This window comes from Semicossyphus pulcher, unplaced genomic scaffold (genome assembly GCF_022749685.1).
Source record: "Semicossyphus pulcher isolate SPU_LCO1_2020_fin unplaced genomic scaffold, fSemPul1.0.p SCAF_5, whole genome shotgun sequence".
In the NCBI taxonomy this organism is placed as follows: Eukaryota; Metazoa; Chordata; class Actinopteri; order Labriformes; family Labridae; genus Semicossyphus; species Semicossyphus pulcher.
This window is the reverse complement of record NW_027211726.1, coordinates 15,786,870-15,888,900: the sequence shown is the minus strand read 5'-3', so window position 1 is coordinate 15,888,900 and position 102,031 is coordinate 15,786,870. Positions and strand designations below refer to the sequence as shown.

Here is a 102,031-nt window from a genome sequence, read left to right as displayed (position 1 = left end):
ATGATTGCCGTATTCACAGAGCCCTGTGTGTTTTTTTTGCTCTGAATAATTCTAAAACCACGCGCAGCTTGATTGACGTCTATGCAAATGAGGAGGTTGCATCCTCAAAGGAGACACCATACGGATGGGAGCAGCACACTGACGAGAGGCGTCCACAAAAGGCGCTTGTAAATTCCTGACATGCCTAGCATATGTTAATGAGCCATTCTCTCGCTCTGATATAATTACTACGAGGGGATATTGCCTTTGGTGAAAATATCTGTCTCGCATGGCGCGGCCACCTCACGGGGGTGAAAGGAAGTAAAGAATGATAAAGTAGCGGGCGCATAAATTCTCATTTACCATGCTCGGAGGTAAAGAGAGTGATGTTGGCAAATTCACTCAGGATGATATATTGGGGGGAAGGCACCTGGGGTTCATTACATACCTCCTTTGTTAAAGCGCTTTCTGCAGTCGTGTAGCGTTTGTTAGGGGGTATTTAGGCTGTCTTGTCATTTGGAGCACTTACTTAGGATGTCTTTGGTGGAGCCTATGACTGCTGGAGCTCGCATTGCATCATGGGTCTACAAAGGGAAGTGATATGTGAGCTAAAAACAGAATAAAGGATGCTGGATGCTTTTATTGTAATGGATATGATGAAAATGTTTGCTGCTGAAGGTCACATGCAGCCTTCTTTTTATACTTTGGTTTCCTTGTTTTGTTGTCTCTGCTTATGGTTTGATATCGTTTGCATGGTGGTTGTATGTGAATCAGTCCATCATCCATCCAGCCATCCATCATCTATGCTGCTTATGCTGTTCAGGGTGGGCTGGAGCCGATCCTAGCTGTCATTGGGCGAGAGGCGGAGTACAGCTTAGAATGATTGCCAATCAATCATACATTCAGACTCACATTCACACCTACAGGAAATCTTGGGGTCACCAATAAACCCACGCATGCACGGGGAGAACATGCACACATGGTCGGACCGACATTTACTCGCGCCAAATTAAAAGTTATCTTATGGAAAAAGAAGGAGAGTCTGGAGTGCTCCGAAGTTCAGAGTGTTGTCAAGGCGGTCTTTGGTGGTGAAGACAGACATTCAAAAAGGCACTTTTCTGGAAAAAAGTAAAAAAGCCTTTATTCAATTGGCTATTTTATCATGGAAATGCTCAAAACATTGACAAGTAATGTTAAAAAAAAAACAAGCTGAGTTACAGCCCACGTGTAGCGGCACAAACAGCCTCCTTCAGGGTGTGTATCTTATGACACTTTACATCTAGACCGTACTTTGTGATACTATTCGCAGAGACCCAACAATAAACCGCAATGAGAAAATAATATGCAACAGTCACAAAGAAAAACTTCCATTGAAACATTGAGAAAACCCAGATTCACTGGTGAGCAGTCATCTGCCACAATACAGTATGATCGTGCGAGACGAGAGAGCACATAACCTCCGGGGAAGATACAAAGTTAGTAACATGCATTTAAGGCACATAATTCCACAGTTTCTTAGTATTATGCTTAAACAACTTTGTGTACTTGGTTTCAGTGACCACAATCAAGCATGACATCCCTACTGCAACACTCTGTGCAGCATGTTTAGTCATTTCTCAGAGATCCATCAGAGCCATGATTGCGGCCCTCACCCCTGATGAATGATTTGACACCGGCTCACCCTGATTCCTCCTCTCCTCTCCTCGGGGCAGCAGCAGAGGTGCTATTAAAAACCAGCAGCATTGATTGCTGAATTAGGGGCCTTGTGACCGGAGAGAGTGGAAAAAAACAGGCATTCGATAGTGAGCGGTAGGTTGTGTCATCTCCAGGAGTGTGCACCACTCCAATCAGTGGAATCTATTGTCGTGCATCGCTGCCCGTGACAGATCTTGGTATCGAGCCACTGGCAGAGGACCAGGGTATTGTCTGCTTGACGGCTGCACAATCAATCCTGTTGTGTTTATAATATCTCTGCGCACTAGGGGGCAGTGTGATTCTCTGCTGGCTCCCTGTGCAGATGAGGAAAGGAGATGCACTGATGCACAGCGACGCTGAGACATGCCTGATGAATCTGAGAGATAGAGCAGCTAATAAAAACAAGAACAATGAGCCGTTATTGGAATTCAAAGCTTAATTGAAATCTAAGAATCCGATCAGAGTGTGCGCGACTGTGAAGTCTAAAAAGTGCAGCCACATGTGAGAGAAGGTGAACGTTTGCTTGCACTCATCGATGCATATCAATAGAAGAAGAGATGGCACAGACACCAGATGTACAAGACAATAACTGTTCTATCTTTTCATCAGAATCCGACAAAAGAACACCCTTGATTCAGATCAGAAGGTGGGAAAATGGATTGAAGTGCACTAGACTATAAAAAGATGCCACAAAGATGTAGCAGTCTAATAACCCTGCTTCCTTTTATTCCTTTTCCTTGTTTTCACTTTATAATATATTATATAAATAACAGTGGAAATACAAGCAAGTAAACTGTGCGTCCTTTGAGGTTAGGAGGAAGCGATGCCATTACTGAGCCGGTCCTCATTAGAGGAGTTTCAGGCCAGCACCCCGTCTCTGGCAGTTCTGGGTTAGTAGCCTGAACCACACTGCGAAAAAAACCAACCCACCATTACTACGATGCATTTGCGGAAATAAGACAAGAACACTGCTGGGACTTCAAAAGAACAAATGCATCTTTAATCTTGAGTGTCTTTGAATGTCGTCGTCGGGTTTGGTAATGACAGGAAGCAGAAAGGGACGAAGAATCTGTGTTCCTGTTTGTTCCTGGAAAGAGTGACGGTTTATTTATTTGGGGACAGAACTGGAGGGAAAATGAGGCTGAGATAATAATAATTCTTTATCGTGTGGTAATCTTTATTTGATTCATCGCTCAAAACAATCCAGCATATGAATAATCCTGTCAGATACACAGTAGCGAACCTGCTGAGTCGGCCCCACAAACTGTTCCCCTTCACTCCATCATCTTTATGATTGACGGCACACAATCTGAAAACCCAGTTTGAGGTCATGTGATGGTCACTGGAGCATGCCCAGTATCGCGGAGCGGCAGGCGGGTGAGACACCAGGTAGCAGCATCTGGTCTCCGGGTTTTTCTAGAACACACGCTGCCTGTGGCGCTGCAGGCTCGGCTGGCCGAACATCTGTCTGCGATGTGCTGACCGGCTGGATGAGCAGACCCACAATCCACCAAAGCAGCCAAATGAACGTCCTGCACAAGAAAACGTCCTTCAGGAATATGTGGGTTAATATATCTCTTTAGCCAATCGGACTCGATTCATTTTTTCCCCTTCCAAAGCTGCTATCATTATGATCTTTGCTCTGTGGTAATTTGTCAAGATAAAGAGAAAATCCTCTTTAAGTTTCATGTTTATTAATGTTTCATTTCTTATTTTTTCTTGCAATCACACAATTCACAAAGTAGCAGTTGCCTCCAGTGACAAAACTGAGACTAGAATACGTTGTGCATATTTCAACTACGTATTTGTCTTTGTTGTCAGACTTGTATGATGTGTGTATTCTTAAATTGTGACATTTCACACAATGCGTGAAACATGAAAGGTACTTTTGTTTCTCAGCTGCGTTTTCTAACCCTCTAGCCAATACCTTTTTCCATTTTAAGCGCACAAAGATGAGACAAGTCTTTCTCACCACAATGAATGTTGACAGATGTTCTGCATGCACACGTACTAGACAATATATATTCTAACTTTTTTGCAATTAAACTACAGCCTGCAGCCCTGCTTGCAGCTTTTTAAGGAAGTAGATAGGCACATCGTTACTTTGAGCTCAATGCTAACAACAAGAAGCACAAGAACAAGAACATTTATCATACTTATAATTTAAGTTTTGATTGTTAGCATGCTAACATATCTTACTTAGCACATAAAAGCACACCTGACTGTTTGCAGTGTCACACATTCAGCAGGTATTTGGTCATATAACAGTGATTATGACAACTGATTATAGGGCAGGATGACAAAATCATGAGGTCACCTAAGTCATTAGGGTTCATCCTGAATGGGGACATGAATCTGTGTTCAAAGTTGTTCAGCAATATCTCCAACAGTTGTGGTGATGCTTTACTGAATGAAATAAATGCCAACTTCATAGTGCAGCTAGAAAAGAGGTCAGGTGATCACTAGAACTGACAGATCAACAAAATCAGTGAAATCTGCCCTCAGCCTAAACAGTATAATAAAGTGTATCGTATCATGTATCGTATCGTATCGTATTTATCATGTATCATATCGTATCGTATCATGTATCGTGTATCGTATCGTATTTATCGTGTATCGTATCATATCGTGTATCATATCGTATCGTGTATCGTATCATGTATCGTATCGTATTTATCGTATCGTATTTATCGTGTATCGTATCATATCGTGTATCGTATCGTGTATCGTATCGTGTATCGTATCGTGTATCTTATGGTATTTATCGTGTATCGTATCATATCGTGTATCGTATCGTATTTATCGTGTATCATATCGTGTATCGTATCATATCGTATTGTATCGTGTATTGTATTGTATCGTGCATCGTATTGTATCGTGTATCATATCGTGTATCGTATGATATCGTATTGTATCGTGTATCGTATTGTGTAATGTATTGTATCGTATCATGTATCATATAACGTATTGTATCGTGTATCATATCTTGTATTGCAGTGGTTCCTGACCTTTTTTCCTTGAAGCCCCCCCTGCTTGTATCTAAGAAAGGCTGAGCCCCCCCCCAGCCCACACACACATACACCAAAACAATAATGTGATTTATTGCAAATCTTTATTGGCAAAAATGAACACCAATCAGCCGATAGTTCTTTGTCATTTTAGTTTATCAAAGTTACCTTTAGTTATTATAATAAGCACCCCTTTAAGTTAAATCTAAATATGTGGATGTAGGCATTTCTGCATGCATGTACTGTATGAATGTCAAAAATGTATCTGTGTGCATACATGTGCATGTATGGATGAATATATTTTTTTAATAGTTGAACAGCCTTGATTATCAAGTAAGTGCTTTTTCAATGATTTTATTTAACATGTGCAAATCTAATCTTGACAATCTCAGTGCAGACAAAGCCTCGTGCGCCCCCAGCAATCTTTGACGCCCCCCTAAGGGGGGCCCGGACCCCAGGTTGGGAACCACTGATGTATCATATCGTACTGTATCATGTATCATATCGTGTATTGTATCGTGCATCATCTAGTACATGGTATTGTATCTCTTCATGTGCTTTAAAAAAACCACAATCATCCTTAATGGTTTGAACTCCTTGTCCATCTTTCATATAAAATCTCAACCAACTTAAAATTCATGGCTTACAGCAGCGCAGACAGCAGAAATAGTTTAGCATTTCCGTGTTCAGAATGACAAAGACCTGCTGTGAAGCAAGAGGCAGCAATCGTAACCTTGCCGGGATAATTGAAGAAACTTTGCAGCCACTGTCATGTCAATCAAGCATTCATGCGCTGTCTCCCTGTGAAGAGGGGTAAACACTTCCAGGATAATTAGAAGAGAGTTCAAATTGACAAAAGGCAACCGTTTGCATGCGGTTTTAATGAATCCAAAACATTCTGTACGGGACATTGCTTTTGTGTAATTAGCACTTGTTAGATTTCTTGAAATAAAAGTGTTAGTGCCCTCAAGAGAAGCGACAATTACTTTAAACCTTGTAGCAGGCATTTGTAGCTTATTATGTAAAGTTTACCTTCTTCCTGTTGCTATATTATTTTGGCTGAGTAACTCCAATAGAAGTGAGAACAACAAGAACACCTTAACAACACTTCACACAGCTCAGACCGACAGAAAAGAGCAGCAGGATGCATCAAGCCCGCGTGCCCCCTTTCCAAATCCAGCCTTCGCCGACAACAGATGGCCGTCTCTCCCACAATGCCGCGCGGTCGCAGATGCCAACAGAAGAGGTGACAAACACTCTGCAGGTGTCTGTCCCTTTGCGTCCGCGGCGTGTGCACTTGCTTGTGTGTGTATGTGTGTATGTATGCCACAGGGGACAAAGAGCATCTTTCTCGCAGGGAGAGGAGAGTGTAATTGATAGTAGAGGACAACCTGCAGGAAGGAAGTGCCATCGGATGCTAAATGGATGGGTTGGCACAGACGGGCACAAACTGTTGGGACAGATGCAGAAGACGTCGACATTACTCATTATGAAATCTTGTGTGAGTATGTTAAGAGACTTGTTTTCTAACAAATGAGCAAAAGATCCACGGAAGCATTGTTGCCAAAAAGCTATGTCAACATTTTGTATCATAGTCAGAAGTGTTTCTAACCCTGTACAGCATGTAGAAAATATACCCAGTATCACTGAATATTTTCATGCTGTAATGTAGGACTCCTCTTGGCTTCATTCTGCAATCTGTTCCCTCTCCCCGTGTGCCGGCCAGGCCAGGTGTGCTGGTTGGCAGCGGCTAGCAGAGCCAGGTGAGCAAGCTGCTGGCCAGGTGCCCTCCAGAGGCCCGCTACACTGACCAGATACCAGATGGCTGCGGAGCACCAGCAGGCAGGCAAGTACACCAACACACACACACACGACAACACACAGTTATTCATGTAAGTGGACTTGCGTTATACACATGTGCACACACGCACACACACTTTTGTGCCATAAAGAGAGCATTAGGAAACACTGCAGCTCTTCGGTGAGTTTGGAAGTGAAATGCTTAATGTGTTTTTACTGTACATCTGTCCCTGCTCATGCACGACACAGAGATATACAACTCGTTCACATGAATATCACTCATAAAGTCTAAAGATTTACATTTTTACAGTGCACATTCACTCACCCGCTACACAAGCCTTGTTTTGTCATCATTCAAAAGTTCTCTTGTAGTATTTGCTTCCAGCACTTCATCATAACTAGCCTCAGTTTCCACACTCGCCCACGCCTGTAATGGACTGCTTTGGATCCAGGGGTTGTTAATCTACAGCTTTGAATCGCAGCCCAAACCCGATTAGCCTGACTCTCTGGGTTTGGCTTGATTCGGGATCTAATTCCCTCTGGCTGGAATAAGGTCGGGTTTAATTTTATTCATCATCTCCCACCCTAAATTGGAGCGCTATTATTTTTATTGTATCAATTTAGAATATGAAGAAGCGTATTTTGACTCTTTTTAGTTCAGGTAAGGTTGGGAAAAACTGAATCCATCAGGTCGAACAGGGTTGTTTCAGGGCAGAGTGTTAAAACTTTAATATATTCCATTTACTCTTCTGCCCTCGCTGGTATCCACTGCATCTGACAAGACCTGACAGCCTTTGAAGCCAATACGCGGCTTTACCTTTACAGGTTAATGCAGCCTCAAATTCAATCCAGGCTCCCCTCACATGCATTAATGCAGCAGAGTCTAAGACCTGAACTACCTTATAGCTGGCAGTAATACGTACATGCAGTGTATAATATCACCCTGCCTCCATACAGAAACAATGACAGCCGTTTCTACCACATTAACTGACGCTTCATAAATCACACTCGTGGGCCCGGCCGGGAGAAGACGGATCGGCCATCTGTAAATATTTATTCAGCATCTCTATAATTAAACAGAGCCAATGCATCATGTCAGGCATACATGTCTGATGATGGCGGCTCACACACACACACAGCGCTGAATAATACAGTGCGGAACAGCTTGGTCAAACATTTGTTGTAGATCAGAGAGAGACAGACAGACAGAGAGAGAGAGAAATGAAGTGAACGGCGATAGATGAGTCCTACATGCCAGAATAGTAAAGTATGGACTTTTAAATGCAAGATGTCATTCAACAAAGACTGATAGCAGTAAAGAAATCAACAGATGCAATGATATATACAACATGTTGCAGGAAGAACGGGTGAGAAAGATGAGCAGCAAGGACAGATGGATCCAAGATGTCAGAGAGAGAGAAGGTCTGATGGAGGAAATAATTTCATGATGTCTGTCAGTAGCTTTCTGACATAATGTCGTCCGGCACTGACGAAAGAGGAGAGTTGAAACCAGGATTCACATCATTCTCTTTATATAACCATTTAAAGGAGAGTTAAAGTTATATACTGATGGTCTTATGTGATGATAAATTCATGACAGCAGTATAATGTGTAGGTCTGTGTGGGAGACGGGAGGGGAAAAGTTCAAAAAGTTTGACGTGGCAGAGATAAGTCTGATTAAAGGAACTCAAAGTGCCGGCTAACGAAGTTTAGCAATTAGCACATCATAGCAGGCTGAGTGCTACAAAGAGTAACTGAGCGGCCGGAGAAGCTGTGGACTAGACAGACAAATGAGGATCATATTTTTAGACGTCTGAGCCTTTGGTTTTTAATAGGAGAGAGATTACTTTACGTAGCTAAAAGAGAAAATATCTAAATTTCTTCTTGAGCTCTCTGTCTTAGCTAGGCTAGGCTACACTACTCCATAGCATATTTCCAACAGTTCATTAGGTCATTTATCATCTATTAAAAGCAACAAAGTGAGCACACAATGTCACATTTCACATTAGAGGTAGGGTTGGTTTGACCTGTTAATGCTAACAGTGTGGTTGGCTAAGCTACGTTAAGCTAGTTTTGACAAGTGTAATGTAAAAAATAGTCTCAGAAACAAATTAATAGATTCATGGATTTATTGATGACAGACGGATTTGTCTTTATCACTCACAAGTGCCGTTATTTCCTTCCACAGCATCTAACAAAAAATACACGTCCCCTAAAGAAATCAGTAAGTTAGCATAAACAGTAGCTAGTCAGGACCTGATTCCCATCAAGCTATAGCACTTAAAAACACGTAGATATTTACTACATTAAGTTACAGACACGATACGTACATTACACATCCAGTAGACAGAGTAATAACGAAGAATGTTTTCCTGCTCTTTCTCAACTTTTTAAAAAGGCATCCCAAACCGCCTGGCAAACTACAACAATGCAGGAAGTTGCTAAAAGTTGCAGAGGCTGATTGCTGACTCTCGGTGGAACTGGGGGTCATTTGATTCAATGTGCACAGAATTTCAGAAATATTGCTTCATGTTGCTTCATACATTAACAGTGCTCCAGTGAGAGTTCAGCCTTTCAAATAATACTGGGTCAGAACTACATGTTTTTTTTTGGAAATGAGGAGTCTCTAAAGTAAAGTTGTATTTAGCAATTTTTCCTATTAAAACTGTTTTTTGTTTAAAAAGTTATATTTTTCACAAACTACACAATAGCAGCAGGATGAAATGCTCTATACATTTGAGGATTTATACTTATACTACAAAAAGAGGATTAAAATCACATTTTGATTTACTGATGATGTTCCAGTGACATGATGTATGACTGTTGACCTTTGCTGCTTATGTGTAATGTGATTCGTGGGTTCGCATCTCTGAGCATGTCTGATTGCATGTGTGGGACAGCATAAACAAACATTACTTTAACAGTTTCAAGTCTAGGTGTTGCTAAAAGTGATGAATCCATTCAGTGAAATACAATACGTTTATGCTAATAAGCTTGTTATGGACTGCGTGACTTTTGTTATCGATAAAAAACAAGAGCGAGTGGATCATGTTTGTGGCATTGATAACAGACTGCTAATTCCAGCAGTAAGGATGCTTACGTAGTGGAGATACGTGTTGCCACACAAGGAGGATAGTAAGAATGATGAAGAGGATGGTAATGAAGAAGACTGTCCGAACAAGCTGCATTAATAGTTAGCGTTGTTAGCTAAAATTTAGCCTCGGGCTAACGTTAGCTACAGTTTGTAGGTAGCTACTTGCTAGCCGTAGTTGTGAGTTGCTGATTCCCTATCAACGTTAGCATGATCTGCTTTTTCCAATTCTTGCCAGGGCTACGGCCATCCTATTCAAGAGAAGCTTTCATTGTACGTTAAGTAACTTGCATTTCAATTCCATACCCGGAACTTAGTTTTTCTGTAGTAATACTAATTTTTTAATGTTTGTTGGTTCAAAAATCATTAGCAGCCCCCATCCCCACACAGATATTACCCCACTTTGTTTCGGTTAGGGTTATTGTCTGTTGCTGCCACCCTACGCATGCCTTCTATGTCTCTGTGCAGTTTATTTATTAGTATTCTGCTTGTGTCTGCATTAGAATCCATCTGGGAGCTGCCATTTCCGATCTGAGACATTTCACGCAGATATAGAACAACGTTGCAGCCTCCCCAGGTCTCCTGACAACCCACCCCAGACAATCTTCATCCATCTTCCTTCCCTCTCACACCAATCAAATTTGTGTGCCATGGGAGAGCCGAGAAGTCCCATGTATATTTCAACAAAATATCTCAGCCAATCTGCATTGCAAAGCTGTAAATGTGACATTTAGAATGAAAAATTGATTTCACAAACAAACCGTTCACCAATAAATAGCTTTTAATCAAGATGATGGCTTGATGTGCCCGTGGTGCCTCTATCACATTTTAACATTTTTATTAATACATAGCACCGGAATAAATTCATTTTATATTATCCACAGGGACGACCTCATGAAGTGCTCCGCTATAAATATTCAATCGGTTCTGTCGTGTTTTCTTCAACTTTCGTCAACTCATTAATATGAGTTTTTTTTAACTGACAACCAGGGACGAACATTATGAGTAAAATAGTACACTGGAGAAACATTTAGAACCAAGAAATGTTGGTGCTGTCAGTGCATTTCTCTTCAGAGCAGCAGGAAGCCAAAAAAGCAAACTTTTAAAAGATTACTGTTACTTTTTTTTATTGAATGTGTCCTAATGTAGTTTGACTATGATGTATTTGAGTTTAAATTGCATACAGTGCATCCAACAATTTATGTCAACCAAGAGAAATTAACCTCTGGTAGTTATATTAACGGAGCATGTTTCCCTTTTCCATATTAAGCACAGCTTGAACTATGATTTAAAATAAAGTTGCCGGTGTGAACAGAGATTATAAAGTGTATAAATACATGTAGGCAACAGGGCTTGTGGGTACGTATTTTGGACCACAAATGGCGAATCCTGATACAAATTTACTTAATAGAACTTATATTGTAACTTCATGTTTCACATCAAAACACACAACATGAAAATTTTATTTAAATCAGTGATGTCTGATGTATGTTCATAGTAAATATAAGAAACAACTTTGCATGTTTATTTGTAGGATTTGTAGGAATAGGAATACTTAAGGACAGTGGTTCCCAACCTGGGGTCCTGGCCTTAGGGGGGGTGCCAAAGATCGCTGGGGGTGCACAAGGTTTATTCTGAGATTGTCAAGATTAGATTTGCACATGTTAAATAAAAACATTAAAAAAGCACTTACTTGATAATCAAAAGTCTGTTCAACCATTAAATATATATTTTTGGTCCTCATTCAATTATAGTACTTACTTTGTCGGCCACACCTCTGCGAACTGTAGGCTTATTGATGTTAATTTTTGCCAATACAGATTTGGAATGAATCACTTTATTGTTTTGGTGTACGTGTGTGCAGGCTAGGGGGGCTCAGCCTTTCTTAGATACAAGCGGGGGGGCTTCAAGGAAAAAAGGTTGGGAACCACTGCTTTAGGATACCAAACCAAACATAACTCCTTTGTGGCGTCCCACAAGGCTCCATTTTAGGCCCCGTTCTCTTTTTTTAATATATGCTTCCCCTGGGGTCCATTTAAAAAAAACTTAACATTTCTTTCCATTGTTTCGCAGATGATTTGCAAATCTATCTGCCAATACAAACAAACAATTAATTTATGTAAGCCTTGCTAAACTGTCTCAAAGACTTTAAATCATGGATGGAGTTAAACTTTTTGAATCTCAATGAATAGAAAACTGAAATGATTATATTTGGAAAACCTGAACTCCTGGATGGCTTTGATAGTGTTCTTGGCCCGTTTGCCTTCAACAGTCACCCTTTAAATACCAACATTTATTGCAGAGACAGAGTAGCAGCACCAACCCAGAACTATATAATTTAGTTTTATCCACAACCCAACTTCCCACTCATTCTAACCTACCTTAAAGTTCCAGCAACCCACATCACACACACACACATACACACACGCCCCCTCAGAGAGATGGATGGCATGTATTCCCATCCCTCTCCGAGGCCAGCAGCATCCAGGTGCACAACAGCTGGGGAAACCAGGGGGAGGGTGCTTGATGTGGAGGGAGGGAGGGAGAGGGGAGACAGAGGACCAGGGCTTGTTGGGTGGATGGAAGTGGGGCCAGCGGGTGTAAAGGATGCTCAGGAATAAGCCATAAATTTCCTCAGGAACGCTTCGGGTGCTTATGGCGTCTCCTTGTCTGCGCGGACAGCAGTACTTCTCTGTGGTGGTGAGACCAGTTTCATCAGGCCCACTTTGTCACAGTTGCTTTTTTTATATATAGGTAAAAGTTCCTCTTTGATAAACAGGAGTTTACAGAAAGTAGTTGTGTGAAGGAGAAGAAATAAAAAAGAAGAAAGAAAAGTATGAATGTTTTTCTGATTTGCAACCGTTCTTTGGTGTTTTGTTTAACATTATGACAGATTTGAGGCGCTCATTTGTACTGTATGCTCTAAAAGTTTAATGTGGGGCGGACAGTCCGTCACTTTCACTTTTTGATGTACGTCTTAAATGCATAATTCAGTCCAAAGTACGCAACTAATGTTCTATAGGGAACTTTGCACTTTGAGTTATTGGCACAGAAACACACATTTTTGTTTATTAACATTCAGAATGCACACAGAAGATGCTCAATAATGTCAAGAGTTATACAAAATACCAGTTGAGGTCACAGACAAAGAAAACAACCCAAGACATTTATTGAATATTTTCTCGACACTGATGATGCTGTCACGTATATTTCATGCATTAACGTTGAACAAATTTCCTCCATTTATCCATTGAGAAAAATGTATGTTCATGACTCTCAGTATACATAATTAACTTTTTATTCCATTCTATTAATATGCTGTGTCATAATCACGTAAGATAAAGGACACAAACATTGTTTATTAAGGTTTATTAATTGTGGAGTTGTATGTTAACTGAATATCTTTGTGTTTTGGACCGTGAGTCAGACAAAAAGGGATTATTTAAAGATGTCATGTTGACCTTTGGAGAATTTGTCAATATGAACTGACCGTAAATTCATCTTTTATCTCATTAATCGTAAAAGCACAAAAACTCAAGGATGACAATGTTTTTTCGCCGCCCTGATCACTTTACGTCATTGTATGTTTTCCTTGCATGCACAAACATCACAGTCAAGGTTAGGCTCCGACGTACGGCCCAATTTATCACTCATCAAACCAACCTGGAAGATAAAATACGATTTTCCAACCTTCCATATGTTGCAGGGTTTATACGAGGCTCCATGCGGGGTCTATAGGACGAGTCTGCGTGCTGCTTGAACGGTATGGAAAGGATCCACTGAGCAGCAAACAGTGGGAACCAAGATGACTGATGAAGTGTGATGTCCCACTGAGTGTCATGGTAACTGTTTTTGGATGTGATTTGGCTCAGTGGCTTTAGAGTGGAACAGAACAGCTTCTGAGCGATAGATGCTCCAAACGTACTTAAATAAACCGTCCATTTTATTACGCTGGTATTACATCCACACACGCTTTGATCAGTTTCGTGTGTGTGTTACTGTATCTCAGCGTGCCATCCATCACGTGGTAAAGCCGCAGTAGGCAGCATACAGTGTGCTTGGCCTCGGCTCCTCATTCAGCCCTCATTACCCATCAATCACCTCCTCTCTGCTCGCTGCCTGCATGGGAAGAGACCTCCTGACTTCACGTCCTAGCAAGATGTTCACTTTGGCACTTAAACACCCACACACACCCCCACGCACATACACAGAATTGGATATATATACTCGCTCGCCCTGTGAAGTCAATGTCAAATATGGAGGTTGAGAAAATGTGTACTTACTGGGAGGCTGTGAGAATCCACTGCAGTGTTGGTTATGTGTGATTTGACGGTTTGCCAGTTCCTAAAGTTAGAGCTTGTTTAGGTCCCGATCTGACAGCGCGTTCTAGCAGCTGGGGCTTTTTTGTAGTTGTTTTCAATGAGAGGGACGCTTTTTGCATGCTGCTTTTGCATTGCTGAGCGGCACACGTTTTTCCGCTCTGTGCGCTTCACTTTTTGGGGAAACCCTCTGAGCACCTCAAGTTGAAAAAGCCTCAAGTCAAAGCAGAAAAGAGCCTGACGTCATTGTCCAGTCTGATGGACAATGGAGAGGCGGGCCTTCTGTGAGGGAGACGACATCGAGTCATTGCCGGGATCTTTCCTCTTTCTGAGGGTCTCATGTACCCACAAGGATCTCTGTTTCTCTGTGTTAAATGTATTTGGGAACAGCCTCTCACCCTCCATCAAAACCAGAGCAACTGCCCTCCCCCTGTCCATTTTTTTATGCAGATATAACTAATCTAGTGAACACAAAGTTAAGTATTTTAGCTAGCCAAGAGAACCGGGAACAGATCTGTCAGTTTACAAAATAATGGTTAGGTTAATGACAGCTAATGATTCGGGGGTTGCCTTAAAAACAGTAAGGCAACTCGTGTTTTACAGCCTGCAAAACGCGCTCTGTCTGATCGGGACCTTATCCTGTACAATTTGATACGAATTGAAAATGTCAAGAAGAGTCCTTAGTTGCTACAAAAGAGGAGTATTTTCCATTTTCTAATGATGACATGTTTATTCATGAGGCCTCAAAGTCTGTATGAACACTTTAGGATACCAAACCAAACCTCACTTGGTTGTGGGGTCCCACAAGGCTCCATTTTAGGCCCCATTCTTTTGTCTTTATATGTGCTTTATTCACGCTTCCCCTGGGGTCCATTTTTTAAACACAACATTTCTTTCCATTGTTTTGCAGAGGATTTGCAAATGTAGCTGCCAATACAAACAAATAATGATTCGATGCAAGCCTTGGTGAACTTTCTCAAAGACATTAAATCATGGATAGAGGGCTGAATGAAGAATGTGGATAGTCAGCTTCCCCTTTTTCTCGAAACAACATTTATTTTTTGCTTTTTGCTTTCTTTTTTTTAATGCATCAGTGTTTTATTGGAGAATTACAGTGGCTGAAAAAGGCCAAGAAATTCAAATTTAGAAATGATTCAAGTTCAAAAACGCATACAAAAGTCCCCCAAAAAATACAACAGAAAGGCGCTTTAAATGAAAAACACATTCTGCAAAAAGACAAAAAATGCATGAACATAAAGTTTGCTCGTCTGCTAACGTAAAGAATGGGATTCAAGCTTTTACGTTTAACTTTGTGAGTGTGCATTTGTGTGAAACAACGCCACAGACTGCTGCCATGACTGAGGGTGAGATTGGAGGAGGAGGGAGGGAGGGAGGGGATGTAAAGAAAAGGATTTTTCTCTCCCAGCTGAACCCTCTCGGTGAGTTTTCACTATCCCCTAGGGGCGTAAGGAAGCGTGGTGTATTTGTCTCTGCACTCAACTGCTGGGCAGTGTATGGAGGCTGTTACTTGACATTGATAGCTGCATGCGCTTTTGTCCTTGGCCTGTATATGCCACAGAAATCTACATTGAGGAGACCTTTGGTTGGGGCCTTCCTCGTGTGTTTGTGGTGCTGATTTTCATTTGGTGGTATAGTTTCGTCGTCTTCTGTTGGGCTAACAAACTGCCCCTAATGTAACGCCAATGCATGACCTTCCTCTGGAATCAAAGTGGTTCGGTGGGTCACAATTCCCCTTCCATATGAGTGTTTTGTCAGATGCTTTCACCGAGTCGTAAATCATTCTGAACTTTGATATTTGCGGGCGCATTTTCAACAAATGCCACTGATACAGCCTCATATCCTTTACCCCTGACTTCCTCGCTCTCGCCTTCATTCTCCCTGCCTCTATCTCCATCTACTTCCTCCCTTCCTATATCGCTTCCTCCAACTCTCCTCATCCATCTCTTCTCCTCATGTCTCCTTTGCTATTTTTCCTTTCCCGCTCTACTGTTCCCACTGTGTGTCACAGAGAGAGAGAGGGCCTGACACATGGGCCCAGTTCCTTAATAATGTCATTCGCCGTGAACGCTATTAGCAGATTACCCTTGGCCCAGGGCAGTCCAGCCATGTGCAGGAACTAGATAACCTTGTGTTCGGTAATTTAATATCAACACTTCCCCTCTTTTCTTACCACGCTTTACAACACACAAATACCCTGCTTGTCCCCTCCGGTCCTATTTCTTGAAGAGAGAGCGAGAGGGAGAGGGAGAGAGAGAGAGAGAGGATTACAAGATAGTGACTTCTTGAAGATTCCTTTCCTCCGCTGAGAAGTGTATCGAATCGTCCCTTGTCCATGGATGTGAGAAAATACATAAACAGGCTTATAGTGGAAATTCCATCAGATTTAATGCAGTGAATTTAGCTCAGTGAGACATCAAAGGAGACGCCCATCTTTTAAAGAAGGCCCAAGATGGGGTAATGTCATCTTCTCCCCCTCTTTCTAGTCTCTCTCCTCGCGGGCTATCTAACATTTACCACACATCAGGCAAATATTAAAAGCACAGAGGAAATTTCCTGTCACACAGTTTGATTCTGCAAGAGTGGAAGAGAGAGAGAGCGAGAGAGAGAGATGTAGCACTTAAAGGAGAGAAAATCCCACGCTCTATCCCCCACAAGCTGAATGAGAATCCAGCTTTAGCCGCTGTATCGCACCTCGTCCTGCTGCTCCTCTTCTTCCCCGTCACCCGTGAGCCAAGCAGGAGCGAAAGAGAGGGGCCAGACGGCGCGGCCCTATCACTCACCGGCACTCTCTCGCACCGGCATTACCACGCCTTTATCTCATCTCCTGCAGCCCCGCACGGCCGGCCGCCTCTCGGTCCTCCAGGCTACTTTACTAATAACCTCTTCCTTATCAGGCGCCGTGCACCTCTGCCTGTGATCAAAGAGCCAATTAATGGAGCGGGGAAAGGTGAAGCATTCAAATAATGGAGACAGCTGTTTTTCTCTGTTTGAGAAAATCCATTTTGTATTGTTATCGGCTCCGAGCAGCTCCCCCCCTCCGACCGGCGCTTAATTCAAGTCGCTGTCTGCTTCTGCCCGGGTTGATAAGAGAGAGTGAGAGAAGACAGGGGAAGAGGAAGAGAGAGGAAGACGAAGGGGGAAAAGAAAAGAGCTGTGGCCACAATGAACTTTATGTGGAAGAATGTGGCAGGAATATCACGGCAGTCCAACTCATCCCCGGGCTTTATCGTCTCCAAAGTGGTTCAACACAGAGATAAAGATGGGTGGGTGAGGGGATGGGGGGTCATAAAAAGGAGAGCTGACGAGCTGCTTTATGGCTTCTCTGTCGTTGGTTTTGAAAGGAATCAGCTGATCGGAGCTCTTTGAGGTCCAACGCCGCCTTGTCAGGCAAAACCTGAGGTTAGTTAGGAGGTTAATTGTACTGGTGACGTTGCAGCATATAAAGAGCTCCATCAAAGGGTCATATCTTAACAGCTTTGCTGCATTGTATATCATGCACCCTCATTTTAACAGTTCCTTAAGGCTAGTCAGTAGGCTAATCTAAAACCAAGGAGTTACGTGAGGAAAATTGACTACTTTCTGCCTCCCATTCGCACAGGTTGGCCTTTCCTGGAGATAATACTTTATTAATCCTGAGGGACATTCTAGAGCCAGATTGCTCCAAAAGTACAATACAAAAATAAGAGCAGTACAAAAATAACAACTAAAACAAAAGGTTAAATGCAGGGGACAGTGCCTAATAGAATTACAACAGCACAATAAGTTATATACAAAAGATAGCGCATGATAATAAACATACATTACATGATAGTCATATAAAGTAATATTGCACATGATACAAATAAGCGGAGTGTATCAGTAATATTGCACATGATACAAATACGCAGAGTGTATCAGTAATATTGCACATGATACAAATACTCGGAGTGTATCAGTAATATTGCACATGATACAAATATGCGGAGTATATCAGTAATATTGCACATGATACAAATATGCGGAGTATATCAGTAATATTGCACATGATACAAATAACTGGGTGTATCAGTAATATTGCACATGATACAAATAACTGGGTGTATCAGTAATATTGCACATGATACAAATAAGCGGAGTGTATCAGTAATATTGCACATGATACAAATACTCGGAGTGTATCAGTAATATTGCACATGATACAAATATGCGGAGTATATCAGTAATATTGCACATGATACAAATAACTGGGTGTATCAGTAATATTGCACATGATACAAATAACTGGGTGTATCAGTAATATTGCACATGATACAAATAAGCGGAGTGTATCAGTAGTATTGCACATGATAAAAAATAACTGGGTGTATCAGTAATATCGCACACGGTACAAATACGCAAAGTGTATCAGTAGTATTGCACATGATACAAATAAGCGTAGTGTATCAGTAATATTGCACATGATAATGAACATAATGTAGTCTGAAAGTGTAGTACTGCCCCAGATATGAAAAGTTGGATAATAGCCGTTATTGAACAATTGCACATTATGTGCACATGATGACGTCTCATGCTCCATTCTTCCTCCTGCTGAACGGGGAGGAGTTATATGGTTAGGGTTAGGGAGTAACTCAGGGTGTTGCTCAAAGACACTTTGATCAAGTCGTCAAACCAGAGTTGTTTTATTTGTTGCACTTGATATCAGGAGTTTGTATAAGAGCAGCTTGATATTTCTCTCATGGGTGCAGTAGCCTGATATGGCTCTTATATTCGTAAGCAAAAAGTCACCCCTCAAAATAAGACACATAATGAACAGACAGTATGAACTTAATAAGCCACACTGAGGCTTCTGCTGCTCATCGTGTTTCTTTTTCAAATACCCTGAGCTCAGTATCCACCTACTCATCTGTCAGATCTGGTGTCTGATCTTTGTTCCCTTTAGATTTTTCTCCTACTGATGGCGATGATATTTTAAGACTTAACCATATGACTCAAAAAGAGCAATAAAAAGTTCCCAGCCAGACAGGATCATGAAGTTTCACTTGTCTTGTTGTATATTCACTAACTGGCCAGTTCTAGGTCAACCTCTAGGTCAACTGACAATCTTTTTCATTGCTTCCTTCCATCTTACATCAAGACAGCATTACACATGGCTGATGTATTTATACAAATATAATATTAGCATTCCCCATCTCCTTTTTGATTATCTGTTTGTCAGCATTAGTTACATCGTCCAAACTAGTGTAATGTCTTTGTGGGTTTTGGTTCACACTGTATCCGACGCAGCACATACTGTGGGCAGAGTGCGAGGATGAGAGAAACAGGCCACAGGAAATGAAGGAGTCATGGGAAAGAGAAAGAAGCAGCCGCAATTATTCTGTTACAGTGTCAGTGATGACTGTAAAAGCTCTTACGCAAAGTCTGGAAAATATGTGTGTGACAGCTAAAGTAGTGTAGAGTTCTGAGCTTGTATATTACACATTCATGTAAATAATAAATCTATAAACAGAAGCTCATCTATGTATTACAAAGTCACTTTAGGTTTTGTGTGTTAAACTGATATTAAACTGATACTTAAACTGTCTTTAAAGACACAATTTGGTCCAAGGTTTTTGAACAGGAAAAAAGGCCCCAATGTGGAAAAATGAAGAGGCTGTGTAGTATGTACTTTGGTTTTCAGCCTTCACATCCATCAGTAGATGTTCCACTTCTTACTGTCTGAATGTTACAGCACCAACAGCTGAATGGCACTGAATATAATGAATTTAAGTGAACAGAATAGTTTCATTTTTAATAAATTAATCATACAATACGACAGTCCTATTGAGTACTGTGAGTCCTATTAAGGATTGTTTAATTTTTATCCATAAAACAAACAGTGACACTGGCTCCTCATGTGTGTCTTTGCGCAGTATTTAAAAGTTGCATTTACTACTCAGGTGGACTGAAAATGGGAAGTTCTAAGAAGATGTTTGAAAGACTTTGTGCTGACGGCTTCTCTCTAACTTACCAATGCGTTTTTAAAATGACAGTCTCACAGCTGATATCCACCATGCTTCAGCAGTAGATACCTGTGTTTGACTGATAATGTCTCCTTCATCCAGCCATTTACTGCAGCCTTTTTTTCTTTTAGGAACAAAGACTCTTTCAGCTTTAATCTGCCATCTTTCATCACTTCCAAACCTTTTTTTTTTTTACTAATTATTATACAGCGTACAACTTCCTGTTTTCAACATAATAACTACTCAAGTGACCTTGCCCTTTTTTTTAGTGTGTCTTCAGCCTATTCCATAAGGTCATTAAAAAATACTCTCACTATTTATTATTGAAAGCACAAGTTTCCGGTATTTCCTGACCTTTAGTTTCTGTAGGGGTGATGCTCCAAAGATGCAGGCCGCTGGATCCTATTTTCCCCATAATGCAACTCAACAGTGTCTTTCATCAGCCCTGTCCTCCTAAATACCCTCGTCTTTCAAGTAAAACATGACATCCAGTGCCACCAACAATCATCACTTCAAATATTGACACCAACTGGCAATTAAACTACAGCCAAGCACTAGCAAAAGTAAGTAAATACGGGCTGCCTTTCCTAACCTAGTTTTTAAAGGGAATGGGGGATGGGATTTAGATGTTTGATTTATGTTAAGCTCAAAACAACCTAATGGATGATTAGGGGATTTAATACCACCCCTTTGCGCCTTGCCCCTTACCCTGCGCCCTGATTATGCACAGTTTAACTTGCAGAAAGGGGGTTGGACATGCCCTAGTTGCACTTGCGCCATGCACTTTAGACTATGTGCTTTAGATAGTTTAAATATGGCCCTTAATGTCTAAATGTAAAGTCCATGCTGAAAACATTAAGGTCCCTGAGGCTCCCTCCAAACTCATAGAAGTGATACACCTGTTTGTCTGAGAAGAACCCATTGTAACGTGTGAAATGTTCCTTGTAATGTTGGAGTTAATATGGATACTGTTGCTATCTTGCTGTATTGAAAGAACAAGAGTCGTACTCTCTGAGGCAGGTATTAACATATTTATTACACCGTTAAGAGAACAACAATACCAGAATTATACTGCAAAGTTTCACAGACTGACAGACCATAGTTTACAGCCCAAAAAAAGAATTTCAAAAAAAGAAACAAAAAGAAAAAAAAAATCAACAAGAAACCACAGTTCTGACATAGTAGACTGGAAAGCTCTCTAGAGGACACTGACCCTAGGCGATGGAAAGACCGCCCAGCGTCAGCCTACCACTAACCTGTGGTTTTCATGTCTCAATTAAGTATTGCACAACAACTTCAAATCATTTGAGCTCTTTTTTTTCACATAAATTTTCTCAAGAGAACACAAAAAAAGAAGCCCTCCCACCCCTGAAGTCCAACTCACTCCCCCAGATTAATGCTACGGCCTTTGTTTCTTGATAAGTAGGAAATTTTAAATAACATTTCCCCCATTGTAAAAAATGGTGCCTAGATTCATAGCCTTATTTTTTAAGTTAAGATTCTACAAGCTTTGCCTTTTGTGTATCCCCCCTTTTTGAATTTTACCCCCGCTGACAAGTCGACAAGCACTTCAGCATGTCTTCACAACAGAGAAGAGAAGAGGAAAAAAAGGCGGAGGGGAAACAGGAGAGAGAAAAGAGCGAGAGAGAAACAACATTTCATATCTGTGACCTTAGCTTGTGTCATCAAAGTAGGAATCGACAACACTTTTCTTTAAAATTAGCACAATTTTTAAAATCTGTTCAAACAATTCAAACTCTTGATGTACTCTAGAAACGCTACAGGCATAAAGGAACATAACAAAAGTCTTTTTTTTTTCTCATTTCTATTCATTTATGTTTCATTTATTTATGAGGTCTGCATTGTTACCAAGTAGTGATATGGTTTTGCAGCTGTATGAGCTTCGACTTTGGGTTTTTTATTTTCCTGTTCTCTTGTGCCCATTTGGTTTAGACTAGACCAGTATCAGTGCCGCGACTGATGCTCTTATCGTGCTGTAAGAGGTAGAGTGAGACTTGTTTGCCACCGAGGAATTTGTAGCAAAACACACATAGAGGAGGGAAGAAAGAAAAAAATAGAGCTTCTCAAAGAATCATTCACCATATTCACACGGCGGCCATTTTCCTCTGATGTCATGCTCAGGGTGGAAAACGCACAAGTAACTGCTACACAAAAGGCTAACGTTAGCATTCAACTAATACCTAGCTAACATTATCGTGTAGTAGTGTTACAGAATACAGTGGGAAAGATGCAACTAATGTTAGCTAATTAGTAGTAACTAGTAATTGGTTGAATGCTAACGTTAGTTGTTATGACTCAGCAGTTGGCACTTAGCATACAGTCAATTCCTGATTTACAATACTTTTAGCTTGCTAACATCATTACGTTACGTTAGCTTGGAAATGGTGGAATACCAATGTTAGCCGTTGTCGAATTGTAGCTAACGTTTTCACTTGAAATATGGCCCTATATCCTTCCAGATCCTTTTATTCTTTTCAGATGGTGGTCAATCTAGAAGCAGTGAAATTAAAAGAATTTGTCACATTCCCATTTTTCAGACCAATTTAAACCTCAAACACAACAATGTGACATCATAATAGCATTTGTGCTTCCCACTTTGAGCACAACATAAAAGAAAAATAGCCGCCATGTGGAATATGCTGGATTGAGCGATAATGTTTGTCTTTGTTTTAAAAATTTTTTTACCCAGGTTTTGCCCTGATAATGATGAACACACATGTTATTCGTTGAATACTTTGAAATACACTAGTGTTAAAACAGCTTGGCTGTTTCTTCACAGCTTCTGAGGAGTCGTTAGTCGGGTGTCAGACACCTTTTTGGATTGTTTAACCCTTTAGAGTTAAAAATGCAGATGTGTATTTTTATTTAGACGAGAAGGGAGAGATGAGGAAGTACAGAGGGAGCAAACAGCCCAGAACCTTAGTGGGCCTTGACTTGTTCCTTGAGGTCAGAATTTGTTACGCGCTTCTGTGTAGCACCAAGGTGTTTGGGGTGAAGAGCCTTTGTGTGCGTCAGGGTAAGTGCTCGTTTACTGCGAATGAGAGGTTTGTTTGATTTACATTGATGGTTTACAACAAAGCTGCAACTGATTATTATATCCAACAGCAAAAATAACATTATTTCATATAAATAATTCTAAAACAAAAAAACTGTAAATGGTGTTGGTGTGAAAGCACAGTCTCATAATTCACCTTTAAGAAAGAAGAACTGCTTAAATGAGAAATGGGCACTAAATCTGACATTGGTGTAATGAGAAAATGTAGAAACAAGATCAGAAAATATCTCAAAATGATCTTTTAAAATAGAAGTCATCCGTATTCATGTCATACTTGTTATTATTGCTCCAGTTAAAATGTAACAATGCTGTAAAATGGTCATTATGTTTAAATGACACCTTCTCATTTCACAATGTAAGACGAGTGCCGTTGGATTAAAATAAATGACTTTTATGACACTGATGTTGGATTTGTTCTGCGTATGTTTGAACAAAACCAGCGGAGATAAATAAATAACCAAATATTTGTGAGAACAAACCTCTTGAAAATAGTTTTAAATCAGGATTTTGGTCCTTGGTGTCAGTCTTTGGCTGTTTTTGGTGTTTTTTTTTTATTTCTTGTGTTAATACTGTGTGTTACCTGGTGCTCTGCAGTGTTAAAGCTGTCAATTGGAGTCTACCCCTCTGCATTTGGAAAGTTCGTTTGTTAGAATATTTTTTGTAATTTTTTTTCCTTTTTTTGGTCGGTTTTTTTTCAGTTTTTCTAAAAAATAACAAATATTTAACAAACGTTCAGTAATGTGCATGCACTGTCTGTAACTATTGAAAAAAATGTTATGGCTGCTTAGTTAGCATGTTGAGAAGACAAAAAAAAGTGGGTTTGGTGATTTTACATTTTTCCATCTCCCCAAAGAATGTAAAAACAGATGCTATCACTACATACAAAATGGTTGATGAGTTATGGCTCTATATCGACAACACAAGTATGCTGAAAAGAAGCATGCCGAAATAACCTCTGTGACAGTGCAAATACATTTATGTATGTCCCTTGTACAAAACATTTAGGGTTAGCATTCCGCGCAACATGCTAGTTCTCAGAAAAGATCTGGGTCGGACTCAAGTAGCAGCTCTGAGATATAGCCTGTGTCTTTTCTTGAGGACGAAGGGAAGTGAAACTCAAAGTACTACAAGGGATCTACTACTTACACACAGAATAGAAAAGCAGCTTGGAAAAAAAAGATAACACTTCTTTTTTTATCTCTTTTTGCACCAGCTAGGTAGAGAGAGAGAGAGAGAGAGAGAGAGAGAGTTATGATGGACTTGGAGTTGTGACAGGTTAAAGTACTATGCATTGTCACAATTGTCCAACACATATACAATAAATAACCATTGATGACACCACAGGACAGAAGTCTTAAACACCATGACGTCTACAGAAAAAGAATAAGAGGATGACTTGTTTCAATTTGGGCGCAGAACAACTTCCTACCGAGTTTCAGCTCTGAGTGGCCCGGCGGCCGCTGTCTTGTTGATTTGACAGTCTCACCAGCGGGATGATGACTTCACTTCCTGTTTGAGTGCTTCTGTCGACCCACCAAGTATTCACGTGTGAATTGTAGTCAGTACATTCTCCACATGTGCAGTGGGCAAAGTTTTGTATCTCGTCCAAGAATTCTTCCTTTTACATCCTTCAGGGAGACGGATTTGTATTTCCCAGCCCACTGACCTGGATATTATTACAAGTGAGAGGGAAATAACATTGGTTGAACAGCTGGCTCTGCTTGCAATCTGCTGCACATCTGCCCGTTTGACGGCGGTCTGTGGGCCAGAGATTCAGTCCATCCCTGTCCACTCTCAAGGCAGAATACTTGTTCATCTATCCATCCGTCGGTGTGTCTTTCCGGGTGTTTAAATCTCTCTTCACATAGAGCGTTGATGACTTGAATCGTTCTGCTAGCTAGATTTGTTCCCTTGGTATGCTGCTGAGGTTGGCTAGTCTCGTGTCCCAGATACAGGAAGGAAATAATTCAAGGATGGGAAATGAAAACATTTAAAAAAGGGGAGGTCAGATACTTGTCTGGAGTTCACATCTATCTCTGCTCAGTCTGTTAGTATTTACAGTGAAAAATAAGATAAGCTACAATGACAACAACATTAACAACAACAGGCACGACGACAAACAGACAACAAGAATAGCAAGTGTAGCGATAAAAGGATGTCAATATTTAAATTCATTCATTCAAAACAAAGAATATCTTTGTGTTTCTTTAAAGTCATGGCAAGTCAATATGACCTGATTATGGACCTCCTCCTCCTCCTTCTATGACTACGCTGCAAGATAGACACAAGCATTGCCGTCTCTTTCTGTTAGCCGCATTAGCTTAGCATCCTTGCAAGGCAATGTAGACAGTCATGCTGTTTGTGGGGTTCAGGGGCTGGTTGTTAAACCCCTGTAGGCGTTTGCCTTTTTTCCGCTGCGTGAGTCTCTTAGCGCGCTGAGCCATCCAGGGCGGAGGAGGACGGGGTGCTGGGGGTGGAGGAGCGAGGGGTTGCAGCAGGCGGGGTAGCAGCCGGACTCCCGGTCCCGCTGCTCGGGGTGCAGGCGGAGGAGCTGATGGGGGCAGGGGTTTCCGACCCGGGGACTCCTCCCTGCTGTTGGCTGGCCTGCTGCTGCTGGGCCTGGAGGGTCTGACCGCAGACGTGGTGGTGCTTCTCCCAGTCCTTATGCTGGCAGAAGGAGCCGCAGTAGCGCGCCGTGTTGCAGCCGCTGCAGGTCTCACTGGCTTTGCGGCCACAGTTCCAGCAGCTCTGACAGACAGATAGAGACAACATTAACTAAGACTAAATAATACAGCAGATTTAATCACATGTTCATGTCAGCAAAACGCTACGTCAAACAGAGAACCGCACACGAAATGTTGATTAGCAACAGGTATCAGTGCACCCCTCTGCACATTAGCAGAACTAGCGTCTGCTTTTACAACACTTAAGCTTAAAACAAACCACAGACAGATCAAAAACCCATCTCTGATTACACTTAGGACCTCTTATATATATCGGAAACCGCAGGGAGAGCATGTCTGGGCGGCTGCATATCCACAGGAAACAGGAGAACGAGGTTACAAACAGCTTCTGAGAGTTCTCCTCTGGGGCGCTTCCCTCTCATAAACATCACTCCTGCAATTAATGACAGATGTGGGCCATATTTCCCTCTCACTTAACTGATTAAACGTCAAGGTCTCCAATGGTGATTTGCAAATTAAAGCTACCTTTCCTTCCTCTCGGCTGAGTTGGTAACACCTTTCTAAACATGGTAGCTACTCTGTCGGAAAAAGCAAGAGGAACGGGAGGTTAATGGATGCTTGATTGACCTTGTTTTGCTTAGTTTTGCTCTCCCTCCCACTATCTCCTGACTGTAAAATTACTTCTATTTGCAGGACCACTTTTAAAGCAACCTCTTTGACAATAGACGACTCGAGGATACATCTATCAGTGTTTTGAATCATCTGTGTGTGCTCCGACCTCGCTGGAGTCCTCCTGTTGGTTGATTATAGAGAGAGCGTCCTCGGCAGCCTGCCGCTTGGCCTCCGCTACCGTACGCTCCATCTTGGCCCTCTCGCTGCTGATCATCTCGTGAGCCTTACGCTCAGCCTCTGACACGGCCTTCTGCAGCTCTGACATGGCCTGTCGCTTCACCTCATTCACCGCCTCTTCTGGAAAGAGTGTGGACACAGAGGAAGTCAAGCCTCCCGTACCTGCAATATAGTGTGCGTTATATCATCCGGTCGTGGGAAGGTTATTTTCAGTTAGTACACAGGTGAGTTTTATTTATGGGAAAACATGTTGGATAAGTCTTTGAAACACATTCAAGTCTTATTTGACGCTGAGCAAACAAAAAACACTTTCCTTTAATTTGAAATACATCGTCAAGAAACAGCATGAGCCAATTAATACCAGGTAGTCACTCAGGAAACGTGCGTTTGAGCGGGAGCAACGTGTTATTTCATACTTGTTTTGTGGAATGAATAACCTTGCCGCGCGGGTGTTAATCGTTGGAATTCCAACCGCACGTCAAAGCAAAAGGAGGGCTTTTTGTTTGCTCCCATCAAGCCTGTAACTTGACTAATTGTGTATGCAAATCAGGCAATTTATATTTAAATTATGCATTTCCATTGTGATCCCAGAGGCCCATGTGGCGAGGGGAAGTGGGAAACCGGTAGGACACCGTGCAAGGTGCTTGAATATTTATCACCAACTGTAAACATTTTGCCCATTTCAAACAGATGTATTCACCACCGCACTCCATTGTGTTAAAAATCCTATTTTGCAATCCTCCCTGGGTCACATTTAGATCAGCCTCCCCTCAGCCACAATATATGCGGCTGAAGTGAAAGGGATGCTGTGAATATTGAGAAGAATAGCAGGCCCCATTTATCCTACAAAAAGGGATGAATGCAGATTTTTGTCCCGACAAATACGCTTCACTTTACTCAATTTTCTTTGCACGCATTACAGTCGTACTACAAATGTAAATTCTGTTTTCAGTATCAGACAAAATGTGAGCTTTTATAAAGACAGAGACATTCTCTCTCCATCGTGATTGAGCAACGTTTTTAAACCAGGGTGGTTTTGTCTTTAACCTACTGTGCTGCCTGAAGCCGTGGAAATTGCCCTGGTGCTGTGTGATATACGCCCTGTGCATGGAATTGTGATTACACACCAAATGCCTTAGAAGGAAGATCGATCAAAGCTGGCGAGGGAGGAGAGTTCTGGAGAGCGGGCAGAGTCCCCGATGGTGATACTCAATTCAATTTAAATGCATATTACTTGTTCTGAGTATCTCACACATCATGCTTGGTCAAGCAAGGGGACAATTTCTTTTCTCCAAGGGGTTTAAAAAACAGATATACTGTATCACTGACGCTGAATACAAAGTGGATTCCTTGAGCGTTGAACCCTCAGCGGAAAATTCTTTCAGTTTTTCAGGAGAGCGGTAATGGTGATTGCAGCTGCGCTCGAGAGTTTAAAGAATGCTGTTTGTGTACGCTGAAAATTTAATGGCAACTAATGAAAGCTGTTAAAGCAACAAATTAGTTTCAATACTTGATCTTAACTGGCTCTACAAATTTCCCTCTTCAATTTTACAACACTTTGGTTAAATGGAAGAGCTGCGGTGTCTGGTGCTACAGTGATTACAAAAGTGCCAGAAAGCAAAAAGATACCAAGTCTTGCTACTGTACTTTAACAACAAAACCACTGGACCAGCTGTAAAAGCCATTAATGTCCCCTTTTTCACTGGTGCAATAATGTTGTTTAATGACCTGACATCATATTTGGAGTGTGGTGGTGAAACTTTTTACTTCCTACTGTATCAAATATAAGATTTTCCAAGAGCAGCCTGCCATATTAATTCAAGTCAACCAGGGAAGCAGACTACATAGGCATAAGAGGGGAGAACGGGGTTTAAAGAAGTGCCTCTCATTCACTTCTAGCCCTGAGTCTTCTGGGTGATATAAGATGGCCTTGATTTCTTCAAAGCAACATTTCTTAGAAACTGCAGAGAGATAAAGAGAAAAAGAGAGAATGTGTGTGTGTGTATGTGTGTGGCACGCTCACCAGCTTTCTTCCAGATCTCTTCAGGGACGTAGCCAGACACGGGCCGGTGCAGCAGCTCCCTGTGAATTTCTGGTGAAACACGAAGATGCAATGTTTGACATGAGAAAGGGCCAACGATTAAAAGGCAAATCAGCGTATATTTAAACATGGTTACCTTGATCTTCTCGCAAAAATATATAATTGTTTATAATCAATATAGTCATGGTAATATTGATGCTTTGGCCAAGTAAAAGAATGTACAAACTCAACAGTAGAGGACCTAGAATTGAGCCCTGGGGAACTCCACATTCACTAACAGGTTTTCTTGACATAAAACTGCTGAATAAAATGATAATTAAATTGAAAACTTTCCTGTAGGATGCAAGCCAGTACTAGTAGTAGATTCTCCATCAGCTAAAATTAATTCTTGATGGGGATGTCAGATTTGGGGTTCTTAAATTGTGGTTTGATTTAGGGAGCCAAAAAAAGGACTTATTGCAAGGAAAGGAAAGATTCTATTGAAAATAGGATCACGAAATAATTGATATTATATATATTATATATAATTTTAGACAAAGAGAAATGCTAATGATAGTTGATATAACAGTGGAGTCCTGCTGTCTTACAAGAAAACATTACTTAAAGGCCCTGTTAGTGAAGTCTTTGACATAACACAGCTTTTTAGAATGTGGCTTTATAAACAGACACATACTAATTGCTTTGCTTCTCTCTCCTTTAACACCTGTAAGACATGTACAGTCTACGTGATCTCCCACCTGGTGTGGCATTTTCCTGTGCTGCTGGGCTTTGCTGCCTTGACTGCCCACTAGCGGCGCCTTTCTTCAGCTCTTCAGCGTCGCTGTATCGCCGGATCCAGTAGTTGAGCTCCTCGCGGTCGGCCTCCTGGCACCGCCGCAGTACTGTCAGTGAGCGCCTTGTCTTCTCCACCATGTCCATGATACAGTTCAGCAGCTGCGGGTGACAGGGAGGGGGCAAGGCGCTGAGTTTACACATAGACATGGCTGGACTGATTGAAATTCAGGAAAAGTGTAGTGGCGGAGGGTGGGGTTCTAAGTTGAAGCTGACGTCTGTTATCTTAATTAAGTACTTAAATTAAATACTTTATCTGCATCTGTGTGGTGAAGTGAAGCAGAACTACACTGACAGAACTATAAGGTAGAGTAATAAAAAAATGTTATTACTTTTCTTACATGGTCAAGGTGCTTCCACTCCTCCGCCCACTCTCTGTCTGTCAGCCTGTGGTCGATCACTTCCTCCTGCCGGGTGCCCGCATGCATTCCTGTGAGAAAGGACAGATAGAAAGACAAACAATGGGTGAGTAAGCGTGACACAAAGGATCGATGTAGTCCATCACTCCTTTTACTCTCCCTTTGATCTATCTTTCATTTAGTCCCTTTTTAAAAAGCTCCCTACATCCATTTCATTCTCCTCCTCCTCCCTCGCTCCCCCTTTTCCTTCTCTGTCTCCATCTCTCTCTCCCACCCTGAGGCCAGGACTCAAAAAATGACTGAGCTTCTCGTCCAATAACCATCCATCACCAGGCGAGACATGGTAAATGTCTCTCCTATTTTTAGAGCTCAGCCAAAGTCGTCATTACAGCTTCATCACGGCTTGGTCTGCGCAGAAAAATGTCTCTAATACAACGGCGCTGTGTCTGAATGTGCTCCGTTGTGCGCTCATATATCAGTTTGTTTGGTGCTCTCTGAGGCAGCAGAAACTGTTTGTCTTCTGTAGGAACAACCATCTACCAGGCTGAAGTGGACACTGACTGATTATCATTATATTTAAAGTTATGAGAACAAAGAAGCCTGAGAAATGATGTAAAAATGAAGCAACCTCTGTATATAAAATCCTCTTTATGTTCCTCTTGGCTCTACTACAGTGTAAAAGCTTTGACAGCGCGCCATGTAGAAGGATTATTGTCCAATAATACAAATGTATGGACACACATAAACACTCTGATTCCTCACCAATGGGCCTGGCTCTCTCCCGGATCTCCCGATGGTTGGAGGCGGGGTGTCTGTAGTTGTCACGGTAGTGGTGGGCGATGGCCATGTCGTCCAGCCTGTAGTGCTGCGGGGGGAGCGGGCCCGGGTGGGGCAGGCCGTTGGGTTGGTAGGAGAGGCCGTTGGAGGGGCTGAAGCGCTGGGCGGGGCTTATGGTGCAGGGCCGCTTGCTGGGGTGGACATCTGGGTGCAGGGAACCGTCTCGCTCGAAGCCGTTCTCTTTGGTTCTGGATGGAGAGAGAAAAACAGGCATGTTTTTTTAATGAAAGTGACTTTATTTGAACCTCCTAGCAAAATGTTTCACGACACCAAGTAAAATAATGCAGACTTTGGGACCAAATGTGCCTGTAATTGTTACCAGTCTTGGCACGTAACAAAAGACCTCTTGAGACACGACAGATCAGTAGAGAAAAATGAAAGGCGTAAAAACCCAGAGACACAAATCATCGTGGTGGTTATGTCACACCTATTTTGTAAAAATCTATTCAGAATGTGTTTGTTACTGTTATTGCAGACTTCAAACCTGCAATCACAACAACTGTTCCACCTCTTTGTGCTGCAGTGGAGGCTCGAGGTGACCCGCTATCCGACAAAAGAGCTGCCGTACAAAGGCTGGAATTCTTTCATATAAAACGCGTCCATTCAAACATATGCACACACACACACAACCTGCACAAGCGCGCACACATTACAGACTCGCATACAAACGGACTGAAGTAGCTTTCAGGGGATCAGGTGGATTTTTGTTTCCCTGCTTCCAAAGATTAATGTGCCCAGGTGTGTTTGTGTGTGCGCCTGCTTGCGCTTGCATGTGTGTGTTCACAGTTAAATCTTGCCAACCTCCCCCCACTATCTGCAATCCTCCACTTTCCGCTCCCTCTCTCTCGCTCTCTCCTCTTCCTCCCTCTCTCCGATGAACAGATTGAACTTCTTAATGAGCTGTTTTTATGGGCTCCTAATGCTCATCCACAGCTCTCCATATGCTCTTTCCCTCCATCCGTCCGTCTCTCGCTGCCTCCCTCGACTCATCCATCCATCCCCCACCATCCCACCTCCCCCCCAACCCAACCACACTCTTATCTCCCCAGCCTTCCTGCTGCAACAATGTTTATGTCTACAGGCACACACACGTTTACAGTCACCTACACAACTCACTGATGTGTGAACTCAAAAAATACCGACTGTAGATACAAGCACAATTTATGCACATGCTAATTCACTGGCTTTTTAATACTATTTGTATGGTTCACAAATAGTAAACATTTATATCTAATGAGAATGACTTCTGTCTGGACCTCTGCCCTTTAACAATAAACCTGTCAAAGTTTTTACTGAATGTAAACATGACTTAGCAGCATCTCAAAATTAAATTAGAAATGTTGTAATAGTGAATCAAATATGTATTTACCTCAAATTTTTTGGACTTATTATAAGAGAAACGGCTTTTATTTCTAAATTTCTACATTTCAGTTAAAGGCCTTCCTGTTCTTTATTCAACACCCCTTTGTTATGACACAAGTCAAGCAGTTTCCCTATCTCACATTTAAAGGAGCAGTTCGCCCCTGGAAAAAGCCGCTGTCAGTCAAAGCTGGTGTTCTCTGTAATCGCTAGAAGCAATAATATTTGAAATTGGTGCAATAGCTGTGGAGAAAGTTTTAGAAACAGCTCGTGGTTTCGCCCGTTCTACATTCCTACAACACCCAGCGAGCATTGCGTCCCTCCCTCGGAAAGGAACGGCCCAGCGAGAGACGCTGGAGTGAAATACTAACGTTTTCGCTGCAGGCAATGGCTCAGAGCGGTACAGAATCCAAAATACGACAAGAATATACCGGTGGATCGTCTAAAAAATCTTCAGGTCTGCAGTCTACATTTCAAACCTGACGATTTTGATTTCCGGGCGTCCTAGATTGAGGAAGTGTAGTTTAGCAAGCTCCCTGGCCTCCGCCAGATGACGCATTTTACATAGTCTGCCGGAGGTTTTCCAGGGCCCATTGGAGAAGCAAAGGCACAGAGCGAAATTGCAGATTTTTCTACCATAATGGCATTAGCTCCACATGATAGCATGATAGGACTGAGGTTGAAAATCGGCGAACTGGCCCTTTAACAATCTTTTAGTGTTGTTGGGAGCATCATTCGTTCTCTTTCCTGGAAGACAGTTAATGTGAAAAGACGCGCAGGGCACTAGAGTTGGTTTAATTATGTTGTTTGGCATTGACAGAATTAATGTGCAATAAAAATGCTGAATTAAACTAAATTAACCATTTAAATGCACGATTGCTAATATTGTAATCCTAGCTGTTATTTAAATGTTTGCTTTCCTACAATACATAAAAGTTTTTTCTCATGCATATTGTACAGCCATGTTATTAATCAGGATGCATTCACAGTGCATTGTTGTCTGTAATTAAGGATTCCCATTCAGATTCCAATATTCCGACGCAGAGCTCCAATAAGCGGGAATACAGAGCAGAGGTAAGCAAAAAGCAGAGGTGCTTAGCCAGCCATATTGGTGCTGGAGCCTCATCTGTATGTGTTATCAGCCCATCTCCCTAGGCAGGCAAACACACACACAACTTAACACATGCAGAGGTTTCACATACATGAACCATACTCACACCGGATGGAAAGTCACGCACACGCACGTACACACAAACACGCCACTTTTTCTTCCACTGAATACAGATGCCTACTTACTGTTCTCTCTCTCTCTCTCTCCATATATTCTCTCTCTCGCCTTCACATTTACACGCACACCTTTTCCCCTAAGCTCACTCCCCTGTGCACCGGACGGCCTGCAAATATGCAGGTATTACAGAAAAAGTCTGCCTATCTGACTGTTGGGGGAAAAGAGAGGTGAGAATTATTAATATTGCGTTTGGCATTTTTGTCCCTCAGCAAATATGAAAAGTACATTTTCCTCTCCCCTGTCTGTATTAAAAAAAATGTAGACCCCCGGGAGTCACTCTTTATTTCAAAATCCACGCTTGCTCATATTGTGCTCGTAGCAGGAGCTCAAAGGTTCTCAAGCTTTCCTGCTTGTTTGTGCACGTTTAATTACATTGTTAGTTTATCGTATTATTCAAATTGGGGAGAAAATTCACACAAATCTAGATATAAATTTTGATTTAATTTCTTCCTAATATCGCAGTTCTAGCACAAGAACTGTTCTTTACAGGGCAGCGAACGCACCACGGATTTAAACATGCAAACGCTCGCTGCAGGTTTCCTGATTGTTTCTGTTCCTGCTGCGTTGTAGGAAGACTTTTACACTGCGATGTGTTCATGGACGTCACGTCTCAGTGACGTCCACTAGAGCGGGGAACATCTAGTCATTACCAAAGTGTTGTGGCTGGTTTGGGAGGTTGAACTGATGCAGAAAAACATACACGAGCTTACAATTATAACTTGCAAAAATATGCGTAAAACACATCATACACATTCACAGTTTTCATAAGGCACAGCTGTCTTCCTGCTCTTCTCTATCCTCACTATGTGTGCATGTGTGTGTGTGTCTGGGTGCAGTCAGGTCTCTTCCTCTCCTCGGTTCTGGCCCATTAGGAGCAGAGCCGGGAGCTGAGATGTCCAACGGAGCACGTCATGAGGCCCGGCGGCGCACTGACAGACACTTCCCATACATACATTAACACATCACACGGTTGCCTTGCATTGGCTCAGCTTTATGCATGAGATCAAATAATAGAAGAGGAATAAAAAAAAAGAGCTCAGCTGCTTAAAATAATGACAAAATACTGCTCCGACTGTCTGTTCGCCCACCTGTCTGGCGTCCTTCTCTTTCCGTTCTCGTTGACGTCCAGCAGGAGCTCGGACGAGTCGACGGGGGAGGTGGTGCTGGTGTCCAGGAGCAGCTGCTCGTGCTGGGCCAGGTACTGAGCCGGGTTCTGCTTGGCCAGGCGGGCACAGTGCAGCAGCTCCCTCTGAAGGAGCGGCAGGTTGGCCTACGGGAGGGAACAGAGCTGGATTTACAACCAGAGGACGTCTAACAACTGTATGGAGAAGAGACAATCACACGCTTCTTTCTGAACGGCTCTCTCTTCTTCTCTTTTGGGAAACAATGAATATGATCTGTCAGACTGTGAGGGGAGCTGTAATCTTTAACAGATGTAGCTTTTATTTTGAAAACCGAATTTGCATAAAAACAGTAAAATGCAAATACAGTTGTGCCCGCGCCGAGTAATCAAATTAAGCTTCTGAAAGGGAAAACGTGCACTAGGAAAAAAGAAGCTGTCCTCATCGCCGTGTGAAAAATATATTTTTTTATGATGAATTATATTCCAACAAACATAAATCACTGCTGCCTTTCTTTCATCTTCAAATATAAAAGCTGTAAACTGTCACAACAAAAGCTTTTCCATCCAAAAACACCCATTTGCAGCAACAACAGATCCATTCCGTCCGTGTCTTCTGACCCCTGTTTGCTCATTACCTCCGAGCCGCCACCACTTCCTGTGACCCACAGTGCATTAACACCCACAGAGTTTCTCTATAGTGTGTTTTTTTCAGCATAACGCGGGGGTCTACTTTCTTGTGTGGAGCCACGGGGTCGTGCAGGTATGCGCTCGCTGACTTCAAAGACATCTGATGGGGCGCGTTTTGAAGCAAGAAGATGAAAGTGTTGCGTCAGGCAGGTTCAGAATGAAAGTGGGGGCTATTTTGGCGAGCTACATCACAGGGGCCTTTGGAGGGGGCCATCTTTGCACGTCTTAGGTCCGTTAATCTTTGTTTTGTCCTCAAGAACATAATCTCGCTTTAAGTCTCTTGCTTTGTTTTTCTTCCCCTCTTTTTCCCGCTTTTATAATCTATAGGCTTTATTCTTCTTTCACCCTCCCGTCTTGCATAAGCTGAAACATTTTCTCACATTTCTTTGACCGTTTAATCGTGTCCTTGCAAACTGCGCACAGGAATAATACTCACAAAACAAAAGCCTGATTTGTTTGGTGGTATTTATATTTCATAATCACACTAATCCCTCAGCAGGAAGAGAAATACCAAGCGCCGGCCTTCGCTGTACCTGCCCGACTTAATGGTCCGGTTTATGATCGTAATTACCCTCTGAAAAAAAAGAGCATAAAACAGATTGCTTTGACCCCGCTGAACTCATCTTTCATTAATTAGAGGTCATCCTAATTGCCAGAGACGCATTAACTGAGTCACGACATGCAGACGCTGAAGAGTCCAGATCGTTCGCTTCCGTGCAGTGACCAACATCTGCACTTGCATAAGAGAGAAAATTCATGTATTGCTCAGCAGCCGCAGCGACACTCCGCCCAGGATGATTTATTGTGAAAATACTGGATCTGTCATTTTGTCAAACGGTGCCAAAAAACAATTCAGAAAATGCCACATTCAGGGTCCACCGCACTTCATCAACTTTACTTTTCTCTGCAATCTCGGTGACTTGCGTGTCTCTATTGTCCTGTCCGCTCTCTCTCTCTCTTCAGCTGAACGTGTTAATTCCTCACAGATTTCCCATCATTCCACCTCGACCCAAGAAAAACAAACACTCGACGGCGAAAGGCGAGACAAACTTTGCTACTTTATTTCAGCCTGGTGTGTCGTGTGGCGGGCGTCCCGCCAGCGCATCACGTCACCGGCGCTGTGCGGTTTATGATTGCCTCCTTCCAGTAAATAGTCCCAACCAATTTGTGGTTTAGTATTAAGAGAAGGGGAAAGGAGTTGAGTGGGTTTGGGTGGTGGTGGGGGGGGGATCGGAGGGGTCGCCTTGGTCTAACATTAGCATAATGAAAAACTCCAAACCCTGACGCGCATTGTTACAGCTGCGCTTCAACGCACCTATAAAAGCTCCCCTACACCTCTGACTGCTCGCCGCTACCATATGTTCGCTGGCATTAAAAGGCCCCGCAGTGAGAAGACACTAAAATTAGACTGGGGAGAGAGAGAGAGAGAAAGAGAAGGATGGAGGAGAGAGAAAAAAAGAGTTGCATCTTTGATTCCGCAGCATCCCAGTGATACAGCAACCATCTGGTGAGGAAGGAGGGAAGGAGGATGGAGAGGAGTAAACAGAGACAGGAAGGGGATGAAAAATATGGAGGGAGAACAAATGAAGAGGGGAATCAAAGAGGGGAAAGATGAAGAAGATAAAGGAGTGATGTAAGGACGGAGACAAAGTCCCTGTTTGTGATTCTAGTTGGACCGATTTCAGCTGCCCACATCAGGCTGCTCCTCAGTGGATAATAGAGGCTCCTGAATGTGCGTTCACACATCTGCAAATGCGCGCGATGCAGGCGATGTAAAGTGATATTTCGCTCATCTGTCTTGTTTTACCTCACGCCTGTCACTCAGACGTTAACAGGTGTAAAAAGCAGGCGAGGGAGGGGAAGATGAGACGAGGATTGAGGGGAAGGTGAGAATAAATAGATCCTTTTGTGTGTAATAGAAACAAATGGGTTAAACCTTGTGCCGGTCTCTGCTCTTCATCTCTCAGTACCACCCTGATATTGATCTCAGTTTCACATAGACCCGATAACACGATCTGAACCGCTGCTGCACAGCTCATCTTTCAATAAACACCCCAGACTCGTTTGTCATCTTTGACTACCAAAACAAATCATACCAGCAGACCTGCAGACGAAAAAGATGTAAGGAGTGACTGCGACAAGGCAAGTGGCTAAAGATGCTAACATACGCCGCTAATGGATTATAATGGGGAACACTCGCTGTAAACGTGGCTTAGTGGGATGAAGAATCGATGACAAAACAGGCCAAGGAGAACCAGGCGAAGGAACACGAGATGGGATGTTGTCCTCGGACCAAAACCGCACTTGTTATTGTGTTCTGTTGCAGCATGAGCAAAGCAACAAGCTCTTTCCAGGTTTAATATTTTACAGATTGTTTCTCGTCTGCACAAATTTGCTAGCTTTGGGTAAAACCGAAGAGAGTGACATCAGCCTCCGTGCTGAAAAGACTTATGTACTGTTTAATTTGGAAGAGAGGGAAACAGACAGATTGACGAAAGATGAACTAGAAGCGACAGTTTTGTGAGAAGAAAGATAGAGACGAGTGAGGAATAGATATGAGAGATGCAAACAGGAGAGGAGAAATAGGGATGAATATCATGAACTTCAGCATGCACATCTGGATCCGAGCTGGCTAAATGTCTTCCAGATTGTCTCGAGCAGGCAGGCGAAACTTCAGTAGTAGGTTTAAAATCTACCTTCAGAAACGGGATGACGAATGGTCGCAGGGGGAAGTTGGTGGCTTCTTGGAGCTTGGAGTGAAATTCCTCGATGGTTAGCGTGGAATTCTGGAAGAGACAGAGAGAAAACACATGAGTCCATGTGGAAGGCATTAAGCGATAATATTACTTATTGGAAGCTAAGCTCGGCCCCGGCCTGCAGTCAGTGTTTTGGGTTTGGTTAATAGGAAGCATATGGGGCGAGCCGCGGCGCAAAGAGCCACAGAAAACAAAGACACACATCTCCTTCAATTAACTAAACAAATACACATGCAGGAGTCACATCATGAGGAAAATATGCTGCAGGAGGGAGACGTTGTACATTTATGATTAAGAAAAACAGCATTCTGAACATTTATTCAAACATTTAAGTGCAGTTAAATAGCTTCAGGGTTTGTTGTTCCATGTTTCTGTCTATTTTTATGTCAGCGTCCGTCTGCTATTTCTTCATTTAGCTGCAAAAACACATATTGCATATTTTTCAGACAGATGTGCCAAATTCCATCATTTATGTCTTTTTTGCAGTTTTACTTAGTCCTGTTAAAAGCTTTTTTATTTGTTTGCGTCAGTTGGACGTTCATTCTGAGCCGATCTGTTGTGTACAACCAAGACACAAACTGTGTCCCAATCCAGGGGCTGCATCCTCCGAAGGACGTATTTGAAGGCCGATTGCATCACAGCGGCGCTTCGAAGGCTGTCCCATTACTTCAGACGTATCTCCAGTTTTTGTCCCCATAGAAGTTGCGCAACGTTAGATATGTTAGCTAGTTAGCCCACTAGCTACCTGTAGCTATATGAAAGGACCATTGTTTGGTGACGCTGCGAAGGCTCCATCGGGTGCATCCTACATGGCCCACTTTATGATTCATTGCGCACCAATTCAAACAAGATGGCGGACTCTTAAACGGCCGAGATTGTAAACAAATGTAAAAGTTTTGGTTTCAACTCAAATAGCTAGCGATACACATGTTAACAAAAAAACCCCTGGATTGAGACACAGCTCAGGATGACATTTTGGAGCAGGCAAATGTGCAGCAAACAGGGAAAAGATTGTATATTTTGTGTAAAAGGGTATTTGTGTGTTAAAAACAGGAGTGTGTGTTTGGAGCAGTGGGGGGTCCAAAGTAGGTTACACATTTCAGTTTGTCAGCCCTCCATGCCCAAGCTCGTGTCTCTCCTCCTTTGTTCGCCTGTATTTCACATTAACGTCTGACGAGACGGCGGTGACACTGTTTTTAATTTCAGCATGAACTTCTCCCAGCATTCAAAGCAGGAAAAAGGAGTGAAAAAGGAGGGAGAGTGAGGTGAGCGTGCACATGGGAGAGGAGTCGTCTCTATAACAAGCAAAAATACAAACAAGGAGAGAAAAAAAAATCAAGCGAGACGGAGAACATAAAAAAAGCAGCAGATATGATTTTTTCCTCCCCACACTCTCGCCGTTATTTCCCAGACCTGAATTTTGTTACATTCAGCCTTACATCTGTTCGCCCAGATTGCGTAGGGGCTGTTCTTGACAGCTAGTGAAACCTCCCGAGTCTCCCTCTCTCTCTCTCCCTCTCCTCGGCACACAACCGGCTAATTAACGGTGTCACTCTTTTCAATAAGGCGGGGGGGGAGGGGGGGAGAGACACCGAGCGAGAGCCAAAATGACACAGGAGAGACGTGCGTTTGCAGACGGTGAGGAAAATAAACACAGTGAAGCCAAAAGGAGGCTATGCTCTGTGAGGCTAATTAAAAAAATTCCTCCCTCCACCTCCTCCGCCTCCCACTTTTTCCCCGCACAACATTCAATCACTATTCCTGTATTCCCCTGCTCGCATTTTCTCACAGCTCATAGACGTGTGATAAATCTGGAGCTTTGCATGTTTTTTTTTTGTTTTTTCTACGTAGCCTTCGTATTGGCGCGTCAGCTAATCTGGAGAAACACATCTGTCTTATCAAGTCTCTGCTGGATGGATGGAGTTTGATGTTTGCGAGCTTGATTTGCATCATGCTGGAAACACGTAGAGGCAATTTTGTTATTCTGTGCATGCATGCAGTTTATATCCTGCAGTATGAGTACATTTAGACAAATCATATTTTAGGTTTTGAATACTTTACCTGTGCTTTAAGTAACAAAATTCCTCTTAAGGTTCTTCAACTTATTAGCTAAATACATAAATAAGATTTTAAAAACTTGCTGAGTCATGATAGGTTTAAAGACCTGGATAACATTTGCAAGTATGATGTGAAAATAACAAGTCCTATTTGCTCCGTGCTTGTAGTTTTTCATGTTCTGTGTTAGCGCTGTCGCCTCACAGCTAGAAGGTTCCTGGTTCGGACAAAGTGGGCCTTTCTGAGTCTCCTCGTGTATGCGTGGGTTCCCTCCGGGTACTCCAGCTTCCTCCCACAGTCCAATGACATGCGTCGATGACTCCAAATGGGGCGGCTGTGGCTCAGTCGGTTATCTTTCAATTGGAAGGTTGGTGGTTCGATCCCCAGCTCCCTCAGTCTACTCACTCACATGTCGAAGTGAACACTGAACCTGTGTGAACGCTTTGACTGATTGACAGTTGGGCACTTTCAGCAGCAGCATCTGCCAGCGGTGTGTGAATGTGTGTGTTAATGGGTGAACGTGACATGTAGTGTAAAAGCAGCTTTGAGTGCTCGCATGACTAAAAAAGCACTACAGTCCATTTACCATTTCCAAATTGCCCGTAGGTGTGAGTGTGAAAGGTTGTCTGTCTCTGTGTGTCAGCACTGTGATTGACTGTCCAGGGTGTACCCAGCTGGGATAGGCTCCAGCCCCCCCGGCGACCCTGAACAGGATAAGCAGTATAGATGATGGATGGATGCATAAAGTAGTTAGGCTCCTAGTTTGATGTTAATCTTATTTCTAAGGGGACAACATACAGCTATTCCTTTAACTGGCATTGTGTTACACTGAATAACAAGCATTAGCTTCTGATGGATGTCACTCCTGGAGGCAGATCTGCTAAAGTGTTTATTTAACATCTACGCCTGAAGGACCAGAAGATTTATAAAGCCTTAGAGAAATACCCCTGAGGTTTCCTTAATCAGCACTAAGTATGTCAAAGTATTCTAAGCATTTATCTTTAAACTTTTTCATGCAGTAAACCCTTCATGTGGTACCTCAGGCATGCTGAACAAACGCTCAGATTATTCTCTAATAGGCCACTAATGGATTGAGTTATCCCTGCTAACACGAGGGCCGGTGTCGACTTTCCCTCTCTGAGCCCTTTGAACTGAACCTCACACACACACACACACACACACAGTCGTAACTCACCACCAGTCCCAGCACTAACGTGCGGACCCGCTCGCCGATCTCAGGTGAGATGTCGTTGCCGAACTGCTGCAGAGTCGTGAGGAAGCGCTTGAGCTTGCTGAGCTGCCGGGCGCCGCAGGCCGGCGGCAGCTGCTGGTTGGCCAGCGAGGACGAGGAGGAGGAGCTGGGGCCATTGCTGTAGCCGTTTGGTGGGGACGGAGCACCGTTGAGCGCCGTGGGAGAGTGGCTGCTGCCGTTGGTTACTGCGGGAAAACACACAAAGAAGAGTGTAAGAGAAAGAAGAGCAAAGGGCCTCTTTTTTTTGCTCAGTAGCCTATAATCCGTGACCATGCCTTTAAAACCAACAAAGAAAACAACATACACGAGTTCATTGAGACCTAACCACTGATTCAACATGATTTACATTCCCCTGAAAACATCCACAATCCTCCACATTTGCTTCCAATCACGCCGGCTCGTTTGATCCTCTCATAAAAAACATATTCCTGAGACATGCTGCCTCGCTGCGCCTCCTTCCGTGCAGTCTAAACAAGCAGGGACAGCCTGACCCCCCGTTGCGCCCGAGCACAGGAGCCGTGTGCGTGTGTCTGTGTTTATGTGTGTCGGGGGTAGTTTGTGTACAAAGAGATACAAGGCGGCATAAAGCTTCCCCTCTAATGAGATTAGGTTTTGACTAGTGATCCACTCACTCCCCCTCTGGCCGCCGTCCAAAGCCGCCGCCGCTGCAAAGAGAGGGGAGAGAGAGACGAGATACTCAAACTGCATCTGCTAACAATTACGTCGGGTGGAAATCAAAGCTTTGTTCAAACCTTCGGCATGCGTAATGAGAGAGCCGGGGCCTTTCCTCCCTCGTCGCACGGAAGCCCAAATGTTAATTGCGGAGTGTGAGCTTTTGAAAGAGAAATCAGGACGGACAGCAGATACAGAGAGAGAACGTAAACAGCAGAGATAAAGAAAAGGCGAGTGAGTGATTGAAAGAGGATAAAATAATGCCTCCGCTGCAGAGAACCAGTGATTTTAATGCAGACTTGAGTGCTCTGAGTGTTTTGAACCGCGGGGCCTTCGATTCTTTGATTCTAGGGCTCTTCATGCGAGTGGTTAAGTATGCACTTCCAAGTGAATACTAGGGTGTAATTTGCTTGTCGCAGGGTATGAGCGCGTCGTGGCAAAGCTCCAACAGTTTGTAGGCGAGGGCGTTAATGAACTTGTTGGTGATTGGAATGACTGCGATTCGGAGGCTCAATGCAACTTGTTAAGATGCTCTTGTGATGCTGATGGATTGATGCTGAATGTGACGTCTTCTAATGAATGAGGTACGTACAGCATGTCTGCTCTGTTGGAGAGCGCCGATATGTTTATTTACCTTGGGCGTCTTAACGTAGAATTACACTTCTCCGGTCTAATGTACAGTCTGACGCACAAACCCAGCTTTTTGTCTCCTCATAGCCTTTTCAATACGACAACTAAGTGTATCTGTTGATAATGAGGACTTATACAACTCCAGTGTGCAGTTTAGAATGTGTTTACCTCACTACATGGAGCTCTAAACTCAAGGCCAGTCTGCTGTTACCACATGACTGTAATTTACAAAGATACTGAGTTACATGTGGAATCAGTTTTATCATAGCCAACACCAGACATGCTTAATAACGTCCATAGTGTAACCGATGCACCCCAAACTATATAGAAGTGTTGTATAGTATGACTTTAGTTTAGTTTGGTTTGTTTCACACAAAAATACATTTAAGAAAATATAACAGCGTATGAGTTGGTGTGATAGAAACCTTTAAATAACTTGTAAGAAACCCTGACCTTAAGATATATACAAGGCCACACAAACTTATAAAATCACCAGTACAACCTGAATGTCAGTTTTCAAAAAAATACAGAATTTTATTTAAAAAAAAGATAAACTACACCATAATATTCTTTAATTGTATACCACCCAGTATTAGTGTTTTACCTTGTGTTAGAACACCCCCTTGATACTCAATGCACCACGGTTGCTGTGCGATGAAGCAATAACACATGAGAGGGAGTGATATTGTAGGCTACAGATAATCACAGCCGTGCTGATATTCAGTATAACATCACGACCTCGAGTGTGATATTGCTTTTATAACAGTTATACAAGCTGTAAACAGTAACAATCACCAACAGATTATTTTTTGCTCCACCAACTCAACTAGTTCCACAACTTAACTGAAACTGGACTTTTGTTGCCAAGCAACCCAAACATTCCTCTGCACTCTGTGTCTACAGGTTACCAAACATCAGCTGTTTTTTATTATGTACATTTATCTGAATGTTTTAATTTATCAAGCAACCAGTGAAATTAGGGTTAGGCTTCATGCCTACGACCCGAATCAGAGCCGTGATGATATTCAGTATAACATCACTCCCTCTCATGGGATATTGATTTAGTAATAGGGGACATTTTCATGTTTATGTTCTTACATTGAGATTGTAACTAAGGCTGAATGATTTTGAAAGAAATATCTAATTGCGATTATTTTGACTTATATTGCGATTTTGTTATGATTTGCGATATTGAATTGAATGATATTTTTCATTTTTCTCATTTTCATTCAAAAACATGAATATTGTGTGTTTTTTCCAGGGATTTGTACCAAACAAAAATATTTGATACTTACGTCTGTGTATCATGTGTAGGCCAGAACATCTCTGCAGCACAGTATTGAAATTAAAATGTAATAAATATTGCACCATTTTTATTTGTATTGCGCCATACTGCGATTTCAATTACAAAAAAAAAAAAATTCAATTATTTGCTCCCGATTAACCCTAACCCTAATTGTAACAGAATGCAATGATTGCAGGCAGGAGGTTTATAATTGAGCCAGCTTTTGTAGCTGTGTTAAGCCTTTCTTAAACTCGCTTGATGCTGCTGTCATTGTCAACAATCCATACTGTCATTGGAAAACTGGTGGGATTCAACATAACTGTTAAAATGACAAATATGTAACAACACAACTATCAAGGTCTTTGTAGAGCCTGTGGCTTAGCTGCTTAAGCCTTTTTTGTTATGTTGTCCTGTCTCTGACAACATAAGGGATGTTTTCTTCAGTACAATTACCTGCATTTATTCATCTTTCATGTGGCTGGATGACTATGAAGAACCTGAGCTGTGCTTCAGTTAAAGAACTGTTTGTGTAGCAGATTTGATTTGTCAAACAGCGGAGAGGAAGTGGAGAAAGAAGAATATTTTGTCAGAGCTTTAAAATCACTCACATGTGGTGGGGGTGTAGGAGCTGTTACGGGGTGCTCCTTGCGTGCTGGGTGGGGGCGGCATGGTAGGGGGGGTCAACCTGGACTGTGTCTTGACGTCCGCAGGTGAGTCGGGCATGGTGGAGTGCTTCCCAGTGCGATCTGAAGGAAGACAAAAAAAGAAGATTAGAACGATATACCACAGGTTACATCCAGATAGCTTTACGCAGAAAATAAACAATAACTCAGGGCGACACAATCCAGGGTTTAATTTGATAACAAAGAGGTAGAAGTTCTGGAAATAGATGCCTGGATGTGTGACACGATGACACGCTCGGGCTGTCAGAGCAGAAACGAGGAGGAGATAAAGGAGCGACTCGCAGACACTCGGACAGACACCCGAGAGAGGAGCGTAAATCTGCAGCGAGTACCGGGTTCATTCCAGCACCATCTGTGCCATCCTGCGTGCCCGCTGTCCAGAGCAGCAACACAGCTCATACAACCCTGCACTGCAGTGCTAACACACACATTCACACAAACACACACTGGCCTAATGCATGTATCTCTGGATGCTTTTTTCACATCTGTTTAGGACTGGAACAAAGCAGAGAAATCACAAGTCAATCGGCTAATTCAGGCTACAAAAACAGAATGACTTCCACCTTTAATATTCAAGGAAACTTGTGACAGAAGGGACCCTACGCACTACTTAGAAAAGGCATCTGAAAAGTAAACCTTTACGCCGATGACACGCCTGTTTACGCCTAATTCAGCTGCATTGTCCTCAGCAGATAACTGACCATATCCAAAGTGTGAGAACAACAACAAGACATTATCAGAGTCCTGCACTTGCATGAGGGCTGGGCCCTCATTTTACAGGATGAGATACACAACGAGCCTATCGCAAAGTTAACAGAGGATGGATGGAGAAAAAGAGAAAGGGAAGGGAGGAGCTGCAAGAGAAACAGAAGTACTATCTGTGACATATAGCTGCAATCAGGGAGGAGGCATGTGCTTTTACTCAAACACACACACTGGCCTGGTAAAGGCACACACACACACACAATAGTTAGAATAGAATCTAACTATTAGTTATTTTCACGCTTTCCCTCAGTGTTTGTGCGTTCACGTGTACACACTTCAGGCTGTATGAATGTGTGATTGTCGTGCCCCTCCCTGCAGACAGTCTGGGATCCACGGCGTTAAGTTTAGGTGACATGAAAGAGAAATACTGATGTGAGGGAGACAGGATAGCCTAAGCCTGTTAGCTATAGGCCCCAGCCTCAGTAGCAGGCTGGCTGGCTGCTGCCGAGGTGCACTGTGACTAAGTATTTTAGTCACGCTAGCTCGGCTTTAGCAGGCAGGCAGGCGAGTGAGGGATGGAGATGTCAGTGAAATTCTAAATAGAGACGGGCTCCATAGCTCCGTTTCCAGCTTTAACGTTCAGGTCAGTTTTGTTTACTCTACGGGTCAAGTCGAGAAGTAATAAGAGGGTATATGATGAAAAGTTTTACTGAGAAGAATGTGGTAGTCAAGAAAGTACAGATTAAATTCTCATACCAAACTATAATGATCACATAAACCTTTACGTTCATTTGGAGATGTTCCCTTGTGGTTACACAGTCAAATGTATGTCCCCAGAAGCTTCCAAAGATGACCCTCAGTAACCATGCAACAGTTGGAGCCGTCCTCGCTGGGAGAATTGGGTTTATCACTGTGTGGACCCACTGCACGTGACCGATTCGCCTACCCTCACGTCCGCCCAGCCTCACCGGTCACTTATCGCGTGAATTGAGGAGTGTTTTCAATCAAACCATCATCCCACAAGGTTTATTAACTAAATACTGCATCACTGTTTTCTTTCCATGCATGATTATGACATAAACGGTTTTTCGTTAACGAAAAATGATGACAATAAATGTTCGTCAACGACTTTTTTTCTATGACAAAGATGAGACAAGCTAAAAATAGATCTGTTATAATAAAGACTCTGACGACACGAATGTTTTCATTCGTTAAAGAGACGGGACTAAAATGTTGGTGGTGGACTGTCGGATGTTTAAAATCCATGATCCATTATTTTAAAGCCTCAAGATCCAGTTAGAGGTAACGGGTGTCGCGTAGGTGGTTATGAACTTTCTCTGTTAGCTCAGGCTTTCTGCTTCAGTCTCTGTCCGCACTCACAGGAAAAGGGATGCTTCTTCAGCACAAAAAGAAGCGATCATCGTCTGTCTGCTTCTGTCAGACTGTTTGAATAAGAAGCGATGAGAAGTTAGGACCAAGCATAAATATGTAATCCAGTGTCCTTAGACACTGTGTCCTCATTGTTCTTTCACCGTATGGATGATCTGCTGAAATTTAAACCTGAAGCAAATGAGAAAACGGGAACGAGAAGAGACTGGAACTACAAGTAATGACTAAAATGTTTTGACATTTTTGTTTTACTAAAACTAGACTAAAACTCTGAAGCCATTTTAATCTTAATATTAAAACTAAATCTAAAACAGCTGCCAAAATTAACACTAGACATGAAGGGGGAGAAAAGCTGTTAAAAAGTGCGTGACGCTAGGTATCCCAGCATGCTTTTGAGCAGCGAATCAGCCGCTTGCAGTACACAGTGAATGGGGGTAAATCTTTAGCTGCATCAGTTTGCGTTCAGCGGGCACGGCTCCCAGCACAGTGGCACTGAGACTGGGTGGCTTTAGAGTCGACTGGGAAGCAGAGAACCACAAGCCTGCAGCCTTAAACCTCTGAGGATTACTGATATATTTCTACTGACGCAGAATCTCTAAAACTTTGAGGTTTGGGTTCCTCTTGACTTATAAATGAAGTGTTATACAATTAAACTGTAAAATGATATAATTGTAAAAGTTTTAGCTGAGCAAATGCAGAGGAAAAAGAGATAAATCACAGTGAGTGGCGTAAGTGGATACAGAGTAAAACTTGGTGGAAAAAAAGAGTGATTAGAATAACAGAGAGTGGAGGAGTGGAGGTAAAAGAAGAGTCAGAATTAAAGAGGACTGAGCGTCCGTCCAAACCTTTAACTGTCTGTTCACTCTGCCTGCCTCGCGCTCTTTCACACACAAAGCTCTCTCCATCCTCCCGACCTGGCTAGACTGAGAAAGGTTTACTGCTCTAATTTCACCACCGTAAAAAAGTCTGGACCCGGCTATTTATTTTATAAACTCAGGATATAACGGAGTGGAAACATATAGTCTTACCTCTGGCTGCCAGCTATCATATCCTGTGTGCCGGCCTAAAATATGATCTATGAAAATACAAGGTCGTTAAAAAAGACGGCCGGGTGACAGGGCCCGCGGTCATTCATCATTTTCCAGTCAAACACAAAGAGCCTGCATGTACATACGTAACGTGCACAAGTTAAATAGAGAGACGTTACCGTATCGCACATGTTTCTGCTTATGTTCACTCGATCTTTGAGGTTCTGTTTGTTGGTTTTGCTAATTGTGTGGTAGTTTTTGGCCCAGTTTACTCGATCTAACGTTGGAAAGTAGGACTCATATAGGAGCCAAATCATCTTGTAATGACCTTAAATGTTTTACTTAAAAGAGGATGTAAAGACTCACGTTACCACAATGCAATCTGATATTAGATCAAGCCCCCAGAAGTATGTGCAAAGCGTGCAATATAATCCTTTAAAAAAATCAATTTTAAGAGACGACTGGTGCGTTATTCTTTAGGGTAATGTACAGGGAAAAAAGCCCTTCTGCGTTTTTTCAAAATAAAAGTTTAAAAGTCAATTTGACGCACGTAAATAAAGCTCCATCACATAAACGGGGGGGAAATGCCTCTCCTGCAAGGCGCTGGAGACCCTGCAGCAGTATGAAAAGTCGCGTTTGGTTCCGGGCTTGTAATTGGGGATTAACACCTCGGTCAGTGTTGTGATTCGGAGGCAGCAGTCGGGTGGAGATGAGAGAAACGTAAACCCTGAAAGCGTCTGAAACCCCACCGTCCCTCGGGGGGAAGAAGATGAAGGATAAAGCGTGAAATCCATGTACACAAGCAAACAAATGCACCCGAGCTCTCACGCACACACTTTCATGATTTACACCCAGCATCTTCTCTCTTTCTGATTTGATTGAGAGCCCCGCAAAGCATATAAGCAGAATAAAATCAATGGCTTCATTCTAACCAACAAGGGCTGCACCCGACCGTTCACTGAGCAGTTACTGTGCCACTTGAATCAATAGCAATACACCCTCCACCAGGTAATTTAGCCCGTCTTTGTGCAAAATAAAAATACATCTTACAACTGGAGCACATTATTGAAAACAGCTCGAGCATGTATATATGTGTGTGTGTATCCTTATTCAAGAGCAAACACGGCTTCTTGTATATTTAGAATGAGAAATACACGTGCAGACGACGGCAGACGAGCCCTCATTTTATTACAGCGATTAGAGTGAGGCTGAACAACAGCAAGTGCTCGCTGCCTCATGCATTATTCACTTTAAAAAAGCACCACCTGAACAAGCAACCTTAAACAACCTTGAAAACAAAGTCTCCTCCGGTCTAATACGTCTGTTAAAAGTTAATGGATGAACTTAATGCACTTCTATCGTCCGTTTATTAGCCCCGTTAGCTCGCGCACGTAGCATACTGTAAGCGCAGCAGATCTGCGGCCGTTCCGACGCTGGACATGTATTGATGTGCGGAGCGTTAATGGAAAGAGTTTGATGAGTGCTTTGACTTTGCCTTACTCGCTTTACGACTTCTCAGAAGTGCTGTTGTCCAGGAATTAATGGATGTGAGAGGATGAGGACGCTCGCTGAAGAGGCAGCAATTAGCCGTGAAGGAAGAGAAGAGCCTCTCAGATGTGTGTTTATTCGGAGGTGCCAAAGCTATCGATGATCGTGAGTATGGATGGCGGTGATTAATGTCTCACAACAGCCACTTGCTGTGCGGTTTTATCTGAAGCATCGTAAAAGGAGCTCTTAGCGCAAATATTTGCTGTAAGAGACTGAAACCCCTGAGAGTATCAGCGCTGTAGTGACGCCTCATTACGTGTATTTGGTATATTGTCACCAAGCCAATGTGTCAAAGGTAATTACGCTGACATCTGACTGAGTTATGAGCTCCCAGGAGGGGACGGGGCTGTATTTGCTTTGTCTAGATGAGGCAGCAGAGCTCCAACAATGCTGCAAAGAGAGAAATTTTTTCAGTATAAATCAGTGTTAATTTTAGCAGCTGTTTAGATTTAGTCTTAGTCTTACGCTGCGTTCCAGACAACTGGGAACTCAAGAACTTCCCAGTTGAAATTTCCGACTTCTGAACTCGGAGCGTTCCAGGTGCACGACGCCAAGCGTAAATAAAAAAACATGGCCGACCGTGACAAAGTGATGTTTCTTTGGTCTGTAGCCAATTTAACAGTCAGCAGCTCAGCCTGTTGCCTAACGTCACTTTTATGTTGAGGACTTTCAGAGATTATTTATAGTAACCAGCTACCTCATCACATTGTGACATTTCTTATTAAACATTTTTATGGAGAACATGTGTTACTATATGATAGTAGTAGTTATTTAAATTAAAAGGAGGCAAATATATATTGTGTTGTTTTTCAGTTGATAGTTTACCGTTAACAATTTCCCTCTCCATGGGTGCGGCCATTGTTGTGTGATGTCAGAAATCTGATGAGTCGTTCCAGAGCAATTTTTCTTGTCAGAGGTCGGAAAAACTTGAGTTCCCAGTTGTCTGGAATGCAGCATAAGTCTTTAGACAAAAATGCTTCTTAGTTTTAGTCAAATATTAGTCATTTTTACACTTAATAGTTTTAGTTTAGTTTTAGTCAATAAAAAGTCACATTTTTGAAATTACTGTTAATCCAAATGTTTTCTGTCTTTAATCTAATTCAATCAGCCTGATACAGGTTCAATCTGCTGTAAAGCGTCGTCCTGTCATTAATTAAAAGTTTTTCCCTGCCAATGTGCCGAATATTGCTAAGTGCTACTCATGGTGGATTCATGTTGGGCCTCTCTTTAAATAACATAACAAAGAGTCAGTCTAGACCTGCTCTTTCTGTAAAGTGTCTCGAGATAACTCTGGTTATGATTTGGCACTTTACAAATAAAATTTGATTGATTGATTGATTGAATTATTTCCTGACCATGTGGAAACTTCTGGAACGTAATGTTACGCATGTAAAGGACGTAGACATGCAGTTATAGTAGCACATGGTGCACACGCGTCTCTTTCCTTATTTGCAGCTTCTCATTCAAACAGTCTGACTGAAGCAGACAGCTGATGATCGCTCCTTTCTGTGTGGAAGAAGCGTCAAATGACTCGTAAAAATGCCTGAATACTCGGCAAGTCCATAACCACCTTTTTGATATTTGTTCGTTTTGTGTACGTTGTAGTGAAGCTGCCGCTTTGAGACATCCTCACCTGTACGGCTGGGTCAGATCAGGGGGATCGTCATGGCTCTCAACCAATTCAACCAGTTACAGGAATGCAGTGCTCGTATTTTGACAAGGGGGGGAAGATATGGATTTTAAATGTCCGACAGCCCACTGCTAACGTTTAAGTCCCATCTCGTCTCGTTAACAAAACATACGCATCTTCAGAGTTTTTGTGATCAAGGATCTATTTTTAGCTTGTCAATGTCTCGTCTTCGTAGGCATAAACCAATGGTTGCCACATTTTTTGCTTGGGACCCTTTAAAGCCAAACAAAGTGTTCAGTTTCAGAGTTTTTAGACGGCTGAAGGGGTAACATTTCTGCGTATTTCACCAGAAAATAGACCCACTAAAAGGTTCCCAAACCCCAGGTTGGGAACCAGTAGTGTAAACCACCTCATGTGAAGCTTTGCTCTTCTCTTTCAGTTTAAATGAGAGTTAAAATCACTCCCCGCCCGTACGTCTCAAACGCGCTGTCAAAAGCTCCCTGTTAATATAACAAGCAAAAGTTGAAATGCTCTTGTTTGTTACTTCTTTAATCTCTTTACAATCTTCCCCTCAGGCTCCCGCAGCGATCCTCGAAATGAGGCAGAACCCTGGACAACTACCTGCCACTCACAAAGATGTCTTCACGCTTGCATCAGCCGTTTGCATCGCCTGTGATTACGTGATCCTCAATGTTTGCAAAATCTTTCTTTCTTTCTGTCTGTCTTCTGCTCGTACCCTCTTTCAGCCCGGGCTCAAAGAAAGGAGATTTTTATCCCCCCGCTGACTTTTCATACGCGCCTTTTCTAAGGTTACATGCAAGTTACATCACTCGCCTAAAACAAGGTTGTTGCAATGAAAGATATCTAGGAGGAACGCGGTCCCTGAGAAACAGTTCAATATGCTGCAGAGACGACTTCGCTAACCCACAACTCAAGGCAGAAACACAATGTAATATCAAACCCGTGCATTTCATCATCACACACAAAGCAATGAGGTCATTTTGCATTCAAATCACCTCACGAAGCAGGGACAACATCGCCTAACCTTCATATTTTAGATTATTCACAATGACTTCAAAGTCTATCATCGGGAGATAGAGTCAAACCGGCTCAATTACACACTTCATAAGCTGGAATTGCCTCTGTGTGTGTGCGTGTTTGCATGCGTGTGTGTGTTGTACAGTCGGAGGCCCAGAAAATGATGTGATAACAGCGGCAGTAATACGCCACTCGAGACTACTTCACACAGGCAAATCTCATTCTTCAAAACGACAATGGATTTCAATCACGCTGGGTGAATTTTCCAGAGTTGGCGGCTGTGACATAAACAATTTACGGAGCGCCGGCGCCTGCGTGAGCACAAGATTGTATTAGTCAGACGTAAGATATCATCATTATGGAGTTAAATGGAAAAACGTATACAAAGTGACCCGCTTATGCCCTGCACACTCACACACACACACATAATCTCGACATGCATAATGCCTTCGACACACACATCGATACGTAGGTGTTGAAGTGAAAACCGTGAGGTGCTAAAGCCGCAGGAAGCCTTGTGAATTGAGCGCTAATGTCCGCAACAGGCCGATGTGTTGGAAAATGGTGCCTCTGGGTGTGTTTTAGCCAACAACACACACACACACACATGCATGCACACACACACACACACACACACACACACAGAGTACACAATAATGTGTGAAGTGAGGGAGCGGGACAGATAGGTAATGGAATAGATGAAGCGATACAGAGATGCTGTGATAGTGGCTGGTGGTGATTGCTCTGTGTGCAGGGTACAGATGTGGAGAGAGAGGGAGAGGACGGGATGCGTTCAAGAATGCCGCTGAGGGACAGGTGGGGCGATTGAGATTCAGGCGGCGTACGCAGAGGAACAAGAGAAATCTATCGGTATGCAAGTGTGGTAACCTCTCTCCTCTTCCCATCATCCCTCTCCTCTAGACCCTGCAAACACACACACACACACACACACACACAGAATCATCGGCAGCCAGATGGAGCAGTATGCAGAGCATGTCCCATCAAACTCCACCCGCTTGTCAAGAAGATGTATGGATGCAACGCCCTACCACAACCCACAAACACACACTCAGGGGTACACACGCAGACACACAGCTGGATGCACAAATTGCAAACAAAACAACACAACTCTCCCTCATACACACACATAAACACACACACACACACACACACACGCACACACACACAGATCTGATTTCCGTCGTCTTATTTCCCTCAGCAGATGCAGGATGCTGAGGAGAGCAGCAGCACCATCAGTGCGTCCCTTTGGACTTCTCCTCCTCCTCCTCTCATTCTTGCTTTTCCTCCGCTTGCCTTCGCTTTTTTTCCTCACTGTTTGAACACACACATTTATCCTGATGGTTCCTGTGTACTGGAGGCCACTACTTCCTATCATCTCCCAGCAACATTGAATGATGCAGGGACTTTGGGCACAGTGTGACACAATTTCCTCTTACCTATTAATGCCTTTTTTAGGGAGAGGGAAGAGGGACTTATTGTGATAAAGCTACTTTTAAGCCGGAGCTCGGCGTTCTAGGAAGAATAAGACACATGTTGAGTGAGTGAGTTGAGCATGAGCTAAGCAGTTAGCCAACCTGTTTGTTGTTTTTCTGGGGAGACCTCAACCTCAACGCCTCTTCCTTTGCTCTTCCTCCATCTGTCTAGCTAGGGCGCAACGTTACAATTCTAATAATGTTACAATGTTGGATGTCCAGACTAAACGTGGGTGAAGTTTCAGATCTGTAGGTTAAAGTATGTTGGAGTAATCCCCAGGCTTCTCAGCTCAGTCTGCAGGCTGCTGTGAACGATAGTTTGTTCTACACGCTGCACTTTGTGATGTCACAGAATTCGCCAAGCATTTGATTGTTCATCCACTAAAAGGGAACATGAGCAGGGATTAGACCGTCGTGAGACAGGTTAGTTTTACCGTACTTGTGACATCACAAAGTGCAGCTTAAGCAGGCTTCGGGGAGCTGGCCAATCAGAAGAAAGTGGGCTTGTAGGGGCGAGGTTTCTTAAAAGGACAGAGCTCGTTTTTCGTTTCGTATAGAGTTCTAGTAGATTAAAACTATAAAGGGTAAAAATGTGACTAAAACTAATCTAAGGCTAAAATAGCAGCCAAAAGCACTGGGTTGGAGTTTCTTCTTGAGACCAACTATGATAGAGGAATGTTGGGGTCAAAGGTCGCTGTATGTGGCGTTAATGAAGTTTTGTATCTTGGAGGAAAAAAGGAGCTTATATGTATCCTTATTGTTCTATCTTCGATTAAATAACACTGCATAACATAATGTTATCGGTTTCAACTGTCTTCATTTAAACTCTGTTGACTCCGTCCTGCCCTGATATCATGAATAGGAAACAGTAATAGAGAAATGGTTTAATACAGCACAAACACATTTTGCATCTCCCTCCATAATCTGTATTTTCTCTCAGTTAAGCATCGTGTGTTTACACTTTGTCAAGCCAGCAAAGACATACGGAGATTTCTCAATCGCACACAAAGGTCTGAACACCATCTGTTCCATCGCACAAACATTAACACGCACGCACACGCATGCACGTCTGCAGACAAACACAAAAATACATAAACCAAACACACAAATCCTGCAAAACACATCCAACGACACACACACATTGGGAAATAAAACATATGTGGCGTCTAACATTAGAAGCCCTTCACTCTTTCTGAAAAAGTAGATTTATTGTAATGTCTGCTTTACCCATCTGTTGAAATAAAGAGAGCGAGAGAGGGGAAGCAAGTGTTAAGGAACAATAAAAGTGATTCACAGTGCCAGTTACGCGTGCTCTCCATTCCAACAGATTCCTGCCACATCTTGTTGCCAGGCAAAATTGAACTACAGGGTCTTGTAAAATAAAGACAGGCAGGGGGAATGAATGGTGGAAAGAAACGCAGACAGGGAGTGGAGGAGGAAAAGAAGTGGGTCAGGAAGAGGTATAGGTAAAGAAAACAGAGAGAACTTGGCATTATTATAGGACTGGCTGAACTGGAAACACATCGCCATCAGACATGTTTCCACAGCAGGGCTCAGCATGTTTAGAAAATCAATCAGAAGCATTGTTTGTTTAGATAAAGCCGGCCTGTCATTTTCATTAACATGATGTCAGAATTATGATATAAATGTTGCTTTTCGGGAAAAGCGGAGCGTTATAAATCACATGTAAGCCTCGGTGAGCTCTGTGTTTGGCCCTGTGATGGAAGCCAGCCTGTTGAAAATTGCTTTCTGTACACAGTTTGCTTCATTTCTGATGCCATGCTGACGCAGAGCCAAGTGAACCCAGAAGGATCTGGGTGTTTTCCCAGGCAGGATTTCACGCCAGCAGAAAAGGACTCGTACAAAACACTTAACATTCGCCCTTACGCTGACGACACATGGCTTTATTTTCCTAAGCTTTACGCACGCGTATTAGGCTGCCTTTGCCATCGTGATGTAGTGACTGTATCTGCTGTGGGGCTGGGGAATAATATTGTTTCTCTATATACCGTATTGGTCTGAATAAGAAGACGACCCTGATTATCAGACCCCCCCCCCTTTTCAAGACAAGTTTTTTAAAGGCTTTTTGAGACCGAATTTGTTTTTATAAAGAGAACAATTTTATATCCTTTTAAATAAAATCATATTTTAATATATTTTACATGAAACTGTCACATTTAAATTAAATAAACAATTCAAAATTTCAATAAATCATAAACCATCAAAGTGAAGTGAGGTCTATTTATAGAGCAGCCTGTAAACAGCTGGATGACAGCTCTGGTAACCCAGCCTCGCTGGTCAGTCTTTTCAGTCAAACTAACACCCTACAAGGTTATGTACCAGATAGTATATCGCTGTTTTCTTTAAATACATATCTATGACATAATGAGGGAGAAAAGCTGAAATTGATGCCCCTTGCATGGTTTGCTAGGTATTCCAGCATGTTTTGAGCAGCAAATCGGCCACTTGCAAAATTCATTTAATGGGGGTGAATTTTTTGTTTAAGTTAAGTTTAAGTTCAGTGGGTCCGCACTGTAAGCCTGCTGAGAACTCAGGAGGACGGGGTGCTAAGCGGCTCTACTCAATTGTTGGTTAACTTGGCGTACTTTTAATCCATTTGTTCAGGACGATCACCATGTGTGTGCCGAATTAGGGGTTCTTATGCAATAACATAAATGTAATTTATTGCATGTACTGAGGGTGTTGCTGTGATGCTACCATTGTCTAGGTCAGGTGTGTGATCCCAGAAAGGCAAGTTTTGTTATCAGCGACGATTGTGTTTGTTGCCTTGTATTGGAAATGGACTATTTTAAACTGGACTAGTGGAGAAAGCAATAAAAAGCAGTCAGGTCACTCCTGGGTTAGCCACCTCAGTAGCTCAGTACAACACTGAACTCCTTTAACACCGTGTCTCTCCATCTTTCATCCTCCTGGTACTCAGAGTGACGGCTGGCCTCAGTCATGAGGGGTACGCTCACTTTACAGATAAGTAGTGCCGTCTACTGTTGTGAACATACAGTACGTCGGCCGTTAAAAGTCTAGACCCCAAATAGAAGACAATCCCACTTTTTCAGATGTATGTCAAGGGGAAAAAACAGCCTATTATTTAGACCAATACGGTAGTTCTAGACAACAACCTCGCTATGGGAGTCTCTTTAAAGGTGGTGTACTTGAGCAATTGTCCTGCTGCCAGCACTGGGAAAAAAGTGGCACAAGAACACACACACACACAAACCCTCCACGGACTGCTGGACTCTTGTAGCACAATTTAAAACCACTGATGCATCCGCTCAATCTCTAAACAAAAACACATTGATACACACTGATGCACACACACCCGCCCAAGTGGCACTTTGTATCTTCTGCTTCTGTTTTTGCTGGAACCCTGCGCTCTCAGGCAATTTGTATCCGTCCACGCTTAAAGGACTCATATACCTGTCTTCAAGAGGAAAATCAATTTTCAACAGACAGTAAAGGCCCTCGTGTTTTACATGACAGTTATCTTTTACTATATAGAGAGAGAGAGGCGGGGGAGGCACAGAGGGAGAGGATGGAGTGATATACAATGCAGGCTAAGTGAGAGTGCAGTCGATGTGTGTGATGGGGAGGAAAACAGACAGGCATGAAAGGGCGAAACAGATGTGGAAAACAGATTCAGGGAGAAGAAAGAGGTAGGGAAAAAGGGAGGTGAGGGTGCTGAAGTGAGGGATTGGGATAGAGAGATAACATTAAGCGCCTATGAGAGACAGATGGGGAAATCAAACGTGAGAGGCAGAGGACGGGCGCAGAAAAAAAGAGGGCAGAGGCTAACTGTAAGGGAGGGAGGGGGAGGGGGTCCTGAGGGGGGGAGGGGGGAAGCTGCCCGTCTGCCTGGTGTTTTCAGAATATCACATGACGGCTGCCATGTGTTGGAAATTACTGCCGGTTAAATATCTACCCCCAAAACCGCTCCGAAAAAATATGTCTGCAATTTCTGAAATGTGTTCCAGGGCTGCGCTAAGTAGAACCAGATTCAGAAAACAGCTCACGAAAACCTTTACCCCTCAACCGCCCCGTCTCTAAAACTGCTACTCTCTTTTCTTTTGACGCTCCCTCCCTCCTTTCCCCTGCAGGAGAAGATGTTTAAAAACGAGTCTTAGTCACATCTGGCGAGCAGGGAGCCGGAGCGCGCCGGATGGTGTGACCTCGCATGAGGGCATCTCCGGGCTTGTGTGTGTGTGTGTACCTGTGTTTTTGTGTGTGATATGGTGACCATGGTTTGCTAATGGCTCTGAGTGGCTGAGAGTAGAATGTGGCTGGAAGCGACTCAAACACACACACACACTCACACACACACACACACACATGCAGTACGACCAGGACGATTCCAGGTCAGTGCTGGGTCTTTGTCTCCTTTCCTGTAACCATTACACACCGTCTCCTCGCCTCTTTTCTCTCCATCGTTTCACCTTTCACTGTCGCATCCTGCCGGCAGCTCACAGCCTCATTCAAGATTTCATGCCACTCTTCTCCCCTTTTTTTCCATCCTCACTGCAACTTTACCCCCATTACTGTTAAACATTCTTAAAGGGGCCACATCTTTTAATGAATATTCTCATATTTTGTGTTTTACATGTTTGGGTGTTTATTGTTCACAGTGAAAAAGTGAAAACTGCATAATTCCGTGTTTTTCCAGTTTAAAAAGGTCGCCTCTGAAATGGGCCGTTCAGAACAGCTGCAGGTTTCTACGTAGAACCTTGCTTTAACTGAAATCGACCAATCGTCATTCACCGTCGTTCACCTCAGGCTGCCTTTTCGCACGAGCTTGTAGTCAAGTCATTGTCAAGATTTCAGTTTACCATTGCGATACCCCCTGGTGATTCTGGCTCATACATATAAGGCAGAATAATCGATCCTAGAGCAGCCATGTTTTCTACAACTTTGGAGTGACAGTGCGGATCGTGCTAATCTAGGCTAAGGTCTGACCTTTGAATGGTAAAATAGCTTGTTCGTTTCAGGAGTCTCCGAAAAATAATTACATTAAAATATGTACACATCTTTTTTAATTTAAAGCTCCTGTGAGGAACTTTCAGTTTGTGTTGATTTTGGCGCCCCCTGTGGTTCAGTGGTGGATGTTAACAAAAAACTCATCCTGCTTTCTTTAACAATCACATGTATCACTCACTTTAAATTTTTGCCCTGGAAAATGTAAACAAAGGCAGCATGCAGTTAATCGCTTCATCTGACACCTACCCCCCCCACCAGCAGCTTCAGGCATTAAAAATAACTATATAGAAATAATCAATCTCGTCGCTGATGCTCTGGTTTGCTTTTGTAGCTCATATAGAGTCATCAGAATTAATTTCAGTCCGTTTCATGACCAGTGAAAAACTCCTCACAGGAGCTTTAACGAAATAGAAAATTGAGTGCATAGCTAAAATACGTCCCCATTAAATACTTTCTTTTAGCCATCCTCACTGCAACATTACCCCATTACTGTTAAGTGCATCTTATTTGAGAATAAACAAGCTCCAAGTATTGGACCATCAGCACCTATAAAGCTATAAAAAAAATAATTATTTATTCATCGTGTATATGCTGTCTGTAAAGGCAACATAGTCTACCTGATTGTACCATTACGTTACTAATAAATGAAGCACCTCCTTATCAGTTACAAAGCTTTATGTATCTGAGATGTGTAGGCAGGAGCAGCTCTTTTTCTTGTGAGCCAGAATCCTCAGTACACCGCAGTAAAACTTTGCTCAGACTCCGGTGATAACTTTCCTCCTCTCTGTGGGACACATGTTGCTGCCTTTGTTCTGCAGGAGGCGCTTCAGCTCCCCGTCCTCCCACATCCACCTCCCACTGTCCGTCAAACAACTCTGAACTCTGTCCCCACACCCACAAGCAACACTACTAATAGCACCAACACAACAATCCCATTGTTTTGTTTTTCTGCTGCACACACACACACACACACACACACACACACACACACACACACACACACAGGCTCAGACACGCAGCCTAACCGCTCTCCAGTGCTACAGATGGATGCCACCACTCTCTCTGGAGCGGTGCCAGCGCCAGCTAGTGAACAGCTTGCCTGGCACAGTGCTCTGCGTGTGTGTGTGCGTGCCTGCAGAAACAGTAGCGAAAAAGCCTCGCGCAGATGGGTGGCCAAAATACTCCACCCCCCCCCGCTACCCACCCCCCCTCCTTTCGTCCCGCATACACACAATAATACAGACACACACGTGCACACACATATGCTCCAAAATGGAGACACACACACACGCATGCACAGTGTCTCGGTTTTGCTTAAGTGTTCCCGACCTGGCACACGCCGCCGCTTGCACAGCTGCTTCCTCAGAGACACACACTGTACACACACACACACACACACACAGCGGAGGATTGCATTTACACACACGCACATACATCTGTGCTTAGTTTACACTTCCTGTTTAAGGCATGGGAAGTCTAAAGTCCACACACACACACATCATTCCCCGACATTACAGCCCACACAGAGACAGACGTACACATTCCTGTGCATCTGCCCCACACACACACACACACACACACACACTCCCGCTAATACACTGCTTTATCCTCAGTAGCTATTCAACCTCGTGTGTATCTGCTTGTTTTCTCCGCACACAGAGAGAAAACATGAAGGCGTCGAGTTGGAAAGCCTCCAGCGCTGGCAGCCTGCCAGCACAGGCCTATAGATCAGCGTGATCATAGGAGTGTGTTAAGACACATCACTGTTTAATGATTTGACAATGAAATTAAGACATGAAAGCTTTTGCTGGAACAATAGAATCAACAGAATGTAATTACCATGCAGCTGTGTACGGTTAGAAGTGTTTGAATGCTCAAGGTGTGATGTGAATCCTTCTGACAGGCAATCTGATGTTGCTTCATGCTTTGACTTTTTATGTTTTTCATTAGAAGCAGCTGCACGCGAGCACATTCCCAAAGCACTTCTTCTTGAAAACAGCAGGTTTCAGATTCATTCGGGGTGAAAGGGTGCCCTTGCAGGATCAAACAAAGCCGGGGGAAACTTCAACAAACCGAGGGAGCCGCTCGGTAGACAGCCTGCCAGTCAGTCAATGAGCTCAGGCGGCTGGCAGCAGGTACTCTCGCCCCGGTGCAGAGGGGAGAGCATGGTGGCTACGCGGTGCCAACTGTGCGCCGCGGAGCCGTGCCAACTCTGCCAGCCTTGCAGTGTCTGTTTGCCAGAGCCATCTGGGAAGAACAGCTCTGCGCACATGCGGTACACACTCACACACACAGACACATGCATGGATGCGCACAAGAAAGCAAGGGGGAAAGGGATGCTCCTGCACATACATGCAGCATGCACACAAATGCATGGCAGAAAGGCGCACACACAAACACGCACAGCCGGCCGCTGACAGCTCGCCATCTGTGCGCTGCCTCTGACTTCTCCCTCTGCTTCCTTCTCTGCCCTTGTTTTTCGCTTTCATAAACTCTCGCTCCCTCTCCTCCTTTCCTCACTTCCTTGTCATGCCTCATGTTATCAGTGTAGCTTCCAAGCTACGCATTCCTGTCAGGACCACTTGTGTATTGACACTTGACATGTATTACTTATATAATAGCATATGAGATAAAGATGTGCGATTACTTGACGGGTCTTTTTCAGTTTACCTGGAATTGAACACGACATGTAGTGTTCACAGAGGCCCCTTTCTTAACCTGCTTTGCTCTGTTTCTCCCTGACAGATGTACAGATGTGAGGAGAGGCCGTAACAGGTGTCCGTAAGTGGTGGGAAACACGTGTGTGCAGGTAATACAGGCAGGGACATCAACACACATATATAAAGAAAATGAATGACCCTAAATATATCGCACAAGACCGATAAAACCCGAGAGAAAGATGTAAATCAGGGAGCAAATGGAGTGAAGCAAAAACAGCTCTTCGTAATGTGACAAGGTATCAGAGGAGAAGAAAAATGGGAACTAAAGAGTGAAAAACCAAGGTAGGGAGAGAAAGAGAGTGACAACAGCAGCTTAGATGAATAAAAGTAAAGAAAAAAGAGGAGAAGAAAATAAAAAAAGGAGGAGGAGGAGGAAGGTAATATGAGTTCAGAACCGTGGAATTCACTTCAAAGAGAAGCTAAAAACAGGTCACTGTCTTTACCCGAGTTTAGCCTTGGGTGCAGCTCGCTCATATGTTTCTCATTTAAAGCCTCTGCACCACTGTTTGAAAAGAAGGCCGAGGAGAGACACGAGCATCAGTCCGCGTCCTTCTTTTTTGCTCAGTGGACTTATTCACATTTGATTTCGACAATTTTGTCACCGAACAAACTGTTACTTTTCCAGATGTCGCTACGTTTATCTTAATATTTGTCTCGCAGTTTAACAGCGTGACTTCACGAAACCCTCACTGCTATTACTTTCCTCTCTACAACACAACAGCTGTAATATTTCCAGTCACAAATCTCCACTTGCTTCCTATTCCTTTCTCCGCTCCATTTATTTCTCTCCCTCTACCTGCAAGAACTGATTGTTTCTCCAACCATCCATCCTTTTCTCCTCCCGTCCACCCCCGTTCTCCGTCTCTCGTCCCCTCCTCCCCCTGGCAACTGCAGAAAGATGTGCGACTGAACGCTATTCCACTCCTATTATTCCTACTCCTTTTCTAGCTCAGTCGCCTTCCCTTTGCTCTCTCTTTACCACTCCTCATCCTCCTCCATCTCTCTCCATTCTTCCCTCCATCCAACTCCCCCCCCAAAAACACCACATGCTCTGGCAGCGGCAGAAGAAGCAGGCTCATTACAAACAAGGAAAATCCATTTGGAGCAGCCGTCTGCTGCTTCTCGGCCCCCTCTGAACTCTCCTGAGAAGAAATGCCCCACATCCCTCCTCTCTCCAGCTCTTCTTCTTCTCTTCCTCCTGGATTTCCCTTCTTTCTAATTACTTCCCTCTATTTCTATTTTGTCTTATCTGTGAATTGAGCCAATTATCAATGTAGTTTTTGTTTTTAAATGTAGTTTGATATCTTCAGTTGTATCAAAGAAATCGTACCGCTAGTAATCATTTTAAGGCAACAAAACTAAACACAATAGTGACATTAAAACAATTGAATCACAAAACTACTTACAATGAGTATGAGTACAAATTAAATCACATTATGTAATTTTTTGGCCACTTGGGGGCAGCAGAAACCAGCTTTAAACACAACAGTAACATAGAATTAGCTTTAAAAAGGAATAGCGAACTTGCTAGCAAACATCCAGCAGTTAAAGAGCAACATTAGCGTTAGTTAAACGTTGTTTTTGTGTCTAACTGATGAATGTTGTCCTATGTTATCTTCCCTTAGCGCTGTTTTTGTTCTCTTGTAACTTCTCGGAGAAATATCTGACTGTTGAGCAGCTAAACAGTCGACTGTGTACACCAGCTAGATTGCTTTGTACAGCAGCTAGCTAGCTGACTTTGTAGCTGTTTTAGTGGGCCTGGGTTGATAGTTTTAAATATATTGGAGCTTTTTTCACTGAAAACAGCCGCGTCATGTAGCTGGAAACAACACTGATGACAGCAGCGAGAGTGAAGCTAAACAGTAACGTTGCCATAAAACACCAACAAAGCGCTAAAAGATGCGAAAAAGTGCTAAAGGGGCGGTTTGTGATTATTCTTGGTGGATTCATCATAATTAGTGGTTCACATCACACGTTGTCATTTCATACATTGTTAAAATAAAATGTATGGTTATAGCAGATTAAATACTGGACTTGTCCACTAAACTACTGTTTCATTTAAATGATGCAGATATCAGGTTCAGCTGAAACAGGAAGCGAAAACAGGTGATGTCATACTAAAAAAGGAGACTGACATTGTGTATTGATAATGTATCCGGTCCCTACAGGAACATTTATCATTTTTGTTTAGTGACCTCAAACCTACAGTGTAGGTCCATTCAGTTAAACTAATGGATCCGATCGATTCTCAGCAGCGGTTCCTCGGTTAGAAAATGAATCACTGCACCACTTCCTGTCATTTTCTTCATTTCTCCCCTCCACATCCTTCTCCGCGTCTCCCTCATGCTCTTTTAAAAGCTCTTCCTTTCTTTTCACCCCTCATTCCTCCCCCCCTCTTTCTCTCTCCTTCTGCTCTGCCATCATCACAACATCTGATTAACATATGTCTGGGCTTTCACTCCCTGTCAGCTTGCAGGCATCTGCACACACGCACACCCACACAGGCGCACACGCTTTCACACAATCCCATGCATCTTGTTCAGGAAGGTAGAAGCCAGAAAACAAAAAAAAGGCACCAAAAAATTCCCCTGAACCTCCTTTTAACTGCATTTACCTCCCTTTGTGTGTGTTTGCGTGTGTGTGCGCGCCCCGCAACGGCGAGGATGTGAGACAAAGCGTCTAAACATTATTGCGAGCCAACAAGCTTCATGCTCCCGAGTGAGCTGCTTAAAATGCCAGTAATGGAGGAGAGAGAGAAAGGGATAAAGAAATATAATAAGACGCAGGGAGCGACGAGATAGAGACAGATGAGGGTGGGAATGTGTGTGCGCGCGCTGATAAACAACTGCAATATCTCCTGCAGCTCCCTCGAGACTCATGGCCCTGAAAATTACTCACGTAGTCTCTTCAAGCTCATATTTCCTTTCATAAGCAGACACTGATACAATGGATTAAGTTTGTTCAATAAACAGCAAATTGGAGCTCAAAGTCACATCCCACCTTCCAGTTATTGTAATCAGAGATCTGATATTGATTATTTTCAACGCCGGTGCCAGGAAGGCCGCTGTGCTAACCCCAACTAGCCAGAAAAGCTACGTAATCATCGGTGTGTTTGAAGTTTTTTTTTTTACCTGTTATGGATTTATTCGCTCACAGCTCCAGTGAAGTAATTTCACATGCGTGGAAACACGACGTCTTTGTAAGTAATTCGTTCTCACTCATCTTTTCCAGATTGCCTCGAGTCAGTCCTGTTTTCATCTCATCGGCAACAAAAACATGCAATAACAGCAACAGGCTGATACTTTAGAGCCAAAAAAAACCACACATCATCCAACTGACTGCAACAAAAGCTCAGCGAAAAAGAGAAAAAAAAATCCACGACATTGCTTGCATTGGTCTGCGTTTCGTAATGCCTATAATTTCCCCTGTTTGTTATAATGGCATTCCCTGCCACTTCAACACTTTTGTTAAAAACACAAACAGCACATTTACACAGAAGGTGTATGGGATATGAGCCGTGCTGTGTTAAATGACTCTCTCTGCGTGTGTGTCTGTGAATGAGCATCGAGGGCTCGCTTTATTCAAAGTATTAAACAACTTGTCAAGAAGCCGCAACACTTTTCTGCGCCAAGAAAAGTAGACCCCCCTCCTCCTCCTCCTTCTCCTTCTTCTTCTTGTCTCCTCTCCTGCCTCCTAACACCCCCCCTCCCTCCGTCCTTCACCTCCTATTCAGGCTATTAAAGAGTCATCGTCAATATACGGGTTAATATATGGGCTTAAATTCAAAACAGGCAAATAAAAGGCTTTCTCCACACAGGCGCATTAACAAACTGAATAGTGGCACAATGCTGATGAGGAGAAAACGCTTTGCTAAGGGGATTTCAATGGAGCGCAGGGGCTGTTTTGTGCGGGATGGAGCCGTCCTGTGTGTGTGTGTGTGTGTGTGTGTAAAGGAAAAGGGGGTAAGTGGCTTCACTAAGAAAGAAGGGGAGTGACTTTTTTGTGGAAGACTTGATAAACTCAATGGAGCTTTGGAGGGCCCACTCAATGATGAGTCAATGAGGTGGGAACCTGAATAGTGGGGGTGATGGAGTGAGACACAAAATGCTCTCTCTCTCCGACACACACACACACACTGAAGTCCCCTGAGACGGGCTGCTGGCCACTTGGCGTGTGACGATTTAATGGCACACAGCGATAAAGGCTGACGTACAAAAAGATGTAAATACAGGGTTGTGTTTTGACATGCCTCCTCTCCCCCGTCCTCTGTGCCCGCTAACCTCTGCTTATGTGTGTCTGAAACTCATGTGTGGCTATCTGTGTGTGTGCACAGGCTAGAAAATACACACAGTTTACACCCCAGTGGACACCATTAGTGATTCCCTACCAGACAACACGAGGAAGGAAAGAGGAGGCAAAAGTGTTGAGGAGAGACAGATGAGAGAAGGAGAGGGAAAGTGACAGGCTGGGAGACTGATATACACACACACACACAGATGGGAAGATAAATGAGCAGATACTCTGGCAGAGCTACACAATACGGAGAGAGAGGAGGGAAAGGGAACATCAGGGCAAACGTCAACACTCTTCCTCTCTCGCCTCTTCCCGTATCGTCAAAGGAGTGCGAGTCTCAATACTGCATATCAAACATCGTCGTACCCCGGTCATCACACTGAGGATTGAGGCCGTGTGAAGCCTGTCCAAAAGCACTGCGGACAGTTGGTGTATCTGGAGAACTGCTGTGTGTTTAGGTCATTAATTAGAAGTATGTTAAGAAGCATGTTTCACTTTGATAAAAGGAGGGAAGAGAAGAGGATTTAAAGGAGACATCTAAAGGTAGAAGGATGGAGGAAGAGAAATTAAGGAGGAAAGACGGAGTTGAAGTGCAGTTGGCCACAACAGACGCTCCACTGGGCCGCACTGAGATATATATATGTGTGTGTGTGTGCTTGTGTGACGGCTGCATGTGATCAACAACTCTGGAGGAAGGGAGAGGTTACACACACGGGCTCGGCCTTTGTGTGTGTGTGTGTGTGTGCGCGTTGATGGAAGTGAGAAAAAAAAAAAAAAGCTGCAGAAGGAGAGCGAGCGAAAGCGAGGGTAGTCGAAACGGTGCAATCAGCGAGCGAGCGAGCGAGATATAGAGAGAGACTCCCTGTGTGTGCGGCAGGTCCCCAGCCATCTGGACACTCTCCTCCCCTCCCTCCCTCCTCCCTCCTCCCTCCTCCTCCTCCTCCTCCTCTCTCCTCTGCCGACTGGTGCGCTATTCATGGCGGACCCATTTCACCTTTCAGTGTGTTACGCCCGCTCGCCACAATACATGCTAATGAGGTAGAACAAATGACTTTTTTTCCCTTTTGCTTGCATGTGTGCGGGCCTTCGTTCACGTGTGTGTGTGTGTGTGGATAGGTTGCTGAATTCTTCCAATGTGAGCTACCAAACCAGTCACTTAACTGCTGTCAGAGATGTTAATGGGGATGCAGAAACCGCTTTTGTTTCCTCACCTGAAGGATTGCTTCCACATGATCTGCTTTCTTTGTGCGCAGATGCTCCAGAGTGTAGGGAACTATAATCCGAGCGCACCCTCAAAAAACGCTCTACCAAATAAACCCCGCTTTATTTCAACTTGGACAACCCCAACTGCTCCAATAAATCCTCCCTCTCTTGGCCCAGTTCCCATTTGATCTGCCCGCTGATGATGAAGTGGAGAGGTGGCTGTCACAGGAGACGGAGGATAGAAGAAGAAGAAGAAGAGAGAGCACATTTCCAGTTCTCTGTAACACCGATGACAACAGATGAATGGGGCGCTTGATTTGTCGCAACAGCAGACGAGAGACGGCGCGGCGAGAGAAGTGGCGACAAGGAGAAGAAATAAAGAACGAGCCGGGGTGCCGAGGTGTTGAAAGATTGAGGGATGAGATGGGAGACGGTGAGAGGGATGGATGGAGGAAGCGGAGGATACAAAAAAAAGAAGGCGGGAAGAAAAATGTGTAGCAATAGAGACAGAATGACACAGTTTGTCAAAATAAACTCCTCTTGGAGATATTCTCTTCTTTCTGCATCACTGGGTGGCGCTAACGAAGCATCTGAACACCTGCCAACTCTCTCTCTCGCTCTCTCTCTCTCTCTCTCTCTCCATAGTGAATCACTTTGACAGCCCGGCCTGGCAGTCGTAATTAACCGAGTGCACTAGCTAGTGTAGCACTCCATGCAACACACTAGGCGAGAAGACTTCAAGGTGGACAGAGCTCAGAGTTGTCACTGGACTCTTTTCAGACGTTTGAATCAGACATGTTTGCACTCGGTTGTATTTTTCCATCAGCTGACCGGCTCAGTGACACACACAGTGAAGGGGACGAGAGCTTTACTTCAAGATACTGTTGGAAAGTCTCCACAGAGGACGGGCTCTGCTGCTTGGCTGCTGATACAGTCAGTGCTGGGCTGTAAGGTGCCAAATGATCCTAGAAGAATACTTATGGCCAAATTTGTCAGTGTAAAATAAAAAAAGGTCATTGTAGAAGTTATTTTAAAGCATGTTTGATGACTCTCTTGTGCGCCAGAGCTTTGAATTGTAGTAATAGTTGAATAAAAAGTGTTTGGACGTCATTAAAAATGGCCGCCTTTGCCAGATGTGTGTGTAAATGTAGCTGCTTCTGAGTCATGTCTCTTATTACGTCCTGAAACTGATTTGTCCTCCAACAGCTGAGAACAAATTGCTGTATTAAGTTACTTTAACACCCAACGCATCCAATTAAACCGCCCGAATCTCCTCATCACAGCCGCAGCTCTCCAAATAAAAGGGAACATCTTACATGGATGTAACTGTTTCCACAGTAATAGCCCCTAAAATCACTCCCAAAGCAGCGAGGATGGACTAATGGAAATGGTGCCACAGTTCCTTTAACCAGCACAGCAACAGGAACCAGACCATTCCTGGCTCCCCTCCCGGCCCCCGGGGCCAAGGGCCCAGCCCAGCTCGCCACACAATGGGCCGGCAGAATGAGAGGAACCGCCGGCCATCCAGAGATAGCCCCGCTGGTCAGGAACCAGAAAGGGAACCAGAAGGAGATCTGGGGAGGAGGAGGGGGGCGAGAGGATGGGAACCGAGGGAGCAAGGGAGGAGGAGGAGGAGGGTGGGGACGGTTGGCTGGTCGGGGTCAGGATGTGTGTCAGGGGGACAGTGTTTGTGTCTGTTCTCATGCACGCACACACATTACACTCAGCGGTTCTCACTCTAGCGTCAGGATGTTTTCGCTTGTTTTCAGGTAATTACAGTTGGAGCAGCGATTGTGGGATGGAAGGCGGATGGAGGTTGGTTGACGGAGGAGGAAGAGGAGAGGGAAGGTGGTTGGGAGCGACTGCCCTGAACGTGACCCCACTGTGCTGCCTCCTGCCCTGGGTGCTCCGTCCTATCCTCACACAGTCCCTCGGGCATCACACAGTGTAACAGTAGCTGCTCAACTCGTCTCTGAGCTTCATCCTGAGATCAACATGAACCAGGTAAATAAAGCAGGAGCATTAAAGAGGCCCTGGACCCGCTACCTGCTCTACATCAGGGGGTCTCCAGTCAGAGACACACATGCATACACATGGTGCCCACTGTTTCCATGACAACAAGTGGAGCAGATATGCTCTCCCAGCTGTCAAAGAACACATGCACGCACATATGTGCACACATATGCACATGCAGAAATACACACAGACACCAGGCAGAGACAGGTGAGAGCTAAAGTGGTGTCTTTGGAGCGAGAGAAAAACACACAATGGCAGCGGCAGAGAGGAGAGAGGAGACGCAGGAGGTGGTTGTACCCTGTTTTTTCAGGTCAGAGGTGCTACGAAGGGACTATTTTCTTGCCAGTATTGATCAAGGCAACCAATAACTCCCTAAAAAGCCACCGAACCCAACTGTTTTAATATTGCGTTGGAAATATCTGAACTGAAGTCTCTTTTTTTCAGTAACTTTTGTGCTCTTCAGCGGCCTTGCCCCGAACCAGACTGTCCATGTGTCCAGCTGGTAAAGTAAAAGCCTGTGTCCTTCCCCCTTATAAGCAAAAGTACAACTATTAAAGCTGCTCTTAGGCGCCACAGAGGAAAAAATGAACGCACTTTCCTGAATCAAAACCACTCAGAATTTATGCTTTTCTTCTGGTGTGATGCAATGACTGTATATATAAATGGACGACACGTCTCCATCTGCTCTCATTGTACAAAATTGATGCCCCCTGTGACGTAATTCGGTTCCAGAGCTGCGCAGTAGAGATAGGTGGGTGGAGCCACCGTGGCCACTTCCACTGACCAAAACGCACACAAGTTACCAAAAAACAGATCGGCTGCAGGAGCCTGATTGGTCGACAGAGCTGTCAATTATCATTTTAACAGCATCAAATAACTAATTAAAACTAAACTTGTCAGTAAAATGAACACTTGGACGTCAATCAGCATGATAATAACTACCTATAATGACAGAAACCATGTTTGACAAACATGTATTTTGATTTTACAGTTTGACTCATGTCCCATCTGTTAACATGGAGGAGGCGGGCTATATGACCTATACCCCGGCCAGTCAGCAGGGGGTGATAGAGAGGGTTTGGCTTCACTTTTAGGGAGCTGACATGTCGTCCATGGTGTGACAGTAAGGACGGACAGGCCTGGGTATGTGTGTTTTTGACTTTACATTTCTGTATTTGAAGCGAGTTTAATGAACGCATTATGTTATGCGTTTGTTTCCCGCTTTTTGCGGCACGTTTTGTGTATTGTTGTTTTAGACTTCTGCATGTCTTCTAATGGAAACCCGTCAGCCACCGTTCTTTTCTGTTCTGTCTTTATAAAATAACACATTTCCTCCAATAAATGAACTTCTGATTTAATTTGCACGCCGTGAATAAATGTTCTGCTGGGAAAAAGCAATCAGTCTAGAATTGCGTCCCTCGCGCACGCGGGAGCTATTTTGTGTTTGCTCTTATTAAAAAAAAAAAGCCTCTGTAATCTTCATCTTGGTGAAACACGGCGGCCTCACGCCGGCGTCGCTCTGCAAAGCAAAAAGTCCTTTGAGCTGCGGGCTGTCACATTTTACAAGCTTCCCTCCACATACCAGGAACACAGCATTTTTCCCAGCCTCTTAATCCCCCAGTCGCACTATAATTTTCTATTACAGTAGAGCAGCTATATATAAAGTGTAGCTCTGTGGCTCGCTTGTAGCTGTGGTTAAGACTTGTTGTGTGAACTCCCTGACATGGACTAGTTAAATATAGGTTGACTTGATTTCATGTTATTTCTCCTCCAGGAACGCTGCAGTTTAGCGGCCGTCTGACAGAGAGACGGAGAATCTCAAAAACACATTAGAGGTCTGAAAGCTGCAGCTCATAAATGTTGTTTAACATCTTGTTCGGGGTATTTCTCTCTCTTTCTCCGACCTCTCTGTCACTGCCTCCCTCCCCCTTTGTTGCTCAGCTCTGCGGCTCCAGGCATCGGTCTCCAGCGTTTTTTTTTTCTTCGAGTCGCTCACAAATGTGTCCCACTCGCTCTTTCTCTCCGTTTCCCCACTTTCGCAATTTTCAGGGTCGTGTTCGCTAACTGGCACAGAAAAACAGGCTTACATCAGAGCCACAAGCACACAGAACCTCTCTGACTCATGCCTAATAACCTGGCTTTTGTTCCAAAACACAAGAATCCCATTTTGGATTGTTCCCGCTAGACGGACCGGAGTGTCAAAGCCTGAGAGCGTGCGTCCGCAACAGCTTCACGTCAACAACAATTACGTCAAATCAGAACTAATATCCTGTGAATCTTCAATTTAAAGATATTTGCGACTCAATTTCAACGACTCTCGCAACATTTGCGTGACGGGTCTTTTATTTTGAAAGCCTCTTTCCTGTCTTGTCTCCTGATTTCACCTTGTTGCACCTCTCTCCCTCCCTAATCTCTGCACCCACCCCCTCCCTTTTTGTAATCACAATGTAATCATTGCAATCAATTCCCCATGAAGACGCCTCCCACACCCATTACATGCACTTATACGCCATACCTGCGAACACACACAGAACGTGCTATCATTCGCACTAAAATAGCATTTATTGATGTGACAGTCGAACTTTTAAGGCCTAAAAGTTCAATTAAAAACAGACTGGATAAATTTGAACTGCCACACATGTAATCCTTTTATATGGTAATAAACACACACCTCCATCAGCTGGCATCTTGCTCTTGTCCTAGCAGGCAAAAGCCCCGGGCAGTGCACGGCTAATGCGTTAGTGTGTGTGGCATACAGGGGCTTCTGTTGTGTGTGTGTGTGATCTCGTCTTGTAGCCCAGGGCAATGTGGCAACAGAAAGGACCTGTTGTGTCCAAATAGAGACCCTGAGTGTGCTGCATATCTAAAGAAGCGAGGCTGGTTTGTCTGCAAACCAGACCAGAATTAAGTTCTTTCTACTCTGACCTGCTATGATCTCAGCGCTGCGTTTGAGTGCTAATGACGGCTTCACAAACCTCTACGAGACTCTGCTCGTACACAGTAACAGCACACGTTTAATAGAGCCGGATTGGCAGGAACAATGAGCTCAGCGTGCTTTTGTTAAGCGACAAAAAGTAGGACAAAAGAGTGTGTGGATGTTGTCGTTGCGCATGTGGGAAATAGAAGGGGAAATGTGCAATTGAAAACATGTGTTAATACGATGCTGTAAAATCCTCACAACACTGTTAACCCATTGCAGGAACATCACGCACCCTTACATGTCGCGCTTTAGATTGGCCGCCCTGCCATATGGTGCAACTTCTGACTGTCTGCGAGCGCGTAAGAGACCTGTGTGTGTGTTTATACGACGCGTAGTTCGAACATAAAGTTGCAGCTGCGCCGCAGCACACCATCCCCGCGCAGCTGCGAATTATTACGAGGACAATTTGAAATCGCAAAAAAGAGGAAACGGCAAATTAAAATCTTGTGTGCAGCAAAATGTTGGAGTGTGTTCACGCCTAAATAAACATGTCTCCCTCCTACAAGTGGATCCGTGTGACGCGTCTCTGATTGTATCGACCTGAGCGGCAGCTCTTCACTCCTTAATGTGCAGACAGAGACCCAAGGGTGCAACTGAAGTGCTTAAAGGGGAAGACGGGGGCTTTCCTCTCTCGCTAAAGCATCCTCACGCTAACAACCGGGCTGTAATTTGTCCCCTCGCAGGGGACGCATAAAAACCACAAATTCTTATGGAAAAAGTAGAGAGAACAGAAAAGCTGAATACTTTATCTCCCCCTCCGAGGAAAAGTTATTACATTTTCTGATCGGTATGACCGTGTAATGGTTAGCACATGTGGGTATGTGCGCGCAGAGAGAGAGCAGTAGTTGAGGCTAAGTTAATAGCACAAGCAGAGGGGGAACTGGGAACCCTCGGCTTATAAAGGATACTTGTTTCCCCGCCGCACCAGAAACCAGATGTTGATAAAGAGACATAGAGCGAGAGGAGAAGACAGATGGGGAAGAAATTAACCGGCGCTCGGGCCAAACATCTTGAAACATCTGCAAAAGAAAAAAAAAAACTTTCGGGGCCTTACAAGAGGAGATGGATTTATACTCTCTCCTGGATGTTTTATTGCTCCGTGAGAGCCCGTCTCCCTCCCCGGCTGCTCGGACTAAAGAGTTTCGCCACAATCTGGAGCCGCTTAAACGCTGGAAAAAGTCTGACTTTTCCACAAATGGCTTTATCGCGTCGAGAACACGTGTGCACGATGTCTCCATATGAAACACTATAAATGTCAAGGTGCGTTGTCGCGCACGTGTGGGACCAAATACATACTTCATATCATATTACTAAAAGAGGTTACCATGGAGACACATCATCTATGCCACCATGAAACGCGCAGCTGAGGATGACACGTCCATATGGTGAGAGTACGACAGAGGAGGGGGGGAACAGATGCTTTGATGAAAGGGCTGTCAATCGCAAATCCATAAGAGCAGCTGGGGTCACGAGTGTGTGGTAGACTTATGCAGACGTATAAATGTAATGTGATGGATAGAAATACAATAAAAAGATGTGTTTTTCTCTAACCTTCACTCTGCAGTCTGTCTCTACTGACTCTCTGAGGACAGGCAGCTCTCACACCGCTGCAGCCTCACATCCCCTCTTCTTTTACTCGTACTTAACCAACATTTCCCCCCACAGAAAAACTTTTTTATCCTCTACACGAAAAAAAGTGATTATTCTGAGTGTTATCTTTTTCAGGAGGTGGAAAATGCCATCAAATATTTTTGTGGCGGTAAAAACGGACTGTAATTTCGGTCCCTGGCGGAGGCTGTATCGACTGTGAGCGCACAAACACTTAGCGGGGTGGCTAGCGGCGGTTCCCGCTATTGAATGTTGCAGGGAGGGAAAAAACAGGAGGACAGGACGAACAGGAAGTTAAACAAAATGAGGCGTTTACTTGGCCTCATTTTGCGAGAAAGAAATGGACCACCTCCTTCCATTTCTTTACGTAACCCCCCCCTCTCTCTCTCCATCTCTGTGCACCAATTTCCAAAATGGCCCTTCCTTCCAAATAATTGACACTCGGCGTTTATCATCTGAAGCACCTGCTGTCGGTTTGACAACAAGACAATCGGACGGCGCGAGCGACCGTCGTCCCATTGTCCCGTCTCCTTGTTTGTCTGTGACACTAACTGACAACAGCTGGAAGCCCTCTCCTCCTACAATACCCATCATGCAAGTCAAATTCAGGCACAAAAGAGAAGGGCCTCATTATTTGGCTGCAGTGGTGTGATTTTTGAGCGGCAAAGAGGGGAAACAATGATTCGGTTGTGGCTGCTGATGGGAGATAAAAGGCTTATAGAGCGGGAAACGACTGCGCTGTAGTTTTATTTTGAAAACTAAAGAAGCATCTTTAAAGCAGACGTCGTCTGCAGCTATGGGTGCACACATCCTGCAGCCTGTCTCCTCTTCTTCTTCTCCTCTCTCTGCCTGTAATTGACTGAACACGTCAATACTGGGAGGGAAAAAAACAGAGGGTCCACTGTCTGCATCTATTGATCCTCGCCTCTCTTCTTCTCCTTCTTCTTCTCTCTCTCCCTGTCTGCTGATCTTAATTACACTTCTTTTTACCAGGCTAGCCGGGCGCTCCGCTCCCGCCGCTGCCCTTTTCATAAAGTGTACCGTCCAAATCCATACGTCAAAATTAATGAGCGAGAACCGAGCTGTAAATCAAAGATGGGGAGGGGGTTATCCAGGCTGATAAGCAGGGATGGCGGTCGTAAATTATGTCCTTTAAAACAAAAAGAGAAAAGGATTATTTTCACATGCTCGTGCAGGTCAACGTTAACAATGTCGGATTGTTATGGAGGAAGCGCCCTCGGTCGAGGTGATTAAAAGCGCCAAAGCGTGACGGCTCTGAGGTGAGCCTTCTCTCCGCCCTCTTTCTCATCCACTTCCTCTTTCTTTGTCTCTTTCTTTGTCAATTTGTCTGATTTTCTGCCTGCCTGTTTGTTTGCTTTAAGAGCTGTCTGTCTGCGCCCCCCCCCTCCACCTCTCCCTCTCTCTCTCTCTCTCTCACACACACACACATACACACACCCTCACACACACGCACACACAAGGACAAAAAAGAAAGGCCTTTTATGGTCAGGTTTTATGGACTGGTAGCAAAGCAAGCCGCTCCATTCTTCAACAATCGTCCTCTCGTGAACTAGGGAGAAAAAAAGGCTCCTAATCGCACAGTTTCACACCTCATAGTCGCCATCAATCAAACCTGTTTGTGTGTCCGTAAAATAAAAGAAGGCCTTGCAGGAATCTCTTTTTTTGCATGATTCCTTTACTTTCAAACCTCCATAACAGACATATTTAAAGGGCCAGCTCGCCAACTTTCAACTTCAGTCCTATCATGCTATTATGGGGAGCTAATGCAATTCTGCTCTGCGCCTTTGGAGGACGCTATCCGCTTCTCCAATGGGCCCTGGAAAACCTCCGTCAGACTACGTAAAACACGTCATCTGGCGGAGGCCAGGGAGCTTGATAAACTACACTTCCTCGATCTAGGACGCTCGCCTCCGATGTCATGTCTCGTTCAAAATCGTCAGGTTTGAAATGTAGACTGCAGACCTGAAGATTTTGACGGTGATGTTTGACGATCCACCGGTATATTCTCGTCGTATTTCAGTCGGTAGTGTTTCCCTACAGCATCTCTCGCTTGGGCCGTTCCTTTCAGAGGGAGGGGCGCAATGCACGCTGGGTGTTGTAGGAATGTAGAATGGGCGAAACCACAAGCTGTTTGTACAACTTTCTCCACAGCTATGGCGCCAATTTTAAATATTATTGCTTCTATCAATTACAGAGAACACCAGCTTTGACTGACAGTGGCTTTTTCCAGGGGCGAACTGCTCCTTTAAACATACACACACTTCCTGTTCCGCCCCTCACTTCCTGTCTCTTCTTGTGTCTAATTCTTTCAATGTAAATTAGCTGACAGGTGAATATCGAGGAGCTGCGCGATAACAGCTAACATCTTCACTCTGCCACATTATCGCTGCGCCACATCACCAAGAAGTGCCTATTCAATATTGTTACCTTTGGCAGGGTGCGAGGAGAAACACAACCGTGTGTGTGTGTGTGTGTGTCCTTTTGTATTCATTAGACACACTGTATAGACACCTGCATGTGCACTCACACACACACACACAGTCACAGAATCACATCCAGAGGCTTATCTTCTGGAATAAGAAAAGGGGGCTTGTCAGGATGGCACATTGTGTGTGTGTGTGTGTGTGTGTGTGAGGGGAAGGCAATGTGCATTAGGGCGATTACAATATCAGCCGACTCCAGATGGAGGCAGGAAAATAAACAGTGGGAGAGAGAGAGCGAGGGGGAAAGACATCATGAGAAGCAGCCTAAGAGAGAGATTCGGTATGTGTGTGTTTGCGTGTGTCGTGTGTGCGCGGGTGTGTGTGGCAGTCTGCTTGTGTGCGATACAGTTCGAGAAAGTGAAGTTAATTAGCAGCTCAATCCCGGTCTATACGGAGGAGTGAGAGAGCAGAGAGAGTGTGTGTGACTTTAAGTGTGTGTTAGTCCCTGAACTGAGATGTAGATGCAGTTAGCAGTCGACCTAAACAAGTGAAAAACTACATTTCCCAGCTGTCTGTCTTTAACGACACTGCAAATACAGCTGTCTCTGTGTTTCTGCAACAGTTAGGAAAAAGAAGAAGAAGAAGTGATATTCAGGAAGCGATCTGTTCTAAAGATGATTTCCCGTCTGTTTCCTAAACCTCTGAAGAATTAACAGCGTCCATGAAACCTGATGAATCGCCGCGCGCTGCCCTGCTGGCCTCTTCTCCTCCTCTTGCCCCTATAAGTCTCACGTTATCGCGAGTAAAAACACCAACAAGGCCAATAAAATCAGTTTGTAGTTCTCACTGTTGACTTTGACATTAAATAAGCGCCTGTAAAGGCCAACTCACAGCTACAATAAAAGAAAGACCTCTTGCTTCTGTCGCACACACACACCGAACATACACCAACCTCACACACACACGTACATGCAAGTCCTTTTATACCTCGGCTGCTCTTTCATGGGTGATGAAATTCAATAAGCAGTGAAGAGAACTGCCCTCTCGCTGATAACCATCAATGGACCTATCGATCTACAAGGGCATGTGTGTGTGTGTGTGTGTAGGTGCAAACACGCACACACACACACTGATTCCATCTATAATTCACTGCGGGCCTCGGTAAGAGACAGCTCTGAATAATCAGAACAGATCTATACATCATGAAGGAGTGCACGGCTCAGTGGGTTTAGTATCCAATTCAGCTGCTGACATTTGACCTCTGACTGCTCGGCCTCTGATGAACCCGTACCTATATGAAAACACTCCTTTATACCTACTTTTGCACACATTTATACAATTACAGTCAGTGAGGTAAGTGTGCTTTAAACAAGTCGAAGAGAATATTGAATTGACTAAGTTTTAAAGATTGAACGCAGCTTAGCGCAAATGAGCTAATGGAACACCGTCCCCCGTGTAACGCCTGTAAACTGAATAACACTGGGTTGTCTTAGCGTTAACTATACACTTGATATACTTAATTAAATACACCAATGGGATGTGGGTAAAGCACGAGCACGGGAACAACTGTGACCGTGTGTCTTGTGACACCTTTAATGTCTGTCACGACCGTAGGACAACTCACAACAACCGCAATACGTCACTTCACTGTCGTAAAACAATATCACTCCGCCAATCTTAAAGCAACAGCAACCTTAAAGGCAGAGTGCACCTTTCCAACTACTCCTTCTAAAATATGAAGGTTAATATAATGAAAATATATCAGTGTATGTACCATGGGGTGCTGGTTTAGCTCAGTGGGAGGAGCAGGCGCCCCATGTACAGAGTGGACCTCGGCCCTTCGCTGCACGTCATCCCTCACTCTCTGCTCCCTGTATTTTCTGTCTCTCTTCAGCTGTCTTATCAATAAAAAGGCCAAAAAGGCCAAAAAAATAAGAATCTAAAATGTTGTTATCATTAATTACAACTATTTTAAAGGCAATCTTACACTAAGTGAAGCACCAGAACTTATTCCAAATCCATATGACACTTAGCCTACATTACTTACATACAGATTGAGTCTAGACTGTACTTATATCATATTATATTATTTATAATACAGAGGTATACATACGTATACATTTATATACAGAGACCCCAGATTAATCTACCAATGAGCAAACACTTGGAAAAGTAGCAGCTTCCTTTCAACAGGCAGAAACCTCAACTAGAACCAGATTATTAGTCTTAAAGCCATCTGCCAGGACCTGTTAAGAAGCTCTTGACAACATACAGCATTCATAGCATAAAACACAGCGAGTTTGTACATGGTGTAGCTGGTTACGTTCTGCATACTCTAATCTAAAATGACAAAACCAAGCTGTGATCATTTCGTGCCAAAAGCACAATCTCAAACTGTCTCATTTAAAAGCAAGTCTGCACATTCAAACAACACAGGGGATTTAAGGTTTCTGGGCACCATCATTTTCTACTGCTGCATCCTCTAATCCAGAGTTTCACCTTTCCTGGTAGAATAATTGTATCAGCGTGTATCTATGAGAAAGCACAGCTGATCCACACACACACACACGGGGGCTTCATGATGTAGCCGGCGTATTACCTCTGTTGAGTCATCATCACTTATTCACCGAGCAAACCTGGACCGCTTCCAAACGTCTGTGTGTCACACTTAAAAGAAGTGCTTTGTAATGACATCACAGCGCTGGAGCCTGCATGTGACTAACGGGGAAAATATCAGTTGGTATTTTCCTCTGAAACAATAGTCATTGATTGTTTGAGGCTGTGATCTGAAGCCGTGTTTGGATGCAGCATGAACCACTAGAAAGCTATTACCTGAGGTAAGCATCAAAAAGCACTAGAAAATAATCACCTAATGTGTGTCTGTGTGTGTAATCTGCGCACCATGGTGTGTCACTATGCAGACGATGACACACTCTCTGTTTCAGACTCACTTCAACCTGCCAACCAGGGGTGCGTACCTGTTTGTGTCTGCTTCTGTGAGAATAAAAAGGTTGCCATCGTTTTTGCGAGGCCACATCCGTGTCTGTGAGCAGCGGTCTGATGCGTTTGACCCTATAGCCTGGGAGCAGGGAGGGGGGGAGGGAGGGAGAGAAGGAGGAAGGGGGAACAGGTGTGAGGCAGGCTGGTGGCTGGGCAGATGGCCCCCTGGAAGTGCTAGCTGATGCTGCAGCGCCTGGGTCGCAGAGAGTTAGCGGCTAACGTTCATGCAAGGCTGTTTATACAGCGTGCACGGTCGACATGCACTGTGCAACCGCACACATGCACACGCAAACACAGTGGTAACCTGCAAACAGCACTTATCATTTACTCTCCCCCATCACCAGCTTTGTTTACCTTTCATTTACTCCTTCTTTCCCCCTCTGTTTCTCTCTCTCTCTGTGTGTGTCTCTCTCTCTCTTTATCTCTGTAAACACACACACTCCAGGTAATGGTCTTTTCAGTTAAGTCACTACTTTAATGGAAGTCCTAGTAGTTAAAAAATGGGGTAAAAATAGAGATGACACCATAAATAACGGCCGGGATAACCAATCCGAACAAACATGACCACTGCAGTAAAAAATAAAGATAAATACTCAATATTATTTATTATTTAAATACTGAAAATCAGATGTATCACTCCAATCAACCAGATATAATCTACACATGCATAAAACGAGTGTCCATGATACGAAAAAAACATCTTATTTTGAAATACATATGTACTTTTTTCTTGTTGCTGCACTCAATGCAAAAGCCCATAAACAATTCTCTGATTTAGACTTATACTTAATCTGAGGGTTAAACTCTAAAGCGGAGTTAACAATCACCTTCTTGGATGTCTACAAAGCTGTGCGTGGGACTATTCGGCATGCGGGAAAAAAATGCCCAAAAGCCCTGCAGGACTCAAGGAGATATTTTCCTCCCTCTCTAATCCGAGCCGTGAGAAACAGTCGTGAATCGACAGCAGGTTGTGGCCCCAGCAGCCTCTGTCTGCTCTGCTCCCTGCCGGGGTAAGAGATTCTCACTGGAGTTCAAATATAGCCCGAACCCTTTAATTTTGTCCTTACGCCACCCCGTTTAAAAAAAAAGATCAGTTTTCTATTTTTTTCCGCTTTTTTTTTTTTTGGGTTGTGTGATGATGACAAAGTCGCAGCGGGTGGAGATGGAAACTTCACATGGATTCGAGAAGATGCGTTTGACAGTTGTGACTGAGCTCCGGGAGGACGTTTTCAAATGCGAAAAAAAAAAAGTCTCAAAAAGAGGAGAGGATGGCAGAGTCTCTGCATCATAGAAGCTTCCCCCAAAAATGCGTAAACACCAACAGGGACTATTTCTTGCAACAAAACCATGAATGGCAAAATATAAATTAATTTCTTTGAAGAGCTATTGAACATTTGTCATGTTTGTTCGGCGAAAAAAGGATATATAATCAGTTTATTCACCTGGTAAGATATATTTTTTTCTATAAAACCCCGCGTGCGCCTGGTTATAAAACTGTAAGTGAGTGTCCATGCTTACTGGTTCTTATCCGCCGATGAGACAGAAGTCCTGACAGATCGAAAGAGTCACAAAACTTGATCCGTGAACTCAAGCTGCCTGTTGCCGGATAACATCTCTCCATTCAGCTCATGAATTGTTTTTATGGAGTCGCGGACAGCTGCAAACTGGTGCCACTATTTAAACAAACCGAAGCACCAATTTAAAAACTGTTCGTCTCATAACACAAACATGAATCGAGTTGCCTCGCTGTTGATAATTAAAGGAAAATGCGAATATTAAAATATTTGGAATCAGCCGATCTCCAGTTTCTTTAATTTGCCTCATAATAAAAAAAATCACTTACATGCTCAGTCTTTATTTCCCATTAGAATTAAATGTGTTTGTAACCACAACAATCACTATTACGCACAGCACAGACACGCATTGTTCGCTCCTGCAACAGATTTGTCATCGCAGGTCATCTTAGACCGTGAAATTAAATCCAAATAAATATTTCAGCAGATAATGTCTGTGGTGTCTTTTTACACAGATAACTCCACATCTGCACCGCATCTTCTGCTTACTTAAGAAATATAAAACAAAGCACAAACCGTAAATGCCAAATTGTATATCCTCATTGCACACGTCCTAAAGATGCAAACAACACTCAACAGCCAATGCGTAATATGTACAATCAGAAAAGCGAGGCAGAGGCCACTTACACTGAAAAGAGGCAGAAATTCCCACCATGCGGCACGTTGATGTGAGAGGGCTAAATAATTTCCAGTCCTTTTGACTCCGCGCGAGGTCCCCTCGACGATCCGCTCGAATCGGGAAGAAGGGAGCTGCAGAGTCCAGCCAGCTTACAGGAGGCTACTTCCAGCCGCTCGGAAACGTGGTTCAAACTCCGACAAAAGAAGAAGAAGGAGGGTAAAGCTCGCGGTCTGCTGTAAGTGATCAGTCAGTGTGGAGAGTCAGGATGGGGGAGCCGGGTGGTGCTGTAAAGGCGCAGAGGAGGGAAGGAGGAGAGATGATGGAGAGAGAGAGGATGCAGCAGAGCGCAGGGCACCCGTCCGATTCTCTGCTCGTTTTACGCACTTTCCTTCAAAATCCTTAAATCGTCAAGTCGGTTTAGTTCGAAGAAATCGCTTTTTGAATCTGATAAAAATTCACGCTCACACCCTCCGTCACAGGGCTCCTTGTTTTCTGCTGCTCCGGTGGCGTGGGGATGAGGAGTAGCGGCACTCTGCCTCCAGTCGGCGGTGCGCAGCAGAGCCAGGTGGCGGTGGGCGGGACTGAAGCGCCGCTGAAGAGGGAGGAGGAGGCGGCGACTGGGCAGCAGGCAGCATCTGTGTGTCCTAAAACAGGTTGGAAAAAGCAGGGTCAGGTCAAGTCGAAGTGTTTTTCTACTGTGCCAGTGACTGCTGAAGCTTTTTCACTTCAAGGGCTCACGGGGAGATTACGCACAAGGTGTTTTAGCCAGGGGCGCGAGAGAAGATGTGCCATCACATATTAGTCAAGTATTAAAGGAAATGTTCACTTTTTTCATTCTGACTTGGAAAGAATGTGTCCCTTTAAATCACAGAATGAGCCATTTTATTCATTTCTTTTTGCTAGGGACCCCCTGGAGCGTCCTTAGGGACCCCTAACGGACCTAGGACCCTACTTTTAGAACCTCTTGCATAGACAGCAGCGGAGTGTCATGGACAAGAACCAGCCAGCTGAGTGCTTGAAGAGTTGCTGTTGTGTATGTGTGGGGGTGTGCAAAAAAAAAAAAAGTAGGACTGCATGACACACACACGGACACACACACACACACTGTATCTGTCTCTGAGCTGGAAAAGGCAGGCCGGCCTGCAGTAACCTAAGGCAAACACTTTCCCCGGACCATCTGGAAGTCATCTCGCCTGCAGAGCCAGTGAAAGCTCCGAGCAGAAGCTACGTTTACAACTCGCTGATAACAACCGGTCCACTTCAGCTGCATGGGTGAACATGTCATGCACCAAAGCCCGTTCATATCATCTCATAAATTAAAACGGTCTACTCTGTAATGCACCATATACTGACAATATACTTGTCAGACTTTTGGCTGAAACAAATAGGCTACTAAATCCCTTCACCTTGTCTGCTACTCATCCATAAATCAATTTGCACAGTTTATGGGTAATTGCAATTATTTTGAAAGCCAAACATCCACCTAGTGTCATATGCAAAGAAAAACGTAGCTACAGTATCACTACCTTTCCTTTTCTCTATACCTTTAAAAATCCATCCATTATCTATACCGCTTATCCTGTTCAGGGTCACAGGGGGCGGGAGCCTGATTGCCAGTCAATCACAGACAACCTTTAACGCTCACATCCACACCTACGGGCAATTTTAGAGTCACCAAATAACCTCAAGAGCTTGTCTTACAATATCTTTAAAAGTCAGGGCCAGTTTGCCAATTTTAACCTCAGTCCTATCAAGCTATTATGGGGAGCTAATGCCATTATGGTAGAGAAAAAATGCAATTTGGTTCTGCGCCTTTGGAGGACGCTAATCGCTTCTCCAATGGGCCCTGGAAAACCTCCGCCATACTACGTAAAACACGTCATCTGGTGAAGGTCAGGAAGCTCGCTAAACTACACTTCCTCAATCTAGGACACCCGCCTCCGATGTAATGTTTCGATTTTTTAGACGATTTTTTGTTCTCGCCATATTTCACATTTTGTTCCGCTCTGAGCCGTCGCCTGCAACGAACATGGTAGTATTTCACTCCAGCGTCTCTCGCTGGGCCGTTCCTGTCAGAGGGAGGGGCGCAATGCACGCTGGGTGTTGTAGGAATGTAGAGTGGGTGAAACCACGAGCTGTTTGTACAACTTTCTCCGCAGCTATGGCGCCAATTTTAAATATTATTGCTTCTATCGATTACAGAGAACACCAGCTTTGACTGACAGTGGCTTTTTCCATGGGCGAACTGCTCCTTTGATATCATAATGTTTGTTGGAAGTTGCATGCTCTTTTATTTCCAGGCAATACAATGATATACCTAAATCTTACTTATACAGTGCATCATTTTTTTAATGTAATGTTCTTTATCCGGCTCATAGGGCGTATCAAAGCTACAGTATGATCTTGTGCTTTTGTCTGTCGTACTGTATGTGTAAAATATTCGCTGGATTGTTAGCGCACATCAGCATGGAGCTCATTGTTCCCTCAATAGAATCTCTGTGGGGAAAAGATGATGCCATTAATGGCAATTGTTTGCAACGGTGCCATTGTGCGTCTCACTCTTTCACTCTCTCCTCCTCTCTCTCTCTCTTATCTCCCCCCCAGTCTCTCCCTGTGTGGAGGGCCTCAGCAGTGGGTTGCATTGTGTTCTCAAAGGGGAATATGGATAGATACAGTCTGTGGCACTCTCACAAGCACAGAGCAAGGACTCGGTGCTCTACTTCCATTTTTTCCAGTCCGGGTCCTTTTGTCGATCTGTCACAAAGGCAGTGAGGCTATGCAGGATGCGTGAATAGATACAAGAGGGGAAGGGAAAGGATGGAAATGGAGGGAGGGGATATTGATAAGAAGAGAGGTGGAGAAATGATTCTTTATGGAGAAGCCGGCTTCATCTGAGCAACCCAGTGTGGTCAGAAAACAACAGCGGGGCGGTGAGGATGGCGTCACTCCTCGCCTATTTGTTCCCTAAGAGCAACTTCTCTCATGACAATCACAACGAAACATCTTGACGGCCGGAGGCACAAGGATAGGCGTTGAGGAAACCTGCAAGGGAAAAGAGAATAGGGCAATGATCTGTGTGTGTGTGTGTGTGCGTCCTGTGATAACGGTGCGTGAGAGCAGGAAACACACAGTGCCTGTTTTTGCTGCAGGGGTTCCTGGAAGTCAGCCGCCCAGTGTGATCGGCGGCATACACACACACACGCGGACACACACACACGTGAGGACACACAAATACACACACACAGGATACCTCGCCTCTGAAAGGGAAAAACATGCTGCGTCTGATACATGTGGACACAGACAAGCAGACTTCCTGCATTTTCCCACCTACTGGGCGGCCACCTGTGACACAGTCTCACACACACGGGCACGCACACACACACACACACTCAGATTACATTCACAGGGACAAAGCCAGAATGAGACAAGTATAAGTTTAGAGTTGACAGTAAACAAGTGTCATTCAAACCCCTGTAATTATCCAGCATTGCATCAACATTGCCTGAAGCCATCAGCCGACCGTCATCATCACACACTTGTTACAGAGTCAACAGGAGAAGAAGAGAGACAGCTAAGGAAAAGTAGCTTTCTTAGCGCTTCATTCTTTTATATGAACGTCAAACTGATCCAAGATCATCCCTTTAAATCCACTATCTTCGCTTGGCATAATCAAACTCTGCTGTCACTTCAGATCACCTGATCTTCCCTGTTATTTTGGGGTCTTAAAGCTCCTGTGAAGATTTTGGCGCCCCCTGTGGACAAAGAAGTACCTGATCTTGTTGTGTTTTCTGGTGAAAAATATCCGCCTGCTTTCTTTTATCGTTATAACAAATCAATCATCAACAATCTTTGCTGTGAAAAATGTAAACAAAGGCTGTTTCGCCCACATGCTGTTAATCTCCTTGTCTGACACCTACAGTTACAGGCATTGTAAATATATATATAGAAATAATTAATCTTGTCACTATTGTTCTTGCTTGCTTTTGTAGGTCACATCGAGGCATCAGTATTAATTTTAGTTTGTTTCATAACCACCAAAGAACTCACAGGAGCTTTAAGTGTGTGTGATATAATGACCAGGGGTGCATCCAAGGACGGGCCTGGGGTGGCATGGGCCCCCCTATTACCGGCCACCCCAGGTGCCACCGCATAATCCTTACCTATGATTGGCTATCTGTCTGGTCAGAGGCGGGACTTATGTTTAAGCCAACTTTTTTGGCTGTGTTGCAGCAGGCTAACAGTAGCTTTAATTTCAAAGTAGCAGATTTTCTTTTGTTGGTGCTTTATGCTGCGACTTCTGGAGAAACCTCTTTCTTTTTGAGTCCTTAAAGAAAAAAGCATGTAAGATTTATATGTCGACACTGTTATTTTATGAATTAAAAACTTTGTGATACCTTCATGCTATGCTATTAGGACATGTGGGTACCTCATGCCACCCCTGCACAAGTCAGCGCCCCCAGTTAGGCCACCCCTAAACTCTACTTACAGATTCGACATAGAAATGTGACTGATTTTAGTGCGGGAAGTGTTCTGGGTTCTGTTTGGGGTACGTTTGTAGTCCGAGTTGTATTGACCAATCACGTATATTTCAAGTGAAACTGAGATTCACCAGAAACAGGGTGATGTAATGAACGAAATGCGTTTCACTTTTGATCTGAACACACGGTCGCTTCTCTAGTTGCTAACTGGACTGTAAACAATGTAACGCACAGACAAGGAAGTCTTGGCAGGAAGTCCTTATCGCTAACTGCTGGCTAACGCTGGAATGCCCCACATGTTCACCGTTACCCCCAGAGGCTACATCGTAGTAGCCGATGGGTTCTGGGATTGGGCCACCCCACTCAAAAAGTCTGGACACGCCCCTGACTATATTTCAGAAATACTGGGGACGATGTTAAATCAGCCGGCTTCACTTAAAGTTGACTGCACCAAAAATAAACTTCCTACACGTTAACGCATCAGTAGTAGTAATTCAATTATATATTATCCAACCTTTAAACTCTCACAGGATCATTTTTGGTATCATCCAACACTGACCTTCTTCTTCGGCAGTTGGGAGATCTGTTTAAAATAGACTTATACACTAATTAGTGTGCATTGTATAAATGTCATGCTTTTAGAATAGAGGACATTTGGTTGTAAAGATGTAGATGGTGGCAAGCAACTCATTAGAGTTTGACTGAATACTTGATGAATCTGCCACAGAAAGATAAATAAATAAATGAGAGCAGCATTGATGTAGACAGGGAGTGCCACTCTGTCAAGGGAGAAACTCGGCTTTTATTGAACGCCCTCGCAAGGTTAATTGGTTAGAACGTGCACATTGAAAGAGTCAGGGCTTTTGTGTCCTCAAATGTAACACTTTGGAATATTTGGAAGTATTTTGGTTTAACTTGAGCTACTTTCACCGCATGGCCTGACTCTTTATGGCTCTTGAAACACACATGCAGACCTCGAATGAATGAAAAAGACATTTTTTTTTCCTGTCACAAAAAGATGAAATATTCAAATATGGCATGAATTATTCCACAACTCCTGGAGAAAGTCTGAAAAGCAATAAATTAAACCCAACATTTCAAAACCGAAATCCCTCACTCTGCTTTGATAGAGATGGAGAGGGATTGAGGGAGGGAGGGATAGAGACAGAGCTGCATGATGGGATAGCAGCTGCAGTGCAGCATCTTACGCAGGTACAGTGTCTGGAGAGGGATCGCGCTCACACACTGGGGTATTAAGGAATTCAACCCACCGTCTGGCTCGTAGCAAAAGAAGAAGAAGTAAGTGGGCGAACACTGACAACCTCGCCTTTCTTCCACCAGAATGTAAATGAGTCAACTTTAAGAGAGGACCCTGACAGCATGCAAACATTTCAGACAATATCTTTCAAATCATAATGTGGTTAATCATGTCCGTGTCTAATAGGGTGTCATCTTCACAAATGTTTCACTTTAAATATAACGAACGAGATGTGTTCTTGTGGAATTAAAGGAGAAAAAAGGGATTGTCTTTGTGTACATGAAATCCCAGAATGCAAGACATTCTGCACACGTCTGTCAATGCTTCTGTGTCGAGGCCTGGAGGGTATCCCACAATCCTTTGAGGTGCTCGAGTTTTCCATGTGCGTTTGACACGAACAGGTGAAAAACACATCTCTCTCCTCCTCTTCTCGTCACTCCTGCGTAAGAAGAAAAGAGTTGACAGACAAGAGGAAGACGGGCCTGATGTGAGAAATGTTCTGTTGCTTTCCTCGTCAGACCGTCTGGCAGAAAGTCTCTTTTTTTTCCAAAGGAAGCGCAACCTCTCAAAGTTGAGTCCTGATTTTACAACAGGGATGATGTGAAGTGGATTAATTTGCCAAGACGGGACCGTGTTTGAACAACTGGAATTGTACTCAGTCACTGGGATCCTTTACAACAAATCTCAAAGGGTTTTTTAGTTGCGTAGGCAAATGAGGAAGCCAGGTTTGCTTTATATCCATGGGATTTTATACGCACTACAACTCTAACACATAACATTAACTGCTCACATATAAATTGTACACGAGCTCCCACCACACCAGCCCTTTCCGTCCAGACGCAGCCCATTTGTGAAAACGCACTGTAAGAATTCCCTCCTCTGCGCAGGTTCTGCCCTTTGTAATTCCTCCCCTCGTAGCTTCCTCTCCACAGCTGTGCTAATCCCTTTGTTATAATGTCACCCGGCTGATGAATCATCCTCTGAGCCTCTTGATGTTGCCGAAACAAACGTACAGTGGAATTCAATTGACGAAACTACTCATCAGCTCGGAAAGTAATTAACCACCTAGCATTCCCGCTTTGTGTCGGGAGACAGAAGCGTGTTCTTGACTCGGTGTTTTTCCACCGACTCGAGAGCACACTTCCACTGTTTATTCTCGTCACACAAGGACACATTTAATGCCTTTAGATGTATGAGCGAGAGAAACATTGCATTAATTAACATTTCACGAGCTCGGCATTACAATGGTGAAAAAATTATGTTTTCTGTTATGACGCATTTTTATTCATTCATTTAGTCTGAGGTACTATTTTTGATAACTGTTATACTACACATTCTTGCAGGTGGACGTGCTGCCACAGATCCAAAAGTATGAACAGATTTTACTGTAGTCTTCGACAGTTTAGTGTTGATATTAAAATGAAAGTGAAACACCGTTGCTGTCCCGTACCTGAATCCTTTAAGACTTCAGGCAGTTTAAGTCCAAAAGTCAGAGTGTCCACTCACCGTCTAAACAAGCAAAACGTCTCCCAAAGGGAGCCTGATACGTTCACCAAACTTCATGTAAAGGTACAGAGGGAATACTCACTCCTCAGGTGTTGAATTTACAATGATGCATCCACATATTAGATTTTGGATTTCTTTGCCTGACAGAAAAAGGAAGAAAAATGTAACAGGAGAGATAAAGGCTAGAAAGAGGAAGAAGATTATTCCAAAGAGAAAAGAGGGGAAATTCAGACAAAGGTTGTGAAACAAACACCACAGCGAGCGTGTAACCTCGCCTGCATACTGATGTGGTTTGGAAACAGTATGGATGTGTAATAGCTTCCAAAGGTTGCAGTGATTGGCGGCGATGCTCCCGGCCCCATCCATCATCATCACCCACCTTGCTATACCTTCCACGCGGACCCGACTTCCCAACTTCCCCCAAATCATCGGCCAGATGGCCCTCGCCAACGCTCGCCCGCTTTACACACCTGATATGAAGCTATCCGTCATCTGATAACGACCGAGCTCTGGCGGTCCCCCAGCTGGGGCCTCGCTGCAGCACTGGGCACTGGCGGGTATCGAGGATGGGTGGCGGCGAGGTGCTGCACAGCCTGACTGCCCCTCTGATGGATTAGTGCCAGGTAGAGTAGCTGGGGAGGGGGTGGAGGGAAGGGGGTGGGGGTTTCCCTCTAATAGGATTCACAGGCATCCAGTGGACCGTGGAACAGGTGGAAGGAGAGAGGGACAGCGGGGAGAGAGAGAGCTGTGTGTGTGTGTGTGTGGTAGGATGCAGTAGAAGAGCTGGAGCATAAATAAAAGCAAAGAAAATGGTGGGGCCTTAAAAGTTCCCATGAAACTGCTGGCAGAGTGCTATTTGATTTACATATTTACGTGTTTACCAAAATAACAGAACGCTGGGGTGGGACTTTGGATATTGATTGGTGTTTACAGCAGCCAGCAGCACCCCTACACTCGCCATCAAAGAGCAGTGACGAACTGTAACACCAAGAGCTAGAAACTTTATGACACAGCAGCTAGCATAACTACTAGCTTGTGCATTTGTGTTGCTGTTACTCCCTCTTGCTCTCTCTTTAGGGTAACTGTGAAAAACACCATCACAAAAGCAGTGATACTACTTCTAAAAATACAAATAAGGGGAAACTGTAAGGAATTGAAACTCCAGCCAAAGTAATCATAGGGTTAGCTTTGGCTACAAACCCGCTAGCTAGCTTGTAGAATGTCTTGTGCTCTGGATAGTAACTCACGGGATTTATAGTCATGGTTGAGGGGTTTTAAAAACCTGAGAATGAGTTTCATTAGATACAGAATTTATATATATTATCCAAGAAAGGAAAAACTCTATTCACTATTTTTGTTGAGCGAGATGCTAGCATAAAAACAACAATATACCCAAGTGTTGGATAGTCACAGTGCTACAAGTAGCAACGTTATTTGCTTAGCATACTAATTTTAAAGGTGGCCCTATAACGATACTGTGATAACATTGACTTGGTGTAAAATTGGTTGGTAAAAAGTGTAGTTACTCCAACCTTCTTGCTCAAGCTTAGCTTGGTATGTTTTTCTGAGTGGTAGCTCTCGTTTAGTGAAGCACATAAAATGTAGCTTAGCTCACAGCATGAACACAGCCTAACACAGTAGTCATTTTAATCCAAACCACAACGGTTCTTTAACTCTGACAACAAAACAAACCTGTTGTTTCTCCGACATCTAAGCAGGTCATTTTGGTTCCCAAATCTAACCAAATACTGACATTGATGGTGTTGTCATGTCATGAGAAAGTTTGGTTTAGACGGGTTAGTAGGGGTATCATCAATAGTTTTTTCCTGACTTTTAATTATGACAGGCTCCATAAAACTGACACTGTAAAAATATTGTACCTTCAGTGTGAATTAGAGCTAATATGATTGTCATCGCCACATTGTATGGAGTGTGTTTGACTGTAAATAAGGACTTTTTAAGCACTTAGATACAATACTTAATGTGTTAACAATAACTCTTTGTTAGGGTGATTGACAAGAGAAAAATGCCTTAATGGCTTATGTTGAGCCTAATGTAGCAGTGTTTCCGACTTTCCACATGCCAGTGCACAGCGAGGGAGCCCGGCAGCACAAATACAGTATACACAAACTCTTGCACACACACTCAGACATACATTTGCACTGCCTCACACACACACATTCACATAGCGGCAGTTCTCATTAGTGGAGTCAGTGTGCTCCGGGCAGGCAGGGCCCCTGCAGCAGTCTTCGGGAGTCAGAGGAGCCATTTGTCAGTGGAAAACAATTAGCGGGGAACGATCCGTTCCATTGCTTTTAATGAGTACAGCCGGGTCACTCTGCTCACAGTGGCAACACGCAAAGGTCATCAAAGGCTGAGAGCGACGCACAACCAAGTCACATTCAAACGTAGGCGCAGGAACACGCGCGGCCCCCACACACACACACACACACACACACACACACACACACACACACACAGACTTCTATTCATTCCCACCTCTTTTTGCTGCTACACACACACACACTTAAACACACATGTGCCCACACACTGATGCAATCACACGCTGACAAATGAACACACCCTGCCACCTCACCCCACACTCATCTATTTCTCATCCCTTTCAGGCGATCCATCTCCCTCCACATCATCGCAGGCATTGAAAAGTCATCATGGTAAGTGAAGTCTTGTATTATAATAGGAGGGTATTGTGCGTATATATGTGACCTTGGACAGTGCCTATAGGATAATAATAATATATGTAATGCATACACCGCGTTAGCGTTGATGGTTAGAAGCTATAGTAACACATGGAGGAGACATATGCAGGTATTTTACATTTCAAAGGAGAATAATAACATATGGTAAATACATATCAGTAATGGGAACGCATTGATGTCGAACAATGTGGGATACGCTTCACAGATCTAAGAATGAAGGTTATGTTGTCTATCCGAAACATCTCGTCCTTACCGCCTGCCACAGACGCTGTAGTTAGACATCAAGTTTTTAAACATTCCATGTTGAGACTTCATTTCACATTAATTTGACTGAAGTGTTTAATGGCTGAACGCAGAGATAATTAGCTACCGTGGACGTCTTTAATCTGTTTATCTTCAGGTCAAGATTGATTGACCACAATACGCAGGACTGACTCCATATTTGGGTTAATTGTATTTGACCTGAAGCACATTAACCAAACAGATAGATGACTGTCTCATTTGACTTGAATGTGGCATACTGTATATTACAGGCAAGTATCAGGTTGTATACAGGGATTACAGGCACATATGAGTGAACTAGTAATAGAATAAATCAGTATTGTACTATCCAGCAGCAATTATCTTTATTTAACATTATAGGCATATGATTCACATGAGGGGAAAATACTCTTAGCTGGTGCAGGAGCTGAAACATTTAATGAGAATTTGACAAAGCACAGATTTTAATTGAAATTTAATCAAGATAAACACAGTGTTTTTTAGTTAAAATTAACACAGAGACGCTTAAATACAAAAAAAATTATAAAGTTTAAAATGTATTGAATTATTTTTGATTCATGCAAGTCAGCAAGTTAAATATTCGGCCTCAAGATCTAGAAATGGTAACACTGAATGTCAAAGTTAAAGCTCCTGTGAAGAACTCTCAGTTTGTGTTGATTTTGGCGCCCCCTGTGGACAAAGCCGTACCTCTTACCTCTTTGCTGTTTTGGCCTGTATGTGCTTACGTTGTGGTTTTTAACAAAAACACATCCTGCTTTCTTTAACAGTCATATGTATCACTCACTTTACATTTTTTCCCTGGAAAATCACCGCTTGGTCTGACACCTACCCCTCCCCCCACCGCCAGCAGTTTCAGGCTTTACAATAACTATATAGAATTAATCAATCGTGTCACTGATGGTCTGGTTTGCTTTTGTAGCTCATATAGAGTCATCAGAATAACTGCACACACCATAAATAAAGACTGCAAAGCCTATATTTATTAAGTGAACATACATTTAATTGTGTGAATATATGTAAACCCATGTAGGTTTTGTTTCATGCAGACATGTATTAATTTAACATGCTTTATTATTAGTCATTTAGCTTAAATGTTAAATCAAGACTCTAATTGCTTTGAGGCTCTGACCTTCAACTCCGCCCACACAAACAGAAAAAGGCAGCTCTTTCCATCCACTGATTTTCTTGTTTTTCCTGATGTTTTCTGCTCAATACGAAACACTCAAACCTCCATTTAAGTCCTCTTCCTTTAACACGCAGGTATAGTACATGTGCGTGTAGGTACCCCAACGGTAGCTGTACTCTGTTTTAAAACGTGTGAAATAAGATCTGAAATGTTTGCTTGTCCTTACGCCAGCATACATACAACCACAGTCTGCTCTGTAACAGCACTTCAGACACGCTAGTGAAATGAAAGGGGAAATTTAATATACCATAAAAAAGGACTCTAACTGTCTGTGTGTAATAGCTTTGGTTTGAAGAGGCAGACATACAGACAGACAGGCAGTAGACTAATAGCAATGGAGCCCACCAATGGAAGCACACCGGGGTTCATACAGTGTTCGCACAGGAAGGGGTTGTCCAACAATATCACCACTTCACTGCCTTTAATGGGCACATTAAGTCAGCCGCAGCCATTTAGCAAAGAGCCCACCTGGTGGAAGTGCGGCCCCCGAGCCCTTCCCCCCATCCCACACTGACACCAGAGGAAAGGCCTCATAATGCTTCCTGAGAACGGTGACAAGTAAAACGGGGGGCTGGTGGGAGTTTGGGTGTTTAAAATGGGAAAGCCCAACACAGAGACCGTGTGATTTTTACAGCACAAGAAAAGATCAGTTTCTTCTTTGAATTTGGATGTTTTAAATGATGTGAGCTTCTCTGTACAACAATTACAACGTACAACTCAGCTGGTTTTAATTCAGTAATATACAGTATATTGTATATATTATTATGTATATATGTATGTAATGTTTTTTCTACAATACTAAATTCTGGTAATCAAAGCATAAATTTGATGCTAAAAATACACATTGGGTTGAATTCATCCGGTTTAAATCTGGTCGTGAAGAAGCGTTAACCTCAGGGGGTCATTCTAAGGTTGCCGGGGGTAAGTGGAAAGATGATAAAGTAGCTAAAGTAGTAATTTAAATAAAGATGTGTTATTATGGGGAAATGTTATATTTGTGTTTAGGAGAAAAAAAACACACAAACAGGTTCAAATATTAGTAAGACTGATTAAGTGCTGATAGAATAGAACAGATACTTATTGCCCTTTGCACCAGTACATTGAAATCTGTCCGCGTTCTTCAGGAGTCAGCTTTACAAAATCTAAAATAAGATAGAAGAGCATCAGAATAAATGAACTAAATTAAAATAGAAAAAAGAACAAAAACTACACTATATAAAAGATACACACTTTGTAAAAAAATATAAAAGTAGACATCGTATGAAACAATAAAATAGGAATGAAATGAAAATGTTTCACCTCTGTTTTTGCACTTTCCATTATTGCACTATATTTTGCACATTATTGTACTATGAGGTAGTTAACTGTCCATTAAGTAGGTGAGGAGTTTGATTCGGAGAGCTACGCCATGTCGCACACAGGGGAGCGCCATCTTGGTTACATTTAGCTGATTAGGTCAGTCGTTTTAGTGCTAATTCTATCTCAGGATATGTGGTTACAAAATACTCTTTTATGTAATTTATAATTTAAAAAAAACATCCAGGTATGGAATTTCATTACAATTAATCCAAAAAAAAACCTCACGTGGAACATGACTGATGGTTCCTTGAACTCCTCTGATTGGAACGTTGGGACATGTCAGCGCTTGTGTCCGAGCTGACTTGAAGCAGTTTACCCACGTTGTTCCGTCTAGATCTTTCCTTGTGTAACTCTCAGCTGCACGTCGCTTTGGACAAAAGCGTCTGCTAAATGAAACTGTAACACTGTAACATGTCAGACAAAATAGGTACCACTACATCATGATTAGGATTAGGAAAATATAATACCAAAGGTAGGATGCAAACCCAGAGTCAAAACATTGTGTTTTTATAAACGCCAACTGCCTCCATGACCTCCTGCCTACATATTCTATGTACGTACGTTGCACTACTGGTACACAGTGTTTACATCAGGATGCAACTGTACAGCGTTGGTCACACATCGAGTTTCCAGTCTCTCTCCTGCTTCTTCCACTGTACAGAAAATGCCGGAAAAGCGTCTTGAAATTACTGATAGGACTAATTTATTTCGGAACATTGTTGCCACTGCTAACAAGAATAAGCTCAACAACGTCAGTCGCACAAATACACCTCTGCAGGGCTTTTTTCCACCACCTTTTGTTATAAGAAATGTAGTCTTTTATGTTGTGTTGTTATTTAGTGCGTCTCAGATGAATATTCTTTTATATGTCTATGAATCACCAGTGTTCAGTGCGTGTGCACATGACTAAGAGCACAGCTGTAATGAAGACACGTTTCGTGCATTAAGGTGACGCATTCGGCGATTCTGTCCTTCTTTTCTCCGTCTCTTCCGTCTTCCTCCTGCACACATTCACGTGCAGAGTGCATCAGCGAGTGAAAGGACGTGTCAGAGCGGCTGGAACAATGTAATTAGAAGTGCAGGAGAGAGGTGGAAAGTGCTTTATGGTGATAATGTGGCTGAGTAATTAAGAGGAAATATCATGACCCTGGTGCCCACGGCATTTTGAAAAAGAGTCATTTAAGCACGAGATTACACGGTGACTGCTGAAGCAGCGGAGGAGTGTGGCAAAGACAGGTTTAGTGTGTGTGAATGTGACCGTAGATTTATTTTCCTATCAGGTAAAATGTTGGATTAAATGATACAATCTAGGGCCTAAACATGTAAATATCTTGTTTAGCACCTCGCCTCACATTGTGCACTGTACAGATTGCGTGTTGTGTTACACACTCACCAATATTTTGACACCGCCGAGCCCCCAGTTGCAGAACAACCACAACTGCACGAGTCAGACAAAGGGGAGAGGAAGAAAGAGTTAGACAAAGGGAACGAGGGAAAATAGAAAAGGAGAGATCTCGGTAATGACAAGCACTTCACAGCCAGATCCGACCTCCCTCCACCCACGCACCCCGATGAGATAATTCCTTCTCCAAATTGCAATCAAAGCGCAGAAAAACACTTGAGGAGCAGGAGCCTTTTCAGCCATTAACTCGCCAGGTCCTGGGGTGCTGCTTTTTAAATATTACATTTATTTGAATGTGTTTTCTGCATATTGTTTTTTTTCCCCCTACTTAATTATTATTCCTATTTCTCTTTGTCTTCTGTTCACCATTAGCGCTGTTTGGGAGGTATTAGTATTCAAGCTTTGACAAAGGAATATTAAAAAGTTTGTGCACTTAATCACTCTTTTTCTTCCCAATCCCTTTGCATGTATACTGCCGTGACCTCGCTCCACTGTGTTAGACAAAGGAGCACGTTCAGCTGCTCGTCTGGTCGTTTTCTTCTGGTTACTGTCTCACACTGAGAGCAACGAGGGATGTGTGCTCATTAGACTGTTGGAAATACTAGTGCGACCAAATACAGGCAGCACAGGCCGCCAGTATCATTAAGGACATACCTAGGAAGAGAAGAATAATGGTGGCGAAATTATTTCATACGTACATCCTTGCTTCTATTTCTTATCTTAGACATTGTACAACCAACATCCATTAACCAGAGTGGTCACCTGACCCTGCAGAACATGTGTGTGTGTGCTGATGAGGAACATCGTGAAATGGTACAATCTGTCCAGAGTCTAGAATGAGGGTGAAACGGCGCGAGTCGGCGAAGGCGGATGTTTTCGTGGACGGTTCGGTAAAACACGTACAACAGGTGAGCGGCCTTCTCGGAAATAAACACTGTTCCTTCAGGATAATGCGGCGGCTCGTTCCGAACTCATTGTGACCCGCCTGTAGAACCCCACGCAGGACGTGAAAGACCTTGAATGACGGAGAAAAGAAAGCTCGGTCCTCGGCTGCAGATTGGGTGTCAAGTGGCTCTATTTGTCATAATTATGTGGTTGTAAAGGGAAAGTCGAGAAAAGGTCTAATCAATCTGATTTAATTAAGTGCAGTCAGTCATTTGAAATGAGCAGAATAGAATTAATAAGCACATTGTAAATTTGCATTTAAACCCATGTAATTATGCCAATTCAGTGGCCTCACAAGCACATTCGGTTTTTTTTTTCCAAAGAGCAGAAAAGTGAGAAATAATTTCTCTTTATTCTTGATTTGATTCTGAATCAATATGCGGCGAGAGTAAGAGGCTTAAATCACACACACATCGTGTGTAGTTTATTGTATAAAACACATGAGGATGTCTGCTGACAGGTGGGGTAGATGGTAAGACAATAATACAAATTTGTATCTAAACATTGACAAGTCTGTCAATAAGCCGACATCGGCCGTGGAATAAATGATGTCCCTAAAGGGCAGAGCATGTGAATCATTAAGTCGACAAACATCTTTTTATGATGAGCAATTGTTTTATTTCCACTCAACTCTTCACATCAGCCTTATAAATATTTTACCAAGTCATTTTCAGTTCCTTACTGCAATATTTCAGAAAAAAAGTTAGTAAAAAATGTGTCTTCTCCATTCAGACAGCAGAGATTAAAGCTACTGGAAACACAAATCCAAAATAGCCTTCTAGCTATAGGGTCTTATGTTCCAAATAGTAAGCAACTTAATAGTATTAGAAAGTAGTTTAAATTTGAAATATTCTTATTCCTGTAATCTTATATTGGGTTTGAACTGGGCCCGGTTATGCTCCGATATTCGTTATGTAATTCATTTCCCCATCCGAACGCAAAGCCAAACGGCAGCCGTTTATTAGACAGCCAAGCATGTTGAGTGTGAACAGCGGTTTTCTATTTTCAGTTGTTGGAGTCTAATTCAGGCTGTTGATCTATCTTCAGTGGCAGGTGTTTAGCATTGTGGAGTATGTTTAGTTCCCTAATAGTCAGTGTTGGGGTAACGCATTACAAAGTGATCTGTTGGAGTACTGGGATTACTTTTTTGTTGTAACAAGTAATATAATGCTTTACTTCTGCAATTCAAGTAATCCATTATTTAGTTCAATCAGTTACTGGGAAAAAAGCTGCATTTCTCTTTTCCTTTTGTCATCACAGAAAAAAAAAGAGTCTAAGAGGGACTAAGAGCCTGTGTTGTCTTTGAAACAGCTGTAGCTTATACTGTATGCCTCTGCCCACTTCACTGTCAGATTGTGAGCATAATAAAGAGCTGTAAAGGTCATATTGCGTCTGTCATTCCTGAAATTTTGACAATATAACCAACGTGTAATTTTTATTGACGCAAAAGTAACTAAGTACTAACACATTACTTTTCTCAGTAGGTAGCGCAGTAACGTAACAAGTTACTTTTTAATGGCAGTAATCTACCGTGATGAGTTACTTTAAAAAGTATTATTAACCAACAATAATCAAGCACTAATGCACCAAAGCTATCAGCATTTAGCATCACATTCATAGCTTTGAAAACAAGCAGGGGCATCTTAGCTAATGTAGCATGTGTATGCTAACAGCTTACTATGATGTTTAGAGCACTTTTCTGTCATATGCCCTATTGCAGTCGAGCCAGGTAGATGTCAATCAAAAAGACAGAGTGTTGAGAAATGGACCAAACAGCTGAATTAGTTTTTTAAGTAGGTTTTCTAATAGTTTTGATGCTTTATTTTTACTCAGATTTTTGTGGGTGCTAACTGAGACTCAGCCTTGTTATCATTTCTGCATTTTAACTAGAACAAGCCACATTTCCAGAAGCTTTAATTTAGACACTGCAACACCTACATGTTCCCCATATACATTTACATGACAACACTGATAGAGAGGTAGGGTTATCATAAACTATGCAGAGCACCACATCTGTATGTTTAAGGGATGGGAAGAGGTCGTGACCTGCGACAACAAGCATCAGAAAGTGGAGGAGACACTGCATGAGTTGGGAGAATGGAGGGTGGATGGCTGAGAGGGAAAGAGAAGGATCAGTCATTGGTTGACTGCATATGTGGATTGTAGGCTGGATTGTGGTCCCGCATACCGGCTAACGCACTGACTGATTGACAAGGTGACTGACAAGGTGACTGTTTATGCGTTTGGGTCTCGCATGGATGAATTCTCAGAGACGCACTGAAGCATTTCCTCCAGAGAGGGCGCGGCACGAGGACAACTTCCCCGACTTTCCTTTTGACCTGCTTTCATCGGAATATTCTCTGCAGAAAGTATCTCGAAAGTGTCATTCATGAACGACATACAGCCTCTTTAAACTGAGAAATATCCCTCGAACAGCTCCACATTCCCCCTGATTAAACAGCCCTGCTTTGCCTTTATTGCGGCTTATTTAAAACCTTTTATCATGCATATTTTCTAACTGTGCAAAGCATGTCAAACATAATTTTACATGCTGTGTAGAGAAATAAAGGCACGAAAATAAACATCACAGCCTTGCCGTCGGAGCTTACCTGCCATGGAAACAGCTGAAATTAACCACCTCCCACAACCCTTTGTTCTATTTACGTTTCAAATTCTGCTTGATCGGCTCCACCTCTCACTGAAAACCATATGTGCACGACGCAGGCCTGTGCTCTAAACAGATATTACACTTTCCGTCACAAGCAGCGCCGCACATCTGTCTTTTAACTAAGAACAGCTGAAAAGTGAAAGCGTGTGTGAGAGAGAGATAAAGAGATTGGAGAGGGGAGAGAGAAAAGATGCCTACGAGGATTTACTGTATCTTACACATCTCTGTTTTTCCTCTCCCTCCTTGATATCAGAACGCCGCCTTGCACTCTAGAGATTTCCCAAGCGGCGTCGAGTCATTTCCAAGCGGCTTCCTCCATCTTGCCGCTAATCAACAAAGTTAATTTGTTTCCCCGTTTATTTTTACGAATCCTCCAGCTACCACACTCTACAATATATTTCTCCAGCTAACTGGCGAAAAGCTCTCTTCATTTATCAGATCCACACAGCCGGCTTATTACAAGAGTCCTCTTATCTGTCATATTTCCTTCCAGTAGCGCTGCAGTGGTTACAAATGGGACTTAGTCTATCTGGCTCGGAGCTGATGAGCGGGGAAATGAAATTATTGCGATTAGATCTGACCCATATGCTGGAGTGCTTGGAGTGTGTGTTGGCGCATGTGTGTGTGTAGCATTGGCAGAGGTAGTGCTACTTTATTGTGTTTGTGTGTGTCACATGGTGGTGGGTGGCAGAGGCTAGCAGCTAGATTAAGGCATTAGGCCGTGCTAGCACCAATGAAAGAGGGTGATAACAAGCGGATATTTTTCTATTGGAAATATTGAGTTTCTTTTCCTCTCATTCATTTTCTCTCTCCGTCCGACACAGACACACACACTCCCCCTCTCTTTCCTCGCACCTTCTTGCTCTTTCTGTGAATAATTGAACAGCTAGCCCGGGCCAAGGTTTAGCGCTATCATCTAGCGTGCCGCCTGACTGCCAATCAGTTGACTCATCTACTCGTGTGGAGAAAACAAACAGGAGGGCACTGATGCAAGCCAACAGGCGGCAATCCAAATCCTGATCCAACAGAATGAATGGTGGGGCTGTTGTCTGTAGCAATCCAAGCACAATGAGAGAAATAAATGGATTCAATAGATGTCAGAAATAGATTTGGGTTTTTCTTTGACATAAACAATTCAAAGGTATGACTCAGAGGTTTTCCAGCAGATATGATGAAGTCCAAAGGGAAAAATAGGAATTGCTTTACAACAATGAAAACTCTTGTTACAGGATAAGTTATGATTCAAGATAGACCAGTAGTTATATTGCGGCTGATTGCAGTGCATTCAGCAATCAGTCTTTCAACGTATGACATGCCATGACATAGGGTTTTATCTCTTTCACAGTTTGCAGCATACCAAACATACCTGTGTGACACTCCTTGCACAATTACCCAGGATGAACAAGGAGCTATATGCCCCCTTTGGTAAAGCGAGACCTAAAGTAAAGCCTTCATCGGCCTTGTTAAGCCCTGTGTGGACTAACAGCGTTTTTTGCGCTGGCAGCACCAAGTTTCTATACAAAACCAATGCAGTGCAGCTTTTGGGGCACCGATGCGCTCTAGAGCTGGAGGTCAAAGGACATTTTGCTTGGAAATGTAAAGGAAAGGAATCGTGTCCGGGCAAGAGCTCTAGAACTTGAAATTGTACCCTCAAAAAATCAAGTGATTAGCTTCTCCTCCACCATTGTCGTTGACAAAGTTGATATAGTAAGTAGTATAGTATATAGTAGTCTTGTTTTTTATTGGTCGGTGAGGGAGAAGCGATACTGATGAGCGCATCGTTGTTCCAAAAGCTGAACTAATTTAAACTGAGAGTGCTCTGTCTCACTCACTCACTCATCAACTGAACGAGAACGGTCCTCGTGAACGATACGACCGGATTACAAACGAAATTGAGGGGGAATTATTTCAGGCATGCATACAAAGCCAATTTACAGATGTTTAAACCACTGACCGATGAACACAAACTAAATAATGTTTATGTATTAGGACATTTGTATGGACAAGTTGGGCCAAGTAACTGTTATATGGTGATGATTTTACGAGAAGAACAGTGAATGCAATGGGAGCCGTCATCGTTCATGAACGAGTGAGAGTGAGGAGGTTGTCTTTGTCGTTGCGGTTAAACCGGAAATGTCACTGAACAACTTGGTGAACGAGTCTCATTAAGTAATCTTGCAGCTGAACGAGATTTGAAGAGTATATAAGATTTGATATACTCTTGTGTATATTTCAGATTCCAGAGGGTCGGTGCTTTCACAGGACTACAACTATGGACACTGTAGTAAAAGAGAAACATTTTGGGTGATTGCAGCAGCAACAAAAACAACGTTAATACTATGGCGGATATTTATAAAAAGAAAAAGGCAATTCAAGATGAGATAGGTAATTACATGGATGAATGGTAAATCGCTCCTGTAATAGGTAACTGTAAGAGGTTTGTGCCTAAATGACTCCAAGCGACAAATGAAAAAATTGGAAGGAAAGGATAATAAAATGCACCAGAAGGAAACTCAAACCAGGGTTTAAAGGTTAAGAATGCACAATAAGTGGCACACAGCCTCAAAGACAGGCTGTGGGTTTGTGACAGAAGATTTGAAGGAGAAATCATTCAGTTCAGGATCATTGCCACAGGTTCATTTCCTTTGAATGATGTGCAAACGACATGTAACATGTAATGAAGAATTGCTTCAGCTCTGACTGAGCCCTGACATCATCGCTCACCATGACCTGATCAGCATCGTCTGACACGTCGTCGGTTACATTTAAAGAAAACAGTGAGGCGCTCACTCCTTCATTATGCTGCTGTCCCTGCTGCTACATGCTGCTGTCACTGTATTATACCTGTCAGTGATTTCTCCTTGCGCGACCCTGACTCTGACTTTTCTAGATTCTCATTACTATAGTGGGTGATTTTACCTCTTTGCACGTGCGTGTGTGTATCCTTTATCTTGTAGGTAAAGCATGCCAAAGTCATCAATACAGCACCTCTGAGACACAAGTACTCAATCTTAAGTTTATAACATTAAACGCATTGATTAGGAGAATGCTGTTGCTAAAAATTTTGTTAAAGGGAACAAATACAAGTCTTCTGGATTCTTTGGGAAGCACAGAAACACAGGCTGTAAAGCGTTGTTACAGAGGGGAGACGTTTTTCCCTTTGAAGATCAGACTGAGCAGAGACAGAGATGGCTGCAGAGAGCACTTAAACCCAGAAACAGGCAGGTTTAATTTTGGCCTGTTGTGACCCGCAACTGGTGACCTTTGTCATCTTGGCCCATGAAAGCACGGTTAAGTAATCCCAGAAACTGCTCTGTATTTTGGACATTACTCTTTGCTTATGGGGATTAGCGTCAGAGTTAAGCAAATTTGTTTTTCTTTGAAAATCACCGACATGTTCAAATATTGTCATACAGTAAATGCTCAAACTGGAGAGACAGCAGTGGCAAAGAAGGGCTGAACTTTAGGACTTTTAGCACCAGCTTGGAAAATCTCCAATATCTACGTTTACGTGTGAGGAGGATTCTGCCTCTTATAACATCATAACTTATTAAGGGTCATATCTTTTTATTGATGTGGACATGGACGCTGAGGG

At 43.3% G+C, this 102,031-nt stretch overlaps 1 protein-coding gene across 2 annotated transcripts; it reads right to left on the bottom strand.

Annotated features, from left to right (window-relative positions):
- Positions 1 to 25,382: 25,382 nt before the first annotated feature.
- On the bottom strand, positions 25,383 to 80,709 carry runx1t1 (RUNX1 partner transcriptional co-repressor 1). Of its 2 annotated transcripts, none has more exons than XM_069681185.1 (11): positions 80,641 to 80,709; positions 44,284 to 44,421; positions 41,032 to 41,273; positions 37,722 to 37,811; positions 34,304 to 34,485; positions 30,494 to 30,756; positions 29,705 to 29,802; positions 29,279 to 29,474; positions 28,524 to 28,592; positions 26,430 to 26,662; positions 25,383 to 25,715 (listed from the first exon to the last, which is right to left on the bottom strand). In XM_069681185.1, exons 1-11 carry the CDS (start codon positions 80,666 to 80,668, stop codon positions 25,395 to 25,397), a joined length of 1,860 nt encoding a protein of 619 aa, XP_069537286.1. In that variant the 5' UTR covers positions 80,669 to 80,709; the 3' UTR covers positions 25,383 to 25,394. The 2 variants fall into 2 exon arrangements, with proteins under 2 accessions (XP_069537286.1, XP_069537287.1); XM_069681186.1 differs by having other exon boundaries at positions 29,714 to 29,802.
- Positions 80,710 to 102,031: the final 21,322 nt, after the last annotated feature.

What these genes read in the sequence shown, in the direction of transcription:
- runx1t1 (XM_069681185.1), bottom strand. Translation starts at nt 80,668, where the DNA reads ATGGTGGGAATTTCTGCCTCTTTTCAGT. An exon ending in CTCCTACACCCCCACCACAT is followed by an intron (nt 41,274 to 44,283) that starts GTGAGTGATTTT and finishes GTTTTCCCGCAG; the next exon opens with TAACCAACGGCAGCAGCCAC. An exon ending in AACAGGAGGACTCCAGCGAG is followed by an intron (nt 25,716 to 26,429) that starts GTCGGAGCACAC and finishes TCTGTCTGTCAG; the next exon opens with AGCTGCTGGAACTGTGGCCG.